At 38.0% G+C, this 144,179-nt stretch overlaps 3 protein-coding genes across 16 annotated transcripts in view; 1 reads left to right on the forward strand and 2 right to left on the reverse strand.

Moving 5' to 3' along the window:
* Positions 1 to 231: 231 nt before the first annotated feature.
* On the reverse strand, positions 232 to 65,025 carry HEATR5A (HEAT repeat containing 5A). Of its 8 annotated transcripts, XM_051622359.1 has the most exons (39): positions 64,927 to 65,025; positions 54,861 to 54,941; positions 54,427 to 54,513; positions 53,223 to 53,490; positions 51,967 to 52,178; positions 48,135 to 48,243; positions 47,460 to 47,609; positions 47,028 to 47,199; positions 46,222 to 46,382; positions 43,525 to 43,780; positions 42,260 to 42,415; positions 41,438 to 41,688; positions 38,393 to 38,504; positions 37,354 to 37,506; positions 35,474 to 35,573; positions 34,613 to 34,722; positions 30,440 to 30,603; positions 30,147 to 30,322; positions 28,158 to 28,263; positions 27,408 to 27,598; positions 26,801 to 26,960; positions 26,190 to 26,379; positions 25,539 to 25,708; positions 22,730 to 22,756; positions 20,738 to 20,876; positions 19,338 to 19,520; positions 18,386 to 18,625; positions 17,460 to 17,641; positions 15,769 to 15,837; positions 15,282 to 15,461; positions 12,907 to 13,141; positions 12,227 to 12,475; positions 10,427 to 10,554; positions 9,513 to 9,660; positions 8,543 to 8,815; positions 5,248 to 5,472; positions 4,178 to 4,332; positions 2,156 to 2,369; positions 232 to 1,891 (listed from the first exon to the last, which is right to left on the reverse strand). In XM_051622359.1, the coding sequence occupies exons 4-39, from the start codon at positions 53,346 to 53,348 to the stop codon at positions 1,590 to 1,592; spliced, it is 6,174 nt and encodes a 2,057-aa protein (XP_051478319.1). In that variant the 5' UTR covers positions 53,349 to 53,490; positions 54,427 to 54,513; positions 54,861 to 54,941; positions 64,927 to 65,025; the 3' UTR covers positions 232 to 1,589. The 8 variants fall into 8 exon arrangements, with proteins under 8 accessions (XP_051478319.1, XP_051478320.1, XP_051478322.1 ...); XM_051622360.1 differs by lacking the exon at positions 54,427 to 54,513 and having other exon boundaries at positions 19,338 to 19,517; XM_051622362.1 differs by lacking the exon at positions 54,427 to 54,513 and having other exon boundaries at positions 18,386 to 18,613.
* Positions 65,026 to 71,907: 6,882 nt separating this feature from the next.
* DTD2 (D-aminoacyl-tRNA deacylase 2) lies at positions 71,908 to 82,447 on the reverse strand. Of its 2 annotated transcripts, none has more exons than XM_051622388.1 (3): positions 82,251 to 82,447; positions 75,815 to 75,884; positions 71,908 to 74,574 (listed from the first exon to the last, which is right to left on the reverse strand). In XM_051622388.1, exons 1-3 carry the CDS (start codon positions 82,356 to 82,358, stop codon positions 74,249 to 74,251), a joined length of 504 nt encoding a protein of 167 aa, XP_051478348.1. In that variant the 5' UTR covers positions 82,359 to 82,447; the 3' UTR covers positions 71,908 to 74,248. The 2 variants fall into 2 exon arrangements, with proteins under 2 accessions (XP_051478348.1, XP_051478349.1); XM_051622389.1 differs by having other exon boundaries at positions 71,908 to 74,502; positions 82,251 to 82,443.
* An 11,105-nt stretch (positions 82,448 to 93,552) lies between these two features.
* The window catches only part of NUBPL (NUBP iron-sulfur cluster assembly factor, mitochondrial), a 160,881-nt gene continuing 110,254 nt past the window's right edge, over positions 93,553 to 144,179 (forward strand). For 3 of the 6 annotated variants that reach the window (XR_007889794.1, XM_051622373.1, XM_051622372.1), the window contains exons 1-6: positions 93,553 to 93,703; positions 94,696 to 94,843; positions 101,322 to 101,356; positions 112,688 to 112,778; positions 124,978 to 125,017; positions 125,108 to 125,198. Coding sequence is in view for 4 of the 6 variants with exons in the window: in XM_051622373.1 (XP_051478333.1) it covers positions 93,569 to 93,703; positions 94,696 to 94,843; positions 101,322 to 101,356; positions 112,688 to 112,778; positions 124,978 to 125,017; positions 125,108 to 125,198 (540 nt within the window). In the remaining 2 variants the exon portion in view is untranslated. Of the gene's footprint in view, positions 93,704 to 94,695; positions 94,844 to 101,321; positions 101,357 to 105,088; positions 105,182 to 105,841; positions 106,034 to 106,411; positions 106,501 to 112,687; positions 112,779 to 124,977; positions 125,018 to 125,107; positions 125,199 to 144,179 lie in introns of those variants that run through there. The other 3 variants (XM_051622374.1, XM_051622375.1, XM_051622376.1) reach the window with 3 other exon arrangements.

Below are 144,179 nucleotides of genomic sequence, written 5' to 3' on the forward strand. Positions count from 1 at the left end.
ATTTCACACAGAACAGATTTACACATACAAAGTCTCTCTCCCTGATCCTATTAATTTACCCATTTTGCTATACTAAACAGAAGAAGACCTGCGTTGTCAAATCACAGACCTTGGTGCATCCAGCCTGAGCATTTCTTATTAGCTTCTCTGTGGAAGTATACAAACATTTTCTTTCTGTTATGGAAGTCATTGCAGCTCCTCTGCTATTGGGTAAAATGACTAAGACAAATCTTAAGTGAAGAAAATTAGCTTTATTTACGTAAATCAGAAAACTGAATTGTTAGAACTTTGGTCAAATGTTAATTCTGTACAATTTACAATTATATTTATATACAAAACTTATAATAAAATACAGTACTTCACATTTTTCCTGAGTCCCTGTGTGTTTCTCAGTTCTGTAAATCTTTTTTTTCCCCTCCTTCCTTCTAAAGTAATTAAATTCAAATGTAAATACTATTCTCAGTTTGATAGTGTTTGGTTTAGATAATACTGGCATTAAGAAAGAAGTCAATACACTATATGTAGAAAATACTTTATAGCCATTGCAATTTTGATAGTTACCTTTCTATATTAAAATATTCTCCTTGATAAAAATGTTGATTAAACACTCCTTATGAGTTTGTCACACTTCATTCGACACAAGACAAGCTGACTTCAAATACACCCATCTCCCATTCTAGAGACATATAAATTTGGGTGAGTTGCATGTATATAACTGATCATGTAAACATCAGGAAACACACATCCAGATAGAGCAGATGTCTGAATTGAGGCACAGTACATTAAAATTGCTGTCCTATGCTGGACAAGGTATGTAAGCTTCACGTGCCTGCCTAGCACAATACAAAATTCACACAAGGATACATCCTGAAAAGTGAGACTGTCCAGCAGGAAGGCACCAAGCCTGCAAATACTGACATATGCATAGTAGTCCTACTATGTAAAGCACTGCGGAGTCTTCAGAGAAGGGTGATTGAGCTGTTTTTAACAGCACTTGTTACATCTCAGCCAGCTCAAGTAGTTACTAGGGTTAAAGCTATCTGTTTACCTTCATTCGGTTAATTTTTTGAGATCAGCAATAATCTATTGTAAGGCTAACAAGGATATTTCACCTGTTTACTTAATGATGAAGTGTGCTACATTAGTACTTAGGCTAGATTACAACCTGCAAGTAAATTTATGTCCCACTTAAATCCAAAACCAAATCAGGGTAACTTATTTTTGACAAATTTTGATATAAGCCAAAATTAACTTAATGGCTAAGTGTGGGCTGCTCCTAAATGTATGGCAAAGCTCACTATATTTTTTTTAATACAGGCATGTGCATTTCTGGTATTTTAGTCCAAAATAATAAAAAAATACAGATTACATGACTTCTGATAGATTTATTCACAGTATTTAGAGATGTTTAAGAAGTCTTACACTAACAGAAAGTTATCAAAGGTTTGCTTTCTCTTAAAAACTTTCTGTAATACCTCAGTGCAAACAGAAATACATGAGAACAACTGATAGTGATCCTTCTTGGATTAGAAATTAAGAGACATTTTTTGCTGTTAATATCAAAGTGCATAAAATAACAATATCAGATGTTAAAGAAAATTAGTCTTTAGCTGAATGCTTGAACTTTTTCCAGGATTCTTTGTATGTTTAGCAGTCTTCATTTTGATGCTTTCTTGATTGCCTTTTACAGCTGACTCAAGCCTGGCTTTCATAGTTGGAGAGGAAGCCATCAGTTTTTTAAAAACTGCTGAGTACTGTGGACCAATCTGCATCAGATTTTGCAAAGCAAACTCATGTAGATTTTTTTCCGAGTTTGTAGCAGAAACCAGGGCATTTTCATCCAAAAGAAAGGAAATAAGAATAGGAAGAAGGCAGGCCACCAAATGAGCACCTGTAAACATTGAAAACAAAACTTAAACAGACACTTTTAAAAACAGCTTCAGATTCTAACTAGAAGCATTTCTCCGAGTTAACATTTAACACAAACTATAAAGCTGCAAATGTTACTTGAACTGCATGGTAAAAAGAACCAACAGTCTAGTTAGCAATTAGTGTGAAGGACTGGGTTCCTAGTGGTCGTTTTGTTTTAATTTGTTAGCTGTGGCAACTTCCAGCATGTCTAATGCTTTGTGTACTAGTAATGGAAGTAACTTACGGTGCTCTTCCTCAGCCATGGCTATAAGAGCTGTAACCAACTTTATTCCCTCCTGAATGACTTGAAGTTCTGCAGCATTTTCAGGTTTTGCTTTTTCTGTTTCCTGCAATTTCCCCACGATGGATGGTACTAAAGAATGAATGTAAGGATATGACACAGTTGTGTTTGGATGCTGAAAGATGGAGTGCAGCAGCTGGTAGCACTTACACTGTACCTAAAGGAAAGATCAAATTTGCAGTTACAAAGGGTTATACTTAAAAATACATGTCAGAGAGTTTCAAAAGTCAGAGCTCACCAGATAAAATTTTAGAGAGGGGGAAAAATGTGCCTCACAGCTTCTAAATTCATCAGGTTGCAGGCCTCTAATGCATAATACTTTAAAGGAGCATTATAACTAGAAATCAAATTATTAAGAATAATTAGGTCATGCTTCGTGTTTCTTTCCACTGAGTCCTACGCCTTCCTACATATTTAAATTAAGGAAAAATATTTTTGGGTCTCTTTAGCTTGGAGAAGAGGAGACTGAGGGCGACCTCATCAATGTTTACAAATGTGTTAAGGGCGAGTGTCAGGAGGACAGACCCAGGCTTTTTTCAGTGATGTCCAGTGATAGGACAAGGGGCAATGGCTGCAAACTGGAACACAGGAGGTTCCACGTGAACATCAGAAAAACCTTCTTTACTGTGAGAGTGACAGAGCACTGGAACAGGCTGCCCAGAGAGGTTGTGAAGTCTCCTTCTCTGGACATTCAAAACCCGCCTGGACATGTTCCTGTGTGATGAACTCTAGGTGATCCTGCTCTGGGAGGCGGGTTGGACTAGATGATCTTTAGAGGTCCCTTCCAACCCCTAAGATTCTGTGATTCTCTGACTTTTGTGTGAAGGTTATGTCTTAGTACTGCTTTGACAATACACTCTTTCCTGCAGAAAAACAGCTGACTGAAAAGAGGTGCTTAAAATATAAGCACTATCTCTGTCAACATGTAGGCACGATTTTTAAAAGCCTCAAATGGTGCAGTAGGTTCCATGTCACTAGAAGTCAGTAGGCCCTGAACTGGCAAGTTCCTGCACAATTTCTGAAAGGCTCAGATGCCTACACACATGGATAAAAATAGCAAATGCATACTGACATTTTCTTGCTGTCACATTCTGCATCCTCATTTTCCTATCAGTGCAAACCAATGTTTATACTACTAGAAATGTATTAATATCATAAATTAAAAAGTATTTTCTTACAGCAAAATGCTAAGTTAAAGGTAAATTTGTTTACCTTTTTGTTATTACATGAATATACACCAAGATGCAAGGAAACCAGTTCACAGTGAATTCCCAAACAGGAAAACTAAGGCGTGTTATTTTCAGAGTTGGACTTTCAGAGTCACGAAGTCCCAACTCACAGAAAAGCTACTTCTATTTGCAATAATAATAAATACAATTATTTTTTCCCAATACTTTGGATTTTTAGGTGAAGAATAGTAACAGATGAACTGTGGCACTGCAATCTAAAGTAACCACATAAAAACATTTACACTAGGCCAGAACAAAGCATTAATAGTTCAATAGGCTGCCTCCAGCAGTGGCCCGGAGCTGATGCTTAGGGGACAGTACAAGTCATGTGGCTCCCAAAGACTCACACCTGAGGGTCTTCCTGAGCAGTAGATAGTATCTGTGTGTTGAAGTTAAAATGAACAAATAAAATTAAACAGATGCCTGACAAACTACACAACCCTATCATGTACTTATCAGTGTAGGGGTGTGATGACCCATCTGACTCTGGGTACGATGCAGTAAGAAAATGAAAATCATAGGAATACAGAATTGTATACAGAATAAAACAATTATAACATCCACTGCTTGACAAGCTCTCACTAACTAGTTCAAACTGTGTTTTAAATTACAAGAGACACAGTCAGGACATAATTAACTGGAATTACACACAGGACGAGCAAAACAGCTGAACAGAAAATAAGCTAAAATCCATTTAGTATGATACCGATATTCTTATAACTTCACCAGTACTTACAAGGGGATCTTTTGAGGCAAGTGTTATTTTAAACTTCTCAATACAACGCTTTTGAAGGCACTCTAAGGTAGTAACTTCTGGACTGGCAGACATAATAAATAATGTAATAGCAGTAAGCAGGCTAACTTCATCAAGTTCTTGGAGAAGCCCATCTACTGTCAGTAAAACAAGCATTCTGTTAGATTTGAATTAAAAAATAATTCTGTGAATTCTAGCGTTGCAAATAGGTGGAATAGAAATGTCAAATGTCTACACTTCTTCAGGAATCTCTTTTTTCAAATACACAACATAGTCTGATGCACTGATATGGACTTTTACCGTAATAAAAGCCAAGGCCAAAGTGGGAATTCAGGATTGGTTATATGCTTATTTAGCATTAACTGCATACTCCTATTCCATTGTTCCTCTGCATAAAGCACAATAAATAACTTTGAACAGCTGGTATGACATATTAGCGTACAACCCATGTTTAGAATTATATAAACATTTGCATTAAGAACATGTTTTCTTTTGCGGTAATTAAAAAAACCCTGTTTACAAAAGTTCCAACAACAAATTACAACTTAGAGATTAAACATAAGGAACCACAGGGGTACTACAAACTTGGGAAGTTGAAGAAGCAGCACACAGAAAAATCACTTTCAGACAAAAATATTTTTTCTTGAACTACTGTTTTAATACCTTTTACTTAAATGCAGACACTAATTCTTTGTGGAGAACCTGCATGCAGTACAGCTGTCTTTTATGCTAAGCTGTACACTGAGGCCATAACTCCTGTTTATTCCATTGTACCATGTAAGTCATCGTGGCACTAGACAATTGAGGGGTAAACCTGCAGTCCCACATTTATAGCTTTACAGATCATGACTTCTCAGATGACCTGCAGGGGCAAGATAGCACTAAAGATTCAACAGTACAGTTCAACAGTAGCCAACTAATTCTCCTGTGACTTAAGATACTAGTCTTTTTTTAAGATATGCATGAATTTAATTTAAATAAGAGCAAACAGCTTTTCACCCAAATATTTTTGTTTTGTTTTTTAAACACACAAACCCAAAATTTGTGCTTACCTTGATCCCAACAGTCAAGCACTGTGATCAAAGCACTACGTAGAAGATCAGTCCAAGCACTCCGACTTTTCTCTGCTCGAGCCATTGGAGAAGACAAGAGTCCTTTAAGAGCTTGTAGAGATGCAGCAACCGTCAAAGGTAACTGGCCATCTTGCACTTTCACAGCAGTCTCTTTAAGTACTCCAATCATTAGGTACAAGATAGTAGGAAGAACTGAAACACTTCCTGTAAAACAAAGCAAATTCATTTCACAGACATTAAAAAATTTGAAGGAGCTTTTATGTATCATCTTATTTATCACCCTGTTAATCACCTATGTGAACGGAAGCATGGGTGATTTGAAGAAATATTTTAAATATCATGCAACTTGCTACAGACAACCTGGAATTCAGACTACTTAAGGGAAGTTAAACCTTTTCCTCATTTAAATTAGCATTGTATACCTTTTCCTTGATGACTTTACTATATGAAGTGTGAAATTGTTTCATGTTCAGTGAAAAGCACAAAAACATCAGAACCACTGAGAAGCAGAAAAGGAGAAGCTATGGAAGTATACAAAGTACTGAATAGTAGAAAAGAAATTCTAAGCATGTAAGCATATTTTGCAATGAAGACAATACAGCAAAGGGAATTAACAGAGGGTAATACCAATACCGGTGAGAGGCAATACCAAGTGCAAGGTCCTGCGTTTGGGTAGGAGCAATCCTCTTTATCAATACAAGCCAGGCCATGGTGTGATAGAGAACAGCCCTGCAGAAAGGGAGTTGCGGGTGCTAGTGGACAAGAAGTTGGACATGAGCAAACAATGTACACTGGCAGCCTGGACGGCCAATTGCATACTGGGCTGCATCAAAAGAGGTGTGGCCAGCAGATCAAGGGAGGTGATTCTGCCCTTCTATTCTGCTCTTGTAAGACCCCACTCGGAGTACTGTGTCCAGCTCTGGAGTCATCAACACAAGAGGGACATGGACCTGTTGGAGTGAGTCCAGAGAAGGGCCACAAAAATGATCTGAGGGCTGGAGCAACTCTTCTACAAAGAGAGGCTGAGTTGGGGTCATTCATCCTGGAGTGGAGAAGGCTCCAGGGAGACCTTATATTGGCCTTCCAGTACCTGAAGGGGGACTAAAGGAAAGCTGGGGAGGGACTGTTTACAAGAGCTTGTAGTGATAGGATGAGGGGCAATGGTCTTAAACTAGAGGGGGTAGATTTAGATTAGACATTAGGAAGAAATTATTCTAGTGGTGAAACACTAGAACAGGTTGCCCAGAAAGATGGTGGAGGCCCCATCCCCAGCAACATTCAAGGTCAGGCTTGATGAGGCTCTGAGCAACCTGATCTAGTTAAAAGGTCCCTGTGCATTGCAGGGGTGGCTGGATTAGTTGACCTTTAGAGATCCCTTCCAGCCCCACACATTCTATGATTCTCCCACATGATGTGTAGTTAGCCAAGGATGTCATTGCTCCAGTAAATCACTTAATTCAGTAACTTAGTAAGATTAGTAAAAAGAGGATGTCAGATTAAAAAGTAATCACAAAAATTCCTAGAATTATAATAAAAAACCCTAACAAATATTTTTGAAAAGTGAAGACCTAAGAAGAGAAGCAGATTGTCCCACAGCCTACTGAACAGATCTTTATCTGTCCCTGAGAATCTGATAGTTGATCTATCTAAATAAGAGTCTATTCCAAAAAAAATATTAAAAAGTCACAGGAGTAGCTTGGCATAGCAGTTTTGCATATTTTTCTGTCTTTGAATCTAACAGTAATACAGAATTCTGCACATATTGGAGACCATCTAGAAACTGCATACTTATGTGTTGCTCCTGATTTAGCAAAAAATTGTGATTTAGCAAAGCAGAGTTAAGCACATGGCTTAACATGCTTTTGTACTTCCCTAATCAGTAAAATGCATGTTTTTAAGATTTTAATATCCTGATGCTTGTGAGAGACCTGTTGAATTATGGAGGGTCTCTGAACCTGAGGACATCTACCTTCTATTTACAAACAGTCAAGTCTCTGAAAATTGGCTGCTGGAATTCTGTAGGAAATCCAGTTCATGAGCCTCATTAATTTGAAAATTCTATTATGAATACATATGACAGGTGCCTGAAGTAAGAGACATGGTAGTAATAGGACTGTAACTTCAGTTACCTATTAAAGGGGGGAAAAATGATGTAAATCCACATTGGAATACTCTTCTCTTTGATTATATGAGTTGACTTTTGGAGATGCTTCCTTATTTGACTGACTGTATAAGCAAGCTTAAGCTCCTCATTTTTGTCACCTGACTTCAATGCTTAATTTCTCCAGTGTAAACACCCCATCTGGTCTGATCCTACAAGCTCTTAGTTTGTGTAATATCTTGAACAGCTAAAGACAAAAAGAACTACAAGAACAAAAAATAATCACATTCTTTTTCATGAAATATCAAATTATTTAGTAACAAATTTCATATCATTATTTTCCATGAAAGATAGTTGCCCTCACATCCAAGTGATGCTATGTTTGTTTCCTTTTGCTTTGAACTGACAGATAATGAAGTGCAGATTGGAAAAAGAAATCATATCATCACCCTACAATGACAGCAAGAACTACCTACTATTCCATTCGGAGTATGCTATCCCCCAAAGAAGAATCTTGTAACAGAGAACAAATTAAGAAAAAAGAATAAATTTCCTGGGCTTGTAAATGCAAAAATTTGCACAAGGTCTAACATAGATTCCTAAAGTGGGAACAGAGGAGTAGGGGAGAAATAGTTTATAGGTGTGGCTGTAACAGTACTGAAAGATCATACGTATGAATACAATACTGGGGGAAGGGGCAACCATCCTAAAGATTGGAATTAATAAAAAATTAATCATGAGTAAAAGTAAACTAACCTGAGAAATCAACCATAACTCCTTACAGTGGTTTCCTAATGATAGCTTTTAGTGAAAGGTAACATGATACATTTCCCTTTTAAATTTAATTCATGTCTGCATTATAAAATACAAAATATACAATTCAAGTAGAATAGAATCATGTAGCTACTGTATACTTCCCTGTACAAAATCAATCTATTAATTGCACTGTTACATGTAGAAGGAAAAGAAAAACTACTCCTTTAATTGCTTCAGTTTTGTAACTTGTTTTGTAATCTGACAGTCAAAACCACAATTAAAACAGGAAATTGTCACAAGTAAACCAACAAAACTCGCTGCCAGATTTATTCAGCTGAGAAAACTAGGTAATAAAAAGGAGGCTCAGAAGAGCCCAATATTTTTTCATTAATCTTTCTTTATGATGAAACAGCATACCTTCAGGAGAGCAGATTGCAGGAACATCAGAGAGAATAACTAATGCTGCTGCTACTAGTCTGCTTCCATCTTCTGACAATAACAAATGTTTTCCAGATTGAACTGCAGGGCTACAAGTTAATTTAGGGTTGAGCTGGGGAAGCTGTCTGACAAGAATACAAACACACAACTCCAGTGTTGCAAAGACTAATGATTTCCCAGGCACCAGTCCTCCTGTGTCTTTGCCTTCTCCAAATTCTGGTAACGTTTCCTTTTCTGCAGCACCATCATCAACTAAAACAAAAAGAAGAAATATGGCTGAAATCTGCAGGCTGAACCTTGTTTCCAGAAAGTTTACTACTTAGGACTGCTTCATCACCAAGTGATAATCTTGCTACATATATTTGTGCATTCATACGTGTTTAGAGTTCTACTGGCAAACATCCATCCTTCTGAACAAGAAAACTATACACTGATGGTTAAAAGGCAGAGGTGTGTGCAACAGATTTAGATGTACAACGTGCTGAGGCACCATGCCAATCTGATGTCACCTGGTGTTTTGTTTCTTCTCCCAGTTATTTTCTTTTAGGAAAAGAACTCTAGGAAGTTACAATCTGTGGAATCTGCCTTGTAACAGGTGTGTGTGTTGAGTCACTCCATTGCTCTACTGCAGCCGATCCTAACTTTTCACTAAGATTTCTCTGTCCCTGACACTGCACAAGACTATCCCAAGTGAGTTTCTCCAGTTTTCCTCCTCACTTCGTGCCCTCTAGTCACCACCAAAACCTCCTGCTATCTATCATACTGCCTCAATTTCTTATGTCAGGCACTTGAACTGACTTGAGTAAACCAAGATTAGTCACTAATTGGGACTAGTTAGTCACTTCAATTAAGATGCATCTTGGGATATCACCCTCAATAATCCAGTTTTCCAAGAAAGAATTGTTTTAACCCTGATAATATGTATTCAACATCTCATGCATTACTGTACCTTCTGCACTTCTCCGCTTTTCCTTCACATGTTCCTGAGCTGCAAAAAGAATCAGCCGAACCACTTCAAGGGCAGCAAGCTGAATTTCAGGTGATTCTCTGGTCAGTATCAGTCGATGTAAAACATTCAGCAGCTCTACACCCAGCTCCTACAGTAAGAAAAATACTTAATATATATAGTTTAATGCAGGAATTTTAGAAACATGTTAATATACATGTTAATACTAAACATGGTAATTTAGAGATACAGCACTTAAAACTACTAAAAACCCCAAGTAATTTTTATCTTATGGCTTTTTAACTCTTCAAAGTAGGGATACTACAGTGTATCCCTCCTACAGTATATGAATTTCCTTGCAGAGAGCACCAATAATCAGAACTTAGGCAAGTCCACAGGCTTTATCACAATTGCATGGCACATAGGATGGTATAAAGCTTAGTTTAAAGGAGAAAAAAAAAAAAAGGAATTTTGAAATTATTACTTCTTTTTAGGATCTACTGGCGTGGATTTTTTTGGTTTTGCCTTCCCCCCCCCCCATACCACTGTTTTTTGTTCAGCTTCCTTTTATCATCTTCAATATTTTCAACAGAATTAATTCAACTGTCCCTTGACAGAGAGAGTAAGAGAACTTTTTTTTTTCTGGAATTCTGTCTTTACTGGGCTGTCACCCTACTCATCTAATTCCTATTTCCAGACAAAATGTCTTCAAGTTCTCTGCCCTCACTGTCTTCTTTTAGGTGCCACGTTGTGATCTTTTGCTCTCCTCCCTCTACAGCTTTGCATTTTTGCAAAGCATGTAATTTACCTACTACTTATGTGTTGAAGATTCCTGGATATACAATAGAGAATAGAGATACTGTTCAAAGTGAAATTATGCCTTAATTCTGGGGTGCTTTTGATCATTAAGACATTACCTGATCACCACCTATTTTTGACCTCGGCCACGGAACATCAAAGAGTGCCTGTAGGGCTCGTAAACAGGCAATAATATTCTCCATTGCTGCATCTGATCGAGGAGAGCAGAGAAATTCCACGCTAATTCCTGTAAGTATCAGAAGAAAAAAAACATTTATTTGCTTGAAATTTTAAGAAGTAGCTTTGTCAATGTCTAAGTGACCTGACAATAGGTTGAGCAGATATAAAAGAGCATTTCCATTTTATATTAAGTGAATTAATCTCTTATTGCTAATATCTTCGGGCAAGAGCTCTATTACCTTCAGAACAATGAAAGAACTCCAGTATCAGACACTATTATAACTGGTATTAACATAAATAAAGAAAATAAATTAGTAGATCAATTTCAAAGTAAAACCACAGAATTCTAGGGCCAACGTACAGGCAGACAATTTGTAATGAATATATAGCAGAATATTTGCCCAGTCACACTTATTTATATAAAAGAAGGAAACAACAGAGAATATAGTAACAGTTCACAAACTCAAAGGCTAAGGTTTTATCTTCCCATTTTACAAAAATGCTAAAGATCACAGCTACCACAACTGGATAACAGCAAAAAGTAAATTACATAAAGCTAAGCCTGCAAAATCCTAGATGAGATTAAAAACAATCACTTTTTTTCCTGAGCTTTCAGTACTCTTCAGATGACATTTTATAACATTGGAGATAAACTTCATATAAACCGTGATCATATTCTCATCCCAGCTGTACAGCTGTAATTCCTAACTGTGTGATGTCTTGGGAAACTGCTCAACGTACACTAAAGAACTGCTGTGCAACGGCAAGTGTCTGAGCTTTAAAGTCCATTCAGTTTCTCTGTAGGAAGTGAAAATGTTGAACAGCAGAATAAACAAGCCAGGTGTCCATGGTAAAGCATATGAAATTTGAAGTATTAATCCAGTAGCAGAGGAAGCAGGAGAAATGAGCAGCTTTTGTATCAGAGGTCCTACTTTGAACTCAGGGAGCAACAGGCTTCAAAGGAAGCTGGCTTGGTGCAGGAACACTGGGATTCAAAGGAAGCCATATGCATCTGGGTCATACAAACCCATTCCAAAAAGGGATTACAAAAGAAGGATACAAAAAAAGAGACCAAAGGAAAACGCTGCAACTAGAAATGCCTAGTTGCGTAAATTTAGGTAACTGGGACTGAATTCAACTGCCTGATTAGCCTCTGCAGTAGCAGAGGCCTAAACAGAACTTTATGTGAACTTAAGGCAACACTTTTTTACCACAAGGGTGACTGAGCACTAGCACAGGTTGCCCAGAGAGGTTGTAGAGTCTCCATCCTTGAAGATAATAAAAAAACATCTGGACAAGGTCCTGGGCAACTGGCTTTAGGTGGCCCTGCCTGAGCAAGGGGTGGGGGACAGATGACCTCCACAAGCCCCTTCCAACCAACACATTTTTCTGTGATGTATAACACTGTACTTCAATGATGCTAAAGCATACACTGTAACTGCAGTGCTACAACCATGACAAAGATCCACTCTTGAACTTGCAGGTTTATAAGCAGAGCAGTAAGCACTCACATAGGATTTGTTTAGCTCATACTGAGTGTTTTTCCTACCATATTTGGGAAACACACTGCACAATTTTCTCACTAGGATTTAAAATTCTTCTGATTGTACATTTTTCTAAGAGAGGTGATCTTCAATGATGCATTTAAATATTAATAATTACATATCTGTTTGCTAACAGTTTTATCTATTAAAATGACATTTTGGGTTACAGCATCTAGACATTATGCACGAACTAACCCAAGAGAAGATGAAATCTGTCAGTATTCACATCCTCAGGAGATTTCACCAAGGGCCTGGTAGAAGAATCCTGACACATTGTAGTCGGGGTGACAGGTCTAGAGAGATTAGTAACTCCTTCATCTGGATCAACAACAACGAAACCTGTGCTAGTAAGCCATAATGCTGTAGCATAAAGTATCAGTGCCCAGGAGTTGTAGTAATGAGGTCTGGCATTTTCAATTGTCTCTGCTGTATAAAATGTACCACCTACAAGAAGAGAAGTTCCAGTATTAAGTATTTATTTTTAATTACCATATTTTCTCATTCTTATAAAAGGGAATTTTCTCATTCTTTTCATTGACATTGTATTTACCTTATTTTATGTTTTGGTGTGTTTTTTTCTTTTAAATGCAAAATATTATAATTTGGGCCAATTGGATTTATTTGAGTATAATCCAATACAATGACCTTTTTCTTCTTTCAACCATGAAATTGCCCAGCAAGAATAACAAACAAACTACTTTTCCCATCAGTGAAACCTCTGTTCTCAAAAGCAGTTTTTATCTTTGGACAGGCACACAAGTATGTATTCTCTATACAATTTACTCTTAACTGTGATCTTAACACAAGCCAGCTAGGACATTAATGATCTGCACTTGCACATAACTTTTGAAAATACAATTGAAGTGTCTTTTTACCTTCAGCAGGTAGTTGCAATGTGTATTCTGAAGGCAAAGTTAAGAGAGCAAAATCCTGAAGTGCAGCAAGCCAGAGCTTGCTCAGTGTTCCAAGATCTGCCTGTACCAAGTCCAGAAGTCCAGTGGCTGAAGATGTTACATCTCTGTAGCCTTCTTCTGCTGAGTTTGCAATGTTTAAATGGTGATTTTGTGCATCACTTTGATTTTTCTGCTTTTCAACTGCAACTATGTAAACCTGTTTATATATTTGGAGAAAGATACAAATATTAACACTTGGAAAACTACTGTGAACATTAGTGCATCTGCCAGTTGAATGGGCATGAGATCTCCTAGAATCTATTTCTGCTTCAAGTCCAGTTGGCATGGGCAAACCTCCTGAATCCAGTCCCTCAGCTAATCTTTACGCAAGAGTCCAAATAAAAGGGAAACCTACTAAAATTCCTACATATAGCTGCAGTTAACTTCCCTACTCTTAAATGAATATATATTGTCCAGCTTCAGCTTCCAAACATCAAACTATGTTTTAGCTAGAAGACTGAAGAACTTACTATCAAATAATATACCTATAAATGACCTTGAAGCTACAGTCAAATAGTTCCTAAATCTTCTTTAAACTGATATGACATATTGCACTTGCGACCATCTTCTCAAAACTATATATTATTCTGTGTTAGCAGTAAAGAATGAAGAGTACAGTCTTGCATCATTTGTGAAGTTTGAGTGTTACCATCAATAAGTTAACTTCAATGTGAGAAGGTTAGTTTCCCTAGATGGCTCTCTAGCTATTGGAAAAGACAGACTTGAGAGTATTTCAGACCAGCAGCCCTCCTTGGTCTTTCCAAAATGCCCCTGGAAGGAAGCTCTTCTCCTTAACTATAAATGAGACACAGGAGACCACTTCAACTAATCTAAAGTCAGCATTTGTGAATATTCATCTCCTGCAATTATGACTTATCTATCTTTCTCAATTTTATTAGTTGTACTGGGTTGATGCAGGCCAGCAACTAAGCAGCCACCAAGCCCTCACTCCTCCCTGCAACAGGATGGGGGAATTCCTTCAAATTCTGGAAACAAGAAACAGGTAAGATCATAGAATCATAGAATGGTTTGGATTGGAAGGGACCTAGAAGATTATCTAGTTCCAACCCCCCTGCATGGGCAGGGACACCTCCCACTAGACCAGGTTGCTCAGAACTCCATCCAGCCTGGCCTTGAACACCCCCAGGGAGGGGTAAAATGTTGGAGGTCCTAAGTGAGAAGGAACCACCTGGGGCTTAAGTGAAATACTGGTAAGTAATAGGTCACAAAAGCTTATTCCCAGTTTACTTTGTCATAGTTTCTCATATCTGACATCCAGTAGCAAGCTACACAGAATTTGCTTTGAAGTCTTCTAGTTATCTTAATTATAGACTGGAGCAATCTACAGATCTTCACTTCTTACAGTAAAGCCTCACATCTAGTCTGAATTTTGTCTCAGCTTCTGACTAGTGATAGGTTATTGTCATATGCCCTTAAAAACTTTTTCTCCATGTAATAATTTTAAATTGATCACAGCAGCTTATTTGAATAGATGAAAAAGACTGATCAACTTAAATCTCTTGGCGTAAGCATGTTTTCAAGATCTTTCTTTCCACTTGCTAGCTTTTCTGCAGAGGCTTTCCTGTTTTGTCAATGTCCTTTCTCAGGTATGAAAACCAGAGGTTGGTATGTTTTTCTACAAATGTTCACATAAAAGCTATCTATTGCCTGCTTTCTCACTCAAAAATAGTTAACTTGTTCCTTGGTTATATACAGAAATATATACAGGACATGCCCGTATTTAGCTGGTTATCAACCATCAGCATTCAAGGTCATTAACAATGCTTTCTCAGACACATCGTCTAGAGATTATGTACATTTTTCACATTTTTTTATGTTAAGATATCTAACCTTGAATTTACATGTGTTAAAAGAAGCATTCACATGAGCTGACTTTAAGGCAATGCACTACCAAATTGAACTTACAAGAACTACCTGTAAGAAGTTAACTGCCAATAGACAATGAGAAAAATCACACCTACTTAAAATGGTAGGTTCCGTGGATCATCACCACCCCCATTAATATCATGCCAATTAAAAATGAACATTGCAATATTGGAACATGTTAACAAAATTCATATTTCTTAAGTACTAGTATATTACAAACAGTTTAACTAGCAGTGCTTTTGTCAAGTTTACAAAGTTCATGTACTGTTTCGAGGCATCAAAGAAAAGCAAAGGACCAGCAAATTCTATTTAATGAAGATTGTAAGAAATTCCTGAAACCATTCTGTCTCAAAGGTTCTAGCCTTCCTACCAGATACCAAGACTATCATTACAGAGCTGTTAACACTAACCTCTGCCCAAGCCTTAAGCACAGCCAGTATCTCCATAGTTGAGGTGCTTTCATTATATTGTTGACTTTGTGCTTCTTTCCCAGCCTGCACTTTGACCAAAGAGGACACAAGCAACTGGTGAACCCTTCGAAGGTCATTAAGATCACTTACTACACCACTTGCTATCCAGGCACTGCATACCTAGTGTTGTAAAAGAGAAATGATGAGAAAAAAGAGCCAAACCCCACTGGATACTCTTTTTGAAAACCAGATATTATTTCTATTGAGATACAGTTACTCTCGGATAATAATCAATGTTAAATGACATTACAGTTTAGTATACATCACTAACGAAAGCCAAAAACATTAGAAGGATGGGCAACATTATTTTGTGTGCAGTGAGGATTTGAGGCTAGATGATTTATTTCCTTTTTCTTGTGTGGCTTATCAAACAAAAAGATAATTTCAGAGGGTCTATTACCTAAGACTTCTGACTTTCAACACTTGCCTGACATGCTTTTGCTGTGACATCAGGAGGAGTTTCAGGAGCAAAGGCAGGCCTAAGTGCTGCTCCAACCTAAAGAGAAGTTATACAACATTTAATACATAATGAAGAATTAACTAAGTAATTATTTCTTATAAGCAGGCTTTGTTGCCGTTTTCCTTTATAAAGCATAATTTCCTTTTCGTATTTCTACAGACTCTTTCAGTGAAGCTAAAGAGGAGGGAAACAGTTGCAGTCATATTTTTATTGCTTTGTTTTGCTTATACTGAAGACATGATTCTCTTTGAAAATGGTCTTCAAAGCTGAAGGTATTTTTTGCACAGTCTAAAACTGAAACAGAAACCTCTTCCTCCCTGGACTCTTGACTTGATGAGTAGCCCTAAAAATAGAAAAACAGTTTTCCAAACCATGAAAGACTTGCAAGACACCTAATGAGTGACATTTCCTTACTTAGAAACAATACAGATTTAAGGAAACAAACAGCTGAAGTTGGTCAACTTTGCAAAGTGAAAGAAGGGCAGAGCACAAACCCCATTTGCCTACTAAAGAAGACATAAACATATACTTACCAGGTTGCAGAGATTATACCTACTCACTACTGAAAGCTGTCTCACTAGAGGCTAATGAAAATTTCCTTTGCTGCTTTACCTGATATCTGAAAACTCAGACCTAAGTCTGATACTCTTTGGGATGAAAGTACAAAGTGTGGTACAAGTACTACAAATACAGGTTTGTGAAAATAAGTGAAAAGGAGTTGCTTTTAATGACAAGTAAATTACAGCTTCATAAGACCCCCTAAAGCACAGACTTAGTTTAAAGAACTTCTGAAAAAGATTTCAGGAAACCATTACTTAAGTCTGGCAAATCTATACCCAACTATTTCTGTTCACTGTTATGGAAAAAAAATGACAAGGAAAAAACTAGATATTTAACCTGCTTTATGGTTTTGGACAGCAAGGACAGATAGTGTATTTTTTTCCCTTGGTAGTTTCAGACTACTTTCCCACAAAGAAGTGCCAGTAGAATAGAATTTTAATGGCAAAAGGAAGATCAAGGTGATTTATAACATCTTCAGTGTTGGGATCTCTCAATTTCTGTGAGAGAAAGTAATCTGAGTAATTTGGCTTATTTAATGCCTGCTAGAAATTGAAGAATGGGAGCCAGATGAGGCTTGACACAGCTGCCTGTCATATTTAACACAAGTGCAGTCTGGAATGCCAAATGATCAGGACATCTTTTCGTCTCAACCAAGACTTAACTGAAATAGACCTTGTGAGTACAATCCATGCTTATTTACTGACCAAGATTCAGTGTGATCTCTGGTGTGCAAAGGCTACTTACTTCTAAGTAGAGTTTTAAATTATAGTTGTTCCCAATACTTCTTGCAATACTTCCACACTTCAAAACCACTGCTTTCAAAAAAAAAAAACAACCCAAATGTTCCATTTTCTTTTTGCTGTATTCAAATAGGGAAGAGGGAAAAATGCTGAAACTTGAAAAACTTTGGGGCTAAAACATTATATGCCAACTGAAAACATGCTTTCTGAGGAAGTTAAATCCAAAGAAACTGGTAACAGTTTCAGTAACAAACTAACTGAAACTCAACTCTAGCACTACGCCCTGCAAAAATCAAATTTCTTTTAGTGATTAACTGTAACTCTTAGCTTTTTTGAGTCATTAGCAATGGTGCTTACATTAGCCTGATATTGCTCCAGAATTACATGACCTGGGAACTCAGGTTCTGGAACAGCTGCAAACTTCCGAACAACAATTAGCAAAGTCTGAAGCCCAGAAAGACGAAGTTGATCACTGTGATCTGTGGCAGCCATGAAAGCCATACGGATCAAGTCAGCTAAATGCAAAACCAAAAAGTCACCTGAAGAGAAAACAGAAATTAAAAAGAAAATAGTTTTATTAAATTTAGATGTAGATATAATATATAATGTAAAAATAATATAATACATAATATATGACTGCTCCCAACATTTTCAAAAAGTTTATCTTACATTTTACTGTACCACATATCAAGGATTCACTCAAGGTGAATCTTACACATGGATCAACCTCACTTGGACTTCTTATGTTAGCTGATCCAGGCTCCTTTCCAATTGAATGTAAAAAATAAGAAAAAGAGTACTTAGAATAAAGCATAAATACATTTATGAATGAGGTAGATTTTCTAAAAAGAGTTTTGAGGAAAACACCTCCAGATAAACATAGAAATACTGAAACTTTTCACTGTGTTTCTACTGGTAATCATGCAAATTATGGAAAGAAAGAAAAGTGGAGTTTTTTTAGTCATACTCCCATATACCAAGCTGTGATGTTGTAGGCTGGTGCCAGTATCACTTCCAATAGCTTGTGCAGAAACAATGACTTCCCATGCATATGCTATGGGACTGTAACCAGGAAACTGAGTGTGAATGCTCCAGTGATATGCTAATATTTTGGCACATAAAAATTGCTCTACACCTTGATAAATATAGGCTTCTAATCAGAGGTATTAAGGCCTTCACCAGTTACAAACAACACACTTCTGATTAATTAAGATGCAAACAGCTAACATTTCTTTTACACATACATTGCATTCTGTGAAATTCTTTCAGTGCTTAACACATACCTCTTGAATCACGTTGTTTTCTTTCCTGAGCCAAAGTTATGTCGAAATGTGCACTGCCTGCATTTTCACACTGGCTTATAATTTTACAAACACACTCTGCAGCAAAAACTCTGGTAGACCATCGTGGATTCCTGAATGGATGGAACCTCTCATCACTGTCGGACGTTAATACAGATGCATCATCTACTTTGGCAGTTTCCTCTTCTTGAGTGGTATCTAGTGAAGCTACTGTATTGAAATCTGTATTTAGGACAAGTGGGGAAAGAAGAAGTACACTAAAAACTACAGGACTCCTAAGAACATCTCTTAATAAGAAAATCTCTTCAAAGTTCATCTCTAGCCTCCACTCACTATGACTCCCTTCAACCTTGATGTTTTACAGTAAATGCTAGGATTCTGCACTTCTGATACAGAAATAAGTTAACATTAGGGCTATAAATCAAGAAGCATATGAATAGGCAAGACATTCTAAAATGTTTACACAAACTTTTTCAACAGGGAAAAGGCAACCAGAAGTGAGAAAGTCATAGAATCATAGAATCCTAGGGGTTGGAAGGGACCTCGAAAGATCATCTAGTCCAACCCCCCTGCCAGAGCAGGGTCACCTAGAGTAAATCACACAGGAAGGCGTCCAGGTGGGTTTTGAATGTCTCCAGTCAAGAAGACTCCACAACCTCTCTGGGCAGCCTCTTCCAGTGCTCTGTCACTCTCACAGTAAAAAAATTTTTTCTGATATTCACCTTAAACCTCCTATGCTCCAATTTGTATCCATTACATACTTCTTCTGAAAAAAAACTAAGTTAAAGTGTCCAGTGTCTCAATATGAAGGATGATGATACACTTCATAACTGTCAAGCACTCAAGAAACAAGAACATTTTCCCTCAGTCACATACAGTGCTGCTTCAGGCCTTATTTTCATTGTATTCTCAACTACAGTGTATTAGGACTTACCAGCTGAGGTAGCAAGGACATCTTTGCAAAGCTTCAGCCAAAAAGAGAGCTTTTCAACTGCCATTGAAGTAAGCATATGAGTCAGAGTTTCTTTGATATCTTGGCACAGTCTTTGATCCAATTCATTGTCCAGCAAGCTCAGCAGTGCCCCCTCCAGGCCTATTTCTCTGATGTTAACATCTGCTAAGAACAAAGTCTGTGAGCAGTAGCAACCACATAAACCCCACCGAAGGTTGCACACAGAGTATCTTATGAACAATAATTATCTAGCTCTGAAATACGTTTGAAATAATTGCTTTAATACACTACCTAAATTATCTGAATACACAATAGAAACATGCTAACAACAGGAAGAAAGTTAACCCTAGGGAAAAAAACAAACACCCAGACTCCTCCTCTGTACTTCACAGCATTACCATCACCATAGCATCCGAGCTCCTGAGCTAAAGTATCTTTGGCCATTTGATTCTTCACACTTACTCATAAGGTAATTCTAAACCAATTTTAAACTTGAAAGGAAGTTTAAATTATTCTTCAACAAAACTCAAAACCAGACACACAGAAATAATTTGTTAAATGCATATGACCAATTCTTATTTGCCCAATATTACCTATCTTAAAAATCAGCATTTTTACAAAATGCAATTTTGTAATGATATTTTTCTGAAAATATCGAAATGAACTTGAATTGAAACCTAAAGTGAAAAAATTAACCACTGCCCCCTCGCAGGAAGGCAGATGAGGATGAACTAGTGATCATTTTCTGTCCTTTTAGCAAGAAACCCAAACCTTTATGAATTTAAAAATTCTAGGGATGCCAGCTGATCATTACTTAACTAGATTTCTGAAGAGGTCATAAGAAACTTTATTGAACAGGATTTGTACACCCTTCCTCAATGACAGATTTTTAATTTAAGATCTATGTGGGAAAATAAAATTATGAATATGCATGTAAAATGCAGGACTATGAAGCAGTTGCTACACCAGCTACTGGCTAGATAGGCTTAGGTTTCTCTGGAACTTGACTTGCATTTTCTCACTTAGCGACCCCTACTATCCACAGTATAAGAAGAGCAACTCCTTCACTAAGAAACCGTTTCAATGCTTCCGTAATTTGATACTATATAGAGAACTGAAGCAGAAAACCTTTTGAGAGTTAAAGATTTCAAGAATCATAGAATCAGAACTGTTTGGGTTGAAGGGACTTTAAAGATCATCTAGTTCCAACCCCCCTGCTATGGGCAGGGACTCCTCCCACTAGACCAGGCTGCTCATGGCCCCATCTAACCTGGTCTTGAACACTGCCAGGGAGGGGGCAGTTTTTATATCCATAGTAGAACATGTTTAAAATTCACTATCAATGTGTCATGCTCTTTGAATTCAAAACTTCAATACAATACCTGGAGTAAAATCTTCTCTGCTCTCTTTAACTAATGCAACAGCATATTCTGACACCTCTGCAGCTTCTCTTTGCACAAGCTGACGCAAGCAAGATACTACTGACCGTCTCAGTAATAAATATGAGCTGCAGAGATTCATCTGAAACATGCAAGAGAAAACAGTAAGATGGCTAACAAATCTTTACAGCAATACCTCAGTAATGCTGGTATTTTCTGAGTAATTGCAGTTATGACAAATCTGTTAAGTCAGCAAGCATGTAATTGATGTTATTTTTGCTCAGCTTTTTTTTCTCCCCACCCCATGTCAAATGAAAGGTTTTGCATCTCTTGTAATCAATTTCAGTACTTTTAATATTTTCCCTCCAAAAGTAACTTATAAGATTGGTTTGGGGCAAGATCCAACTCCCACTGATACCAGTAGAAAGAACTCCACTAACTTCAGCAACAGCTGAATCTGCGGGCTCGGTGATCAATCAGCTCTGCTCTTTGACTACAAGGTATATACAAGGGGCTTGAAAACTCAGTGCAAGATAAAATTACTCAAATAATCCTTAGATGTAACTAGAGAAATGCCAGTGTAACCACGGATGTGATAGTCAATCAGGCTTTCATAAATCTGAAGTCCATGAATGAAAAGAACTTTATAAGAAAGGGCAAAGACAGCACTGCTGAAATTTTGTCAAAAAAAATATTATATACTCAGACTACATTAAATGATGTTTTAGAGAAGGTGAGAGGAAGGATGAGAGTTACTGTTGAAGATATCACAATGAGAAAAGCCAGCTCCCCTGAGCAATTTCTAGCAAAAAATTCTACAGCACCATCATATTTTAACACCATCAGGCTATTTTTTTTTTTTATTATTTTTTTTTTAAATATTGAAAAATACAAGATAACAAATTCATTGCTACAGGAACAAGGAAAAACATTTTAACAAAAAGAGAGCAGAGCTTTCTGATTTTTATTTGCTTGCTCTCAACTTCAGTTCTGAATGGAATCCCAAAGATACAATGAATCAGGCCAGGCAATCTGTGGCCAGGCAAGATAGCTGCACCAATATTTATGCAGTTTCTTTTAAATTAAATTTAGTTTATAATCAAAAAGGTTATTCTCTACAACTAAGGAATTGTGTACTCTTATCAGTCACCACCCTTAAAATAGACAAGGCTGAATGTCTGCTGCAGGGAAACCTTGCAGTAAGGTCACACTCCTGATTTGGCAGCAACAGGTCAACATATTTTTGTCAAAATTATGAATAAGTATTAACATACAGTTCAAAAGAACAACTTAAGGACAAAAAGAAGTAAGTGATACAGAATTTCAACTTTGTTACATTAACAAAACTAAACTTCATCTTCCAAATTTCTATGGATGAACACTAATCAACAATACTTAAAATTACATATTTAATACACATAATGGTTTTCTCTCGGCATAATTCCTTTAAAAGAAAATAAAACTGACTTGGTAAGTATGTCTGCAAGATACTTTAACCAAAACTTTAAAAACAAGTGAGACTTTTAATGCAACAATTCTGCAAGCAGGCTACACGTTCTACTGCAAGTTGGACATGCATAAATTGCGTGCTCATTTTTAATAGGGAAAAACTAGAGGATCTGATTCAGGATACTGTGTAACGCAAGACGCACATATTAAGTTCCTCTCATTCTCCCACATTCTAAGCAGGGGACAGGACTAAATAACAGACACAAAATGCAAGCATCACATACAAACTGAAATGAACAAACAATTCCCTTTCTGTGCTTAACATGTTAAAAACAAAATTACGCCTCAGTAAGCACAAAAATGAAACATATGTCTACCATCTGCAGAAAGTTAGGAAGGTTCTGGTTAGGATGACAATCAAATGTCACTTGACATGCTAAAAGAAATTACATTAAAATGGTTAAAAGGAAAGATAAAAAATGAAATAAATAAAAAACACCACTGCAAACTGCAAAATTTTAGGATTAACAAGGCACAGGGACCTACCAACACAGAATTATCCAACAAGATTTCCTGCACAAAAACAAATGACAAACCAGTCATGACAAAACCAAAATACAGATATCACAGTGATATCAACCACACAAGGAGACTATTACATGTAAATTCATCATGTATTAAAGTTCAGAATCTTACCTCAAACACACCAAACCCTAATTTGCTTAGTTCATTTACACTATATATTCAACACACTTAAACTGCAAGTCTGCCGCCCCTAAATTTAGTACTTAAACAGTACCAAAACAACAGAACAGCATAGTTATTGGCATTGTATACTTATTGTGTTTCAAAATATCTTTAATATCTTGCAGCTGAAAACTCGTGTTCACTATCTCATAAGCTTATACAAATAAGATCTTTAGAAGTCTGTGCTCACACAGCTTTAAAGCTAATGTTAAACATAATTAAAAGCATATGATTTCTGTTCTGCTGGAGCCAAGAATGTAAATGACAGGATAAGCATTACACTGTTAGATGCAAAGCCCCATGAAAAAAGATCCAATTGACAAATAAGGAAGTATTTGGGAAGCTAAAGAAGGGAAGCTAGATAATGGTAGGCACATGAACACAATTAAAAACAAACAACCAAAACCAAAACAAACAAAACCAAGCAAGCAAAAAATGAGCCAGAGTCTCCATTGCCAGAGTCATGTTTTGTTAGTACTAGCATAGTCACAAACAGAATGGTCTAAATAGCTTGTGGACCTGAACCATATCATGCTCTAGAGGGTGGGAAGACAGGTGGAGGAGGCAGCTTGCAGCTGCACACAGCCATTTTGTTGGAATGCCTAATGCTACATTTATAGAGAGAAAAAAGAGGAAAAGAGAAGAAAGAGGAAAAGAGGGGAATTCTGTTTCGGAATTTTTAAAAGGCAAGTTTGAAGACACAGAAATTTTCCAGAAACCTTAGGGAAAAAGGATGGAGAGGGGAATTGGTTCACATTACTTTAAAAATAAATAAATAAATAAATAAGTATATATATAAAAAATAATAAAACTTTGCACATTTGTTTTCAATATTTTATGAGTGAGAATTCGTATTTCTGCGGACAGTAGGGGAAAAAGATCACTCATTTGACCACAGATTCTTTACCTCTTCTGTTTTTCTGCCTTAAATTGAGTGCAGTGGTGAATATCCACAGTATCTAGCACCCCATTTTATACTCCTTACAACTTCAAAATGTGTTGCAGAAGACAGTCTCACTTTCTTCTCCACTTGCAGAAATTAAAACTCATGAAGAATGCCTTGCTGAGGGGTCACCTTGAAGGTAACTACAGATTCAAGAGCAGATTTGAGGTCCAGACCAATAGTTCATTCTGCTTTCCTAGCAAGATGGTTATTTAATGGGCAGAAGCTACGTGGATGGATGGTGAATTTTAAAAATGCAAAAGTCTGTTTGTGCAATGACCTTCTCAGAGATCTACAAAGCACATACTCAGACCTTCTTTGTTTATGACAATCGTGAGAGTCCTACTGATGTTTACTGAATCATCAGTATCAACTACCTTAGCCATAGTTTTGTAGCAGTTCATCATGAGAAAAGTTCACCCACATAAGGCTTGGTGGACTCCTCCCCTTTGAAACTCACAACAGTTTCTGGGGTAGAGGTGAACACACGTGTACAGATGCACAAACACACACTCCAGCCATGAACCACGCTTTTTATATGAGTAATTGAGTTATTATTATCAAGTTGGTAAAGTACTGACAAGCCAACTTTATCACAGTATCTCTATATACCTCTATAGTAGTAGGTACCTGCTACTGGAGAGATCACACTGTACATGGACTTATATATGCTCCCAAATGCTAATACATCCTCTGAGCAAGAGACTGACTTACATGATTTGCTGTGATTTTATCAATGTAAGAAAAACTGTGGTTTACCCAGAGAACAGAAAATCATAGCTGGTGTATATTAGAAGAAAGAACACTTCAGGTGAGTTTCAGTTCTTCTGCAATTAGTTTATCTACACCTAACACAATGTGGGGCTGAAAGAGCTTCTTACATTTTTTCTGGTACCCACAATCATGTTTCTAGTCACACTGAATAAAAATAAACTGAAGGAGTTTAAACTTTATACAAAATCAATATATGGTTACTATTGATATACAAGAGATACCCAGAGGAAAATGTGAATAAGAACTGTGTTAAGATAGACAAGAGAGATGAAAAACAACCCACCATACTTTATTGTCTGTGGTTTTTTGTTTCCCTCTGATTTACAGGGAGACTAGATTATCTTATTTAAAACAAACAAATTAAAAAATACCCTCCCCCCCCCAAATGCCTAGCTAGCCCCTGAAAACGCACCAAGGCTAAAAACTACCAGAACATTATTTTTGCTTTCATCACAGAACCAAGCACTTTGGAACAGCAGCTGTTCAAGGACAGAGATACTTTAGGGAAAAAAAACAAACAACAAATCAATCCTTCACCTAAGGCATAAAAAGCAGCAGAGTAAAAATACTGGCCCACATAAAATGCTTGGTTAAAATCCGCACAAAGTTGTAATGGTATATCCTGCCAGACAACTGGCCCTAGTAAGAGCAAGAGGATGCACTTGCAAGCAGTTCAGAAAGTTAAGCTTTCTACAAAATGTGCTCGTTTTGCAAAGGGGAAGCAGAAACTGGGGGAAAAAATGAAAAAATAGAGAATACTTGCCTGTAGGAGTACATGAAAAAACTCATCCCTAAATAATGATCACTTTTTCTGGTAAAAGAAGCATCTGCATTTTTTAAGAATAAAATGCTTTAAAATACAAGGATATAGAATAGTAAATGTATACTCACACACAGGCAGCTTACAAGGCTAGACAAGTTGACATGTCGAGGAGCAAACATGTGAAGCTGCTGAAGGCAAGAGATGGCTTCAGCCTGAACAAGACAATCGGGATTATCCTGCATCACTGCACATCCAAGGAGACAGGAAGTTCTTAAGGCTGAAACTGTTGTACTGCTGCCTGTATTTGGCAGAAGAAAGGGGCTTGGTTTTGTTTTTAAAACATAAACTCTTTTTTTTCAAAACATAATAGTCTGTCTTTTTCCCAAGCCAACCATAACTCTCATCCTCTTGAAGGATACTTTCTGTATCTATGTTATACTCTGGTAGCAGTGAGTAACAGTCACCTTGCCGTGCGGAAATTTCAGTGCCAGGTATCTCAAGTTTGATTTAGATGCAAATTTTAAATATCTGCATCATAACTAAGACAAAAACTGGCTCCTAACTCTTAAAATGATGTCAAAAGGAGACTATTTTTGGAAAACTAGCAGTCCTGTCATCTTGACTGCATAAACTCATGGGCTATGAAATGCGGTCTTACAACCAGGAAAAAAACTTAGCATGCACTTACTTGTTGATAAAACTTGAATTACACATTCAAATAATGCTTAGCAATTTTGTTGCTAAAACAAACGGAGCTCACATTATTGTATATTGCATACCTTGCAACTCAGGGCCCAGTGTGGTAATAAGTGCATTTAAACAGCGACCAAGGCTTTGGTGAACTTCAGCATAAGCAGGAGGCACAGTCAACAATAACATGAGAACAAGAGACAAGGTAGGTTCCACATGGACATGATACAAGGGCCCAGCTAAATCTACTATCAGTGACAGCGAGTGTAGTGCCCATGCCTGTAAAATAAGAGAAGTAGTCATGTTAATGTCTTTACAGTAGAATAGACATTAAATAAACATTTAAAATTTGATAGTTCAAGTGAAATTCAGTGATTAAGTGCAGTAGAAGTTGCCCTTTTAGGTCCCAAAGGGACAAATGAAGAGGTTATAGAAAGAAACTTTAAAAACCTGATGCTTAATAAACCTTTTTGAGTTTTTACAAGGAACTGTATGTCCTGCAACAAAAGAACCATCTTAAATTTGTCATTGTTAATTAAAAAAAGTATCTATGGATCTATATTTTTTATTGCCTTTTCTGCTCCAGCCATCACCCGTGAGGCAGACGTTGTGAAATATTATTCTTACAAGAAAAAACTTACACTCCAAAATATAAATCAGTTAATTTATAACATAACATTTTTAGATAAGTGACAAATACCTGTACATCAGGAGAAGTACTGTCCTGAGATAAAGTATAAAGGATCCCAACACATGCATTCAGGTGCTGAGTAGAGCCTATTCCTCCTAGGTACCTGTACAGACATCCCAGAGCCAAAGAATGACCTGTTCTTGATACCATATCTCTAGCGGATTTTAGCCTATTAATTGTAAGGAAAGAAAGCTTTTAGTGTAATCACCAAGACTGATACTATGTAAAACACACATTTACAAATGGGATTTCTAGTATACAATCAACAAAATATTTTATTAGACACTGTTATATTGCCAAAATTCAAAGTTCATTTGCCATCTCTTATTTGAAGGAAGTACTAAAAATACTTTAGATATACTTAAATAATGTTGCTAGAACAGCAGCCAACTTAGTTTCTTTGAAAGTCTACATGCTCACTTAGACAATCTTCTTAAAGACCAGCAAAACTAAGAAATACATGGAGAAGTCAGGAGTCCTGTTAATTTCTGAAGTGAAATCAAATCTGTGAAGGAAATCAGCTTTTAAAAATTACTATCATAATATCCCCTATTATGATTTCTCAAACTTTTTTATCAATTCAATTAGTAATTTACCACACTTTTTTTGAACTTACTTGTCAAAACTGACTTGTGCTAATCCAGCAGTGAAGGCACTGTCAGAAACCACCTGTGCCAATCTAGCCAAACACTCTGCAGCAGCACATCTTAGGAGTGGATTATTGCTTTCCAAGGCACCCATTACCAATGTCAGGGCAGACCTTCTAACTTCTTCTGGACCTAAACTTCCCCTGCAGTTAGCCAAGTGCTAAAAATAGATAACAAATATATTAAACAACACGATGGTATAGTAATCAGAATGTGCTTTTCTGACAGTCATGAAAAAATTGCACAACATGCAGGAGGAATTTCATTTTCTTCCCCTTTTATCCAAGGAATTCCTCTATTTTTATTTGCTGTTTTGAGAGTTAGAAGTCTAACTCCCAAAAAGTGTACATCACAGCACAACTTCACAGTATCTATATTCTGATTCTAAGAAATACTGGATAGATTGCAACAGAACACAGAAAATCAACACACTAGCATAAATTCAGGAAATAATATCAAGATGAACACCAGTGAATAATGACCAGGATGACTCAAAGAAAAATTCCAGACCAAAAAAAAAAAAGTATGAGCAAAAGCTACAGCAGTTATCTGGACTGCATATTAAATATGCCCAAATACAAATATTGTACAATGGAAGGCCTTTTGCTTAGTTTCAAGAAAGCCTAAGAATGGAAGAATGAAAACTGCACTGTTTTAGCAACAGAGAGGGAGAGACAAATGAAGGAGAGAAACAAAGGAGAGAAGCAAAGGAGATTTACCTTTAAGGAAGTAGAAAGCGCTGACACAACATTTAGCTGTACTATTTGTTGCCGTGATCCTTTTGTTTGCTTTATGGAATTCAACAACTGTTCTAACACCTGGAGCCTTAAACAAAAACAGAAAAGAAACCACAGAATTAAAAATTAAGGAAACAAAGCTTTTTAATTTTATTTTAAAACATGTAACAAAGCATATATATTATTAAGAGAGGTTCTCCTCCCCGTCTACTCTGCCCTAGTGAGACCACATCTGGAGTACTGTGTCCAGTTCTGGGCTCCCCAGTTCAAGAGGGACAGGGATTTACTTGAGACAGTCCAACAGCAGGCTATGAGGATGATTAAGGGACTGGAGCACCTGTCTTATGAGGAAAGGCTGAGAGACCTGGGGCTGTTTAGTCTTGAGAAAAGAAGACTGAGGGGGGATCTTATTGATGTGCACAAATATCTGAAGGGTGGATGTCAAGAATAGGCCAATCTCTTTTCAGTGGTACCCTGTCATAGAACAAGGGGAAATGGCACCAACCTACAACACAGGAAGTTCCACCTCAACATGAGGAAAAACTTCTTTATTGTGAGGGTGACAGAGCGCTGGAACAGGCTGCCCAGAGAGGTTGTGGAGTCTCCTTCTCTGAAGACTTTCAAGACCTATCTGGACACCTTCCTGTGCGATCTGCCCTAGGTCTTCCTGCTGTAGCAGTGGGGTTGGACTTGATCTTCAGAGGTCCCCTCCAACCCTTATGATTCTATGATTATAGAAACAGAGGTGGAACAAACCTACTATCCTAACTCTTAAGCATTTTCCTTCAACTGGAATCCTTGTCTTCCATATCAGAATAGGTAATTACTCAATGAACACAAAATTTTGGCATTTGTTTCCTTATAATATATGTATTCACAGATAGTAACTTGTATCTAAGTAATGCTACATAGGTGTTATATTAAAGAAAATGTATATGGGAATGATGCATTTTGGCTTATAATTGAGAAAGGAGGAGGGCAAGGGAGAAGAAAAGGAAAATGCAGTTATCTGCAGCAATTACTTCAGGTCTTGAGAAACAGGTGAAGAAAACCAACCAGCAACCGGGTGACAGTAGAGGCAAAAAGCCCAGACAAACAGAAAAAAAACCACACACACAGAAAAAAGCCAGTGAAGACAGAACACACTAATCCCAAGCATTCTAAGTAGTGAAGACACTGAGACTCAGAACTCAAATGCTGAGCACATACCCCTTGCTGGAAATTACCAAATCATCAAGACCTACAATGATCATGGACTGAGGTCTAACAACAGTTGGCTTTGAAACTATAAAACTGTTCAATTTTAAAATAATCTATTTCCTCTAATGCTGCACTCAAGAAAACCATGAGCAGCTTGCAGAATAACTAACAGCATGCACAAATCTTGAGGAATTTCATGCCTCAGCAATCACTGTACATATGAAAGTGAAACAAAACAAAATGCCATGTGTGCAGTAGGAAGATATGTACACACAAAACCAAGAGAAATTTGTGATCCCTTTCAAGCATTCCTATGTCTTGACAGAACTGTGTTAAGACACACTCTTGTTTCTTTCCATCTACTTGTCTAAGGACAAGGCTTAAAGTTTACTACAGACTCCTACACCTTTGGCCCCTCTTTGGTTTTAAGGTATTTAGTAACTATGTATTAAGCACTATATTAAGTGTATAATATACTTTAAAATAAATTATATTTTGATCTGGCTATTGAAACAAAACATTTATCTGGGTAAAAAGAATGTGTTACAAGGAGAGTGACCTCTTACTGGGTGTGCCTTTTCATTGTGAGTAACTTTACACAGAAAGTATAATCATTTTTTAGTCCAAATTACATTATTCAGATGGTTTACAGAATCCACTTATACAATTCACTATTTTTCCAGAATTGTTTTCTTCTATGTTCAATCTCAAACACTGTGACCATCTTCTAGCATCTCCCGAACTCCCCGACAGTTACAGTTACTACTTTACCTGTGAGATTCTGCTACATGGGAAAACATAACTCCAAAAAGACGAGTTGCTGCACTGATAACAGACAATACAGGAGGTAGTGGTTTAGGTACTGAATCACCTTTTGCAGCTTTCTCATAAATTGAGTGGGGGTCATACTCCAGACTGCCACCAGCTGTGCTGTTACCTAGAAGGAGCTGGAAGAAGGAAAAAACACACAGCCATACTTCTGATGAAGTCAAAACCAGTACCGATCCAAACAACTAGAACTGTATGAAAATGCAGTATTACCATAAAGCTAGATCAAAAAGTACCTGCTCTTCGATAAATCGGTGGTCAGTCTCCTGCAGTAAGGGACCAAGTAAAAGGAGATCATTCTCATGACAAAGGGGTGGAAGCAAGAACGTAGAGGCGTCGATCTGGCTATCTGGGACAGTCAGGTCAGCCACTAACTCTTTTAGAACAGCAGAGAAGCTTCCTTTAAATTAAAGGAAAAAATATTCAAACTTTTTGGTTAATTACTTGCCACAAGCAACCTTGGGAGTGAGATAATTATACTGACATGCACCTACCATTTTTTCTTAACTCTTCAAATAATTAACTGGGGAACATTCTTTCTACAGGGGAAACAATAGAGCACTACCTAAAATATGCAAACTAAGCACATCAACAATCTAGAAGCTGAAAAACAGAGACCTTTTCCTTTACAGAAGACATCATGCCATACAACTGCTAATTCAGGAAGTTAAGTTACAATTAGAGGGAAAAAGGCAGTTACAAGCACAGACAGATTTTATTCTATTTCCTGAAAATTAATGCTGTGGAATGCATTACATAAATGTGCAGGAATACTTGGACTTGGCAAGCAGTTGTAACTTAAAACGGCTATAAGTTTGACACATAACCAAAAGCTGCAGAATGTACTCCCCTGTTTGAGGACTTTGCACTCAAAAAGCAAAACATGAAGAACTTACTGTAGGTTACATTATGATAATTTACACTGGTAGTTAAAACTTTCACATATTTTTGTACCTAATATTTCAGACGCGACTGTGCATTATACATAAACAACAACATTAGGCATTCTGAGTCAGATTATTGTAGGTTATTAAAACAGTCCCTGCAGCGAGAGAACAATTCCAGTGCTGAAACACACATGATGAGAAAGGTCTGGCTTGTCTGATAAGTAAGATGTGCTGGTTAACACTGCAGAACTGATCTTAAAGGATGCACATGCTCCTTATGCAAATATTACATAAGAATTTACCACCAGAGCATTAAGACTGCAAAGTCAAGTCCTCATTACTTGGAAAATATCAGCATTAAGGGGGCCTTAACTCCACATATCCAATTCTTTGCATTCAGTATTTGGAATCTGTTCTGAGAAAGCTGATTTTGTCCCCCCATTCCCAAATTCCTATCCCCACCAGCTTCCCTCCTCTGCAGGCATCTGTTGCTTTGCCTGCCTCCCTGACTAATTAGCAAGTATGTCATTTTTCCCCAAGTGCTTAACCCCAACCTAAATGTAAAAGGTTAGCACTAACAAATATATACCAAGATGCACAGTGTGTGTGAAAGGGACAGAAATTGAGCCTTTAAAAAAAAGAAACTAAAAACAACTAGAAACTGCTCTTTCATTATTTACTATAGATCACAAAAAAATTTTGAAAAATCCTCTTTTTTTGAAAACTGCTTTTCTAATAACATGTAATTGAGATACTAAGCAATTTTTAATCAACTTCACATTCATTTTACTCCTAGACACTCGGCAATCCTCATCGTGTCAAATAATATTATCCCAATGTAAAGCAGTACAAAATTTTGAGCCAGAATGCTGTTCCAGCATTCTAGCTATTCATCTCATCCTATTAAGAAAGAGAAGTGAATGCTTGTTTTACATTTTATGGTTTAGACAGTAGAACATAACAAACACAAAAAGCTGAAGAATGAAAAGAACTCTAATGAGTTGTCTGACAAAACACATTAATTTCAGACCACAGAACATATCAACAAATCTAACATTCAGAATTCAAACTACTGAAATGATTGGTGTGAAATTACCAAATTAAACATTGTAATAATTACAATTTTTATATTAACTCACAGGAAAGAAATGTTTTAGTCTTAAGAATGAGCACATCAACATTCAAAACTAATGACGTGAAAATGATCAAGAATATAAATCATGATCTTAGAAACAACCTGCTTTTCTCAGCTTACACAGGTCATACTTTTTATCAGCTAAAATTGCAAAGCCTTAACCATCCACATGACAGAAGAAACCAACTAGAACATGTTTAATGTTTTTCAGTGATGTTCATGTTAGCCTAATATATTCTTCTCATATCTGCCATTGCTGAAATAGTACAAAAAATTGTCCACTACTCATGCACACTCACAGCAAGCCATCAAATTTCTGCTGTTTGAGCACATACTGATTCTTATTGAGGACTGAAAGCAGCAAGAGAGGCATCAGAGAGGCAGAAAGAGAGCAGGAAAGGACGAAGTAGAGCCTAACAAGTCCTAGTATCTCAGGTCTCAGAGTTCTGAGTTTTGAACTTTTGAGGTTTGAGCTGAGAAAGAGACTTAGAGCTATGAATAAATAATCTGTTTCCAACTATTTTGCTGGGTATTTTGTTTTGTTCCTCATCTGCTAGAGAAAAAAAAGCTTTGGACATTATTTGCAACTACTAAAAGCTTGAGTTACAGCCCCTAGTACATGTGCCCATCATTGATTTTCTCAAAAAAGAAACAACTTGCACATTTCTAGCCTCTGGCCAACTACCTAGATCAAAGACAATGAAAATAAAATAAATAAAGCCACGGACCAGTGAAAGCTTCTCATTCAGTTAGTCACTGAGCCATGCAAAATGTTCCAGGCTGTGCAACACAAGAGTACACCTGGTATTCTGCCTAGTGATAATGACTAAAATTAGACTCTGAAAAAAGGACCCTGGGTTCCATATTCATATGGTTTTCCTAAATAAACTATTTTAAAAAATTCTAGTATTTGCAAAGACATATTTTCTGCATGACGTGTCATACCAGAAATCATATGGAAAGAAAGATATTTGTTTCAAGCTTTACCTTAAACACTTTTTTTGCATTTCTGCATGATGCATTCTGACATGTTAAAATACAAAACAGACTTTGAAAATAAGCAATATATGCATTTCCATTCTTTCCCCAGTCTCATACGGCTCTATTACAAACAGATGAACAAGTCTGAGACTACATCTGCCAAACTACTATTTTGATTTTAAGGCTATTTACAAAGCTTTCAGAAGGATGAAAAATTTAATTTATAACAAACATTTTAAGCTTTTCCTTAATTTATTAGTTCTAGATTGTAGCATCCTCAGTTAGGATGCTCTCTTGCAAGATTCAGACTTTACAGGTCATACTGTAAAATACTGTCTGAAGTTTAATAAAGTTAGACCATAGACAAAGATTCTAAACCAAGAAATCATCAAAATCACCCACACTCAAATATTCGTATTCTATAAAACACTGCCCCTGTAATAAAAGAACCAAAGAAATAACTTGCTGTAAGGGAGGTGTCCAAGTCACAAGTGAATATTACATACTATGATTCAAGTGTTACATACAGACTTCTGATGAAACAACGACTTTAAGGCAGTGGTCAGGGATTTGTCCTTATGAAGACTCACTCAGCAGTTACCACTAGATGGAGCAGATTATTTTAGTGAGGATTCCCTGCACATACAGAAGACACTGCCAATTCAGCGCCTGGCTGGCCCTTATTATCTGTATCTTGATGCCCTGTGCTGCACTTTACAACTGTGAAACACTCTGGTTCCTTGTTGTAGTCCATAGAGTACTCTGTGGCAAACTATATTCACATAACAATTCAAGATATTCTATGTTTTAGTTAGACCTGTCACACTACAGTGCAGTTATTGAATTAGTGGATTAGATGTTAAATACTGCTATCTATGTTCTGATACAGAAAAGTGAGCTTCTCTCCAGAATTTTATTTTTTTTTCTTTAAATACAAATATTTTATCCACAACCTGCATGGAGTCAGATGAATATAACTGTAATTCATAAATCTACTAGAAGCTATTAAGTGAAAGTATTTTAATGGACTATACTCGGTCGGTTCATCCTAAGATACCTTTTGGATTTAGGATTCAATGGAATGTAAAACAGCCAGCAAACAAAGTCAGTTCTTAAGCAGGTTAAAATTGCATGGTTGTCTGCCTTCAAGTTTTGACTAAATATAGGACAAAAATGTGTATTTGGAAAAGGAAATGGGAAAAAAAAAAAAAGATCAAGAACACTAGCTCTTCAAAACCATAGTGACTTCACTACAATTTCATCAAATGTAAAAAGAGGGAATTCAATTTGTTTATCAGAAAAGATGGAACTAATCCTTGCTACCTGAATACCTATATGTTGAACAAAAACTTAAAAACGAGCCCATGGTATTTTTAACAGGTATCTCTTTGTAAGGAAATGCTTACCTTCATAGGTCTTTGGTGGCAATACTGCTAGCAATTCATAAAGTTTCTGTCTGTAAACTGTTGATGATGTTTTCAAAGAATTTCCATATGATTTACTTATTGAAGAAAGCCTTAAAATAGAAAAAGCACATCAGAGATGTTAAAGACGTTAACATCATGCAACACACCAACTTCCTTTGTAACACTTAACTGAATGCTTTTAAAATCTATACATAATTTAAGTACAGTTGTGATTTACGTTACAAATAGTGGAAGGAAAACAATTTATTTCACATGTTCTGACAGAAGGTCTCTGTACTCCATTCCCAGCCACTACTTCTACTTTATAATAGAAAAATAAATAAGGTTTTTTATTGCCTCTGATTGTATTGATATTTATTACAATTAAATTTTTTGTGGTTATATCTCTGTAAATTTGAGTTTAGGGATCAAATACATTAAGTGACTACATATTCTGAAGGCGAAAAATTAAAAATTATAAAACCATTTCCACCTTAGCTCTGACTCTAAACTTAAAAACTGCCCATCTCTAAAACTTTTTGTCCAAGCGTGCTCTGGAACATTGTTTTTAATTTTATAAAAAACAATCCTGCTTAAACACAAACATGCATGTTTGATTAAAAAAGCAGAATAAAAACACTAACTTAACAAAAGCATGCAATAATTTCCTCCCTAGATTTTTACATCAAACTGGAATCTTCAAGACACATAATGCAAGCTAAAATCTTCAGATATACAGGTGAATTCTATATCCTAATTCTTGTACTATGAAAGGAAAGTGCAACAAATCAAATGCAAGAAGATTACTCTGTAGCTTTCCAGAACCAGAATCTTATTTAATAGTTTGATACACACACTTACTGTGTCAATAAATTAACAGCACTTGGGAGAGGAGGAAGAAGTCTCTGAACAACTTCATCCGTAAGAAGACCAGCACAGTGGGAAACAAAACTTTTGATAGCTGGAAAAGGAATTGGATTAAACAAAAAAAATAAAACGAGACAATGATGTTGATCAGATGGCTTACTGCTTATTTGCTAGTTTTCTATTTCAATTCCACTTAATTACTGTGCTTCATATGTATTCATTATTTACAGAAAATAAAAAATGAGGTAGTAGTTCAAATAGCACCTAGAGATTACAGATTTATTTTCCAAAAGGAAAATAAAATATTGAAAGGTTCATTGCTTAGTTTACTTCTGAAATGAAATTCCTATTGAATTCCACAGTTTCCAATAGATTTTAATAGTGAGAGGGAGAGGTGGTCACTACTACCCAGGTACTAGTACTCTAGAATACATGGCTGAAACACATTAAATACTTGAGGATCACTGGAGTCACCTCTTGGAAACCCAAATTCACAGTATTTCATAATAAAAATTGCAACCTACTGGACAGCAGTTAAATATACAGCACACATCACTGGCTGAGAACTGCAACTTCCTTATTGCATTTTTTACCAGTCTTGCCACTGTCACAAATGTGTTTGGCTGACTCATCAATTCTATTTTGCTTACAGTAAGTCAGGTATTAGGAAACAGAACTGCTATTTACCAAAGATAACAGACTGTATAAACAACGGAACATATTCTGGTTTGGGTCCTTATTAATGAACATATGTCAAGCAAGAGAAGAAAAGTAACCTTCCTGATATCGTTTACCATTTGGAAGCCAATTGATTAGAAGAACAGGAGGAAAAACTCTCTTGGATTTTTTTGCTTGTTTGCTTTTTAGAAAAATTAAATACTTATATAGATATAGATGGACAGTGGGACGGAGTGTATCATCAGCAAGTTTGCTGACGACACCAAGCTGTGTGCTGTGGCTGACACCCTAGAGGGAAGGGATGCCATCCAGAGGGACTCTGACAGGCTGCAGAGGTGGTCCAGTGCCAACCTCATGAAGTTCAACAAGGCTAAGTGGAAGGTCCTGCACCTGGGTCAGTGCAACCCCAGGCACAAATACAAGCAGGGGGGAGAATGGCTAGAGAGCAGTCCTGAGGAAAAGGACTTGGGGGATGGTAGTAGATGAGAAGCTTGACATGAGCCACCAGTGTGCACTCACAGCCCAGAGGGCCAACCCCATCCTGGGTTGCATCAAAAGGGTGTGGCCAGAAGGGCCAAGGAGGTGATTCTGCCCCTCTACTCTGCTCTAGTGAAGCCACACCTGGAGTACTGTGTCCCACTCTGGAGCCCTCAGCACAAGAAAGATATGGACCTGTTGGAGAGGGTCCAGAGAAGGGCCATGAAGATGGTCAAAGGGCTGGAGCACCCCTGTCATGAAGACAGGCTGAGGGAGTTAAGACTGTTCAGCCTGGATAAGAGAAGGCTCCAGGGAGACCTTATCGCAGCCTTCCAGTAGCTGAAGAGGTCTACAGGAAAGCTGGGGAAGGGCTTTTCACCAGAGACGGCAGTGGTAGGACAAGGGGTAATGGTTTTAAACTGGAAGAGGATAGATTAGGTTAGACATCAGGAAGAAATTCTTCACCATGAGGATAGTAAGGTACTGGAATAAGTTGCCTAGAGAGGCTGTGGAAGCCCCTTCACTGAAGATGTTGTTTAAGGTCAGGTTGGATGAGGCTTTGTGCAGCCTGGTCTGATGGGAGGTGTCCCTGCTCATAGCAGGGAGGTTGGAACCTGATGATCTTTAAGGTCATGAAGTACTGTAGTTCTTTCAGAAGGAAAAACGAGAAACAGTCAAACTATACATATGCAGAGAAAGACACAGTAAAATCCACTTACCACAGAGAGCACCAGCACGACCTTCCAGTGTTACTTGCCAGGTAAATGAATCTCCTCGTGTCTTCTCTGTTTCTAAGTCTTTAGGAGATGATGGAAAGATGCACTTCCACAATAACAGCATTCGTGGCAGGTGGTGCTGGACAACTGCAGGACCTGTAAGCATCACTAGTTGTCATGCCAATGTAAGGATTAATACAATAATTTTTTTTCTTCTTTTATCTGTGTTCACAAAATCATTACAGCTGTTAAGATAACTTTATGCTACTTTCCCAGCTGTCTCATTTATAATTTCTCAAATGTTTACTATCTTGGTACTCCAATCTCATACATAACTGCATACCCACTGAGACATTTAAAGGTACGTAATCAAGCCAACTATAATCTGTGTTTTACTAAGTACAGAACCTGTGGATCACCAGCAAAAAAGAGATGTGATAAACAATAATGATATTCAGAAAAGAAAACATTTGTTACAGGTCAATGTACGAGGTGTGTTTTCCCTAATTTAAGAAAAAACTGGGAGCTGTTGGGCAGAAGTAATAGCTGAAAACATGAAAGGTGCCTTAAAAATATGAACAAATCAGGTAACATACATTCTTCATGAATAATTCAGTGATCACAGTCAATAATTTGACCACTAATAAATATCAGTAAGTTCCGTAAGATTTCAAATGCTGGACAAGAGTGAAATACAAATGATAAGCTCATTTCATTCTGGGATAGCTCTTAAAAAACTATCAGTGTAATCCTTCATGACCACAAAGACATTTTGATAGATTGATTTTGAAATGAATAACCTACATTTAATTAACAGCAGTCCCACCCAGTACCTGTTCTTCAGACTCCCAATGAACTAATAGCAAATTTGGATGGAATTACATTTTAATTTTAGAAAGTTTTTCTAAAGATTCAGATTTGTATTGTTTTTTAAGAGTTATTTGGCAGTGCTAAAATAAATGGAACATCAAAAGAACTGAAGTCAGAGAAAGCCCACAGAACAGATTCTTTTAGTTTAAGAAAAACTGTAGAAAGTTACTACCTAATGTCATGAGGGCTGCTACCAACAGCCATCCAGCCTGTGTTCGCTGCAGTGAAACGCGACTGTTCTGAGAAGCAGAGCACAACAAATCCTCTGCTAATGTCATGATTACCTTCAAAGTTAAAGAGAAAAAAGGAGATTCAGCATCTTAGCAATTAATAAATGTTTTTTTTCAATACTATTTGCTGTCATACTTAATCCTATTTCAGTGTCTCCAAATAGAATCCCATCTTCTCACACTATGGCAGGAAACTCAGGCTCCTGAAGCTGCAATGACCAACTCCAATACTAGTTTGGGACAGCTTCAGCAATTCCTGTGGGGTACTAAGGAAGTCACTTTGCTGCTTTGTTTACTTGTTTTATGAGCAGTAAAATGAGAGCTCGTAATTCTTACAGGAGTATGTGTGGTAAGGATAAAGTGTTCTGATACTCTGCTTATGCCACTGTGTAGAAAAAGGATAGCATGAGACCTACAAATCAGAGCTGACAAAGTGGTGGAAGACATAAAGATAATTCTATCAGTGTTTTAGAATAAGGTTTATCGTTCTCTCTGATAGTATGACTGAACAAACAAGTTAGAATGGTATGGTACAGTTAAAATTAATCGTATCTTAGCTTCTTCACTATAGCAGAATGTGCCTACAATTTTGTGCTAAAAGGCAACAATCTGAGCTTGTTACCAGAGCTCATGCTACCTGGATTTTACATGGAGGAACACACCGTGTGTCCATGGACAATTACTACAGTATGTCTACAAGTTCAAAAAAGATTCTGCGAGTGGTTTACTTCAATTATATTTCATATATACCCCAAAAAAAGCATTTCTTACATCTTGCTTTATGTCTTGTTGCCAAAAGAAACTGCTTGTAAATTAGTATTACAAGTAAGAAGTGTCATTATCAATAGTGTCATTAAAAGCATCATTACAGAAAAATTCCTTCTATAATTTTTGCACACTATGATTTATTTGGACAATATAGACAGCATCCTTCTATAATTTATTTGGAACATAATAAAACTTCATTAATGTTTGCATATGAACATGTGCTTCATGGAAGTTTGAAATCTGTACTCTTCCAAAACATCATTAAATATTAAGTCTGAAAATATTAGTTTAACTAATTCTTAACTAATTCCATAACGCCATCAGATGTTTGAAAACGAAGATATTTATTTTGACAGATTCTTGATAGATTTAAAATATTTTATTCTAAAATTGAAATGCACCTTTGTTAAATCATATACATAAATTACCTGATAAAGAAGCATCCTACAAAGGATTAAATTTAATTATTTCTGACAGTTTTTCTCCCTATGTACTAGCAGAAATTTTTGAAGGATTGTTTTGAACTGAAGTATAAGCACTAGTGTGGAATGCCAAATATATACAAACCCACTAATTATTTTGTTCTCTTGAATAGGTTTCCAGCTGCAACTCTAACCACTCTCTCAAAGGAAAATGCAATACAAAACAGCTTCTGTCCAGGTCACCACTGTCTACATTTGATATTTCCTTTTCAAAACTGTTCTGCTAAACACTAGTCTCTTTCAGCTCCTCAGAAGAAGAGCTAGTCTGGAATCTGGCAGTGTTCCTAGGAGAGAATGGAGAAGGGCTTTTGTCAGCTCTCCTGTTCTCCCTGCTGCCAGCTTAGTACAGAATACAGTTTTTCTCCCACACCTTTGTGCCCTCCCATACCTCTTCCTGGCTCTATTTCATCCTATTCTGTTCCTCTAAAAGAAGTCTTTGCTAAGAATTATGTTTCTCTGTTACACAGAAACTTTAGCTTGGCTTAGGTGTATAGTATTTGAATGGCACTTCTCTATATAACTGCGCAAATGATACTCATTTTGTTCTCTCCCCATGCTTTTTCAGCAATCGCAAGAACAAGTTTTTAAAGACTAAGAAAAACAGAGGTTTTTTTGTTACATTTAAAAATTATTTCATCATCAATTGGGACTTCTAATGTTGAGAACTGTAGCTAGCAATGTTTGTTAAGGAGTGGCTTGGAACAATGCTGAAAGGGTGGGCTGGAATCACTGCAAGGAACATTTTTCCTCATGTACTAAAGCATTCCTTTCATCTTAGAGTGGTGTAATAACCAGAAAAAAACCTCACAATCCTTGCGTCAAACTGTGCCACTTCTTCTCTAATGTCTATTGGCTCTGAAACAGTATTTTCAGAACTGAGAATGTAAGTTTCTACATTATGCAGAGAATTACTATGTACTGGTGATATTTGTATTGCACCATGGTTTTGTAACTTTGAGTAACTCCATGGAAAAAAACTCTCATTGAGACAGAAACAGCTTATTCTCCTGGTCTGTAATTCTCCATCTGCACATCCCTAAAACTTCAGAGCACAGTCATTGATGAGCCTGGGAAATCTTAATTTGGCTTAATCTGGTTGAATGAGTTTACTTCCAGGAAACTTATTTCTAACATCACAGCATCCAATAGATGTGCATGTATACTTCTAATTTTTTATAATTTTTTTTTTAATAAAAGAAAGATCTTTTCCTTTGGCAAAGTCTGATACGTTTCAGCTGTACATATACCAGACTAGCCTTTTCATACTACTTGCACTGCTGAAATGTCAGCTTTCTCATTTAAGTCAATGTCAAACTGGGCCAGAATTGCAGAAGGTTTGATCTTGCAGTAAGCACTTTAGATTGTAATTCTGAAAAACGTAATTCTACTCAAGAAATGTTTTCTCCAAGTAAACCTTTCTGTAGACTGTTCAATTTAAGTCCTTATAGCTTCACAGAATTGACCTCTGTCCCAAAGCAACAAATGAACATCTCCCCCCAAAAAATTCTCCGTTAGAAAAAAGCAGCAGTCAGTGACATTTCCTGAGAAACTGTCAATCCTGACACATGTGAGGAAAAACCATTTTCTTATCTGAGTTATGATATCCTTCAAAATCTCCCTTTTGGGGAACAAAAATATCAGTTTATTGGCTTATGTGATCATATAATAAACAATACTTGCAAATACTACTGCATAAACATTGAAAAACTGCCTATAAGTAAATTATTCAGACCATACCTTCCCTTTTCCATGTGGAATTCCTAAAGGACAATGTTTTACTGCACCCAGCAAAGCAGCAACAGCAAAACTGTAGCCAGTTACTGCTTCTGGGGAAGATTTCAATGTATTAAGACGTTCAATGCAACGATCCAACAGTAGGGACACACAGGAGGGCAAAGCTACTGCAATACAGCGTAAACACCAGGCTGCTGTTAGTCTAACTGGAATGCTGGGATGAAGAATGACAGAAATTACTGCTTCCAGAACTCCTGGAAAATAAAATGCATAAACACAGATAAGAAATAGGCAAGCAGATTGTAAAACATGCAAAAATGTATACAGAGGACTGGTGAACACACCACTATAGAGTTTCTGTACTCCTCTTTAAAAAATACTATTGATTTTTACTGTGAAATATTTCTTATAAAATTTAAATACTTCAATACTTCAAAAAAAGTTACTCTGTATGAAAAACAATACGGACTAACCTTACATAGTATGCAGTTATTCACCAACCTGCACAGAATATATCTGCAAGTATTCTCAAGGAAGCAAAAATCCATGCAGTGGAAACAGATGTCCAATTGAACTCACCCAGAAAAAAATAATTCTCTGTGCAGCTACACAAAAACAATAAAGATGGATAAAGATATCCAGCTAAATCAAACCGATTTACCATAAACATTACCAAGTGTTTGACTTCAAAAAAACCTTAACAGATTCAAATTTGATACTGACAATATTTTTTTAATTAACATACTACTACAGGCCAGAGAAGATACAAACAAAACAAAAGAGTATATTTTCTACTCTGGTTTGCAAAATAATTCAGACTTGTACCTGTACTGGAGTCTTGCAGTAGTGGTGCAGCTGTAGTTCCTAAGCCACGGATGAGACTGCCGAGCTCCTGAAGCGCACACACCAGCACGTGCTGACTTGCTGTTACATCTGTTGCACTAGTTCTCGTTTCCAAGTTAGTGTCACCCATTGCAGCATCTGGTAACAAAACATAGGAAGATCCCCATGAAATCATTATCAAAATTAAACAGAAAGGTCAGAAAAAGGATTTTGCTATAAGAAGTTATTTATATTACCAAATCAGTTTTTATCACTACCTTATTATTTATCAATTTTCATAAAAATTTACCTTCACTGAGACAAGCAGTACATTTCTATTACTCAAATGGATAGTGTAATAAAGTTTGTTAGGGCTGGAGAGTAGATAAAATGGAACCTACCAAGTTGCTTATCTTCAGGTAATGGGAAACACTGGCCAGTAAGAAACATGCTATTCTCAGCCTCACCAGAAGTGACTTAAAGAGGCCAGGATTCAATATAACTTTCCAGATTTTACTCCATAGCACAAAAAAAGAAAGGGAAGGAAAGAGTGAAATAGTGTGAGAGCAAGCGAGTGAAATGGTGGGGGTGAGGAATAAAGAGGAAGGGGAGAATCTGGAGTTTTTTGAAAGTTCATTTTTGAGGCACAAATGAACATGTGAGTTTAAACAGTTAACTAGATTCAGATATTTAACTAGGATACAATATGCATCTGAACTGGTTATGCCCAGTGTTTTCTTTCTTCTCCCCTACAAGGATGATAGTGGGAGATCAGCAACTTTTTTTTTGAAGCTGTATGTAAGACTATAATGCAAGAGATCTGCTTTTCCAGGAGAAATGCTCATTTTGTCAATTAGGAACAAACGCTTCTTTTTTGAACCACCAGTAGTGTCAGCTGCTCTGAGCAGGAAGGCAGAATCTGGCTATACATTAACTGCCAATTTAACTTCTGTTACAGTACTGTCTAGATTTTATTACTGCATATATTTATTATTTAATTATATTTGTAATTGGTTAATATTATATTGGCCAGGGAAGAAGTGTTTAAAAATAAGTTTACACTTGTGTGGCTACACATGGGCAGAGACACAGACACACACAAACAAATAATCAGCCCAAGTTAAAAAGAAAGCAGTCCATCAAAAGCCTTCTACATTATTATGGTAATAAATCAGCACTTTTTCTGCAGTCTCCAGATTAGGATGTTGGACAATCACTTAAAAAAGGGAAAATAGAGGCCCAAATAGATAATCCTGTTAGATCCATACCCACAACTTTCTTCAGCTTCCAGATGGCCTGACAAATCTCCTTGGCAGCTGCAATTTGAGCTTTTTCCCCAAGAAGGCCTCCTACTGTAGCTCGAAGGATAAATGAAACACAGCGGCGACAGCCGATGGCATCCATCTGACTCTGAATTGCCTTAGGATGAGACTGAGACACCAGATCTAGAATATGGGAAAGGAAGGTAGAGAAGTTCCTTTCAAGCCATTTTGCTCCTAATGTAGAGACAAATACCACATATGCCTGGAAGAGATTTGAAAAGAAGCCATGTTTTAGAGCAAAATCACCTGGAAAACCACTGCCAGCTATCCCACATACTTTTTTTTTTTTTTTTTTAAATCTCTGCTTATTGCCACAACTAGAGCATCACTAAACTGAGACTATTTATACATTTACATACCCATAAATCTTGTACGTTCTCACTTTTGGGTAGCTGTAATTTTTCTGAATCTTTTAAAATCATTCAAGTCACTACCAAAACTGTACAAGCACTATTGCGGCTCATTTTGACCAAGTTAATTCAAGCTGCTTGCTCATGTTATTCCATTCCAGAGTGTGAGAAATGGCAGTTTACCCTGCACAGGCACTTGTTATGTAAAACATTGTGTTTGGTCTCACTAAACAACAGCTTCCAGCTATTTAACATTCTGCACATGGAACTCAAATTTAATGTATGAATGCATTTTAAGAACTACTATGTTACAAAACTATAACCTATAACCCTTAGAGAATTTTGTTATTATAGGCTTTGAATTGGGGAATATTTGCACCCCTCAAGCACTGCTCTTCATTGCAGTGAATTTTATTTGTTTGCCTTGCAATGGAAGTAACATAAATAGACTGTGTGACAACAGAAAAAGAATGCAAAGTCACTTTACAAATCTAATCACAAGACCATTTATTTTGCCACACAATACGCTCCCTTACAAATGCCTTCCATGTGCATGTGCTGGATTTTTTTTAATGAATAGGTGTGCTACCAGTAAGAAAAGGGAACACAAAAAATGAGAATATGCAAATGAACACACAACATTCCTCACAAGAAAGTTCACAACTACTACCCATATCCACAAACGTCTGTATTTGCCTTAAGCATACTTTGTCTTTTGTCTAATATTAACAACTAAATCATTCACATAAAACGGAAGCACTGTAGATGGAGAAGCTGTAGTATTACATCCTGTTAGCATCTAATAGCTCGTGACAAACCCTACTCAGGCTTCATAACGTAGGAGTACATTACCCGTTTTACATATTTGAAAACCAAGGAATTTAACAGGATAAATAGACTTGTGAAGAGTCATGGCTACATGGCTACATTTTGAACCACGTCTTGAACCTGGCTGTGCCTTGAACAATTATAAATTCTTTTTCCATGTGTAAGAAGTCATCTTCAGTGTTTGTCTTACTTTTTGATATATAATAAGCTGCAATTCACATAATAATGAATACATTTTATAACTTCAAGTGTTTTCTGCTCACAGGCACTGATACATGCATAATTTCTGAAGTTTTTCTTATAGAAACAGTGAAATATTTTAGCTGTTCTGGTACACTCAGTGTGTACCAACTATAGGAGAGGTACTATGGTGTTAACACAGAGATGCAGGAAAAAGGAGACAACCTTCAAAAAATAGTACGAATAGTCAAAACACTGAACTGAAATATCTATTCCTGGAAAACTAATAAAAGCAACATGTATATAGAACAGCCTTGGAGTCTGGCATGCATTTTCTAGGCAAATAGCTGTCAAAGTATTATTGTTTCCCAGCTTTTCTGTCTCTCTGCCAGATGCTAAAGCTTCCACCCAGCATGATTTGAGCATAGAATACAATTTATGAAAGTCTGGCAGCTTCTATCAGTAATTTAAGATAATTTACAGACTTTTTGCACTGCAGAAGTTGGAATGCAATGAAAAACTCCCTTACTGGCAAAGAAGACATTTCAAATAGCTGTGGGGACGGTAACTTTTTAAAATAATCACAGCTGTTTGATATGTAAATGTTCATCATGACCTTTAGTCTTGATTCACAGGTTTAACATTTGAATATCTAGGCGTTAGCAAGTAAATGCCATTTAAGATAATATTTACAGCAAGAAGCCAATCTGATACTATCTGAAAAATTTGTGATGTTTTTACCAGCATGCACTATATGGTCTTACGTCAGTCCTGCTCAGTTAACAAGATTCTATCCTCTAACTGAGCATGCTGGAACACAAAAAAACTTGCGTTTTTTCCCCCACTAAATTTTACTTTCCTCATTTGTCACATATTTATTCTTTCAGAATGGGACTGGGAATGTCCCTATGCAGAAAGGAACTATGCCAAGTTCAAAGAATTCTTGCAACTTCTCCCTCTTATTTTTTACATAAGGCATTAAGTTTTAATTAAAAATTTGAGGAAAGTACTTATTTATATTACTTGAAATTCTTACCATTTGGACCTTTCACAAGTAATACATATTCAATTTTGCAAATTTCAAACTACCAGGTAAACAATGAGCAATATCTGAAATTTTTTTCCTTTTCTTTCTAGCATAACTCAAGACGTAAATTCTTATGTTAAATTACAAACATTCTGTCACAGATACAAAAATAATGAAATAAGAGATATATGGAGAGCAAATCAGTTATTATAAGACTGCTTAGCAATCTCAGAAAAACATAAATAATGTAATCCAGACCTGGGTGACACCAACTCTAACATCTCTGCTGACTGAACTGGTCCCTTTCAACATATCGCCACTGGCTCGTAGAAATCCAGAACTTCCACGCAGAAATCCAGTTCCCAGCAGTTCCAAAACTTCTTCCAAAGTGATTCTGCGGAAGTTATGCCTGGTGGATGCTAAGAATAGATGTAAATCTTGAGAGGAATAGCTCTGTAAAACGTTTTACATTACAGAAGAAAAATTTCAAGTCTACCCGTTTTAGAAAAAAAAAAATTGTACAAATTCAGTTGTGCAATCAAATCCAAACACTCTTTGAGCATAATTTCACAACAAAAACTAGGACATTTTAGGACTCTGTGCTCCAGCAAACCACAAAATTTCTGCTTCAGCTATCTTTAAATAGTTTGGGCCATCACCTGATATGTATACATTTATTTACACTCCCTTGGTATTTACCAGTCTAAGCTCCCTTTGCAAAAAGGTCTGTAAGGCCTGCTCCTACCGCCCAAAGCTTCATGGAAACTGTGATTCTGACTCATTCAAAGCTTACCACCAAAGGCAGCCCTACATTCCACCTCCAGACAGGGCTCACTGACTTTTTGCTATGCTTAGCCAGATAACAGCATGCTGCAGGTACTCTTAGAACAAAAGTATCTCACCTTAGTATTAAATTAGCTCTCCAGAAGAATAAGAATAATAGATATATTATGAATAGACAAAGCTTACATTGTGATTTTAATTTGGGCTTCAACAGAACTTGAGAGTTTCTTACCATCTGACAGATTATTACAGATGATGAACCAGCAAAGTAAATTCTTTACCTGGTGTCTGTTTAGATGTTAGAGCTTTAGCCAAGACTGTGCCTAAAACTTTTGAAACTGCTAATCGTACATCATAATTGGAACCTTCAAAGGATTTAAAACACAAGGTGACAACACTATCCAGGTCTGTAGTCCACATAAATACTGCTTCATTTTGAAGTTCAAGCAGACACTAGACAAAAACAGGGGAAATAAAAATGTTTTGATGTTGAAAAGCACTTGGTGTGAATCTTAGCTTGCTACGTAATAGTGTCTTTTTGACAAAATAAGCTTGTTGCCTCATATTAACATTCTTGAATGTTTGCTGCCCAGGCAGTATAAAAGAAATAAAGATAAGCAAACAACATATTTACTGCTGTGTTCACCATCCATTAAAACAGAATTTTATTTAGGGAGCTTACTTAAAAAAACCCAGCAATTAGAGCACTTTACCTTTGCAGCAGCACAGCGTACGGCCATGGAGCGATCTGTCAAACATGATCGGGCAGCTTTGTAAATATCTCTGTGACAGGGGATAGCAGCAGCTCCTAAACCATTTAATATATTTTGCAAACTGAGCATGATTTCATAACGACCTTGAGACTGAAAAATGAAAAAGAGAAATGTTAAAGTTTTGTCACCCTGAGCTCCTTGGAAATAGAAAATACCAACTACTGAAATAGGTAAACAATTGTTTGGGTCTTTTAAACTGTTAGAGCTTGTTTTATGTGGAAGTGAGTTAAAGCAGATAACTTGCTCTATAACACTATAAGCAAGTGAAAACATTAATTCTGTGTTCTACTGAGAAGTACTCACTAGCAGCTTAAAACTCAAAATCTGAAGTACAAGCTGGAACAAAAATGTTCTCATTTATAAGGCAGTTTGATTTTCTAGTTAATTGAGTTATTTTGTGAAATCAGTTTGAGAACAGCTATGATCCATCCTTCCACAGTCATAATCTTTAGCTCTAGTAATTCTTTGGAATGTAGACATTTATTTTTCTTCTATGACTTTCCACAATTTTTTCACATTTTGGTATCATGCACCTTCTCCTATTCATTGGTCCAGCTGACAACAGTAAAAATCCTATTATTTTTCCAACCATTTTTAAACATGCTGTTCCAATACCTCTGCATTCTTCATTGCTTTAAGCACATTCCCAACGGTGTCAGTAAAACTGTTTCCCAAAATTCTTCCCAATTTTTTGTATAAATATCCCAAGCAAACCACCGCAGCACTAAAACAAAAGCAAATCCAAAGACGTGTGAAAATGGATGCAGTAGTCAATGAAAGGGATTAAGACGACTAAGGTAACCAATGGTGAACAGCAAAATAACTAAATAGAATGTCCCCAGAATGTAAGGGGCTTATCAAAAGGGGAAAAAAAAAGAAAAAAAAAAAAAGAAAAAAAAAGTCTGTGTGTGGCACATACACTCTACGAGAAATACAGATACAAGGCTTGGGAAGTTACTTGGATAATTTAAGAATTCAGGTAATGGAAAACTTTCAGTAACTCTTACAATAGGAATACAGTTTCATATGCACATTTAAGCCTTAACATTGATTTCTAACTAAGCATGCCCTGCACCTTGCAGTCTGTGGCACTGTGCTACAGCAGATGCTGCTAGAAACAGACAGGGACAGGTTTATTTACAACTCAATGTTTGATAGTAGATTGCAAATGCTCTAGTAATTACAATTCTGGTATTTATGTATAACAATACACACTAAGGAGACACCTAGAGGTAAATAAAAATGTAAGCCCGTGTCCTTTTCACAGCACACAAATTCTGAATTTAGTTTCCAGGTGAAACACCTGACAACTGGAGTCTGTGTGGTCATTGGCATCTCCTTTAGCAAATGCAAAAATTGCTAAACATTGAGCAAAAACAAAGTAATAAAGAAAGAGTTGCTTAATTAAATAGTGTTTTCCTTTGAATAATAAAGGAAAACACTTTGCTTTTGTATTGACAGATCTACAACTCAACCAATTAATTTCACGTGTACAAGGGAAAAGGAAATTGTAACTTTAATCAGTTTATAGCTCTTTGGCCAGAACTACTTAAATATGCAGTGACACTGTTCAGCATCCCCTTCAACAAAACAGCATTTTACTTATTCCCCAACTGAATTCAAGTTTCACATTCAAAATTTTAAAATCTCATATTGAACACATTCTTAATTAGAAAAATGCATTTAACAGTAATCCCCTAAATTACAAAGCACAATAAGAAAAATAACACTGATATGCTTTATCTTTCATCATGCCATAATCCTATTTTTGTTAAAGCAACATTTTTCATTGTTTTATCCAACTTGGTACATACCAACAGTATGGATTTTTATTTTGTTCATGGTATGACTAGGCATGAAATTACAATTGCACCATTTTGCTACTAAATTGATCATTTGATGGTCACAGATACTCTCTTTAACTAGCCTTAAGACTAAATAATATACATTTCATGTTATCCTCCAAGGGAGGAATATTTAACAAACACTAAAAAAACACCCGCACCCCAGACCAGAACTACTTTATGACATCATGGCATAGCCTGCAAATGCTCTTAAACAGTTGGCTGTACTGCCGTGTGCTTAAATGGTATATGAAAGAGTCCATCAGTGTTGAACAGTTACTTCCAACAAATTGGCAATATTTGTTGATGAGTAACATCTAGTCAACTAAAGATGAGAATCCAGCTACTTCTGCACTTCAATATTTAAGTTTCTATAAAAGTGTAGAACTTAAGAAGTCTTCCGACTGACTTCTAGGATGGTGTCATGACTCTAGTTGTCTATTTTTTTCCACAAATGTTTCTTCACTAAGTCCAAACTGTATTGAGTCACTTTATCTGTCAAATCACAAGCAACAGCCAGAAGTTTCCAAGAAAGCCTGTTAATTTACACAAATTTTTCAGGGAAAATCCTCTCTGCCTGTGTTTTCTCCTCTCTAGCAGCACAACTCCACCCTGATATAAGACTCTAGATTTAAGTAGTTTTATCTGTTTTGCCTTAACAATTGTACTTTGAGAGGTACCAACAAAAATGCAGAACAAGGATACTTAACGTGGTAAAATAGCACTGAGATCACCTATGAAAGTTTGCTGACCAGCCAAATATCTTCCAAATGCTAATGGTTTTAAAATAACTGTAGTGGATATTTAAAAAATTTAATAATTTGAAGTAATAAGCTGGATTCACATTATATGACCTGTTTATCTGATCCGATACGGGGTTCACATCACACTCAATTTTAATAGTAGATGAGAACTTAACTAATGTTTGCTTTAAAATGCTTGCCTAAAACATTCTCATCTTCCACCTATAAGAAAAATTATTACTTATGAGATAACAGAACAATTCCCTGGAAACTGTATTTAAAGGAGCCTCCAGGTGAACCAACATATTGTGAGCAATGATGGCGAAGTGTTGCTATCAGACAAAATGGGCATGTATGCTAAATAAGGACAGATGGCAAACAAAGACAACACTTTAATCAAGATTTAAAAAAAAAAGAAGCAAAAACGTGCAGTCTTTCTTCACTGAACACCAAGTACTCTTGCAGCCCAAGAAGAAAGATTTTACTCAATACTGTAGGTCCAGTTTCTGTGGCCTGTTGTCTCACTGTCAGCACTACAAGAAATCCCTTGTTCAAACCTATTTTGAAATAAATAATATTTTATTGCTGCTACCTTTTTCTCCACTTTATCTCTTATTTCCTCTCCTCACTACTGCTTTCATACCCAGCAGGATTCCAAGCATTGCCTCCTCTCCCCCCAGCAACTTCTCTGCCTTCTGAGTCTGGATATCTGCCATTTCTGTCTGTCTTTGCCATTACTTCCTTAGGGCCAATGGACTCCATCATCCCCTCTTCCCATGCCAACATCATCCCACTTCCTCCAGTGCAGAATCTTGCAGCCAAAGCTGGAAGACCCACAGAGCTCTGTCCCACATGACAACCACTATAATGTTAATGCATCTCACCACTGAAGATCCAGTAGTATAGCAGCAACTTACTTTACAGGACTAAGACTTTTTATAGCAAACTTATTCTAAACTTTTAAAAGACTCAGTTTACTCTATTACCTTAAAGCATACTATGGACATTATAGTTCTGAATGATAGCAACAAGATTAGCATTGCTACAAGTAATGCTACAGCGTAGCATTCCTACACTCTGAAATAAATTCATTTAGCTTAGCTTTCAAATAATTACAGGCCCTTCTTTCAAGCAGATCCAGTAAATACTAGGTAGCTAGGTAGGTCAACTTTTGTTCTAAGTATGCAACATACACTGACTCACATCAGCCACCAAATTGCCTCTGTGTTAAATGCTTCAAAAGTAATGTGATTCTAAAGTGACTTAATATGACTGATTTTACATTATATTTTTGTGATTTGTAACATGAAACTTCCAAACAAGAAAGAAAAATATATTTAAGCTTATTAGACTTCAAAAGGCAACATATGTTGAAAAGTACTGACCTGACTTTTTTTCCCCCACAACATGCAGCTGAACTACTTACTAAAAATCTTCCAGTAAAGACAGAAACAAGAATATATAAAATGCTACTCAAGTACTTAACCACTCATAATTCTGCCCTGAAGGCAGCATATATTAAACTATTTAAATAAATTTTTTATAATACCTGAGGTAAGGAAGCAATTTGAATTTGCTTTCAGGTTTCAGATGAATGTAATACTTCATGATACTCAAGTCTAAAAATTTTAGAGATGTAACACCAAAGAAAAAATTATTTTTTAGAGCTGGATACACCCACAATAATAATACTAATCAGGAAGGCTCCCAAATTCTGTGTTTCGTATGGTGCAAAGCTTTTACTGGACAACCGGTAGAAATGAGGGAGCACACCCTCTCCTACAGTAACTTCTCACCATGTAAATCTGTCTCTCTTGTTATTACTGGATTTGAAGTTTGGGGCTAAAAAAAAATACTTACAGTTTCGTAGGCAGATAACTTGGTGAATCATCTTTACTCCGAATTAGTTCATTGCATTTGTCAATTGTTTGGAAAACAGAAAAAGTCTCTCCAGTGCTATAAAGTACAGCTAAATTCTTGGCAACAAGCCGTCTGGTAGGAGGTCCTGGTGAATTGTTCAATAAAGAAGTCAATTGTTCAACCAGTTTCTTCTGGTTTTCCCTTATATCAGCCTGGAAATAAAATCAGTAACCAGTTAAATTTCAGCTTATTTTTTAAGTTAGTTAGAGATAAATAATGCTAATTTGCTTTACTTTTCATTAGTAGCATTCTCATGCTCTGACATTCTTAATTAAAATTTTTTTTTGCACTGTTCTACTTAAAGAAAAGACATCTCAAATATGTGATTATTTTATTCTTATTTTAAAAAATAAATCACACTTTTCAGAGCATAAATCCTTCTAGTAGCATTTCAGGATTATTTTTCCCTATTTATAACAGTTACATAAAACAATTGCTGAAACAAAATTGCCATTTCTTACTTTTTATGCCTGTTTCAAAATAAAACAATAGCAAAAAAAGTAATTTAAATAGTAAATAATTTCAGCAGAGTTTCAAGAAGTTGAGCATTATGAAGGAAAGCACTTGCTTTAAAATAATAATCTATTTTAGTCTTGCCTCAATTTTTTTTAAATACTCTTAAAAAAAAATATCTAACTTAAGAGCCTGGCAGCATGTTTAACTTAAATATTTTAACACAAATAATAAAACTCTTAAAGAGCACTATCTAGGTTGCTTAACTGTTAAATATCCACAGGAGCTACTGAATATAAACAGTGAACGAAACAATTGGACAGTTGGCTGGAAACAGATTTTTTATCATTTGATTAGGAAAAACAAAACAAAGAGAAAGATGTTGCATTCTTGCTTGCTAGAGAACTACCAAGTAACTGTGCCACGCTAGGAGGACGCATGACTGCCAGTCCTCATAATGCAGTAATAATCTGAGTTTTTAAAAAAATAACTAAATCACTTAATGCTTATATCTAAAATTCCTTTCATTGCACAAGTGGCTCTGTCACTTGAAGAACTGTGCCCCAAAACCTGTAACATTTAGAAAGTTACTGCTAACACTGAACATACTTTCATTACGTGTACATAAAAGACATCAAACCAATGAAATTGAATACTGCTCTTTGTTTTTAAACAAAATAACAAAAAGACAGAGAGAAATAGCTCTATAATGTGGTTTTCTTTTCCAGTATCATTATACTTACTCTGCTAGTCACTGGTAAGAGTCTTTCCAAAAACTGTAACCATTCAAAAATGAACTCTGCTTTCTGAAATTCACCAAGCTGATTATATGCTTCTTCATTAAGTAGTAAACTGTGAGCTAACTCCATTCCTTGAAATTTTCCTCAAATCTCTCCACAAATACCAGGGAATTAAATATAAACAACAACTAAACAAACTACTACAACTGAGTTGATCAGTCAGGTTTTCCTCCCCATTAATATGTGGTGACTGAAGCAGAAATTTAAACACCTAAATAGAAAAAGAAGAAAAATATTAGAGAGTCAGTAACCATATTATATTTATGCTTGGCTTATTAAAACTAAGCTTTCAAAGGAAAGCATAAAATAAGAAAAAAAGTACATTACAGTAGCTTTATTTAGGTAGCTTTAAAAATGCCTAAAGGTTTTGAAATGCGATAATAAAGTCACTGTACTTCTATTTTTTCATCTTGTTTTGCATGAATGAGGTTTACTAGTACTTGATGACATATATACCCAAAAATAATGACCATCTGGCCCCAAATGTAGCAATAGCAGTAACTTACACCTAACAAACTCATTAATTATATTAAAAAACAGATATACTAACATTCAAACATTTCATGTAAGCAAGGCACAAAGAAAAAAGGGAACTCTGCTGTTGAACAAACCTTCAGTGCTGCCTTTTTTTTTTTAAAAAAAAACAACAACACAACAAAACCCACACCTGTAAAAAGGATGTTTCAAAAACCGGAACTTCAAAAGAACTTATATTTTACTTATGTCTTTCAGACTATTTTGGGAATTTCCACATTGTCAGTATGCATAACTAGAAGAAAACCAAGATTAAAAGTACTTTTGATGTTAACATTTTCTTTCCCAGTATTTAAATGCCATATAGCCTGAAACTAAAAAATACAGTATTTTGTAGGTTTTGCAAACAAAAATAGTCAAGGAGATTCTGTTAAAATGTCAACTGTATTTTAAAGTCCCAAAGAAGTTATCATTTCCAGAGGTCACAGAGACTGCTGAACAGACATTTTTTTCGTATGCAGTAACAATATTAGAGTGTAAAATGATCCATCAAACAGTAAATGGGCAATACAAAGCAATGGTAAATAATTCAGTACTTGGGTTGTCAGCAAATGCACAGCAGAAGGTTACCTTCACTACTTTCTACACATTTTTTAATATAAAATTTACTCACAAGGGAAATTAGTCACTTCTAATTTACTATAATGGACTGTCACTTCAAGTCTACCTGAAGTACCAGGCAGCTCGACAAGGCACCACACTGTAAAATAACAAGCAGAGATAAAATACCTAAGTATACCTCTCTATATTTAATCTGCCTAGGGACATACATGTTCACAATTTACCAGTTATCTCCATCCTAGTACACTCACCACAAAAAAAGTAGGATTACATATTTCATTGAATATTTGAGTAGGGTTTCATCACTGCTCGGAACGGAAATTACATGTACAGGTCACAAACCCTCCTTTCCCCCTCACCTAAGCCATATTCCGAAGTCTAAATAACCTACTGCCACAGCAACCGATTCAATTTACATACAGAGCTGTGGATTACAACTCACGATTTTCCTCACAGATCACTGGCACATGCTGGCACCTGACTTACCTGGTAGGTAATTTCTCATTGCTAAAACTGCATCTCTGCTGCTTCAGGTTCTTGGATAAAGGATGTCAAGAGCTCGATTTTCTAGAAAAGGAGTTGACACAAAAATGAACTTTTAAAAAGCACAAGAAACACAAGTTATCTCTTCTACCAAAAAAAAAAAAACCCAAGAATTTCAAAGTTTTGCATACTGACAATTTTTACTAGCTAACAGCTTACCAGAAGTCACTGAACTGGAGCTCAAAAAATATTATTAGCTGTTTATATGTTGCATTTGAATTGGGCAGACCCATTGTATTTGCTATACAATTTGATTCATTTAACTACTGAAACTGCCTTTCTTATTTCTGTTTTGTTAACTCAGATTAATTCTAAATAAAACAAAGTGAGCTCAGACAGCATAAGAGTTCCTAGGAGGAAATAATTTCAGTGCCTTCATCAGACCTACATTACTTTATATATCTAAAAAAGCATAGGTGGAAAATACTTATATTAAACTGGAATACTATAATGAACGACCACGTCCTTATCTTAAAGTCATAAACAATACAATTGCATTCATGTCTAACTCAATGACCAGCAGAGCTGACAAAGGTGACTCAACTGTTCTGAAATATTCATGTACAATACTATCAATACAAAAAGGCATGAGGATTTCCAATCCATTCTCCTAGCTCCCTGACACAATTTTAATATTAGAGTCAATGGGTAATAACAACTCCTTTTAAACCTCAATCAGCTTGAACTTTGTGTGGCAGGACATGAAATACAACTTGTGAACTATTTTAAGAGTAGTTTTCAGTCAGTCTTTAAGAGAAAGAAGTTGAAAACAAATTAAAAGTATGCAGAGATTTCAAAGTAATTTACACTTCTTTCAGCCTGGGGAGCCAGTGTTCAGCCTGGCGAAGAGAGGGCTCAGGGGAACCTAACACAAGGTTCCCTTCACAAGGGAAGACTACCAAGAAGATGAAAACAGGTTCTTTACTAAAGTGTATGGGAGGAAATAGCACCCATAGTGTCATACATTGAAATGGGGAAGGTTCCAAATGGAAAGAAGAATAAAAGATTTTCACTATAAGGATTATCAGCCACTGGGACAGATGTTGCAAGGCTGCAGAACATCCGAAGGGGTTTCTAAGACTAGTCTGGACAAAACCCTAAGCAAAATGGTCTGAACTCAGAGTTAACCCTTGTTTGAGCAAACGATTGGATAAAAAGACCTCCAAGGGCCCCCTCCAACCTGGACACGCCTACATTTTGTCAGCTATCATGCCCACAACTCACACTGCTGACATACATTCTTTCGTTAGTGTCAGTCACAGACAAAAGTTTATGTTGTTCCACTGAAATTATTTCAAACATGTTTCTATATATGTGACACTTCAATTGTATAAGCACATATTTGCAAATATCAACTGGATTTTTTTTTTTATAGGTTGTGTAGTCTAAATTAAAAATTAAAAATTAAAAATGTTCTGGTGTAGTTGCCCATCTATATAATCAACACCAGCTAAGATGGTGTGAAATGCTAGCATTTCTCAGAGGAAAGGTTCTCTCAGTTCTGAATTACAGAGGCTGATTGTCCAGTAGGCAATATTTAGTTTTGTACAAACTGAGAACTAACCATCCAGCAAAAAAATCACAGACCTGATCTTTCCACTGCTGGCCAGCAAGCAAACCTTGGTTCCATGAAGCTCCATAGATAGTACAGTCACTACTCTACCTAGAAAACTTTATCCCAAATACCTACTGAGACTCCCTTTAATGAGTTCTAAGACTGATCAGAAGAGATACTTAATGAAGCTTCAAAAAGAAAGGTAAAAAAAGGGCACAGGCATACAAACTTGTGAGATGACAGTTGAGAATGTAGGGAATCAAGTTGTTACTGCAGCGTGTTGGTTTTGCAGTAAGATTGGAGAACATCACAAAAGGCACAGTGCTTAACAGCTATGCAAAACAGAACAGGAGTACAGAATGTGGGGACAAGCTGGGTTTGATTAATAGTGAATGTGTCCTTGTTATGCATACAAGATGTTACCAGGCAATTTCTAAGTGCAGAAGGAAACATCAAACCTAAACACACACTATCCAGAAGCAGGTGCAACTCTGCTCTATTTGAGAGGTGGCATTGCCATGTGGTGGGCTAGGCAAGCGCAATAAAAGACTGATTGTTATGTCAGCCATTGCTGGCTTCACATTTTCTTGAACATCCTCACACCCTAGTAAATCGATGCAAGTACAAGCTAAGTAGTTGAAGATGTATCTATATTTACATGAAACTCATGTTTTGAAATGTTGAATTATGTGAAAGGCCCCTTACTCTGGTGCTGCAATTTTGATCCTTCTCAATCTGAAATAAAAATCTGGTAAAATAAGTGTGAGATTTCATTGAATGAAACACATACTATGCCATCAACAAAAATAAAAAGGCATATGTGGCTGATAAAAATCTGAATCTTCTAGCTGGCATAACACACCATCCTTTTGGTTTTGTCTTTAGATAACTGAAGTAATTACAAGATTTACTTTCCCCATCACTGCTACAAAAGCATATCGATCAAAATCCCTCTTTTTTCCTATGAGGTAGGTTCATTTTACGTTTATACTCTGCTACAAAACTGTCATAAAGATTTATTGGACAAGGCAGAAGTTGTTCCTACTTATTACTGACGAAAAATTTTTCATTTTCTGGCTGCCAATTTAGCAAGCAGGATTGTTAAAGACTGATCAGAAAACAGCTCAGAAAAGCTCTTAGAACAAGCACTACATGGAATGCTGCCCTGTAAATTGACATTAAAAGGCAACATCAATTGAGATTCTAAAGTTCCTGACAAACCTTGAAGAGAAAAAGGGGCTTGGAGTCTTCTTCTTGGGAAAAAAAAAATTAAAAAAAATGGAGACTGAAATAGGGTAAGAGGGATCTGAATAACTGCCTTTAACAAATGGCTTTAAAATATGAGAACCAACAGATTGCCCATGACAAAGTTATACCACAACCAAATAACCAAATAGATCTATTATGTGTATCAAGTTTACTCTCAGACAGCTAACCTCCTCAGGCTTTAAAAACTGAGGGAAGCAGTCCATAGTCTGTTGCATTTCTTTCACTTGGCAGTCTAAGACAAAAGCTGATACACAACAAATGAAAAACTATGAGCAATAGTGGCAACTTAATGAATTCTACTTTTCCATTTCCACCCACCCCATGGAATATTTTGTCTCTGCATTTAAAAAAAACAACAACACAGCAAACAAAGAAAAAAGCCCAAAACAAACCAAAACCCAACAAAACAAAAAAACAGAAATCTGCAATAAAGAAGACTCCTAATTGATGTCTCACTAAAAAAAAATAAACCTTTAAATTATGACTTACCACTTCAAGGAAGATCAGCACAAGTAATGGAAACTACCACACAGATCAAGTATGTACTCACAAATGTATTTTCTTGTAAGATTTCTCACACTGGAGCTCATTGTTCCAGCAGTCTGTCTCTCTTTGCTAGGAACAAGTGCTGCTCAAACAGAAATCAGATCAACCTCAGCTCTCTAAGTATGATACTCAGATGAGGAACTAGGGTACAGTCTAGATGACAATCTAGGTCCTTTATGTCTTCTAGGTAGTGAAGAAAATTAAGTGCTGTTTAACTTATCTTAAAAATAATTACTTATATTTTTCTGATTTCACAAGTGTTACAATAATTCTGCATTAAATCTGATACAAAGCATAGAGACAATAAACCTGTGGATTCAATTTTGTACCTAAGACTAGTCTAGCAGAGAAGTAAAAAGCACATTATTCTTCTAAGAAATTATCACTGTTACTCATTGCCAGTAAGGAGATAGTAAAAAATTAGTAACAGTAATGAGGAAGACTTTTTAATTACCAGTAATAATTACCAGTGTTTTCATGAGAGCTGCCATGGGACTGACTACACAACCAATGTCATAAGCATCACAATGCTGAAAAACAGCTGAAGGGTGTCCATAGCTTCCAGTTGCATATCCCTGCATCACAGCAGCATTTTAGCTTCAAATTCACAGGTTATATTAAAATCTATCTAACAAGTGAACCAATACATTTAAGAGAAAGCCTTCCAGCCTGACATGTTTAGCTCTAGCCATTAACAGTTTAGATCAATGTTACTCCTGCAGCACGGTTTTAAAAGTTTAATGGGATGATTGTTACTCATGCATCCGAGCTGACTGCGTGGAAAGACAATCGATGCCTAAGCCTGCGCTAAGCCCTTTCACATACCTCTTTGGAGTGTCTCCTCAACATCAACAAAGCTGTCCAGCTCCCTCGGGCTTACTTCTGACAAGAGAAACTGAGTATGATGCTGGTTTCACCAGCTGGACTGAAAAACCTCCTTAAAGAACCAAGCCAAATTCAGCTGCCTGTGAATGAAACCTAGACCAAAATCCAATAGTTACAGTGTATCATTTTTGCTTGTAGGCAAGCATAAGGAGGTACAAAGGTCTGGAGATGGCAGAAAGGGCAAGATCAAACTCCTAGCAACTTCCAACAGGAGACCTGGTTGCCCAAGGAATGAAGGATCAAGTTATCTTCAGATGCAATCTAGCTGGAATGTATAGCCCACACAGAAATAATCTAACTTGAACAAATGACAATGAGAGGCTCATAATAATTTGATAAGAAATTAAAAAGAAGTAATATTCCAACTCAGATGAGTTTGGAGTTTAGACACTTGATATACAATGAAGTGGGAATAATCAACAGCTAGAGAAAGGAATGTATTATTACTCAAAAGACAGGGCTTCTTTACTTACTGACCTCTACTAACTACTACCAACTACACACAGAAGCAAAGTCTGCCTCAAAATCTACAGTAAGAAAAGGCAAAGCTAAATAAAAGTGTCAGCATAAGGACATCAGTAGCTCATCTCTTCTGTGGCAGGATCCTCAGAATTCAGCCAACTCAGGCCTTTTCTCTATATACAAAAGCCTTAAATTTTTCCGTCTACAGAGCCATGTGAAACAACGGCAGGTTAACTGCTGGTCCCGACATAACACTGATCCCTCTGTACACATTTCATGTTCAGCAGTGCTAATCACTCTTGGTCTCATTCAACTGAAAAAAAGCTGAGAATTTGTTGTGCTCTTTCACTGCTTTCTTGCATGTAGTTTCAAATAAAACATACAAGCAAATTTTGGGCATTTCAGCACCAAAACACCAAGAGAAGCTGAAGAATTAAAAGAAAAAAAAAAATTAAAAAAATGACCAGAGTGCTGGAGCACCTCTCCTATGAAGACAGGATGAGAGAGCTGGGGTTGTTCAGCCTGGAGAAAGAGAAGGCTCCAGGGAGACCTTATAGAGGTCTTCCAGTACCTGAAGGGGCCTACAGGAAAGCTGGGGAGGGACTTTTTACAAGGGCTTGTAGTGATAGGACAAGGGGGAATGGTTTTAAACTGGAAGAGGGGAGATTTAGATTGGAGATAAGGAAGAAATTCTTCATTATGAGGGTGGCGAAACATGGCAACAGGTTGCCCACAAAACCTGTGGATACCCTACCCCTGGAAGTGTTCAAGGCCAGACTGGATGGGGCATTGAGCAACATGGTCTAGTGGGAGGTGTCCCTGCCCATACAGGGGGATTGGAACTAGATGATCTTTGAAGTCCCTTCCAACCCAAACCAATTCCATGATCAGTGACTGGTCTCAGCAATTTGGACCAAATTACTTCTTGGCATCAAATGGACTTGTTTGTTTTTCATCCAAAATTAATATACTGCAATAAGAATGCCAGGTATTTTGCAGCATTATCTTATATTGGTCAGCAGTGGGGAAATGTGAAGCCAAGTATGGAGAAGATGGGACTAGCAGTGATGTTTGACAGCACTTTGTAAGAACAGGCCACAAGACGAAGTCCTAACAAGACCACAAGCCAGAGCACATAGAAAAAGAATACCTGGCCACAGAGTAGAAGGTTCAGGATTTAAATACTTTTAAATCAATCAGAACTGTAACTCTTAGTATCACATTTTAAGTGCACTTGCAGGTGAAAAACACACCAGGCAGTAAATCTCGCAGTTGAGAACTCATATATTTTATTGGATATTTTGTGTTATTATGGGATTCAACTCTACTCACAAGTCAGGCTACCCTTCTTTAAAAATAAAAATATGTACACGCTTACATAACATGCCTATCCCAAATAGCAAAAAGCAATTAAGAATCTGCTTGACTAAGAGCAATAAAAATATAACAGATTATTACACAACCATCCATTTCCTCTAATTACTGCTGAAGATTTCAGACTGAGACAACTTCCACTTATGTTATATTTTTGTATGCAATTATTCAGTTTAGAAACATGATTCTGAAATCATAGACATTGAAACAAGACCCCTTTCTTTCAGGCTCTCCACTTAACAGTTAGTGTTCTGGATTAAGTAATTTGCTGCAGCAAAAAGTATGCATCTATTCTATAATTGAAAATGAGGTAGCATTTATACAGGTACTTGTTAAAGATGTAATCCAAGTGCATCTTCATATATTGCACCTTCCATATAGGTCTTGTCATATTCACACAGCATTTCATGCTGTGCTAAAGAACAAATACTACACTCCCCAAACAGCATCTTGTTAGTTTCTCAGCTACTTTCAACTGTGTTGCAAAACAAAAAGGGCTGGATTTTGGTGTTTTGGGGACAATGATGCTCAAAGTACTTATTTACTCCCACAGGAAAACTTCCAAAATGCCGTTTTTCCTAGCAAAATGCTTAGCAAATGTTATTGATTTCCAAGCTTCAGAAGAAACTCCCCATAACTGAAAAAGCAACAAAGCTTAAAGGCAACAAAGGTCTAAGTGAAATCTATCAGAATGCTTGTTCCGGGCTTGCTGGTTTTAAAAATATTCACACAAAGAATGTGACCACCCACAACCCTCATACATAACGGGGACATTGATAAGAACTACAACACAATATACATTTGCTGAAGTGTGAAAGAAATGACAAGACAATGTCTTCAAGGAACGCTGAACTATTTCTGTGAAGTTTTGAGGACAAAGCTTGACATAACTAGGCAAAAAATACCCTGGGAAAAAAAAAAAAGTGCCTGGAAATGCAATAACTGTTTTAGCAATGCAAAGCATTCAAGACATTTTTAAAAACTCAGATTTTGGAAGACATTCATTCATCGTGTTAAAAAGCACATATACTTTGCTTTCATGTTTCTTAACATCACTTTTATCTTTATCTCCATGTGAGAAGAACTATTCCAGGAAACAAGAAACAGATGCATTCAGTTATTGAGAAATAGACACCAGTCATTTCCTGAGCTCCACAGCAGGCACTACTGGCACACTCTGTCCCCTATAGCACCGACAACTCTTTAATATTATTTAGGTTAATTTTCGGAATTTTTAAGTCAAAAGATAAACTTGGCTCCATTACAGACACCTCAGAACATTACTTTATTTACAGGCAACCTGGCAAACTGCATATGAATAATTAATCAATGCTTCCAATAGTAAGAAAAACAGTATCATATCTAAAAATCTGATTTTGACAAAGTGAGTCTAAAATATGCCACATCCTCCCCTCAAAATCAACTAACAAAACTTAAAAATGCAGTAACTAACTTCAATCTCAATAAAAATGCATAGGATGCTTTTGGTTTTTTCTTTGCAGGTTTGAAAGCTGATGCTATAGCAAGGCAAGTGCACAAAAACCCCAGAAGTATAAATATCCATCTAAATCCCAACAATTATATCAATATATGTCTGAAGATGCTTTATTCCTGACAACATTATAGGTTACAATGTTTATCTAACATGGACAAAATGTATCAAAATGAGGAGTTCTGCCACAATGACAGGAGTTTTGTGGAATTAAATTATTTGTTAAAATGTTAAATTGACTTACAGTAGGTGATATATATGCATATAGATAATCCAAAGTGCAGGTTGATTTTATTTATCAATTTTCCATTAAGGTAAACACTGAATCCAGCCTAGCTTAGCATTAAATTAAACCATACGATTTTTTTGCTGAAGATATCTTGAAATCCTGGAGTATACTTATTTTTCCTGAGAATCATTACAGCTATCCTCATACTAGCTTAACTAGTTGTATGACTAGAGTTCAGCTGCATTGAAGTACACCAACACAGAAATTCAGCAGCAGAAGCCCTCACAGGTGCCGACTCTGCAGGAATCTGGCAGATCAGAGACCACTATCCCAGCATAAATCACTGACATACCTTACTGTCATGGTTGATTCTCTAGATATTTTAAATGGCTGTTGCCCAAAGAAAACTCCAAAACAGGTAAAAAAAAGTAACTGCATAGATTTCATGATTTTTTGCTTGCAAGGTAGATGTGCTTGCATACTTAATGTCTTCTTTAAGGTTCTGCTTCCTTAAAACAGTAAAAATTGCAAGGGTAAGAACTGAGTAGAACAAACATCCTGCAATCTGAAAATGTTCTTGTGAGATGGTGTTTCTAACCTCCTGTCTCATTTGAATGTTCTGAATTTTAAAATGGAAGATCACCCAGCACTGACTAGTTTCTGAAATTGTGGGATAAAGCATTGCAATCTAGTCAGTAAATCTGCTATTTTACTGGCAATAATAATAATAATAAAATCCTCTGTTCAAGAATCAAGCACAAGTTTTCAATATATTGCAAGACTTAGTGTAATATTAAACTGGCTTCCTCCCTCGCCCCACCTCCTTTTCATTGTTTCAAACCATCAGGAAAAGAAACTCAAGCTTCATTCAGCACACGAGCAGAAGTGATCTTCTGAGTCTCAATCTTTATTTCACACATGGGTTGAGAATATTACATATCATGAAGCAAAACACCAAAACATACAATATAGCCTCACTATTTCTAAAGACAGGGAAAATATTTCTGGCATGAAACTAGAACAAAAGTTCAGTACAATTCACGGTTATAACTATAAACAATCCTACTAAACCAAAACCCAAACTTCCAGAAACATTACAAATAATGAAAGCTTCCAAAAATACCGAGTTTCATTTACAGAAGCACAAAGCTGAAGTCATCTTAACTTTATCTGCCTTCCTCCTCTCTTATCTCAATAAAATTTACCCTTATTCTAACTAAACCTACTATGTCTATTACTCTTTCCCTTATTCTAAAATGTCAACGCTAATGCAACCCTACAGAGTTTACATCCCTGTGCAAAGTTTTTACCATTTACATGGTGTTGATTGCTGATTGTCCCACCTGCACAGCCAGGAATTCAAACTGCAAAAGCCTATAATACCATTTCTGCATACAAGAATATCTAATAATGCTACCCTTGCCCCCAAATATTCTTAATTTAAAAGTTTTATGTATAAAAAAGAAGATGAAAAAAAGCCCCTACAAGCATCCACACTCCCTTCACGTGCATGCCAAAATCGTCCCTGCAGTATTAAGATCTGTATCGACCCGTACCAGGCAAACATCAACCCTCGCCTACCCGGCACCTCAATCCAGACTGCCCCAGGGCCTCGCCCGCCGCCCCTCCCCGTGACATCCCGGCGGCGGGGCACACACGAGTGGCTTGCCTCGCTCCCCGGACCAGGAGACCTTTTCTGCTCTCCCCTCACGGGAGCGAGCCCTGAGCCGCAACGCGCGGGGACGGGACGGGCTCTGCTGGGGGGCCCGGGCCCGCCCGCCGGCTTTAAAGCCGGCTGCTCCGCCTCACCCACCCGGAGGGCTCCGTCGCCCCGGGGGTGATGGAGCACTTTTCAGGCGCAGGCCTCGAGGAGTCCCAGCCCTGCAGCGACCTTCCCGGCTCCTTTCGGCTCTTCTGCCCGCCTTCACTCCGCTCCACAGCCCGCGCCGGTCCCGGGCATCCCCTCCCGCCCGGCGGAGAGGCTGGCACCCCGCTGGTTTAGGGTCATCCCCGTCCTGTCCTGCCCCACCCCCGGTGGCTCCGTGCCCCCCGCCGGGCCTTCGCACCTCGCCCACACGGACGCCGGGGCTCCCAGCGCCCTTTTCCTTGCCCTCCCGGACGCTCGCTCCCCTGCCTCGGCGGCTGGCGGGCTAGGACCGGCGCCCCTCGCCCCTCCCTCCCTGCCCGCCCGCGGTACCTGGCCGGCGCGGCGCGGCTGGGCTCGGCCCACCGCAAGGCTCCCGCGCCGCTCTGCGGGGCGGCGGCGGCGCTGCGGGTTCGGCTCCGTCCGCCCGCCCTCCTCCGGCGCGGGGGGGGGGGGACGGGGCCTGAGCCCGGGGCGGGGGAGGGAGGGCCCGGAGGGAGGAGGCGCTGCCGCCGCTCAGGGCTGTGCAATCGGGCCCGGAGCCATCGAGCGCCCGCGGTGGCCGGTGCGGACCTGGGCGCTGCAGAGGGCGGGAACGCCGCGGGGAGGCGCGGAGCCCCGGGCGGGGTGCGGGGCGGGGTGCGGGGGGGCGGCCCCTGGGGTCGCTCCGTAGCTCTGCTGCCGCCGGGGCCGGCAACGAGCTCCGCGCTGCTCCCGCGCTGAAGCAGCGTGAGGGAGGCGCAGCCAGGAGATGAGGCTCTCCCGGAAAACCAGAACAAAAAGCCCCTCTTTGTGATTTAAAAAAAAAAAATAACTATTTTTTTTTAGGGTAGTTCAGTTGATACTGTTGAGGTTTGTACCGGGCTCTGATCAGAGTCTGTCACGACTTCTGCTTGTCACTCCACCCCATAGGCGCCCAGCGGTGCGTGCCGGAGAGGCCCCTGGCCCTGCACCAGTGCAGCAGCAGAGATATCCCATCGGTTCGTCGGATTGAACATCTGCAAAAACTTGGGATTCACCAGTGTAGGCTTTGGACCCAAACCGAGGTGGGATCTCAAGTCATTTAGCCATTCTGTGTCTTCCTGGGCAGGCCAGATGTGGACTCCTCCAGGATTTTCACTTGGTTTCTTTCTTCTGCCTAAGTGCTCCAACTGAAGGAGGTAGCTATCTTGTTAGGGATTACTTCAACCCTTGACATTTTCAGAAGCAAATTCACAAGAGAAAATTTCAGTTGGGGGAATTTTCTTTTCTGAAGTCCGTCATCAGAGTTTAAGTTCTGTCTTAATAAACATCTCTCAACCATTTTTAAGTTTTAAAATAAACCAACAATAATCTTAGTCTTGTAGCTGATGCCTGGCCATGTCTGGATTGTTTTTGTATCCTGCCAAGCAGAGCAAATTGGAAGACAGACATCGGGTCTGGTTTCTGCTGCCAACAAGTAAATTGGGTGGGATTGACATGTTCTCTTTTAATTCTACTACCTTAGCTGCTGCTACAAAGTTGATTAAGAAATAATGCCTTCTGGGATTAAACACTGTTTTTGACTAGACAACAAATCTTTAAAATTATCTTTTGTCTTCTTACTTCCACAGGATAACAGTGGTTAAACCTCTGAGTGGAAAACTTAAGATTCCTCTCCACAAACTGAGTTCTCTGGGGCTATTTTCTTTGAAGTGGTACAAAACATGGTGGGGAGGGAATAATGCCTGGGATGTGTAAACGTAGGAGCTGAAATCATGTCTAGCCCTTACATAAACTTGTAAATTCATCTTCAAATAGGTTCAATATGTAAAATTTACATACAGTGTGATCCTCTGTGAACATTTGTATTTAGTCATGTAGATGATACTGCTGAGGAATATCTCAAAGAATGCACACACACAACTGCCTGATTACATTTCGCTATAGATGCCAAGAGCACCAGGCTGCATTACCATATATGGACACTGGTTTCATTTTTACTAAATCGCCTGTTGATAAAGAAACATGAGCATTGATGCAATGACCTTTTACAAAATAATTCTGCCGGTGGATGTGGTAATGAATAATACATAAATGCCTCATACCTGAAGCAGGAAACTGTTTCCATAAGTATATTTCACAGAAATTAAATCCACAAACACCTACTGGTGTAAATGTGTTAACCCCTGGTACCAAAAAAAATGTACCCCCCGTAGGAAATAGTTATTTGCACAGTTAACCTCATTTTCATCAGAAGATGAGTTGCTGTTGCTCAACATAGGTGGTCTGTTGTTCAACTTGTGAGAAAGGTCAACAGAATAATTTATATTCAAAGACTGTTGCTGCTATGATGTTTTCCATAATGAACTTCAGAAAAACAAAGTCTGCTATATCGGACACTCCTGAGGTAACAGAAAGACATGGTAGTATTTGTGAAGGATTGATCATGTTTATCTCAGAAACAAATAAAAAAACCCCTAGAACTTTAGAAGATTATTGCTGCTGTTATTGTTATACCTGTATTGGGTCTGTTGTGGTAACGGGCAGAAACCCACTCGAGATTAGTATCTGGTAATGTTGAATGTTACATGAGCTCAGGGCAAGACAAAATATCGTCAGTAAGAAATCCTGCCTTGCTCAGTTCTTCCCAAGAATGATATTTCTCAGCCCCCAATATACACAATATCAGCTTTAAGTAATGCTGTGTTAATGCTCAACTTGCAGCAATCAGTTGGAAAAAGGAGATAGTGATGAAGGATGCGCCTTTCGTCTCTGGGTACTTTAGGGTTGCTTTGCGCCAGCAGAGCTTACATGAGGGTAAGAATTTGTATTTATTAGATTTATAGCTAATCTTGATTCTTTAATACATATTTCCCTAAATTGGTCAACAGAGTGTTAACCATGCACTGATTCAAATTAGCATCTACTTTAGCAGTAATGCATACCATATTTATCTTTCCCCTTTTCAATGTGATATAAAAAAAATTGTCATGCAAGTTTATAGTATTCTGTTCTACTAGACAAATATAGGGCAATTAAATGCATTCTCTATGTATTAATTCAATTTCCCCTTTCCTCATTAGTCCAGACTGAGCTTCAATAGCAAATTACTTAATAAAATAAGCAACTAGCAGATAATTGCAATGCACAAACTGACTGATTAGTCTTCTCATTAGTTAGTCTATTTTGGTAAAGCAGGTTGACTGATTTAGAGCATGAATCAGTTCTGCCATACGAATTCCAGCCATAGTAGAATTTCCATACAGTCACATATGCCTCTGAGCTAAGTATTTTCTTTCTTACAGCTTTATAATCCTCAGTGACTCTAGAGGAAGAGAAAAGAATGTATTCCTTTTAATTCAGTGGGACTGTCTATGCATGAGTAAGAATCATGAGACTAGGGGCCTGATTTAAAGTAGATGAAACATCACCAAGTAATTACACAGCAAGCAAAACCAAACTACTTTTTTTTTTTAATCTGTAAGAAGTTATGTCTTTACATTTATTAGAATATTTATATTAATTATAATATTATTTTTTTTATTATTTTTGCAATTATACAGTCAATACGTCTATTTAAGTAGAGCGTCAGACCGGTAAGGTCTGATTCTGTGAACCATCAGCACCAGGCAATTTTTATTTGGCTTTAATCTGAATAAGGTTGCCTATAAACATTATAATATACTTATTTCTGGAACTGCTTGAGTGCATCCATGGCTGTCCATCAGTGCTCCCCTGGTTGAGACACTAACTATGTAAACTGCTTCTAATCCCAGAAGTGAAACATTCAGGTCTCTGGAAGCAGCTGCCTCCTGGAGGTATGCAAAATCCAATAGTCTGGTCTGTCCTAGCTTTTGCAAAGCCTTAGTTATGATTCTTTCTTTTTTACACATAAAAAATAATATATGGTTTTATCTCATGCTTAAATACTGCTGGACTTCTTTCTACTCTCAACACCGTTGGTTTTTGTACTACCACAACGTACACGGCCTGAATCCCTGACAAGCAGTTACACAGTCCTGCTGTTATTTTTAATCCTAAAATGTAAATAAAGTAAAATGTATGCCTAGATAATGTTAGATACAGCTACCAAAATGGAAGTGGGAAATAAGAAAGGGAAATGAGGCTCATTAAAACCATGACACATACATCTAAAACATTTCAACATGTGAAAAAATGATCTTCACTGGTAAATATTAATAATACACTATTGTACCTTTTTAATTTAAGTACCTGAAGCGTATTGGATAAAGTATTCTGACAAGAACTAGCTGCACATTAATGATAGCTAGAACTAGATTGCCAACTGATTACTGAGGCCTCCTAAAAACCTTTTGCTTTCACGATAATCCAAAACCTACCTTGCAATCTCTTTTCTGACAGAGCATGTCTGAATAGCCTTAAGCTCCTTACCAGCCCATTTCCAATACATACTGACATAATAGGGCATAAATTGTGGCACTTACACAGGCAAATACAATTCAAGTGAATAGAAAGCAATCCTAAATTCACAATAACAAGATAAATAAATATATATGAACTGGAACAGTGCAACAGGAATACCATGTATTTACTTTTCCATGCTGTCTGGATCACTCCTGTTTTAGAAATAGTATTACTGTGGTGCTATCACACCGTTCACTGAGGTACTCAAAGTGCTCTATGGACATTAGCTCGAGTCATGTTTGTGAGGCATAAACTAAGGTAGGAGGCAGAGAAAGGCAAACTCTTGTAGCTCCAATGAAGGTGAAGAGAGGTGAGAGTGTACTGTCTTCTGATGCAAAAAGAGGAAGAAAAACAGTGGTTTTAAACCTCTTTTTCTCCAGTTTCCACTCTTTCTTTGTCTCACAGATGGAAAAAGTGGAGCAGAAAATTGCTTTGCCCAAAGCCACACACTGGCAGTAATTGAACTAGCGGACAGCATTGGTTTAAATAGAAAATGTGCAATACATTCATACTATTCAGGCTATTCTAAATGCATTTTCTTTCTCTTGTCCACACACACCATTTACTTTTCAACTGTTGTTGCACAGCACTTCTGGTAGCAGAATCTTGTGGGGATTCCCAAATTTCAAGTTGCTTCCAAGGAACTTCAGAAAAATAGGAAGGATACCAAATTCACTTATTTCTTAAGAGAGTCTCTCAACTTTTGGCTGCTATTTTTCCAAGGAAGAGATTAAGAGGGCAGCTCTGATTTCTGTTCTCATCCAGCAGTTCTGACCCTGTTTTCTAATATAAAGCAGCTGGTGGATCTCACAGAGAGTCCAGCCTCACTGTGCTGTGTAATACACTAAACATGGTGATAGTAATTGTTTTGCTTAATGTACAGTCTTAAGTAGTGACACGTAGAAAAACCCCACAAAATAACTCAATATCTATTTATTAGACAAGAATCAAGACCCAACAAAGTTAAGAAATTAAGCCAGTCACATAGGGGTTTGGTAGAAGACCTCAGGTAATGCGTGTGGGTTCCTGGAGACCACTCTAGCCCTCTGGCATATTGCCATTCCAGCTTCAAAAGAGACACATGATGTGTTTGAAGGACACCATATAGCAAAGAGGAGAATGTTAGAGATTAAAAGCAGAAAATAACAGAAGCTTAAAAGATGCATACCTCCTTCTCCAAATAAGCTGGTTTTATCCCAGAAGTGAGATGGAGGTTCACCAGAGCATATTTTTCAATCCAAGTAGATTTCTCAGACTAATGGAATGGAGTTTGTTCTGAAGGAGGGGCTGAAGAGTAGTGGTGACATTGAGTCACGATGAAGAACAAAACTTTCATGCAGCTTTTGTGGTAAATGAGATCACACATCACAGCTGCATGAAAGGACCTAGTGAAAAATACCACAGAAGCTCGCTAATGCCCAGCAGCCATTGACACGGGGAACCAAGAGCCTGCAGAAGTTATGTGCAAAAGCTTGCTATGGGCAAGTGTTAAGTCACACAAAAAAAGTTAGTAGTAGTATAATTGCAACCTTAGCAGTCCAATAATAATAAATTATTATTAGTCCAGATCGTATTATTGCAGAAAAAGAAAGGAAAGAAAAAGAAATAAATTGTATTAAAAGTCTCAATAATAATAGTATAGTTAAAATTGTTATGCATGCACTACCTACCCCTTCTCCTGGTGTCACGCTAACCCCTTCACCTCCTGCTGGCTCCTAACACTGGTGGCTTTCCTCTGGTGGAGAATGGTGGATCATAGGCACCCAGAGTCCTGTGCCTGTAGGAGTATGATGTTGTCTATGTTTTCTTTCTTCTCTCCTTTTTTCCTCTTTCAGAAATAGTTCTTACCTGGGGCTATTTTTACATGTCTTCTAATAATGTTTTACACTGTGTTTTTATCACTGGTCTGCAACTATGTATTTTGTTCTTTCTTCTCTTTTGGACTCCTAAACCTAGTTTTGACCAGCTCCAGCTCTGCATGTCTTTGACCACTGGCAAGTCATTTATAGCCTTGGAGCCTCCAGTGTCAGCCTGTGGCCCATCTCTTACGGTCCCATGCCTCTACTCTACCCTGCAGCTGGTGTCTTCACAAGGCTACTGCTGTTCTAACAGGCCTTCATTTCTCTACACTCTAACATTTTTAGTCATAAATATGTAATTCTACACAGAATAACTACTTATTATTAATATCTACATAAAAGCTGTGGTTGCTCCATACAAAGTTAAACAAATTAGCCATAGTCTGCTGTCATTAGAAAGAGTTGTTGTTACAGCTAAATCAAGTAAAACCAAAGCTGCAGGAAGATCAGGGAAAGTTCATACAAAGTAAATGTGATAAGCTTCAGTTCTGAGGTATTGTAAACTCTGGACAAAGCCTATGGACTGCTACTAGAAACAGCAATACAGTTGCAGCATCGATACTAGTATTACTGGGCTACATGTTTATTACCTTGCAATTCTGGATTAATATTTGTATGTTGCATACTGTATGTAGCAGCAGAGGTAAGTGTTTCCACAAAGGGGATGGGAAGGAAGCAGGAATACTGCTGACTAGAAAACAAGCTATTGCACCTGAACTCTTTAGCTTTATGAGCACAGTTCACAGTCCATGCACACTCGGCTTAGACACACAGGGTGTGTATGCTGCAAACAAGGTCAAGAAAACCCAGTGTAACAAGTCCTGTATGACAGTTGATTTGGAGGCCACACTAGAATAGTATAATGATGACTCCTGATTTTATAGTTTATTTCAAGGAAATAGGGAATATTAAGCATCTTCCAATAGATATTCTCTAAGTATAGAACAGGATAATTATCTGAACTTGTCTAGTCATAGAACAGAAGCTATTTAAAGCAGTGTAAGGTCATCTGTTTAAAGCATATATTCATGGCAGAAAGGAATGGCCATTTGGCTTTGCAAAAATAATTTTAATCAATTTTTTCATTGGTATGGTCCATCACATTATTCAGAAATGGCTTCTTTCAGTAAATGGATTGTGAATCAATAGTAGATAAAAATAAAGCAGTACAAAGGGTACAGCATTCAAGAAGCTGTCTATTGTTGGAGCAAAAGACAGCAGACATCAGTATCCCAAGATGGATATGCAAATAAATCAGACATGGGCAGATGATGCACATGGATGCCACCTTTTAACAAAAACTCCAGAGTTCTGTCTTGTCCCAGGAACCACTGAAACATGTAAGTTTATATGAGAGATCAGAATGAGATGGAGTTCAGTTTGAAGTCTGTTTTTCACAAATCATTTTCAAGCTCATCCCTCTTCAAAATTGCAGTGTTCTTGAAATATAGAGAATAAATTCTCAGGCTGCCAAAGATCTTTCTGAAGTCAGGAAGAGAAAAATATAAAAGCTACAGACTTTGTATTATACCTCAAAAGATCAGCTCTTGAGATACATGGAATGCCCACAATTCCTGTAAGGTCAGTGAAAAGTGGTATCACTCATAACTTTTAAAGGATTTGGCTTCTTACAGAAAAAGGATTAAAAAATGTTTTTTCAAGCACACAGATCATAATGAACTTGTATTAGTTATTCACATCAGGAAAATCTTATTTAAATGTTGCTAGAACTTCAAACATGACTAATATTCTATCATAACTTGTTAATTATTAATGAAAAAATGTCATTTGGGACCTGGCTAATATTTCCAGGCCATTTGTGTGAATAGCTGTTTTCAACTGTGAGAGTGCCAAATGCTAGGAATTCATCATCCTTAGGCATTTAATAATTATTAACCATACGTTATGATAACCTGAAAAATCTCATTATTCTCTTATCAAAACTATGACCTTTTTATCTGTTGAAAAATGAGATTCTCATAGCTTAGTTTGAGCCTGAAGATCACATGTTCAATTATTTGTTTTAAAAAGTAAAGAACAGAGTATTTGTAACTACTGACCCATAATTTAACATTGCACAAGCTGGAACGCTTGCTAACAATGAGGTTTTGCATCTTTTCAAGAAGAATTGATTATTTATATGGGACTTCTGGATAATTACTGCAAGTCATATAACTGTCTAGTTTCACTTTGGACTATTCTAAATTACTGACAAAAAAACCTGTGAAGCTGCAGTAAAAAAGAAACTTGACTCCCAGGATGAATGCACTTGAATCAGTTTTGAATTTGCCCCATTTTAATGTAGCTGTTCTGCTCTTACTACATTAAAGACAGAATTTCTCATTGTATCTTCTTAACACTACCTGTTAATAATGTTTATTCCAGTAGTGCATAGGGGTTTGACTTGGACCCCAAATGTGCCAACACTGTATATAAAAGAAATATAAGCTAGTCTCTGCCTGGTGGATTGAACAGACAGAAAGCTGGAAGGAAGTAACAGGGGCAGAGGGAACAATGAGAACATCGCACCACTTTTGTTTTTGTTTGAATAGTTCGGTCCCTTTTCCTGAGGCTCTGTTATGAAAGAATTGAGTAGACATCAAGACCACGGTAATGAGGACACAGACCAAGCTATAGCAAGCAGCCTATCAAAACACATCAGGGGAGATTCAGAGTGCAACCTTCAAAGAAAGTAATGCAGTGGTTCTGCCTTGACTTCAATTTCTAGATGTATCTCACTTTTCCTACCCTGTATAACCCATGTTCAGACCTAGTCCTTACCTTAAGTGTCCCACCCTTACACACTCTGGATGAAGGGATGGACTTTCTTACTTAGCACTTATTCTATAAGAGGCTAAAAATTCAGTGAATTTATGCTTTCAAAATATTACTCTCCTAAAGCATTCTTATATTATAGATAGAGAGCAGAAAGACAAAAAGTGTCTGACTCAGAAAATTTAGGAACAAATAAATACCTTTACAGCAATCTTTTTTTCTTTAATCTATAAACTTCATTTCATCAAGGCGACTTTCCAATAGCTAATATATGTAATACATTTGTCATTATTTTGTAGTAAGAAACATATACATTACCCCATTTTTGTTAATAAAGCCTTCCAAATTATACATACTTATTGAATGAATCTTAACAATTATTTTGAGCACACGTCAGATGAACATGAACATAAACCACATACTCATTATGACAAAGCAGTCTCAGGCATCCTTCTGTTTGATGGGATTGGCAACATCAGTGCAGATGAGTGAAAGTCTTTCTTATACTGAGCCTCCCAAACCATTTAAGTACATTAATGTTTAGAAATTAAAAAAGGACAATAGTTGCAAGACAGTACCATACCCAGGATATATATATATATTTTTTTTTTTTTTCAAAATTCAATCAAATGAGTGTAAGGTCCATTTGTATCCAGTTTTAGCACCTGCCTGTTTCCATATGTGCCGTGCTTGACAAGAACACCAGCTTCCACACATTTGGCACTGGCAGCCAGTTCTTTTTCACACAAAGTCACAAACTGAGAATAAAGTTCCAGCCCTTTTTCTTTTTCAATGTTTGCATGGTACTGCATCTTTCTTCCCTTCAGTTTGCCACCTAGGGTAGCTTGTGGTATGATCAGCACATCGCCTGGTAAATCAAGGACAGAAACGTACTCGCCACTTTCATTTTCACTCAATTTAACATTCAACAGCATATTGACTGCAAATAAAGATAAAGTAAGAGTTAGTGTAAATAAAGTGAATTAAATAGGACCTAATATAGCATCATGAACAAGATTCAACAAATATTGCAACACATGAGAAACTATTCAAGTAAAAAAAAAGTTTAAAATAGAATGACACATGGATAGTAAATAATTACTATTAATCAACTAAGATGTCTGAGTACTGTGAAGAATATGAAAGCTATTTATATTAATATCTCTAAAGAGTTTTTTTCAGGGAAGTTTTCAACTCAGTTTAGCATCACAGACTCTGCCCTCCAAGACCAAAAGAGAACCCCCCAGGATCTGCTCTCAGTATTTTCAATAGTATCTGTGCTTGTGCATTGCCAGGTCTTTCTGCTAGTCCCAGCAAGTAGCCTGAAATAGACTTTTTGTTACAGGACCTTTTATGAAACCACTAATATAGGTCAGCCACAGGAAAGAAAAAGGGCACTCTTATACTCTTATACATGGCATCATGGAATTCCCCAGGTGATCCAGTGCTACTGATGGAGGAAAGGAGGGAGAAAAAAATTAAATAAAAGTAAAAAAGAAAACAAAAACTAAAGAAAAAACCTCAAGGCAAAACAGCAGTGGATGAAGGCAGAAACCACTACCATTTGACCTTACCCACAGCATCTTCTCTGCTTTGATGTAAATGTTAAAGAGCATGCGGAGAAGAGGGAAACAAGTGCAGATACTGCTGTTATCACTTCTGAACCAGAAAACTGCACTTGAAATGCTAACTGTATATTGTATCTGTGAAATGAGATGGGAAGGACACTACTTAGGTATCTGCCCAACTCCCTCTGCTGGTTGTAATTTTAAACATCCTGCACATCCAGTGAGTCCAGTGTTAAAATAGTTCTCAAATCAAGCCATGAATTATTTGAAAACCGTTTTCTCTAAATTCAGTTCTGTCCAGGACTGAACCTGTTGCTTGATACATGTAATATATCAAACAGCAGGTGCAGCACCTTCTCTGTTTGTTAGAAAGTTATTATAATAAGAACTGATTTTCTAACAGGTTGATCATGAGCAGATGAATACAGTGAGATGTATGGACAACTGACAAAAGAAAGAAAACCGACCAAGCTGTTTTTTCAGCCAGGTGATTGATTTGGAATTATGCTGATTGCTTTTTTACTTCTTGTCCAAATGGTTGCTGCCTTCTCTGCCTCTACTGCATTTCTTCTTTTTCAAACAATACAAGAATGTATAAGGATTATATCATACCAATTTTTGGAACAAGATCCTCATCAGCACCTTTGAAGAAGCATATGTAGATAACAAGCCCTCTTTGGATCTATGAAAGATTACAGAAAATTATGTCAATGTTTCTCATTGTCCACCATGCATATTTACCACCAAAATTGGTATAAAAACCCAACAAAAATACACAACAAAAAGGCTCTGATAGTAGTTTGAGTTATTTAGTATAGCTCCAGACATCAAGTTTACACACAACACTGTGGAAACTTATGATATATACTGATTATCTGCACAGTTATTACACCCATGTGAAGCCAAATTTAGTTGTACAACATACAGTATTAACATAGACAAGGTGACAAGATGAATCAGTGTAGTTAAATCCAGCATAAGAAATAATTTAACCTTTTTTTTTCCTATCAAACGTACAGATAAAACAATTTTCAGTGTGAATTATGAGTTTATTTCCAATTATGAAACATGACAAACACCCCAGGACTTGTCAGTGAACTGATTTATATTTTGATGTTAAAAGTAATATAGAATGAATGAATTGTGAAAAAAACCCAGAGCGTTAATTAAAGATTTAAATACGATGAACCATTAATTTTGATGACCAATAACTATGAAGTTATTCAGAATTTATAAAGTTGTTAAAATATTATTTATCAGTTTGGGTAAAATCTTTTTGGTGAAATGGGGCCTTTCCCCTGATTTGTACAGTGCAAAAGATATGCCACTTCTTTAGCATTCAGAAAGACTACTGGTAAGTACTATCTCTTTGAGGAAAGAATTAGGTCTGTACTGAGGAAAAAGCACAGACAATTCTTGTGTAGCTTTTCTGCTCTCTTGGTTAGTTCACCAGGAATGTGTGCAACAGCCTGTGCTTTATTAAGACAGATTGATAGGGTCTGCAGCCAACAGCAATTATGTCTTATGCACAAGTATACCTGAATGGTTTAACTTATTCAGGAAAAAAAAGAAAACAAAGAAAAAAAAGGCATACAATATCCACAGGCATAGAGTATCTAAAAAATCTCACCACTGCTTTGTCAAGAAAAAGCATCTTTATATTTTTGTTAGAAGAAAAATAAATGTCAGCTTATGAAATACCACCTAAGAGATGCTAACTAGATTGGGGCAGGAAGGCGTCATTAATATTGATGTTATCAAAGCGAAAGAATAAAAACTGGGAACAGTTTCTTTAAAATACCTTATTTTTTTTCCTCTCTTCCTTTTCTTGAAAAGATATATGCATGAGGTTTTATCCCTTTGTTATTGTAGAGATTAAACAAAATGCTCAAGGCAATGACTGAGAAGAGCTTTGCCTTCTCATCTATTATTTTAGTGACTCAATTCTGGAAAAAGTGACTGACTGCTCTTAGCAGCCAAGAGTCACATGCTGAGATCTTTCAAAAGCTTTAAATGACTCACTTCAAGACTAATTTTGACCACTGCAGAATATCACACAGGTTCCCAAATGACTGCTATATTTCATAAACAGTGTAAGAAATCTGATGGTCTGAACCTCAAATGACATTTCAAACCATCTGTTTGAATAAAAGAAAGAAATGCAGGCTGCCAAAAGTTAGGCATCCTTACATGTTGAGCTAAGTATTTGTTCCAGAAACACACTGGCACCAGGATATTAATGGAGACTAACAATGCACATACATCTACTAATAAAAACACTTGCGGTAAAATAGGCCAAATACATTTACACTGTACATCTGACCACTGCAATAGAAATAAGTGGCTTGGCTATGTAGCACACATCACAGAAGATCATGCTAATTCTGAGCCTTGTGACAGTATTTTTTGGACAGTCTCACAGACAGAAGTAACAATATTCTGAAGCAGCTTGCTTAAATGACAAAAAGGTAAACAAAGTGGTATCTGCAAGTCCTAAGGCTAGACAGCTGAAGATTAAGTAAAAAAAAAAAATCATTATTTTTCCAGCCTCTCTCATGATTTGATGCCTAGTTTGGAAAATACTTTATATCACATAAGCCATGAATATTGAAGGAAATGAGAGGGATGGGAGGTTAAATGGAAAAGAATAATTCAGAGACAAGTTAAAGCTGCTAAAGGATGCTTCTCTTATACTACATGTGTATGATCTTCTACAGCACCTTTCAATCATGTAATAGTAGAAAACTATTCAGCTATTTGTAAGTTGAAACTTGCTGTTTCAACTATGACTGAAAATTGTGGTTGAACACTATTTTCAACACATATGTAACTATGTTTCAGCCTCCTTGTGTCTTTATTGTTCTTCAATTTTATGAATTGAAGATGTAAAGTTGAACACAATTCAAGAGCTAATCTAATAATGATGCATGTCAGCCCTCCGATCTCATACCAGTGTTTCAGGTATCCTAAGACTTGTGCTTGTTTCCAGTGTAAGGAACAGGAACATGTAAACCTTTTGAACCAAAGCAAAAACATTGCCAGTGCTGAAGGTCCTCTGTATCCCATCAAAGTCTAGTTGACTGCTCTTCAGAGCTATATTTAACACCAGAAAAATCAAGCAAAATAACACAAATATGAAGGTTACAAATTCAATGTACTGCTGATGTGCAAACAGCCACTGCAAGGAACTTACTTAGTGACAGGCAGGGAAACCGTGCTCTGTGTGGATTTGCTGTTACCAGTAAAATGTCTCCACAAATAAATCAGCAAACCATGTTACTCTGTAACTTTGCAACACTGGCATTTATTATACAACTGTCCTAAATAATGTCCTAATCATCAGCCCAGGCAACCTGCATCAAGATGGGTTGGAGCACCCAGCCCCTAAGGCCTCCCAGCCAGCTTTAGCAATGCTGCCTCCAAATACTCCCATCCCCCGTAATCCTCAACAGGCCTGTGGCCTTCAGGATGTATAGTGCTTGTCTCGAACAATCCAAGAGATAAGTGATGGACTTTAGCACTCAGGATATCTGTTGATTGTCTTGTGGCATCTGAGAGTTAAACGACATTTGCTGATGGACTAAAGAGATGTCTCAGCAACCCACCCAACCACTTTGGTTCCCCTCCTGCGACGAGTACCTGAGAACTGGGGAGTTCAGTGTGGGACATGCTGAGATCGGAGACAAAGGAGTTCTACAGCTGGCACTGGGAGCAGAATATCCAGTGATAACCAGGCCCTGATATCTCATGAAAACCACCGACTCAGCAGGACGATACAGAGTGCCAGTCTCGAGCCACTTCCTAAGACCGAAACTCCACTGCAACAAACTAATCCTGTGGTGCCAGTTGTCTCAACCTCCTCTTTTGTAATGGCTCATCTCATCAATTAGCCAAACAAAGACTACATAGCCCCTGGCATCATACCTGCCCCCTGCTATCTTGGAGGAGCATGGAGAAGATAGAAGGATTTCCTCACTTATTCAGGGAGAAAAGTGGGGTGCAGTGGCCAAGAACTGTATAAAAATCTGAGACTCTATGGATGCATTTGAAGCACTTCCTCACCAGGAACCACTTCCCCACCGACGACATCGCTGGACCGTGGTGGTAACTATGCTCTCGCTTTGCTGTCCTCTGTATTTCTGCTTTCTCCTTTCTTTTCTGTCTCTGTTTTCCTCCCTGTCCTATCCCTGTCCTCTAGGGACTTTGCTGTGTTACTGTAATAAAAGTTTGTTGTTTGTGTGACATCTGACCTCGTTTGCGGCTTAGTTTCTCCATTTGGGATCACCTTTAAACTTCTTCTCAGGTCCTGCCGGGCAACAGAGGGTGCAGCTGCCGTGCGGCTCATACCAGGAGAGGGAAGGCAAAATCCAGCTGCACCAGCCTCCCACTGCGGTGAGGAGTGTTAGAAAGCAAGGGGGTTCTGCCCCATCTCTCCTAAGACCGCACACCAGCCCCGGTGCCTCTTTGTGCACCCGATGTCGTGTTATCTTTGTTTTGTCCTGGCAAGATCGTAAAAAACTGCCACGTATCCGAATACCGGATCCTGACAAGGCCACAACTCAAACATGAAAGCACAATGAAGAGCAGTGATTAATGTATAAAAGTACACTCCTAACCTTTTTACAGAGAAAGAACATCTGCTCTAAAGTTCCTCAAGTACCTACAGGGTCTCTTAAAGCTCAGAAGCTATTCTAAGCCACATACATAACATGCTATTTATAGTACACTGGAAATTTCTCAAGGTGAGGACCTACTTTTAAGTTGTTACAGACCATCAGGAACACACTGGTTTATGTACATAATAGTTTGTGAGGTCTGTATTTTTTATTTTTGCATTGACACACATATAGAGGAATCAGCATCACCCTACCAGAAAACATCAGCAGCAAATATTTCTTTCAATGACCTCTAAAGTAGTTATACTAAAGAAACTACAAACTTCCTATAGGTTTTTTTGTGGCATGGTCACTAGTTCTTGTCACAACAGATTTCTCCTAAAAAACCTCAGGTATCAAGGAAAGAATCCTAAGTACCTATGGCAAATATTAGTAAGATTCATGCCTGAAAAATAACTGCTGCTGAGACAACCCAAATCTCTTGTAGATTCCTTTAGTGCAATTTGTTACTTTCCCAGTAGTTTTGGTAATGCCATTTAAAACTTCAAACAAGAGATACAAACAGCATAACCTCCTTGTAATAGACTTAGTCATGATATCTCTAAACCATATCATATGCCTCTTCTTGGAGGGTTTAAAAGACAGCCAGCAAAGTAACATTTCAGCTTTTATTTACTAGTTCTACAATTACTTCTGAGAGTAGCAAGCTAGAAATTGGATATTTCTCCTGAAATTAATTTATACTGTGCTGAGCAACTTTCACTATAATTAACCTATAATTAACCTTACACTGACAGGCTAATAATGCAATACACACAGATGCACTTCAGCCAAACACAGTATCTGTGACATGACACGTATTTCCTCTGAGTAAAACATTCTGGTTTCCCAGATAGTGCTACAGAAACTAGGTCTTATGGATCCACATGCCTCTTCCCAACAAGGAGAGAACTGTTTCAAGAACAATGTGAAAGTCAAACAGTGGAAACACCTAGGGACAGCCTTTTTTTTGAAACTCTCTTCAGATTTGTTAAATGAACTCAAAAGCCCTTTAAATGCACTAGAATTTTTACTTTTAAGAAGTTATGCAAGTGACAATATACGTACCCCCTTCTGTTGCAGTAGTCTTTTAGACAGACAGAAGACAAAAAAAACCAACCAAACAATACAAAACCCAAGAGCTAAATAGTTGACACCTGCACAGGAAAGTTCAGTGGAGGTAACCCATAAACAGTGACAGTGCATCCCAAAGGGCAGCCCTCATGCTTTGGTAAATAGTACTGGGCTGCACACATGGCATATAGGCAGAGACTACTGACCTACCTACCTCTTCCAACAGAAGACTAAGGGATGAAAACAGGGAAAACTACAGAGTTTCCCTTAAGCTGTGTGGTGGTCCGCATCCTAAATTTAATTTTTGTTTAGTGGTGTAAAAAAATAAATAATAAAAAATCAGAACTATTGCTGCCATAGTCCCATTGCCTTTCTTCTTCTCCAAGTGCACACAATTCACGAGGTACACAGCTGAGACCACCAGCCAAGTTTGCAGCACCTCTGTGAAAGTGTATTTAAGCAAGGGCAGATGTAGCTAAAGAGGGAACAATAAAATTAGAGGGGAAGGAAGTGCTCCATTGTGGAGCAGCCATGCTCCTGAAGGGACAACACCCTGTGGATGAACCACGCTAGAGGCACAGGGAGAGGATAAGAAACAGCAGAGAGAACCTGCTACACAATGACCCCAGGCTCCTGTGTCGCCCCACTGGAGGGACTGAATGTAACCTGTGGTAGCAAGGAGGTAAAGAGAGAGCACGAGTGGGTATTAGGAAAGCTGCAGAAGTACCTGAAGTTAAGCTTACCCTGAAAAAGGTGGAGGGATGTTTTCCTCAAATATTTCAGTATTTGGGTTTGTTTTTTTTTTTGTCCCCCAACACCCAAATAATTCATTAAATACTTATGTTAACTAGCAAAAAATTAACTTACATTCCCCAAGTCAAGTCCGTTTCGCCTGTGACGGTAACTAATAAATGTCTTCCCTGACTTTATTCTGAACCACTCCAGCTCTTGCTCCTTTTGCTCTTCCTTCCTTCCCGCTCCTGGCCGGGCAGCGGCGGCGGGAGGGGCCCTGGGCCGCCCACCCCGGGGGCCGCACGCAGCAGCGGCAGGCTTGGCAGGCTTGGAAGGCAAGCGCAGGCAGCGAGCCAGAGTGGGGTCTCCATGGGCATTACCAGCCTGGCCAGGAGCAGGGAAACGACAGCAGCTCCGCTGCCGCTACCCCCGGCCCAGCCGCGGCCCCCGCCAGCTCAGCCTCCCGCTCTCCCCGCCGGCGCCTGCGCGCAGCGGACGCAGCGTTTCCCGGCCCAGGCGGGCCCTTGCCGCTCCGCTGCGGGAGGAAGGGGCGGCAGCGAGGGGGCGGGGGCCGCGGCAGCCCTTACCTGCACCCACTCGGCCTCGGAGCCGCACTCGGGCGGCTTCACCTGCAGGCGGGCGGACACGCACTGCTGCAGCAGGGCCCGGGCCAGCGCCGGCCGCGCTGCCGCCATGGCGGGCCCCGCACGGCGTGAGGCCGGGCCGGGGCGGGCCGGGCGCTGCTGCTGCTGCCGCCGCCGCCGCCGGGGCCGGGCGCTGCCGCTCCGCCACCGCGGGCCCTCGCTTCGGGGCCCGTCCCGGGCGCCCGCGGATCGCGGGCGCGGCAAGGCCTGTCAGCGGCGCCAGGGGAGAGCGGAGCCGTGGGGTCTGCGGGCGGCAGCGGCTTTGCCCTCTGGAGTGTTTGAGAGCGGCTGTACGTGACGTGCAAGCGATAAAGGCCTTGCTGAAAATATGAGAGAAAATCAGCCAAGGCTAAATACCTTCTGTAGAAGGTAAAACTGGGCTTGTGGTCTGACAGTGACCAAGAATGGGGTAAGAATAGTGTGCTGTGTAGATTTTGCATGAAAATTGTTAATCTGAATATTGTTTGTCGGTTGCTTCTTTAAAAACAATGTTTGTGTTTCAGGTGACTGAGATGAACCTATCAAGTTGGAGGGATTCTCTTCAATGATACTGCTTTGGGGCAGAGGGATCAGAAAAAAATGCAGCTAAAAGGGACCTGGATAGCTAGGGATCAAAATAATTATCTGAAAAAAGTGCATAGTTCTGAAATGAGATCCTGTTGCTAACGAGGAAAGTTAAAGTATTGCACCTTCTTATTTTCTTTCAGTTTTTCATACCCTAATACTCATCAAACAGCTGTGAAATGAGTTGTGCCTTCCTCCCGTCTGTCAATTCTGACAGATGCAAGTTTTTCATAACATTGGCTTCAGCAAAGTCAGGATAGGGTGACGCAGAATTCGGTGTCTCTGAGTGCATTTTAAGACTGAACATTTTATTTTTACACTGTGTTTAAAAGAAAAAAAAAGTCATACATAGCAGTGTGGGTAAGAAGCCAAATTTTATTACCTAGCATCAATCATAGGAGTAAGATTACTGAAGATTACTGTTGCACAGCAAGGGGCAATATGCACTCAGGAATAGCCAGTGTTACACGTAAGGATATATTCAGCTTCTGTCATTTAAAAATAAAATTCTGTCTGGCATTAGTGTTCAGTGAAGTTGCTCTTCCCAAAGCAAACCCATATGGAAGAAGAAGAGATTGCAGTAGGTGGTTAGCGCGTAAACTAGCTCATTTTTGCTAGCTGTAGGGTATTGTTAAATATGAGCTGTTATTACTTAAACTCAGCTAATTTTATTTAAAATACCTTCTGTTCATTTACTGTAAAGCTGATCCCCAGACTCATTAAGAAGAGTTTAATGAGGTAGGAATCAATTTAAAATTAGGGTCTTTTCCATATATATTTGTGATATAAATTGATTGTTCAGGAAAATGGATTATACTACAGTGAGTAAAACATGTAAGCAGATTATAAAGTGATATTAATATACAAGGATATTGATTTTTGCTGCAGTACCATTATTTACACCAGGATTTGCTTAAGAAAATGTATTCATATGCTAGTTCCAACACAAATGCATGTGAAACAATGTATAGAAAAATTAGTATGACATGTCTTCTTGGAATTATGTCATAATTTCCTTGGGAAGCCAAATTAATTTTGTTGTAAAGCATGAATTTCTGGATTTGTACCGTCCCATAGTTAGGTTAAGGGCCTATTTGTATGCCAAAGAACAAAAGTAAAATTTGTTGGTTAAATTTTAGGTGAGAGTTTGGATTTGACTGTGGTTTTTATATAGATGACAACCTCCTGATATCTAAAGAATATATCCATCTTTAAATAATATTGATATTTTTATCAGTTTTCATATAAAGACATTTTTCTGCATGTTTTGAATTTGACAGCTGTCCCGAAATATTTCTCGTATCCTCTCCGCTTGTTGCTACTGGAGTAGAGAGCATGTATTTTGAGAATGGTATCCAGAAGACATTTCTGGTTATTTTCACATCAGTTATCTTCCAGAAGAGCAGATGGCAGCATCGACCATTTCTTACAAATTCAGTGGACATTTGTGAGTAGTTGTGTGTATTTCCTATGTGTTTCACAGAATGAATCCTTCTGTGAAGAGGGGGATGGGCACTGAGAGCTCTGCCTCTGCATGTATTTGGCTTTCTCCTGTTTTTTCAGTGGGTGAAATGCTGAAGGTCTCAAAATGATCTCAAGGTACCAAAATGACCTCAAGTGGTCTTTTAATTCTTCCCTAGGGATTACTTTTTTTTTTTTTTGGTTAGCTTTAAGTTTGGTGTTCCATACCATTTAGCAGAGGCTGTAGTTGACAGAAACTGTGAAGGACAAAGATGCATCTTGGATGTTACTCCTTTTTCTGCAGTGTTTGAAACTATGATCAAAGGTCTTTTGAGCAGCTCTCACATCAACCAAGTGCCCCTAGGTAGTGTCATTTGTTTTGAAGAGAAACTATACAAAGCTGCAGTGGCAAAGATACAAAATAGGTTGCTGGTAAGGGGTATATCTTGGTCAAACTACCTCTTGAGGGACAGACACAGCTGAAAGGCTGCAGAGTGTCAAGGGAAGAATTGAATTTAAATTATTTATTTTCTCCATTGTCCAGTGTGGAACTCTCTCTTCCCACACATACAGAGATTTAAAAAAAAAAAAAAAAAAAAAAAGGCAACTAGCAGGGCACATGTAAGGAAAGAAAGAGTACTTAGTTAACTCACTTAGAGGCATTTAGTACAGAAGTACAGAATCACAGGTGGATGCCACCACTGCTGTGAGGATGAGACAGAATGGATGGACTCTGCTGTGCTAGCTAGTAGAGGTTGCTGTTAGAACACTCTTTCATCATCAGAGATGGCCTGGAAAGTGGAGTTTGCAGCTATGAATTGAAAATTTCCATCAAGAGAAAAAAATTGCACAAAATACTTTTTAAGCTGGGATTAATGTTTAAATAAAGTAAATTTTTAATTTGACCATGTTGGAAAACCAAAGCAATTTCCCAAAGAAAGAAAAAGATACATAATATCTTTAGTCTAAAGATGTTAAAAACTGCCACAAGACAGCTCAGAATGATAGTGTGTTTTGGTTTTAAAGTGATTTTTATTATCTTATATCCTGAATTGAGGCAAGTAATTTGCTTCCGGGTGGGTATACCTCGTTAGCTCTTCCAGAAGAGCCAATTTATTGTCCCCACAAATGTCCAGATTGTTTCTAGTGAAGGTATTTCTGTTGCTGAAGATCAATCCTGTGATTTGAGCAATTGATTTTATGCTTGTTTAAAGTACACAGCAAAAAATAAATACACTTTAAAAAAGGTTAGTGTTTTGTTTAGTCCTTCATACAGTTATAAAACAGATTCTGAAATGTGTTAAATTAGAGTATTGAAAGTTAATTAAATTTCAGAACAAAATAACAGATTTGGCGTAAAGGCTGAGTCAGGTACCATTACAACTTTTCTAAGTGAGAAGCAGAAACTTGGCACTATTGGGGGGAAGAAAAGGGTAGCCAAATAAAGACATGCAATCTGCTTGCTTACCATGATTGTCTAAAGGAAATAAGAACACTTAATCACAATTTCTTTATCTACAGGTGTCAGGCATGTTCTTTTGCCTGTGACATTTTAACTGTTTTTTCCCTGCTTGGGTGTCTCCAGTACCAAGCCTATGTCTGCATGAGTGACAGACGTTAAAGTTAAAAGGACTTCTGTCTCCTGCTCCAATGAAATCAACTTGAGTAGTGGGAATAGCCTACCTATAGTATGTACCATAAGGTCTAATTTTAACACCTCATATGGATTAGAAGCCATACCATTTTTTTCACTGAACTGAGCTAATTTAGTAAGCTACAGTCTCAAACCCGCCTTGAGCACAGCCAGCCTTGAGTTTCAACACAACATTCTCGATTCTGGAATTCAGAGGGAGGTTGTACAGAGCCACCAAACTGACTCTGGGAGGAGTCCCTCAAAGGTCAGCAGTTTTCTGCTCTTGTTTAGGAATGGTACTGCCAGATCCAGGGTGATCCGTGTCTTTGTACTTGCTTCCCTCATGTCCTGAGTTTGGGATGTGGGTTCTACACAACAGGAGTGCATGGCAGCAACTTGCATGTAGGACAGTAACTGAAGCAGTGTTGAGGGAAAAAGCACCCACCTACCTATAAAAAGTTAACCTTATGGTCTTGGAGCAAACTGGTAGGACTGAGTGCTGGATGAGAGTCTGCAGCTGTGCTGGCTGCTTGCCATCCCTGAGCAAGTTTGGTATATCCATTCAGCCCAGCTTTGATTCATGAAACTGCTTCTTGTGCTCCATATGGAGCTACTGACCACGTGTCTGCACAGAGCCTGGCACTGGTCTGGTAGTGTGGTAGGTGGTTGGTCCGTGTTGCTTCAAGCCACTGAGCTAACCCATGCCTGACTGATCCAGGTGGGCATTGCAAACCTGTTGCAGGCACTGTGGAGCACATGTCCTATATTATTTCCTACATTCATGGGGTTGGTTTGGTGCAGACCCAAGGTGGCTCCACCAAGCATTTTTGCTGTGCTCCACAGTCCCTCTATTATTGGTCCCTGTTATGCAGGACACTGTCCTCTACCCCTGCCTTAGAAAGGAATTACAGTCTGTTCTCTTCCCCAGGTATTGCTTCATCACTGCTCTCTTCACCTTGTAAACACTTTTACAATAGCAATTAGTACTACAGTGGTATGTTTTTGTTATTTAATCTCATTTTTTTCAGTTTCTCTTGAGAAATTTTGATGGTAATGTCAGGATATTGCTAAGAAAAAAAATGCATCAGTATCTTCTAGGAGCTAGAACTTGAGTTTCCATGTTTTCAACAGATGCCATATGTAAAATTATCAGAGTACTGGCATAAAGCCTCACATGAATTGAGATGTGGCTCTTTCTGTTCCTTTCACAAACAGTAGGAAAGGTCATTTATTATTCTCTATGTACCTGGAGGACTCCTGCTTCCAGTTACTGTTGGGTGTGTAGGTGTAATCAGGCTGCATGTAAATTTTTTTTTTAATTTTTTTTTTTTTTTTTTTTGCATTTATATGGAGCTGTTACCACAGCTTCAGGCCAAAAACTTTCTACTTCAGCCACAGCTCCTATCATTTTTTTCCCCCTCAGGCATACTGATCCTCAGCTAGTCAGGAAAGCATGCGTGCAAATGATAGGTCATTAGGAAATTCTCCAAATAGCAAACCTCTGAAGTAACCCCAATTGCTGTTTGCTGTGCATCACTGTAAAGCTGGGTAAGTTTGAGGAGGCACTCATTATATGCTTGGTCAGTCATTTATCAGTTGTTGGAGCTGTTGTTCCCAGAACACAGCAACCTTTTTCGTGGCATAGTTCAACAAGTTTGCCAGAGCTCAATGAGCCAAGCAGGGTTGATGGATTTGGGCATTTTACTCCCTTGGATGCAAGCACATTGCATTACAACACAAATGGGTATCTCGCTTTGCCGTAGCACAGTGTCATATACATATACATGACAGTGATCTGTGGACTTTTCTTAAAATGGTATTTTGGAAACTTGTTTACCTTAGAACAAATGGCAACTGTGAGACTTCCATTTACCATCAGCCTTTAGCTTTTGATGGTTTGTTTCAGTTAATACAATAGCATGTATATAATCTTTACATTTTAACCAACATAAATATAAGGTGATCTTGTTTCCCTCCAGTCTTGTGGGGAAGGAAAAAAAGATGTTTAATGCAGTGAGTTCAGTAATAGAAGATTGTAAATTCTTATGAATATTCATGGAGTTAAATAAGATAACAGACCACGTGCCATGAAATAATGTGGCTTCCTGCTATGACTTCCAGTGTGGCTTAACGTTTCAAAGAACTTCCAGTGTCAAGAATGTTTCTGTAATATTAAACTTTCACACTTTTTTAAAACACAATTTTTTTTTAATGGATTTTTCTGAATTCATTTGAGGTGATATTATTTCTTTATTATTGGATGCCTCAGAAGCACTGCAGTGATGAAAAGGAGATTTTTCACATAATCTTTTATTGTTTGTGTTTTTTTTTAAGCTGCTAAAGGGTCACAGTTTCTTTCTTTTACAATAGATGCAAAATAGCTGCCACAGAGTGGAAGTAAAATACTTTAATATTTGATGTTCTAACAGAATAGAAAAATGGTATTTGGTATAACTTTTTCTTAAAGAGCTTTTTATTTCACAGATAATTCTTGGAACTGCTGTAGGCTTACATTTTTATGAATAACCTGGTAAAACAATTATTCTGTAACTTTGAGATATTTTAATAAGTTTAATTACAGATATTCAATCTTTCCTGGATATTCTGTTGCCCGTAGGACAAAAAATAATTGTGTCCTCATAGTGGCAGTCTGAGTCAGGGCCACATCCAAATTTAAAAAAACCCTAATTTTGGTGCCCACAAATAAATTCCATCACAAATATGAGATGTTTTAGCTCCTGTTACAGAAAACACAGATCCAATGCACTCTGGAGCTAAGAGAGTGGCTGCTCACCTTCATGTGAACCTCTAGGCTATATCTGTACTAGGAAGTTAATAAATTGCACAAAATATTCTTGGACACTGTAACTCTTCTTTTAGCAGTTCCCGATACACTTAGGCCAGGGCTCACTAACTAGTAATAAAAAAAAATCTGGTACTGCTTCAGCAGTTAAGATGGGCCAGAGCCCATTCTCAAGAAGCAGGTTGCATGACACCACCCTGCTTTGCAAACCTCGTTTTTCTAATGACTTTCATAAGTCCTTAGTGTGAGCTAATAAGCCAAGTGCTGAATTCAACAGTCACTTAGTGTCAAAAAAAATTTTGTATTTTCTACCAATAGTCCGTCAATTTCCTGTAATACCATTATATTTCCTCATGTCAAAGTTTGCTTAGACTGGGTATTAGAAAGAATTTCTTTACTGAAGGAGTGATTAGACAGTGGAACAGGCTGCCCAGGGAGGTGGTGGAGTCACTGTCCCTGGAAGTATTTAAGAGAAATATAGATACAGTGCCTAGCAGCATGATTTAAGCACTGATTGGGTAGATTAGGTTATGGTAGGGGGATTTAGGTTATAGTTGGACTAGATGATCTTCTGGGATGATTCTGCCCAGGGTTAGGACTCTAGCTTTAAGGGTCTAGGTGTAAGCATCTGGATTAAATGGTCCAGGTTTAACGGTCTAGGGTAAGGGTCTACTGTTATAGGTCTGTGGTTAAACCTCAAGGGTAAATGATCTAGCTGATGTGGTGGTGTTAGGTCATAGGCTGGACTTGATCTCAAAGGTCTTTTCCAGCCTTGGCGATTCTGTGATTAAAATATCCACAGAAAAGCAATACACAAACTAATTTGGCTCAATTCTGCCAGACCTTCTTCCTCATTTAGCAAAACAGAAATAAAGAAGACTAATAATTTCTCAGATTAAGGCTTGGCAAAGCATTTACATAGGATGAAGCTACTTTTGTACTTCACGTTTTTGAAGTGTGCCTTACCGATCTGGCTGGAGCATGTTACCCGCAGGTATGAGACTGAGCTCATGTGCATAAAAGCCCTTTCCAAGCCTACACTAGTCTGTGCTGGGCCAGATCCCATATCTCAACATTAAGCTTAAACTTACATGAGGAGCGTAAGAATGATAAAGCTAAGAACTGACACCGGTAGGCACTTTGGCTTGGTTTATTTTGCAGCCTGATCTTTTTTGTCAGCCCTGCAGGAGAGTGATAGTCTGGCAAGAGCCACAAGAACAGCTCTAGCTTAGTCTCAGAGCTGCCAAAGGGAGGAGGTGGCAGCTGTCCTGAGATACAGAGCATGGGCTGAGCCAAGAGGTAACACTAATGAGCCCAGGGTTCAGAAATGAGGGCAGAGCAGCACGACTCCCTGCATTGGTAGTTGTTTGGAAAGAGCACAAGAAGTCACAGAGGATTACAATTTTTTTCAAACTAGGCTTAGCTTTAAAAAAGCTTGGGAACAACTGATCTGGTTTAAGATAGCATGGAAAAAAGGTAAAGTGATCATCCCAGGTGTCCTCCTTGCTCTCCAGCAGTCTGAGGCTCAGATGGAAGCAGAGTCTCCATCTTTTAAAACTGAATAATGGTGAAAGTCTTCCTGGCTTCTCCAGAGTGCCACAACTTCCATAACTCTTTTTGAGGGCATTATATCTTATTTCAGTATACAACAATATATGGCAGATTATTTCATAATGTATTCCTTTACATTTCTTAATCATACACCATCAGCCTCATTGTCCATCACACAAGCTTTGATAACTGGCCTAAAACTTAACTATCTTATACTTCCTTTCTTCGTGAACCAAGTACTTATCACTATGTGGACAAAAAAAAAGATAAAAAGCAACATTTTAACCTCCTTACTCTTAATTGTGCCACAGCTGGCTGACCAGTCAGGGAAAGAAACAGAACTGGTGAGATGCCCATGCCACATGCTCACCATGGTATGCTGTGGTAAATATTGCTCTGTGGCCAAAGACTGCAGGCACAGTCTGGAAGCTAAAAAAGACTCCTTGGTTTTGAAGAACATTTCTTTAGTATGATTTCTAGTTTAAATTGTGACCAAAATGGAGGGCACATATGAGTAGGAGTTGGCAGTATGTCCTTAACTTACTATATGATTAATATGGTATGCTGAAGAAACCCAGAAAATAGAGTGGAAACAGAGGGCTCCATCAGCCTTGAAAGCTTGCAGTCTTGAAAATATACTCTTTTTTTTTTTTAGCTGCTTACTTTCCTATTGCTCAGAAATCAACCTAATTATCTACCAAGTCATTTTTCAAATGTTAACTCATTTTTAAAATTTGGAGTCATCTGGCAACAAATCTCTCCTAGCTATAGCAGGACACTCTTAATTTATTTTGGATAGCAAAAGAATACATTTAAACACAAGACAATCTAATTTCAGACAAAAATAAATTATATTTTTATCATGTTAGTGTTCAGGCTGAATAACAATTTAAAGTCTTTGAAATGTTTTCTTACACTTACTTAAATAAAATCTTATCCATTTGCATTAAAATTACATATTGTGGTTTTCATTTTGTTGAACTATTGAAAAGTCTGGAATAGAGTTTTCTGAATGATGCAGAGATTGCCCATAGTTTCCATAAAGATGCAAATCTGGCAGTAAAATCCTTGCTAATTTTTGATTGCATTTTCCTAGACTCATATTTTAGCTCTATATATGGATGGCAATGACATGTCAGGCAAACAACTTAGACTAATTCTTCAAGTGTTAAAATTTAAATAGGAAGCTAAAAGCAATTACGAGAAGTGTATAATTCATAAAGCTGGTTTCACAATTAGTAGAGTTGGTGGAATACTACTCATTGAAACTGTAAGGAATGTATTCCACTATTAACACGGTATTTTGAAACTGTGTGCTTTATTGCTGAGCAAATTTAATCCCTTTCTAATGGCCAAATTCTACTTTTCATATCCACATTCAATACAACCTACTGCCTTATTAGCTCCCCTAGTATTTCTAAACCAGTGCTAAAAGAAATTCTTAAAACTAGAATTACTGAGAATTGTTCTTTCTTATATTACAGTTTAGAAAACTCCTTTATCTTGCTTTTCTATAAATCAATTTTATTTTGTGCTAGACCAGCTTTAAAAACACAAACCCACAAAAATATTTGTGAGGGTTGCTCCAGTTGGTTAAGCTGTCCTCAGAACCAAAGAGTATATAATGGAACTTTTTTTGCCACTTTATTTACATGCACTTTGAAGTGATGGATATCTAAGCTGTATGTCTACCAGTGATCCTGCAGTACCGATATAATTCCTGTGAGATGCGGAGCATTTTGTACTTTAACACTGCCTCCAACTGCTCACGGTAGGAAAACCAATTATGCAAATATCTTTCAAGGCAAAAAGTAACCTGGTTTCCTGAGGCAGTGAAAAAAAGGCCCTTGAGGCAGATGAATATTATAGTTTTAAAATGAAGTGGCTCATTGGTTTTCAGTACTCTTTTGCATTTTGGTTTGGCAGTAGGGTAAGTTCTTGGGAGACTATTTGACCCCTTCAGGTGTCTGTGCTAGCTATGCAAAATATGCTCACATGGGTACAACAAAAATGAGAGTTTGAATGAGAATCACCTAAAGGATTGCAAAAAAAATTTGTTTTATTGTTGCAATTTTTTTTTATAATAGCTGAGCACTGGCATAAGCCTTTGAAAATGGTGCTTCTTAGCAAAATGCTTGATTAGCACTTTTAATAATACAAATAAAAAAATAACATTTAAAATAGCGGTGAAAATTCCACTCACTAAGAAAGAGATGAAGCGTTTATTATAATGCTTTAAACTGATGTAGAATCCTCTGATCCATTATGTATTACAACAGATACCAACAAAGGACACTATCTGCACTGTATTTTATCTTTGAAAACTAATGGCAATGAAATTGCCCAGACCTGAATTCGTTCTGAAATACCACATATGAATAAAGACTACTCATGGAATTGTCGAGAGAGCAAATCATGTCAAACCCATCTAATGTCCTTCCACAACATGATTACAAGCCTCGCAGGTGGGAGAGAAGCAGTATATGATGTGTATCTTAAAGCTTTGTACAAATCTCATGTAACATTAGGGACAAAAATGTGATTTTGATGAAACCTCTACACAGTGAGCATAAGCTGACTGGAAAACCAAAACTGTAGCCAGAACAATTACCAGTGCTTCAGCATTGTTTTAAATGTGTATCAGGTGGCATCTGTCCCTGATACAGATCTCTCTGTTCTTTAAGCAATGACTCAAGCGACGAGAACACGAACCAAGGAGGGACGAAGCTTTTGGCCAACTATTTTATGAGCCAAGATGAAAATTTTAAAGGCACCGAGAAGCTGGAGGAGTTCCGTAGAGAAAAACCGAACAAGATTCGGTGGGGACACGGATAAAACAATAGAACAACCCCAAACAAATCCGTAATTGTTTTTTTTTTTTTTCGCCGCGTGTTTTCCCCTGGGGCCCAGCTTTCACACAGACAGCAGCGAGGAGCTGCTTCTCCGTGCTGCTGCTTCGCAGCGCCACCGCTCGGAGCTTTACCGGGAAGGCTTTGGTCTGTTCCACCAAGGCCTGGAGGTACAGCAGCTCTCTCAGCGCTAAATCTTCCTTCTTCAGCCGGTTCTCTGCTCGCCCCCGGGCCTTGCTGGGCCCGCCCAGCCCCGCACCACGGGCTCCGACCCCCCGCGCTCTGCAGGGCCGAGGAAGCCGCGCGGGGAGAGGCCCGGCCCGGCCCGGCGCAGGGGGCGGGCCCCGGCGCGGCGAGACGGCGCCATCTCATTGCGCCCGGGGCGGGGGCGGCGGCGGCCATGGGGGCTCCCGCCTGGCGCTGGGCGCTGCGGGCCGCACGCGGCCCCGTGGGCGGCGGGAGAGCTGCCGCGGCGCCGCGGCGCCTCCCGGGCTGCGGGGCTGCCGCCTGCGCCGCTCCGCTGGCCGACGCCGCGGTGAGTGAAGCGTGAGCTCTCCGCCCTGCGCCGGGTCCGCCCCGGGGCGGTGCGGGACGGGACGGGACGGGAGGCGAGCGGAATGGCCGCGCCTGCCGGCTGTCTGTGCGTGCGGGGAAGCTGCGGGGGGATGCGAGGCGGGAGGGCCACCGCGGCCCCGGCCTGCTGTGTCCTGGCGCGGCCGCGTCAGCGGTTGCTCCGCCGTGCGGGGATGCGGTCGCGGCAGGTGCTCGGGGCACCGGGTGCTCGGGGGTCGCGGCCGGACCGAGCACAGGAATGTGAGTCTCTGCCGTGTTTTTTGCCTGGACCGCAGTCAATTCCGTGGAAGCGGTAAGGTCGCACACCGCTTGTGGTAGTAAAACTGGGCCAGCGGGTGGTAGGTGGGACGTTGCCCGTCGAGGTGCAGGTTCCTGCCTCGCAGTCCATCCGTCCTGCTGCCGAGGGCCCGCAGGGCGCCGAAGGGCTGTCAGGTGCCTCTTCGGAAATTACAGCGACGTGGGACTTGGTTCATCCAGCTGGCCCTTGTACCGCAGCGCTCGCAGGGCCGAGGGGAGGGACAGCCCTCTGGGAAGCTGCCTGTGCCCCCGCGGCACCCGGGGCTCCTGCCTTTGCTGCCAGCTGTATTTGTTGTGCTTGAAGCAACTGAAATGTAAAAGACTGCTAGGTCTAGCCTGTTTTTTAAAACTTCCAACTTTTAAAGTTGTGTTTTGGTTTATTTTAACACGAGTGCTCACTATTTTTCTTTTCAGTGTTAAGATCGATCATATTTAACTGTTTGTCTGAACAAAATGCCCAAGGCACTAATTTTAGAGTAGGCCCCGTTTGTTGCTGCCAGCCTATGAAGCAGGCGTCCTTTGGGAGAGCCTGCCTGCAAAACGTGTTTTTTGATCGGTAGTGAAAATTTCTCAGGGTGCAGGTGAGTTCTTCCCTCTTGGCTTTGTGAAAACCACAGGCTGGCACACATCCATTCGCTTGCTTCCTGTTTTTCTTAGTCCTCAAGCTCCAGGGATGAGGCTCTAAGGGACAGACGCGCCCGGATCCTGTCGCGCGGGCTGCCGAAACAGAAGCCCATAGACGGAGTTAAGCAGGTGGTGGTCGTGGCTTCTGGAAAAGGGGGTGTCGGAAAATCAACAACAGCAGGTAAGGCTTTTTTTTTTTTTTAAATTGTTCACATTGCACATTTTGTAATCATAGAATCATAGAATCCTAGGGGTTGGAAGGGACCTCGAAAGATCATCTAGTCCAACCTCCCTGCCAGAGCAGGGTCACCTAGAGTGCATCACACAGGAAGGCGTCCAGGCGGGTTTTGCATGTCTCCAGTGAAGACAACGTCTCCACAACCTCTCTGGGCAGTCTGTTCCAGTGCTCTGTCACTCTCACAGTAAAAAATTTTTTTCTGATATTCACCTTAAACCTCCTATGCTCCAATTTGTTTCCATTACTCCTTGTCCTATCACTGGTCATCACTGAGAAAAGCTTAACTCCATCTTCTTGACACTCACCCTTTACGTATTTGTAAACATTGATGAGGTCACCCCTCAGTCTCCTTTTCTCCAAACTAAAGAGACCCAGCTCCCTCAGCCTTTCCTCATAAGGGAGATGTTCCACTCCCTTAATCATCCTTGTGGCTCTGCGCTGGACCCTTTCAAGCACTTCCCTGTCCTTCTTGAACTGAGGGGCCCAGAACTGGACACAATACTCCAGATGCGGCCTCACAAGGCAGAATAGAGGGGGAGGAGAACCTCTCTTGACCTACTAACCACACCCTTTCTAATGCACCCCAGGATGCCATTGGCCTTCTTAGCCACAAGGGCACACTGGTGGCTCATGGTCATCCTCCTATCTACCAGGACCCCCAGGTCCCTTTCACCTACACTGCTCTCCAGCAGGTCAGCCCCCAACCTGTACTGGTGCATGGCATTTTTCTTCCCCAAATGCAAAACTCTACACTTCCCCTTGTTGAACTTCATCAGGTTTTTCCCCACCCAACTCTCCAACCTGTCCAGGTCTCTCTGAATGGCAGCATAGCCTTCTGGTGTGTCAGCCACTCCTCCCAGCTTGGTGTCATCAGCAAACTTGCTGAGGGTACATTCTATACCCTCATCCAGGTCGTTGATGAAGATGTTGAACAACACCGGTCCCAGTACCGACCCCTGAGGGACTCCACTAGTCACAGGCCTCCAACTAGATTCTTCCCCATTGACTACAACTCACTAAATCTCTAATCCTTTAGAAGGAATATTTGAGCACTTGTTGTGTCATTGCCTTGTAACTGAACCCCACTAAACACTTTGCCCTCTCATGTCCTTTTGCAGCCATTGGGAATCTGTGTGGGTACAGAGGTCTTGGCTTTCAATGAGGTGCAAACTGAGCAGACAGTGTGAAGTGATGTTTGTAATAGTGCAGTGCTGTCCCGGGACAATCTGCTCTCTTAAGAGGCATTGTAAGCTGAGGTGGAGAGGATCAAATGCCAGTGCAGTGATACTGTTCCTCTTTCCTTAGGAGTGTGGATGTGCCTGTATAGTGCTCCTTTGTGTGTAGTTGTGTGCTCTGTAGAGTATAAAAATTTTTAGAAGGCTTCAAAATCAGGTCTCTGTCCAGTTTTCTCAATGGCTTGTATAAACATCTCATAAACAAAAGATGAAACAGTAGTTATAAACTGTGCAAAATTATTAGAGCTCTGTGAAGCACCTAGAACTCTTCTCTCAGCCCCACCATTAGGTTTTGAATGAATTTTTCTCTTAACTGTGCACTCCTGATATGGTAGAACAAGATACTACATGAGTTACCGATACTGCAGAAATTGGCTTCAGCTTAAACAAAGACGACAGTGAAGGTAAACTTATTTGAAAAGATCTCTGTCAAGTGTTTGAAATTTTCTTAAAATTCTCTTCCTCTAGATTAGGAAGAGTCACCTTCTAATTTAATGTTTACCATTCATCTCCCTTTGCCATGAGTGTCACATAGCTGTAGTTCTTAATTTCATGTTTTGTGCTTGTATTTCAGCCATTCTTGAAACAGATTGTCTAATAAATACTAGAACAGACAAACATGATATCCATAGTAAGAGTAACTGCACTTAAAAATGAAAAATTGAAAGTATTTTTCTCTGTACATAGGATACATTGTATACACTACATAGGGAACACATTCCTGTACTGAGACGTGCAGAACAATTGTCACTTGCATTTCTTAATGATGTACCTTTTGGTTGGTGGTTATAATTCATAGGCTGGTTGTTTCAGGTTACTGAAAATGTCAGATATCTGTTTATAAATTCAGGTAATCCTCCTGTATGCAAACAAATGTGCTGATTTAAGTTCTGCTAGCTGGCATCTATATATATTTCTTATATAAGAAAGTATGACACATATATAGATACCTACATTTAAAGAGCTCATACCCATGCATTAAAAAAAAAATAAAAATCAGAGTTAAACAAGCATTAAGAGAGTTGAAATGTAAATGAGCCATTTAGGTGTTGCTGTATTGAACAGCCTTTTGTTAACAAATATAAAAAAGAAAAAGGATTTGAGATTCTTGTTTATTAAAATGAGAATAAATGTCATGGTTCAGATGAACAAGTGAGGATCAGATAACTTGTATGAACAGGAGTATTGCATGGCATAATTAGGTACTTAAAATTATGTTCATAGTAATGGAGGTTTCTGGGGAACATGTTTGGTGACAACTCTGCTGACTCATTTTGAGTGCAGGAGTTCAAAAGGAAGGAGGGTAGTAATTAGAGGTGGTATGGACCTCTTAATTCCTGAAGCACCACAGAAAATCATAGAATGGTTTGAGTTGGAAGGGACCTTAAAAGATCATCTAGTTCTAACCTCCCTGTGTGGGCAAAGACACCTTCCACTAGATCAGGTTGCTCAGGGCCCCATCTAACCTGGTGGCCTTGCACACTTTCAGGGCTGGGGCTTTCGCAACTTCCCTGAGCAACCTGTTCCAGTGTCTCGCCACCCTCACACTCAAGAATTTCTTCCTCATGTCTTAACCTAAATCTTCCCTCTTCCAATTTTAATAATCCATTATCCTTTGTCCTCTCACTACAAGCCCTTGTAAAAAGCTTCTCCCCAGCTCTCCTGTAGGCTTTCTTCTGCTACTGGAAGGCTGCTGTGAGGTCTTCCTAGAGCCTTCTTCTCTCCAGGCTAAACGACCCCAGCTCCTTCAGCCTGTCTTTGTAGCACAGGTGCTCCAGCCCTCAGATCATCTCTGTGGCCCTCCTCTGGACTTTCTCCAGGAGCTCCATGTCCTTCTTATGTTGGAGGCTCCAGAATATAATCAGTCTTATTTTCTGCATCTCTCTGGAGGACTGTCAAGGCTCTTCATATTCTTTCCCCCAGTGTGTTTATATTTGAATTGCTCCAGATCTGCATTTCAGGACAAGTGGATATACTTTATGGTCAGGTTGGTCAGGGACATTCCTTAACCTGTCTTTGTATTTCAGTTGAATAACTTTCTGTTTGTTGCATATAGCTTTCATATTGTATTCTCTGTTGCTTGCCCAGGGAGGTTGTGGAAGTCCCCTCCCTGGAGTTGTTTAAGGCTAGGTTGGATGAGGCTTTGAGCAACCTGGTCTAGTGCAAGGTGTCCCTGCTTATAGCAGGGAGGTTGGAACCTGATGATCTTTAAAGTCCCTTCCAACCTTAACCATTCTGTGATTCTAGCACTTTTTTGGTCTTCTGAAATAATTAAAAGAAGAAATTGTGTTAGAGCAAAAATATTTTTCAGTGCATGTTTAAATACTTTGGTTGGATTTTGTTGGATTTAGTGTGTGTGGTTTGTTTTGTTTTGTTTGCTTAGTGTAAGTTTCCTTATATGGTTGTTTTTTTTCCTATCTCTTTCCTATCAAGTTTCTGTATTTTACCAACATTCTGCTGTATGTATTCTATCTGGCCAAAGATGTTCTGGTTTTGGTTTATTTTTTTTTTGTCTCTTCTGTCTCTTTTGCATCTCCTCCTGAAGATGAGACCAATGTAGAAAATTGATCCTGTAATGAGAAGTGTTCAAAGTCTTGAAAGAAAAGTTCCTAATTTATTGAAACTGTTAATGTTTTCAGTTGTGCAAGTTGAATAAAATTAATGGCTGGTGTTCTTGCTCACATTTTATTATTCCTACAGTTTGAGGAAAATAAAACTACTGATACTACCAACTACCTTGGCCTTCAGAGATTTTTAGCAAACTGATGGGTTGAGATTTTTCATTGTTGTTCAGGAGAGCTGATGAAGTCAACACATGGTCAAATGTATCTCAGTCACATTAACTGTGTGTTAATTTTTTTCTCTTGCATGCTTTTATTCTGCATCTAGGGTGTACTGTTATTGACACTCACCCTTTCAAGGTCAAGGCCAAAACCCATCTATTCCCCAGACACAGGTCTGGGCTTTGACAAATATGACTATAGTATTTGTTAATGTTTTTTTTCCAGGATTAAGTAGTGTTTTTTTATTCTGCACATTCTCTGCATGTTAAAATATTCTGAGAAGTAGTAATAAACGAGTTATTCTGTCTATAAATGATACTTCCATTGAGATGTAAGTATTGACAGTTACCTTTCAGTTGATCTTAGTTGGCTATAGGTATGTTATTAATGATGTAGATTAACCATATCATGGATGCACACACTCACCTGGGTCTGTACATGTCTGATTTTGATCCAAGAAGTTTCATTTGTGTTGGTAGCTCAACATTCAGAGAATTCAGCTGTGCTATTTCTAGGGCCAGTTTGAACTTGGAATTTACAAAGTCCAAACTAATAAACCTCCCAGGTTTGTACTTAGCTCAAGAAGAGTAACTTGTATCAAGAATGATGCACAGGGAGATAGATACTGCCTGCCTGTTTTAGCAAGGGTGGAGATACAGTGATGACTTTTCTTGGAGCCTGCTGTGAAGTTTAAAAAAAATAAATAAAAGGAAAAGATGGATTGAACTTCTGGAATGTATCTACCCTGCCCTCCTCTTCATGGGAACCTGTTAATGGGGCCAACATGAATGTTTAGAGTCAGGTTAGGGCATGCGCTGCACCTGTGTGCCCTCTTAGAACCAATACAAGGACAATGGAATGCAAGAATCAGCTGGGATTCAACAGAGAACATGAGGTGTACAGCTGGATACCCAGATAGAAAACCTCAGGGTTTACCACTATATTGTTCCTACTGTCTTATCTTTTTTTCCCCTTCAATAAAAAACATTATGGATCATAGTTTATAATATTCACACACAATAATTGCATAGGAAGAAGATAGATATATAAAGTGTCTGTAATACTGTGTAGAGTAACTTGCTGCTTCCTTTGTGCCTCTTCAAACCTGAGCTGCAGTTGATTTTTTTAAATTTTATTTATCATTGGTTTGCTTGTTTTAACTCCTCATCTGTGATTTATAGATTGGTCTCCAAGTTTCAGAGGATGAATTTTCCTCTGATTGATTCAGGGAATAATTAATTAAGCACCTGTTTAAATAGCAAATTGAAGAATAAAAGCTATATGCTTTACCAGCTTAGGACTAAACTAAAGTTATGTGCTTCTTAGGAAGAGCTGTACAGTTTTCCTCATCAAGTTCACCATTTTGTTCAAAGAAACTTATCTTTCTCAATGCTAAATTATTTAAACTGGGAATCTGGCCCCCCGGCTTGTTCTCAGTATCTTCATGCTCTTTCAGTAGAACAAGATTGACTGCTGCTTATCTTACGTAAAAGGCTCTGTGGACAGCGATACAGCAAGGCGTAAAGAAAGCAAAAGATGTTACTCATGAAGGAGTTGTGTGTGGGTTTTTTGTGTGTAGGTTTTTGTTTTGCTTGTTTTAAAACACTTTACTGCTTGGATTATAAAAATTTGTCTGGTTATACTGAAGCTTCGAGGAGTTTTTCTAACATAATAGAGGTGGTGAGCCATTAGAAGATACCACGGCTTGCAGTTGCTTTTTAGTTATGGGAGTTAAGTATTGATGGGAATGTAAATCATGTAAACAAACTCACAGTCTTTTAAATTGCTTCATCTGGTTTTTCTTTAGTTACAGATGCTTCTAGGGTAGATGAGACTGTTTTCTGACATAAAAATCAAGCAAAAAGCATGCATTGTACCATCTTCAAGAAAATATCCACATTTAATATATTAAACAAGAAATTAAAAAAAAAGAGAGGCATGATCATCTTCCTGGTGTACTTGAATGGTTTAAGTCAGTACTTACCTAAACTCTAGATTTTAGAAAGTTCACTAGAGACTGTGGTGAAGGTTGCCTATGGTAGCATCATTTTAGTTTTATAGTACAGTGTCCACTTTTCAAAAGTCAAGTGGGTACTTCAGAATTGTTTTCTTAATGTTATCCTGTGGTGTTTTGGTTTTTTTTTGCAGTGTTGTCTAGAAACTTAAAGTTTGCAAGTTTTTGCAGGTTAGCTTGAGTTTGTTAACAGACATGGACTGCAACGTGGATGCTGCTGCCACTTAAACTATGTTGTAGAGGTGCAAGAAGCTAAGAATCAAGATGATGAATGCAGTTATTAAGTGTTATGTACTTACATTTATTCTTGTTAGAAATGATAGCGTTCTCAATATTTAGGCATTAAGTTTTCATGCACTTACTATTTTTTTCCTTCCTCTTTCTTGCAGTGAATACAGCCCTTGCCCTAGCAGCAAATGATTCGGTAGGTGAACATGTATTTAGCAGCCTTCATGTGAAGCAAGTGTGTGAGTCATAAATGAAATGGTTACTGCTGGGGGCAGTCACGTATGATTAATCGAAGTATTTATTCTTACAATTTCATTATTTGGTGTTCAGGGTGTTCTGAATTTATATTATTTTGTTTATATTTTATCAGTGCCATGAATCACTTAATAGCTCTCATCATTCATCTATGTTTGGCTATGTCCGTTCCCTTATGTGTCTTTGAGTTCAGCTGCAGTTCTGCAAGGATGTGTAGACATAGTGTAGAGGAAGTTTGTGCAATTTGGAGACACCTAATAAATAGTTACATCCTATCACTGCTGAGCACTTACTTGGAAAAAATATGAGTACGTGCTGGATGGTGTCGAAAACATTTTGTATAGCTCTAAAGATTTAGTTTCTCTGGATTAATTAATGTGCAGAAGTACTTTACATAGAAACAGCTGAGGAAAAAAAGGAGTTACGTATCTTCCTTAAAGCTTGGAAATATATTTTTTGAGTGACAGAATATCATTGCAGAATTTAGTATTGCTCAAATTATTTCTTGGACTATAAATAGACCATGGGAACCACTCAAGTGTAAAACCAAAAGGTCTTCCTTATGTCCACCTGCTACTATAAACTGGGAGTAGTTCCATTATGTACACTTATTGCCACAGAGGTAAACTCAAGAAGCGAGCTTCACTTCCTATGTAAGGGTGTATAATGCAGGTTTTCTACTCATACAGCATAAATTAAAAACAAAGTATCCTCAAGTACTTCAATCTCGTAAATGTAGCATCTTTTTCATGTAAATGATGAGTAAAAGAAAACAGCAGGTAGAGGGAGTAAGGTTTACATGCAATCTACACAGTTCCTGTAGGAATTTTATAAAAGATTAAGAAAAATTCCATAAACTTCATTATACTGCATAAGAAGAGTGTTTAAAGCTGTTACATGAAATATGTACTGTTTGTAATGGTATCTGGTCTTGATATTTCACAGTTTTTAATTCTGTGTTTTAAATAAGCTGCTGGACTAATTTGATTTCAGAGAAAAATCTGTCATCTGGAAAAGCAAAACTGCTTGGATGGTTCTTTCTAATTAACTTCAGAAGATAGCATTTGCTGTAGTACTTTTACAAAACGAGTGTGATCTTGCAGTCTGATCTGTTGTTGTGGCATGGTCATTGAGTAGCTCCATGGAAACCATGTCAACTAATTGCACATAACTTTCTGTAGCAGCTTAAGTTTTTTTAGGATTGTGCCTGACACTTCTAAAACATGCGGTTTTGTGCATTTTTTAAATTTATATTTAGATAAAGCATATCTTACTTGTTCTGACATACACAAGTTATGGGATTATACCCTTCCATTAGGAGTTAAAATGTCTGGCTTTAAACATAGTAATGTGATACATAACTTCAGGAGCCCATTAAAGCACTTTTAAAGCACACAAATAAGAGAGACCATCATCTAGAATGATTGAAGAGGTTGTTGCCGGAGTTATTTGAAAAACTGGGGACTGAGAAATAATTTTAAATTAATTGAGCCAAGAAAGTTAAGTAAACATAGAATGCACTGGTAATTTCTGATGTAACTATTATGTGTTGGTGGAACATGGGAGGCCAGCATCTGTTGACTGTTAATCACTGAACAGTTGAAATTGATGAAATAACTGTGACTTGCAAGAGCCCATGGTCACAATTTAACAAGATGCTGCCATGATGAAGTTGTGCATTAATGAAGCTACAGGTTAGAAAATAAGAAATTAAGGTGGATTGCATCAACTCAACTATATCTTGTTTGTTCATGCATTTCTATAGATATAATTTTATTTAAGATAATGATGGTGTGTATCATGTTTATATTTAGCTTTTTGTTTGAATTTGCTGGTGTGTGCATTTGTGTACACCCGTTGGTTTGGGTTTATTGTTTTGTGAGTCAAAGTTACAAAATTAGTATCTCTGGGACCTTGATCCAGGCTGGGATTGTCCAGTGCTCTGAATTGTAGGGATCGTTGTAATGTTCAATTTTGTTAAAGTGAAATAAATAGGGAGATCTTTTTCCAGAGTCTATTAGTGCCTCCTTCTGAAGTTTAAAGTGAATGTCTTTGACCTCAGATGTCTTCATCCAGTGATGGATGTCTTCATTTTACTTTCAATAAATAACTACTGATTTTGCATCACCTTCCCATTGTTTTCCCTTACCTTCATTGCTATTGTGTTTATCTCCTTCCAAGGAAGCAGTCATGATTCTGTTAGTAGATCAGGGCTTCAGCAGCCTCCTTCAGCTTTATTACAGTCTCTTATAAGCAAAATAGAGATTTATTGAAGCTGATGCTTGAACTAGATATACTGTTTAAAGGAGGAAAAGACTTGTGAAGAAAGATAGGTCACCATGACAATAAAGGTCTGTGCTTCCTTTATTAGATACAGTCAGTTTCTGTTACAAGTTCAGTGTTTATCAATAGATTTTCAAAGCAAGTAATATATTGGACCTAAATGACTTAAAATATAATGTTGTCTTCTGATCTTTCAAATGTGTTGTTTTTTTTTTTTTCTAAGATTATACAGGTCACAGACTGTTGAGAACAACTGTTTTCTGGTGAGGGAGATCTGTGAAAGATGCTTTCAGAAGAGATTGGATAGTACATTCTTGCTGCTTTCAGCAACAGCTGTGTCGTCTTACTGTTGTTTTATAGTGTCATAAGCTGGAAGAATAAGTCAAAACACAAAGGAATTTTTTGTCCTGTTGATAAAAAAAGCTTCCTTCCATCTTCTCTTGAAAGTCTTCTTCCTATAGTAAAAAAAACCAAACCCCCACTGTTTCTATAGATAGATTAGAAAAAAAAATAAAATATATATTTTATATGGAAGTTTTTTCAGTTATTATAGTGATGGCCTGAAGTATTAAGGCATCAACAGAGCCTTGGACATTGTCATTGGCGCTGAGTGTTGTTGGCAGAACTGGGACTTGAATTCAGGAGTTCAAGTCTTCCATGCTGGTCCTCAGTCTCTTTGGCATATTTCTACCTCATGGTTACAGAGTAAATAATTCAAGACAGGATTTAATTTAGATGCCTAGACACCACATCAAAGACAAAGTAGGTTTTTTTTTTTGAGATTTGTTTTGGTTGTGGGGTTTTTTGTTTTGTTTTTGATGCAAAGCCAGGGAAGCAAGCAGAGCAGCTTCTCATCCCTTTCTGCAATATTAGGCTTTTGGTACCCCGGGTTACCTGGTGTAGATGGATTAGTTAAGAATTGTATAAGCTCTTGTGCCAGTACTAAGATCTATAATCTATACGGTGTTCTTTTTGTGTTAAGAAATAACTTCAAGTTTTACCCTTTTGTCCCATTTTTAATTGCTTGCTTAGTTGGAGAGCTGATTCTTTTCGTTCTTCTGATGTACCAGCAGTCATTTGTGCTCCCCTAGGAGCACTTGGGAAGAATTTTTGGATTTTGTGCCAGGACGATTCATATTCAGACTAGAATGACTATTTATGAAAGCTGCCTGGCCAGGGACGATTTATTATAGTAGAAACAAGTTGAATTAATAGATGGCAGCAATAACAGCATAGAGATTGCTTGTTTATGAACAGCGTATTTTAGTGAGCAAACACCAGCTGTGCATGACTAAGGATGGCACAAATCCAGTTGGGAGGCAGCATGCATGTGCTGTCACTGTGAGCCAAGCTTCCCAGTCAGATTTCCTTTGACTCCTTTTCTTTCCAGGAAGACTTATATTTTTCACTATGGGACGAAATGGTTTTTGTGTTGTGAAGAATGGTGGAGCAAGAAGAAAAACCATATGGAACAAACAAGCATGTAAGCATAAGCAAATGGCTTCTGCCTGCAGTAGTGGGGGCAGGTGATTAAAGGTGTCAGTTTTGCATATTGTAGCTGGACTCTGTCAGGGAATTATTTGGTCTAGCAGACCAGGACCAAAATTTGAAATACATGAAGGGTGATTTCATTTTAGGGTATGGCCTTTGTTTTCCCAAGCAAACCCACTGGTTGCTGAGCAACGTAGGATTTTAAGTGTAAGACCATCAGTGTTTCTGTACCAAGGGAGGCAGCCGGCCGGGAGGGGGAGCACTGGGGGGGCGCAGGGCGCCTCTTCCCCTCGTATTGCGTTTAACTTCAGGCAGTAAAAGGCCAAACGCATTGTCTTGTAATGTAAATAAAGCTGGGGAAGGTTGATGGTTAGCTAAATGAAAAACGCTTATTCAAACAATATCACAGTCAACATGTCACAAAGCAGTTTTTCACTTGTGTGAATATCTATGCATACATGAGTAAGAGATTTCTCACAATATATAGCACATTTAGCATAGAAGCTCTGTAGTTAAAAGCAGAGTCTTCACGTGAATTCCCTGTTATGATAAAATTAGTTTCAATTATTTCAGTATGTGTATTTAATCAAACAGGACACATTAGTTTAAAAACTAATAAAAATTCACCCAGGCTATTTTCTTTACATTTCAGTTTTTTTCAGGTATTTGACTCCTGTAATTAAACTCTTCATCTACAAGATACTGACTGCTGCATTAGTAGATGACTTCACAATGTATATACATTTCTTTCTGATAAGGAAAAAGTTCCATGTGGGTGGAGCAAACAAATCTAGAAGAATTTAGACAATAATGGGCTTCTTCACTGAATAATTATAGCATGAAGGCAAGTTTTGACCTCTTTTGTCCTCCTTCCATGCAGCTTTCCTAATTATTGGGGTTTAATTTCTAGGCATCTTTACCTTTGTTGCTTAGAGAATCAGAAGACTTAACTGCTATAGATAAGGTGTTCATGCTTGTCTCTTAATGCTAAAAGTGTTTATAAAGCTGGAGATGTGAGTTCAAACTGTTTGGGATCATCTTGTTCTGACAGCTCAGCTTCGAGATCAGCTGAGAAAAGGAGAGTATAAAGCTTTGCAAAAATCTTAGCTTTTCAAGTAAAAAAATTAATGGGAGTAAAAGTATTTTTAAACATAGGCCACTTAAAATATTTTATTAATCAAATAACTATATGCTTTAAAAAATTGTTACTTTCCTCAGAGTATTGCATGGAGAGCTAATTATCCTCATCCTGGATGTGGGAAGGGACAACTTTTCACTGCCAACTCTGCAGATGTCAGACTGACGTGAAAGGTGGAGCTCATTTATAATAATTCTGTCATGGTGTGAAAGTGTTGAGGCATCCTGTAGAGTTCTTGTAATGTTTGAGATTTTGTTTTGGATTTTGATAATTTACTTTAAAAATAGTGTTTTATAGAATTTTTTTTTATATAGGATTCGTAATGTGCAAGAAGGCCAAACAAGGTTGAATTACTGGTATCTGATATTTAGAAATCTGTATGAGCTACTGCAGACTGTTGTGGGGAGAAATGCCAGAGGAGCTGGGTAGCTGACAGAAAGTTAAACTTTCTTCATATGAAGGAAAAGGGCTTTTAAACCAGTAGAAGAGCAAGTGTTTAAAACAAGTCTGCATTTCTAGGATAGAGTGAGAAAACTGCAGTGTTACTTTTTTGGCTTTAATCCAATTTACAGCTAGGCACTTAATTAGTGCGCAGCTGAGAGAATTAGAGAATTAGGAATTGAAAGATGGCTATTCAGTGTGTCAGTATGTTAAACGAGGAAGCCAGAGCCTATCCTGATTTTAAGTTCCCTTTTGTCCTATGTGTTGCTGCTTGCAGTTTGGGATTAGTTCTAAGTATGTAATGACATTAAAAGGATAAATTGAGAGTCCTGGTGGTGGATTAAGAGTACCAGCTTTAAAATTAACTGGCACCTTCACTTAGCTGAAGTTTCTGTCTTTGAAATGGGTTGCAGCTGCTAAATATTTGGATTACTTCTAATGTAGGGAATCCTTCACTGCATAGGACAACACCGGCTCATTAACCTGTGCCTCCGTCCCTCCCAGGCTGAACACTGGGGGATTCTGATGGTCTACAGAGTTTACTTCAAAGTAAAATACCATCCACTAACTTCCAGTGGGGGTACATATACCTTAGAAAATATGGAAAACAGTCTTGGAAAAGATGAGCAAAAATGAAATTAATGCTCTTAGAGAATCTCTGGATGTTAGTAGTAATGTTGATTAATAGCTGTTTATAGCAGCTTTTTCTGATTTTTTTTTTCTTTTGTTTGGCATGAAGTCTTTTATCAGGCTTGTTCCTCAATAAATAATTTGGCAACTTTGTAGAAATCAATTACTATCACCAGATTCTTCACTGAACACAGAAGTATGTGTGGAAGGGTCCTCTGTGAGATATGAATGGAACTGGTTGCATTTGGTTGCAAAATGTGTAACTGGAAAATTGTTTTTCAGTAATATGTGAAAGACTTAAGAAGGAAACTTAAGAAAGTGTATTGGAGAGACTAAACAACTCTTAAATGTCTGCTAAAATAGTTAACAGAAGGAAAGATAGGGATAATTTTGTCATTGGCATGGACCTGTAATCTATGTAAGGACCACTAAGAGAACAAACATAATAGTAATGGAATATTTTTCGGAATCATAGAATCATAGATATTAGAGGTTGGAAGGGACCTCTAAAGATCATCTAGTCCAACCCCCTTGCCAAAGCAGGATCACCTAGAGGAGATCATACAGGAATGCATTCAGACAGGTCTTGAAAGTCTGCAGAGAGGGAGTCTCCACAACCTCTCTGGGCAGCCTGTTTCAGTGCTCTGTCACTCTCACAGTAAAGTAGTTCCTCCTCATGTTGAGGTGGAACTCGCTGTGTTCTAGCTTATAACCATTGTTCCTTGTCCTGTTACTGGGCACCACTGAAAAGAGACTGGCCTCTTGCTCTTGACACCGAAATCTCAGCTATTTATAGACATTAATGAGATCCCTTCTTATTCTCAAGACCAAACAGCCCCAGTTCTCTCAGCCTTTCTTTGTAGGAAAGATGTTCAAGTCCCTTAATCATCTTTGTGGCTCTCTTTTGTACTCTAAAATAGATCCCTGTCTCTTGAATTGGGGAGCCCAAAACTGGATATACTATTCCAAGTGTGTCCAGTTTTGAATTTGCATAAGGAAAAACAAAGGAGTCTGTTATGGCCTTTAAAACTGTATTTTATTTTTTTTCTCTTAAAAGGATTTATTACAACTAAGTTCAGCACCTGAAAATCATTAATTCAGAATATTCAGCCATCTTGCAAATCTCTATTGCTGACAAGGCAGTGGTCAAGTTCAAAGGTTAAACTTAACTTTAATTATGTTGACGGTCTTGCTAGAGAAGTTAAAGGAAAGGATCTTTGTAGTGAGGTTGTCTGTGCTGGTAATTTTTATGCTGCACAAAATGAAGCTGCAGATTTCTCATCTTTCAGGGAAATATGCAAGAATATCTTCTTTATCTATTGATGTAGCACTTGGTTTTCTTGTAAATACAGAATTTGTACCCAGTGACTCTAAAAACTTGTTTTTATTTCTTAGGTGAGATACATTTCTAAATTGGAATGAAAACTTTTCTGTATTAGTACTGGGGTAAGAGGTACAGTGATTATATAGATGTACCTTATGCTAAATACTTGTCAGAAATCTTTAAAAAGGTCTGATTGGGCATATTAATATCTTTTTGAGATCAGTGTTGGTTCGAACTTTCTTCCACAGCTAGGAAGGTGTGAGGGAAAAGTACGAATGTTAACTTGAGAACAGCTGTTTTGAACTTGGTTATTGTAATACCGGGTGCAGAGATGCAATGCTGTTTATTTAATAGCATGGGATAGAAATATTTTTGTAAGGAGAAAATGCAGCCTTAAGAGGATGGTAGATTAGTATTACCTGAATACTTTTCCTACAGAATGCTGAGGGTGCTGTAGCAATGGTCTGTGCTGTGCTCTGAAAACCACATAGAAGCAGGGGGACTTTGACTTGCTTGGATGTGCTGTGAGTGCTGCATTTCTGTCTGCATATCCCTGATATTATTACTTTAGAAAAAAACCCAAAAAACTTCAGCATTGGTATGAGATGTATATGCATATGAAAATAAGGTTAGAGGACATTTTTTTTTTAAGTTGCCTTCTTGGTCCTGCTTACGATACCCCTGTAATCTGTTCCTTCTACCCAGGTGTTCTTTTTGCCTTGTCTGATGTTATGCATGTTTTTTAGGATTTGCTTTAATACAGCAGTACTTTGAAAGATGTGCTGATTTATATGAGGTTTTGGGCTATAGGGGTGAAAACACAATTTATTAACAATTTATTTTTTTATTAACTCATGCATCTGGATTAAACACTCAGCATGAGAAGTATTATGTGTTGATAATTCTGATTAAGAGTTTTATGTGGTAGCATCAAGGTGTGTGCAAATTATTTTGTCTCTTGGGGATTTAAAACCTTGTAAATGCTGGAAGGAGATGATCTTTGTTGTGCCTGTCTTAAAAGATCCCTTGGTAGCTGCCATAATGCTTTTCCAAGATAATTAAACCTTAAGTAAAAGGTTATTATTAGTATTCTAGGGATGCTTGCAACTGCAGGGATAGTTGGGAAAAACAACATTTAAAATCTTAGCTTATTGGGCCAATATTTTCTCTATAAGCAGCTACTTTTAGGTAGTGTGAATTCTTTTTACATAACATGTTGAATTGCTTGGTGAAGGAAAAAACCCACCTTAGGCTATCTTCAGTGACCTTCTGCCAGTGATTTAAAGGTATTCCAAAAGTCCTTTGTTTTATGATCATGTAGAAAGCACCATGCTTACCGGAACACTTGTGCAATTGTAGACACTGGAGAATCTATTAATTATTTTTTTTGTTTGAAAACAAATATCTTATTGGTCCATATCCATGAACAAAAGCAGTGCATCTTGGAAACCTGCATCTTTCTTACTTATGATGAAGTGTGTAGATATTTTTGAGACACTATTGGGTATATTGTATTTGCTTGAAACAAAGATCAGCTTTGTAATTTGGAGTAGTAGATGAATTGGCGAAGTCCTCCTCGGTTATTGGAGGGTATTTTTGTACAATGGCTTGTATTTATTCTTCAAGGAATTTGGTACATTTGTAGATACATTCCTGCTGAGTCCTAGGAAAAAGTGGCCTGTGATGGTGAAAAACTTATGATGCCCAGGAGCTCATGAAGTCAATCTAATGAATTTATATAATCTGAAATTTCAGTCCCTTTAGGCTGAAAACAAAACTGTACTGAGTTGTAAGATCAATGTAGTTAGTCAATCAGTGGATAGTCATGATCCTTGTTGAGGGGAAAACCCTCAAAAAGTTGAGGAAAAGGAAGTGTCAGTTGGGTTTTAAACACTGTAGGTTTTTCTGCAAATATTTACATTCATTTCAGAATGAATTTGGTGGCGCAGCCCTTAGATGATGTTTTGATGGGTTCATTTAGCTGCTGGCACAGATAAAGGGACTGAGTCATGATCTCATGACATTTCTCATCTCTTAAAATAGGAATTTTGTACAAGAACAAAAAAGCTCTAATACTGTTTTTGATGTCTTTGAAATCTAACATAAAAATGGGTCTTCTGAATCTTTTTGAAATTGCAGCTTTCATGTAGTAGGCAAGAAGTAGAATGATTTGTCAGAGTAACTCTTGAATATTTTTGTAGTAGCTTTCACAAGGTGTTATACAGAAATAAGTATTAAAAATATAAATTAAATAATAATGTAATTATATATGCTTTCATATGTTCAATAAAAGCATATATTGAATAACTGAACCCAAATTTGGTTGATTTTTGAAGTAAAAACTTACTTTTCCAAGTGTAATAGATAATTTGTAGATAAAGTAGATAAAGCATTTTTTACTTCACAGTTGTAAAATTTAAGATGCATTTGTTTTTTATTAGGTAAATTTGACACTTTAAATTGTTCAGCTCTTAAAGGTACCTTCAGGGTTTAATATCAACAGCTTAAAAAAAGAGAAGATGGAAAAAAAAAGAGAAAGCAGCCTCCACAGAAAAACAGTCCCCCAAGCTCAGAATATTACCTGTTGTAGTAAAAAGAGTCAGTCTTGCTTCTCACATGTCTCAGCTTTTATGAGGTAGTTTCTTTATCTTACTTGAAATTCAGATTTATTTAGAAGTAGTGACCTGAATATGTAGGATGTTAATCCCGGTGCATTTCTGTGTTAAACCCCACCAAACAAACTCATTGTGATGCCACAGAGTATACTTTGTGTTTAGAAATCCCGATAAAGGTGAGAGATACTGTATACTTGCATTAAAAGCCTCATTATACTCTACTTCTAACCAGAAACTTGATAATTATCACTGAGCCTTTATCTTTCCCTCTTTCTCACCAAGACTGCAGTAACAGAATGGCTTAGTGTATGACACCAAATCACGAAAGCTTCATCCAAAAAATTATGCACGTTTTGAAACCCTACCAGTGAAGTCTGATTAAGCATTGTAGGAAAAGCTCTCATTGCTGCCTTAATCTTGCAAACAAGCCCTTGAACATGCTTGCAGTTTTGCAAAATGTTGAGTACAGTTAGCTTTTTATCATAGAATCACAGAGATGTTAGAGAAACTTGGCATTCAGCACTTTGAAGGGCTTGCTCTTTACTGCTTGATTTACAGAACTTGGTAATAGGTAGTGTGTCTTGCCATCTGTACAAAAATAGTTTCATTTCCACAGAATATGTGTGTATATATATAAAAAAGCTTATAGAAATCAATCTTGTGTAAGTCTAGACTACATAGTTGAAATAATTTTTATTTAAAGTTTGTTGCTTAATTTACCATATGTAGTTGAATAAATCCATAATTTTAGCATACTTTTGTGTAAATGCATTTGATTAAAATATTACGCCTGCTTAATTGGCTTCAGAAACTTGCATTTCAGTATTTTCAAGATGGCAAAAGTTTACTTTGGATGCTTAAATGGAAGAGAAAAATATGTTTTGCATGTTTTTGGTATTTCTTGTAGTCACTACTGTAGTTCAAATTGCATTGATTCATATATGTTCACAAACATTGCTTGGCTTTTTTACAATAAAATGTGATACCTCTTAAATAAAGTGAAAATTATATTTCTGCATAAATGTACATGCAGTAGACGTTGCTTACAATGTTTGTTAATATGTATCTGTGGTCTATATTGTAAGTAAGGAAATGTGCAAGTGAGGATTCTGTGTATTGAGAATGTAAATTGTGTGAAGACGTCTGGCTCAGCTTGCAGAGACATTGTTATATATTGTGCTTCAATTGCAATTTAGAGAAAAAGGAAACAGGGATAAACCTCTGTTTACAATCAAGATAATACTTTTGTTTCTATGGACAGTTTTAAAGTTTTGCTTAATTAGTAATTAATAAAGGAAGACAGACATTTTGATAAATATTTGGTTTTGGTTGTTGTTGTTCCTTACACAGACAAAAGAAGTTGGTTTACTTGATGCAGACATATATGGACCTTCAATTCCAAAGATGATGAACTTAAAAGGAAACCCAGAATTAACACCAAGTAAGTGGAAGTGATTTTCCTTGCTGTCTTCTTTGTGCAGGATGAGCATGGACCACTCATTGGTGTTCCTTTGGTGTGGCAAAGAAGGGATCCAAATGTAAGATGAAGACTTGGTGTATTTTTAATTTTTTTTTATTTTATTTTATTTTTAGTAATGAGTTTGATTTCAAAGCTAGCTTGTGCAACTAGGAGCATATTCAGGGTTGTCTTTTTTTATGTCTTTCCATAGACCTTGGGACTTTCATGCACGATTACTGGAGACACTGGAAAGGGTAACTAGGAAAAGAAGGTTATTGTCAGTAGTTTCAAATTTTCCATAAATACAGAAGATCTCCAAATTAAAAACCAAAACCAACTTGTCCAGGGGAAAAAAATGACTGATCTAGGAAACAAGAGAAGGATCACTGAAGTATCTTGTATAAAATGTCATTGACTCTTGATACATTTTCATTTGAAGTTGTGTGTTTAGGAGTGCAGTGGTGGTGACTTCACTACCAGAAGGTAAAGACAGGACAAAACACCTGATTTTCCATGTGCTAGGAAAGATTCTGTTTGGGGGGAAAAGTAAATCCTGTTAGGAGAGAAATAAAGAAGACCTGAAGTAGAAAGGTTGCATCAGGTCTGTTTACCTTTTAGAAATTTAACTTCCGCTCAGGCCAACCGTGGGTGAAACTGAAGAATGGCTTTATTCTGACAGCCTGTTAATGTGATACTTGAGTATAAGGGAGTGTGCTTTTTGGAGAGTGGTAGGGACAGGGAGGTGATGGGATTTGTTTAATGCTTTGTTTTGCCTGTCCTGTGATAAAGTGCATGTAGTTATAAAAATTAAAAACATGTAACCACAGACAAAAACAGTCCCACACTGTTATCACCTGGCCTACCTGTTAAAAGTACTAGGATCCTACTGAAGAATGTGCAAATGGGCAGGAATTGTTGACAGGGAGGGATCATGGACATAAACCAGCTCAAATAGGACATAAAAGGGCTACAGTGAAATAATCAACTATAAATACCCCTTAATGTTTGTGGGCAGTAATTGCTAGGTGAAAGGGAAGTTAAATATTCTTTCCACTTCCTTTCGTGCCATGATCTTTGTTAATTTTACTCTGCTACTGTTGCAGAATGTCCATTTGTAGCTGATCTTAATATGCACATGTGTAAGGGTGTTGTAGTGGTGGTGGTTCTATAAAGCCCACAGAGTGAAACAGTGCCAGTGCCTTTAAAGGGTGGTTATTGAGCTTGCAACGCCAGCCTCTGGAAAATGAGTAAGTGGCAACCAAAATTTCTTATGTAATTAAAATTCTGTCTTCTTATGCTTAAAAGAAAAAGTAATGTCTTTCTATATACAGTTGCACTGTATGTGCTTATACAGGCAGCTGTCATAAAAATTACAGACTTTATTTAGATAATTTCTAAGAGAGAAGCAGAGTACTTGGGTTTATTTGTTGGGTTTTTGTTTTCTTTTTTGAATTCAAAGGCTGATTCTGTTGTGTAATAAATAAATAACCCTTTCATGTATCAACAGTATCATCATGTATCATTCTAATCATCAAACTTCCTGATTCAAATTGAAGTATTTTTACATTCTCTTGTACTTTGGATCCCACTGTGGGCACACAGCATACAGGCTGTGTTTTTCTGTAGCAGACTTTTTTTTTTTTCGCTATTAACTTAGCATTTGAAATGCATATGCAATGTGAACACAAACAGGACTATATTGTGTGTTCTTCATATCTTTCTTTTTTATGTGACATAGACTTTTTCCTTTTCAAAAGAGATGAAGTGAAAATTGCCTGAAAAATAGATTAGATAACTTGTACCTTCTTGGACATTTTGTGATGCATTTTATCAATCCATACCGAATTTAAATCCATGTCATGAGTCACAAATAAGAAGCAAATTGCTCAGTCCGTTTCATATGGTCATATAAATTAACTTGCTAGGAATACAAGATCTTAAGAGTATATTGCGTCAGATATTAGGGCAGCTTGATTTTATTTATATTTACATTCTAGTGACTGTAGATATTTTGGGTATACAGCTGAGAATTTGCTGTAAGCTTTTGTCTTAAAGTATTTTGAGTGTTGTTAAAAATGTGGAGTTCAATGTAATAAATTGAAGGATTTCCCTGAATTGAAATTGCTGCTCTTAACTTTTAAGCACTAATATTTTGACTGCTAAAATGTATTCTTTCTGCTTTTGTTTGGAGTGTACAAGCAAATATTATCAAGATTTAAGAATATACCTTATATTTTAACTGTCAGAAAATGAATGTGTGTAATTCAGAAGCATATTACGCAAGTCTACTGAGAAACTCTTTCAGCAATTCAGTGTGAATGATAACAGGATAGAATTTGTGTGTCAGGAATCTGTTCACTTCTCTGTGCACTTTTAACTCTTGAATTGATGAAGCTGTAGAGTAACAACAATGAAAGTGTTGGCAAAGTAGCTGACATTAAGTTTATTTGGTTGTGGAAACAGGAATTTGGAGGGCATAGGAAGCTTTAATTGTGAACATCAAGGATTTCTTTGAGGAGTGACAGGATAAGCTTGCAAGAAAGTGATCCATCATAGGTGTGTATATATATGCTCTCTAGCTATAAAAATCTACCATATAGGTATATATATGCATGTCTAGATATTAAAAGATGTATGACTCTTGTATTTTTGTATAGTGAGTTTTAGTGTTATTTTCCCATTTCTTACTATGTTTTCAAGAATAAAACAAACTCTGAACAAATACAGTTTTGTGCAGTAATTGATCAAACCCAGGCAGTTCTATGTTAAAGATGTGCATTAACAATGTATATTTAACAGTCAATAAGTAAATTAAAATTATTATTTTTTTAGTAGCATAGAAATAAAAAGATATGTTTGAAGTTTGTTGCTGTCTTCACTGTGAGGCATGGATTTGAAAATGAGAGTAACATCATCCTTCATTACTGAATCTAGAGTAATCTTGAGAGGTTCTAAGCACTTCTGCACTCTTTGATTTCAATTTCTTTTCTCACATATAGTGGCTGAAAAGGGATTAGGGATGCCTGGTACCAGACAGAATAAATCCATGCAGCAATTATTACTTTTGAATAGTAATTATTATAGTTACGCTGTAATTTAAATTTTCAAAATGAATTAGTTCTTAGTGAGGAGAGAGAATGTAGAAATGGAAGATACTCCATTAATTTTGCAAACTGTAGTACATTGGAAGTCTTTTCACATTTAATTGGGTGTCATTCAAAATACCTTAACTAAATGATCAGGGAAATACTAGTTAATAAATTCACAACTAAATTTAATTAGCTAATGGAGGATTATCTAACTATGGAATAAATATTAATATCAGCTACAGTATATACACATGGCAATGCTTATAACACAAGTAATAAAAGCATTACTTCTATTCTTTCCCCAAATAATTTGCTTAATAGCCATTTTCTGGCTTAGTGAACTGTATAATTTCCTTTTTTTTCCTTTTTCTTTTACAAATTTACCACTTAAACTAGTTGGCAGAGAGTAAAACCTGTTGCATTGCCAAAAATATACTGCTGTTTTGCCAGCTGAATATAACATTTCATTTCATAAATTATTGTGAAGGTTTTGGTGGACTTTTTTTCTTTCATAGTTGTGTGTGCTTTTAATATTTCAAAGCTTTGTTGCCATTTTATGATATCCTCAGTCTCTTTCATATTTCTTAATAAAATAGTATATTCAAAAAATCAGTAGTGGGCATCTGTTCTCAAAATCTGGAATAAAAAATAATTTCTGAGATAAAGCTAGCAGTAGCTGTGTCTGGACCCATTGAGCTGAATAATAGAAGGTATAGAAATGAAATTACTGATAAAATTGTAAAGTCAGAAATGGTTAGTTGCATTTTTTTTAAAAAAATTTTTTTTTTTCTGGGACACATTTCCGTGTCTGCTGTTCTTAAGTCTGGTAGCAGAAACTTGTAAAATAAAGTGATAATATAAAATATAACCTCTTGTGACTGTTTATAAAGATATTTGCTGAAAATAGCTGTATTAAAGAATTGTGGTGCATCCACTTGGGGGTTATAAACAGAAAATATGGAGTGGACTAGTTAGAGAAAACGTTGCATAGGTACAATAATTTTTGAGATAACAATGAAGAAATTTCTTGATCATACCTTATAGTTTAATTTTAAAGATACAGCTTGTATTCTCAAACAAAGGTGCATTTATCATGCTTTACCAGTGGAACTGTATCGTGATTATTTGTGAGCAATTGATTTTTAGTTTGTGTATGATCTAATGGTATGCTTTACTGATTCTGTTTTGAAAGAGGTCTGAACTGAAACCCTGTGTTTTATTTTTTGTGATGTCTTATCCTAGTTTATCTAGATGGCTGGAGTAGTTCCAGGTGTCTCACATGTGACAAGCTGGCAATTCAGAATGTTGTCAATAGTTGTGGTTTACATTTTGGGGGCTTCTTAATATGTGGTGAGGTAATTGAAAATGAGAATACTACTCAAGTGTTAAATATTTTATTCTGCACTTTGACTGTTGCCCTCAAGTTGCTAACAATTAGCCTACACCTGGACCAATTATGTTTAAAAAAACTCCAAACCTCTAGAAGAATGCAAACTGAAAATTCCAAAAAGTAAGATATAGAAGTGTAAGATGAGAAATGTAGTGTAGTAATTAAAGCTTTTTGCTGAGAGCAGTCGTTTTAGATAAATGGCAAACTAAATTTTACTAAATAATATTGCAATATAAAATACTGAAGCGCTGTAACTAGAAAATACATTTCAAGTACTTGAAAGCAGAAGTGTATTAACTCTTCATGTTGTTAATCTTGCAGTGGAGTAATTATAAATATTTTTGTATGTATTATGGCTAGCAAATATTCATTACATTATAAAGTTTAATCTTAGATATACAAATGGTTTGTCTGGTTCAACTTTTATACACGTGGAAGTAAATTGCAAAATGGTTTTATTACAGTAACATAATAAATATGTTTCATTGTATGTACAGAAACAAATGGTTCTTTTTTTTTGTTTGTACACTAAACACATTTACCTTTTTCCTGATTTCAGAGGACTAAATGTATCTGTCTTCACTACTAGAAGTAAAATTAAAGAACTCTAGCTAATTCTCAATTTTCTCAGTTTTTTTACCTTGTAATTTCATTTTCATGTTTTTTTTTCTTTGTGGGTTTATTGCTGTGTTTTCCCTCTTTCCTTCCCCTTCTCTACAATACAATGGAGTGGCTCTTCAGAATAAAGAAATGAAGCTGAATACATAAAATTTTTTTTAAAAAGTATTTTAATAATTTCCCTGTAGTGACCAGAGGCTAAAAGTGACAGTAAGAGTTTAAAAGCTAGCAACTCATTCCTTTGCTTTCACTGATGGTCATAATCTTTTAAAGTACATGGAACTTCATGTGAAATGCAAAAGGGCATATTTAATATACACAGAAACACATTTTTTAAAAGCAGATTATTTTTTTTTTTTTCATTTTGCGTAATCATTTCAACAATTCTTACTTCCATGTCTTTTTACTTACATTTCTTTTTATATTTGACAATGTTTAGTCTTAAACAGGCTGGATGAACTCAAAGGTATTGAGTTCCAAAGCTCTGAAAGCAGTAAAAGTCCCTAGTTAACTCGAATGTTTTTTGAAGTTAGATCTTGAATTGAAGGTGATGTGTAGGAATGTCTGCGCCTCAGGTTCCTGCTTCTCCCTGTTCTGATTTACTGTCTGACCTGGGCAGTTTCCCTCTCACAAAAGCAAGTCAGTGCTTCAGATAATATGAGCCTTCCCAGAGGTTTTCTGAAGGAAAGAAAGAAGCCTTGAACTGAATATTGTATTTGCCTGTTTAATTTGTTGTGGGTATAAGGAACTAAAAGAACCCACCCAAATTAGTCTAATAAAGCTTTCAATCCACTATAAAGAAACTTTTTTGACTCCATGGAGATCTGAGGGCTTTTAAAAATGTGGGTTATTTTAGTGATTGTAAAGATGGAAAGTAATGGCAAGATGTTTAAAACTAGTCATGTACTTTTATTTGAAACCTAACAAGTCAGCAATGCTTTAAAATGTAACAAAGATGTGACTAAATGATGCTGCTGTTTGTTTGTGCCAGACTTGCACAGTGTAATCTTCCAGCAAGCAATTCTTTTGCTTTTAGGTAGGACTGATGATGTCATATCTGCAAAACAGTTATGTTAATGAAAAAGCTTTTACAAAGATTTTTGTGTCTTCTGCAGTTATCAGAAGGAAAAAAAGTGGAAAACCTACTTGAGTAGTGGGATTGATAGACTGACAAAATATGATAAGCAAATCTTTTGGAAAAAGGCACATTTCTTTATGCAGCTGTTTCTTAAAGTTGATCTGTGGGCATTGAATAATGCTTTATGAGTCTCTTTGCTAGTTTGCTTTGATTTAAGTATTTGTGATATCTTTGTGGTTAGTGGGAAATGCAGCCTTCCTTGTGTGGAGCTCTTCAAGGTTAAAATACAAATTGCAGTACTTCTGGGGCAGTCCTGCAAATAAACATATAACACAGTGTGAAATCAAGCTTGAAGTCTCAATTAGTCTGTCACTTGCCATAGAACAGTATGGCTTCTGGCATAAGCAGTTAAAACAATTATTTAAAATTTGTGACTCTGACTGCGCTTCGTTTGGTGACAGCATTGTTTCTCCTCTGACATGAGTTGGTGTCTCTGTTTTATTGAGGGATGCCTAAGGTCCTGTTGTTGTTTGTCCCATGCTGCTGCATTTCTTTTCCCTGTACTGCACCATGGGTAGAATTGACTTACCTTTGCTTAGGAAACTAGCACTGCTTTAAACGTGCTTGAGGATGAAGTATAGCTGCCTCTTCGGAAGGTATGGCTCTTCCGGATGACCCCTGTCAAATCTGCTCACCCTGTACAAAACTTGACTCCCTAAGGCATCCAAGAGTGGCAGGAGACATCAATACACAAAGCCCAACATTTTTGTTAATCTTCCTGTCCTTTGCCCCCTTCCATCTTTCTCCTTTTTGTGGTTAGAAAACTAAGTTCACAGCAGCCATATAATAATTACTGTTTACTGTGCTTAACAGAAAGTGCTGTGAAAGTTGAAGTCTTAACTTAGTTTGTGATACTCTGTAGTCACTGCAGCATTAAATTGTACACAATTAAAAAACAGATGATGCAAAAATTTTCAAGATTTTATGAGTGACCATGCTGAAAATCCATTTCAGCTTGTTTGTATGTATGGCACACCGAGTCTGTCTCAGGTAGTCTTGTTTAATGTACTGTAATCCAAAGATGATTCTTCAGTGTATCTCTCTGGATAGCATGGTGGCTGTGTGCTTTGTTGTGCCTTATGTCTTCTGTGTTTCAAGCAGTGAGACGTCACTGAGGTGTGAGGAGGTGGAAAACAGCAATTTGTCATGAAAACCTCAGCTAATGATGAGCTGTGCAAACAGCAGCAGAACCTTTAGCTTTTGTATAAGCTATGAAGAAATACTGAGTTTCTCCAATTTTGATAAATGTATGCAGATGGGTTACAGTATGGATTTTATTTAAATAACATACTATGAAAGATGAAGGAATACTTAAACTTACAAACTGTGATTCAGAAACACAGTTTTAAAGCTGCTGTTTTAACACTGAAATATGAGATGCTAAAATGTTATTCAGACTTTGATATTACAGACAGTATGTAGTGTAACATTCTAGAGCTTTTTGTTTTGTACACTGTGTCTCAGTTTGCTTTTAAAAATTTTAATCTTTTGGATATTAGTTGTGAAGTTCAAGGGAAAATACATAACTTCAACAATCTATTTAAACCATTGAGGTCTTGTAGATGTTTATCTGTTGTGTTACATACTTTCCAACATTCGAGAGGCTGTAAGAGGAGCCACGGCTCTGGTAGATCATCAGACATTGAAGGAGCATAGCATACATCTCCAAATCCACAGAATTCTTGAATAACCTAGAGCAAGTTTATCAGTCTGGGTCTTAATTCCCACATCTGTAACATGAGATAATAATTCCTCCCATGATGTTGTTAGGTAAAAATGTTCATTTTGGGTGCATGAGTTAAGGAAACAGGGCTTCTATAACAATTAAGAATCGGGAAACAGATGCATTCAGAGCATAGCCTGGAGCCTGCAGCGTTGTCTGTGCTGGAGAACACTTCTTTGGAAACATTTGGAAATCTGTATGCAAAGATCAGTAGATTCTTTTTAAACTGGAAAATCATGCGATTGTTCTACTTTTTGATAGATTGACCTATTGATGGCCCATTTTAGAACAACTTAGAAGCACCACTTTCCACTCAGCAACCAAAATCCAGTTAGGACAGACAGGTGACTTCCACTATTAAGATTTTTTGAAACATTAAGTAAAATAGTTATAATTCTAAGAAGTCTCAGATCTTCCATTATAGTGGCAAGTTCCAGAGATAGAGTGCAATAGGAAACCTGTAACAGGGAGGAAAGTATGAGATTCCAGTGTTTTCATCTCAGGTTTGGATTTTTATTTTATCTTTTAAATGGTAAAAAAACCCATCCCACACCTTATTTCAGACATTTGAAAACTCTAAGCAACTCCTCTGCATTAGTGCTTGCTCAGTAAGTGAGCTGAAAATAGATTTGCTAGGATGTTGCATGATCCACACTTTGTTCCCTAGTTCCCACTGGCAGGCAGGTGTTCAGCCATCTCCAGGAAAACAGGGCTTCATCATGCATAACAGTTACTTGGGAAGGCAAACATCATAATTCCAGATGTTCCCCCTTACTTCTTCCCCCAGCATTTATTGCCAAGCATGACATCATATGGTATGGAATAGCCCTTTGGTCAGTTGGGGTCAGCTGCCCCAGCTGTGTCCCCTCTCAGCTTCTTGCACACCCCTAGCCCACTTGCTAGTGGAGTGCCATGAGAAGCAGAAGGGGTTTTGATACTGTGAAAGCACTACTCAGCAGTAACTGAAATATCTATATTATCATCCCTGTTTTCATCACAAAAAAATGTAGCACCATGCAAGCTACTATGAAGAAAAATAACTGTCCCAGCCAAAACCGTATATATAGTGCTGTACGTAGTTTCTGTGCTGCACTAACCTGGGACCACCATTGAATGGTTATGTTGGGCTTTCTAGAAAAGGAGAATGGAGTAACTCAGTTACCATCTCAGCAGTCTGCAAGGCTTTGCTTTTCTGTGGGGGAAAAAGTAAAAAAACAAATAAATTATAAAATGCAGAAGATTCATCCTAATGACTTCAACATCATTCTTCCCCACATAAGTAACAATTCAGCGTTCAGACCAGGGCTAGAACTCATTTAATCAGCAATCTGCTGTAACGCTGTCATGAATTAACATGTCTGCCTTTTCCAGTGCCCATTTGTATCCTACCAGAAAAGATGTTAATTGATGCTCTGTTGATCTTACTGATCTGATTTTTTATGCTCAAAGAAAACACGGCACCTTTTTATTTATGGCCATCAAACTTACTGAAAAGTTGTAAACAAAGATAATTTATTGATCTTTGTGTAGGTGGCATAGTATTGCTGTGTGTTGTGATTTTAAGAAATCTTTTTTGTTGTGTGTTGAATTTGTTGAGCTGCATGGTAGGCATCTGATAACAGAGGAGAAAGTGTTAACTGTACTCTGAAAGCAGTGGGAGTTAGAGATGTTGCTGAGATCTCATTAAGCTAAATCTTCTTTACATGTTATGTTTCAGAAAACCTTCATGAGACCCAGAGCAAAGGAGGAGGAGTGTCTGTTGCTTTTGATGAGACAAGGGCGATTACCAGAGGCCACTAAAGCACTTTAGATTTGAGATTGTCCTAAGAATGCTTTTTAGCAGTAGGCAAACAGTGGGGTGCTCTGCAATATTTTGTATTACTCTGAGAATATGCAGAATATTAGAGTCAGAATATATAGCAGGTTGTGAATTGTTCTTCTGCATAGTATAAATTTGATTAAATCTTGCTTCTCAAAGCTGTTTATAGTCCTTGTTGTTAAGCAAAAAAAAAATAAGATCCAGTTTTCATAAAATGAAAACTGCTGTTGAGAAATAAACAGCGCACATGTTTTCACAACAGAGAGGTCCCTTTGGTTACTCTATAGGTCAGTGTTTGCGTACGCACATCGACTTTCTTATTTTACCCACTGAAATAAAGGAGGGGGAGATCTCTGAAGGTTTGTCTGTACTGTGAAATTAGTATGTCTGCTTGGGCTCTAGACATAAGAAACTGTCCATGCAGGCAGTGGATATTGAGATGTTAGTCTCTGTACATTTGACTGACATACTGCAGAGCGCTTGGATTGAAGCGAGAAGTGGCATAGTATTTTGGTGAACTTTCTCAGAATAAATGTATGTGTTCCATTCTTACTTTCCAGTTATAGGTCCTCATGTGTTGAGGGGTCAGGGATTGGCCTCCTTGTTTTTTTTTTCCTTTTTTTTTCTTAAAATTCTTCCTCTTTCATGCTAAGCATGAAGCAGACCTTGAATCTACAATGGTATGTGCTGTTGCAGATAATTTTTTTCTTGTTTCTTTTTTTAAACCCTCTCACAGGTAAATATGTGTAGTAATTTTTCTCAAGACTGCTAACAGTATTAGATACTAACTTGTTTGTTGTTTACAGGGACACCAAAGCAGTGCTTAGAGATGACTCTAGGCTGAAGTGCAAATGTCATCAACCACTTAATAACAAAAATATTTTAATACAGGAGGAAGAGTAAAACTGTGTTCCCTAGAAATGTGGCTAGACAGTATAATGCCACCAAAATAAACCTTTGACCCTGGAAAGAGCTGTGCAAGTAGAGTTGTATTACACAGTTGCAGTGCATCGGTCCAAGCCCATCTCTTTAGTAGTAGCAGTTCCATACTCATTTGTGAATGCAATAGTCATGCAAGTGATTTGTTTAGCTTCCTATTTTCTTCTTTTTTATATGTAAACCAAAACACTGTAGATAGGAAAAACTGCATCCGATTTATTTTCAACCATATTTTCACAAACTTACATGGCTTGAGTGCCCGCTTTCTTGATTGCTTGAAAGCTTTCATCTGTAGAGTCTAGCTGTTTAATTTACATGCTCTTGGGTGTTATTTTATCTGAATTTGTAGTTCAGTTTTCAATGCACTGTGTTATATGAAATTCTTTTTATTTTACAGTCTATCTTTGAGTGCATCAGTGGTTTCTGTCAAAATCTGTATTAAAATTATTTTTTATTACTTACAGTATTCTTTATGGTTTTTTGGTGGTTTCTGCCTGTGCAGGCTCTTAAAATAAATCAGCTAGACCAAATAAAATTCCTTTTGTTCTTTTATATGCATGCACACAATTTGGAGATCAGGTGTGCATTTAAGATGGCACAGACTATGAGACCATAAGGAGAACGTTTTGACTTTTATGGGGTTTTGTTTTGAATGCAGTCATTTTTTGTTTGCTTTCTGCTTGCTTACCCCTTTTTTGTGAGAACAATTACACTATTCCCCCGTCCTTTTTTTTTGTTGACACTGGAAAGCATAGGAATATGGAGCATAACAAGGACACTACCTCTGCAATATTTAAAGAAGCATCTTTGTTCCTATAGGAATGCTGGAAGTCCTACAGACTTCTGCCAGACTGCAGAAATGCAGGACCTCTTACCAAGAGGTGACTTTATTTGGTACCTCTTCTCAGGGGTTCCAAAGCAGTCTTAATACAAGGAGAATTCCCCAAAACACTGGTGTGTTAGTGGAAGTGATCCTCTGATTAATGAGATTAGTGAATAACATAGTTTAAAAATAATATTTAAATCACATCATGTTGTAGGATGTGGATTTTCTTCTGATGTAAATGACTTGGCATTTAGTGAAGTACTGCAGATGTAGAAGGCTGCGTAACAGGGAATTTATGCCTCTCAGCATGGGCCTTTCACACAAATAAATGAGGTCTTGGTTTCAGCAGCATGGTAGCATTATATTATGGGCAAATACGTTGTTATTCTGGCAAAAGATGAATGGTATCAGTAAAATGTAACAACCTAAGAAAAAGTGAGGCCAGGTTCTTGGGTAGAATCAGTTTAGTTATACCTGTATTTAAGAAATGTGGGGAAAATAGATTTTTTAACAGAGAGGGAAAACTGCTCTAAAAAGGGGAAAAAAAAGTGAAATCTTATTTATTTAAAAGAAACCTAAAAATAAACCCCAAAACTAATTCTCTCTCTCAAAGAAAACCTTTCTTTGCTTTTGTTTTAGAAAATCTAATGAGGCCTCTTAAGAACTATGGAATCGCATGGTGAGCACATGTTTCAATTTAAATCATGCTTCTTTACAGATGTACTTGTGGATGTGCTGGAAAGCTTAGGTTTTGGCTTTGTTGTTTCAGCATGTCTATGGGTTTCTTGATGGAAGAGACTGCGCCGGTTGTGTGGAGAGGGCTCATGGTAATGTCAGCTGTTGAGAAGCTGTTGAGACAGGTAAGGACTTAGGTCCATATTTGTGTTTCAGACTAATTGGTTATTTTAAAATGCATTTAACTGATACATGAGTGTCCATGACATGATTTCATATATTAGTGGTGAGCATTTTTGTATCTTGGTCTTCTTAAATTCTTAAGAATTTAGTCTTCAGGTAAGAAGGAAAGCTGACACTTTTTGTGTGTACTTATTCATAGAATCATAGAATCATAGAATCCTAGGGGTTGGGAAGGACCTCGAAAGATCATCTAGTCCAAACCCCTGCCAGAGCAGGGTCATCTAGAGTGCATCACACAGGAATGCGTCCAGGCGGGCAAAGAGAGCTGTAGTTCCATACTTTTGATGGGTGAGCCACCCCAATTTGCTTTCCTTCTCATTCCTTTTTATGTTTCTTTATGCAATTGTTGGAAAAAAAGAAAAAAAAAGGTATTTTGAAGTGTCCTAAGGATTTGAATGTATACATACCTAGGCATATCTACAGCTTATGTGCTTGTTAACTCACCAGCACTAAGAATTCTTGACTGGTGCTTGACACGTGACGGGTACATGAAAATCATTAGATACCATCTCTGTAATTCAGATAGATTGTTAGTTAATAAATTTCCTGGCATATGGAATTGGGGTGGCTTTTTTATTTCTTGACAGATTTTTTTCCCCCTGTTATTGTGAACGGATCTGCGAAGTGATAATGAGGCAAACAGCTGAAAAAATACATTGAGGTTACATGTTTAGACTTTGAAGTGACCCAGATTTTTCATGGCTGACATCCATTCCAGGGATTTAATGTATACAGCTTGGAGATCACTGGGTTTCTGTATGTTGTCTGTGAATGCCTCCAGATCTAGTGCTCCCTTAATGACTGAAAAGAAGATTTTTTTTTTTTTCAGGCTTTTTCTGTTTTTATTCCTTTAACACAGACTTTAGAATAGTGGCAATTGTTACCCTAGTTAGAAAAGCAGTATGTCTGCCAAAATTTCAAGAAAAACATCATTGTCTAGATTTAGCCTTTAAAAATAAGGGGAACCCATGCTGATAGCTGTGGAATGTTGTTCTGACCTCTTTGTGTGTTACTGTGTTGGCCAGGCTCACAAAGACTAGAGCCTAAAATCTCAAAGGCAGAGCTGTAGGGAGCACCTGCTGTATCGGCATATTACACTCTGGGAGACTGAAGACTGGCAGGCAGTCCAATGCCTTTGCTTCAACTGATGGTATCCCCAGATGGGGAGCATGTGCCAGTATCCTCATGGAGGGTGCAGATGATGCCATGTAATGAGCATCTGATGGAACAACTGATCAAAGCAGTTACATGCTGGCCATTCATGCTGTAGGAACAAGACAGAGTCCATTAATGCTCAGGACATCAGTGATTTCCTTGACAGTGGAACCTGAACTCTGAAAGAGGAAGGCTTTACAGCTAAATTTATTTTCCCCCACAAGCTTCTGCATGATGATGAGCTTAGTCTTTACTCTTTGCTGGAAAATCTTGTTTGCATCTTCTCCTTTGAAGAAAGAAGCTCACAAATCACAGGGAGAACCACCGGGTTCTATCTGATGTACAGTTGGTTATTAGAAAATTACTAATACATTTTCCAGACTAACACATGCTATTTTGGCTTTAAGTACTGTAATCTCCCTCCTAAGAGAGTACTCCTCTCAAGAAGGAGGTAACTGTAGAACCAATAATGTTAGCCTTGGACACCTGAAAGAGGAGACCACAGAATGCAGTGATGTCTTTTAAGATACTAGAATTCCATTTTGTATTAAAAAAAGTTTTGTAGTCTTTTGGGGGGTTTGGAATTTTTCTTTGTTTTCTGTTCATCTGTTTGGGTCGGTCTTAGCTATTACCTTTTGTTTGATAGGATAAAGTTGCTTCCAAGAATCAAGTATTGCTGTGTGTATTTAACTTTCTAAAACAGTGTTTTTAGGAAGTAGGTGTTTTACCTCTAAAGCCAATATAAACCATCTAATTTAGCTCCTTATTCTAGATCTATAGTATAATACAAGTGTAAGGAGCTTGTGTGCATTCAGACAAGCTAATAAAATATTAAGTTCTTAAATAAGTCAGCCAGATTGAAAACACAGAGGTTCCCAGACTTTTGCATTAAAAACCCTGGTGCTATTTTATGTTTATAATGTTTATTGTTAGGTGGTGGAGGTTTTTTCTTTGCTTGTTTTAAGAGCATCAAGACTATGTTTTCACTCTGTAAATAACTTTGGACACTTGTTTCTTTTTTTTCCATATAAACAAATCTGTTTTCCGGAGTTTATCATGCTTCAGATACTCCAATAAAGCATTGAAGAGCCTAGTTTCCAAATTCATTATTGGGGACTTGTTAACTTGTTAAGTCATAATTTGTCTGTGCCTGTAATGCGTATTTAAATGCTTCACTTACAATTGCAACTTTTAAAAATTTCTAGAATTCTTTCTTTGGAAACTACATTATTTTTTTTTTAATTATATGCTTTCTTGTATACATACTGCATGTAACCTCACTCTTTGTAATGAAGCTTTTCCTGGAGTGGCCCAGTTGTAATGAGTCCCTAAAATACTCTTCGTATTATCTAATTTAAATTCCTCCATCTCTTTCTTGCTGCTTCTTTTAGCATCACTTTAGTGCCTCTCTTTTAAAAAAGATATGTATGAAATAAAATTAAAATAAAACAAAGTTTCACTGGGAGGGATATAATTAGAAAGGAAAGAATGCAGGGAAGTTAGCAGAAAGCAAAGTATATAAAATTTCAAATGCAGAGCGGTTGCACGAAATGGGGCCTTGCAGTTTGAAGCCCAGACAGATTTTTATCCCCTGTAGGTTCATGTTGAAAGCCATAAATTCAGCAGAAGAATGATCAAATGTAGTTTATTGGCTCAACCTAAAGCTGAATAGGGCTGTAATCTGAAGATCTAGTCTTGTCCTTTAAAAAAAATCTGTAACTTAGTTTATGTAGTTAGTACAGTTGTACATAATTTTGAAATTCTGGCTAGAGGTGGTTTTTTGTGTCCTACTTTCTTTCTGAAGCTGCCCTCTACTAAGAGTAGGTCTGCTTCGAAACCACCACTTGCCAGAGGTAATGGTGGTGGTATTTATTTAGTAGAGTGTTTGTGTGTGAATATACGTTTATGTACTCAAACCATTCTTGTAGCAAAATTCTCTGATGTTTAGTTGTCATACATAACTAGTAGTACAGTATCATAAGTTATTTTGAATAGGGAAGGTGCAGACAGGTGGACAAATTGTCTTTGAAATATGGAGCAGACTGTGGGTTGTGAGGTCTGGGTAATTCAAGAGCCTCTGTGAAAAAGCTGCCATAAAAGCAACAGTGGACTGAAAGGAACAATAAAAAAAAATCATATTTAGAGATGTGGGATTAGATTAACTTGGAAACAGTAGTATTATTTAATTCTTGGAGAGCAAAGACTGTGAAGGCTATATTGCTGTAGATTTTTGATCATTGCCTGAAGTGGCCCTTCTCTATAGAAGAGATAAATCACCTAGGTTGGAAAAGACCTTCAAGATCATACAGTCCAACTGTTAACCTTACTCTGTCAAGTCCAACACTAAGCCGTGTCCCCAAGTGCCACAACTAGATGAATTTTAAACACATCCAGGGATGTGTTTAAACCACCTGCCTGGGCAGCATGTACCAATGTCTGACAACCCTTTCAGTGAAAAAGTTCTTCCTAATGTCTAGTCTAAACCTCCCCTGGCACAGCTTGAGGCCATAAGATGTTCAAGACTATTTTTGTTTCACATAAATTCTTACGTGCACTTGCTACTATTTAAGAAATGTATACAGAGTTATTGGTATTCTCCTTTCCACAGTTTAAATTATGTGGATTTAGGGACGATATTTCTTTACATGTGGTTTATTTTAGCTGTATTTTAATGCTGCACTTCAGAAGACAAGAAAAGAGGAAATGTACTTATACCTGATAAAATAGCTACCACACTGCCATTTACTGTTTTATTGTGTGTCTTCTGTGCAGCAGAATGTTCTGTAGATGGTTTCTGTAGACATCAGTGATCTCATTTATTATGTGTTTATACCACTGTGTTAAATCTCATAAGTTCATCTGCATATAAATTTTCACAGTTTTGTACTGTCTTGTTTATGTGTATAAATAGATTTCTTACAAACAGAACAATGGCAAAACTAGAGAAAATCATTCCAAATTAGAAGGAATTATGTGTATTTGATCTGGAAGCAATATGTGACAAGAATGTTGTCAGGAAGGTAGTTAGGTACTACATGTTCAGCTATCTGCCTGATTGATTAGTATAGTTTACTAAGAGTTGTCCTTTTTTTTTTTTTTATGCTTGTGTCCACAGTCTTTAGCCTTGCATTTTTTTCAAGTTTCATTTTTTGCTTATACTGTGTTCAGCATTGCAGTGAGTTACCACTTCTTGAGAGAGGCACAGAAATAGAAAGATTGTGTTTACAACATCCAAGTAAATCTAAATATCTTCCTTTGATTCTTTTTCATATTTATGAAATAAATGTTCTACATTTTTTTCTATTGTTCATAATATATATTGTGTTTCAGGTTCCCAAAGTTGTGTGTATGTCAAGGATATCTGATAAGAATGCTAAATATCAATGGAAATGTATTACTGGCATTCTCCACCACTGATATTCATCAGAACCTAAGTGTCTTTTGCAGATATATGCACATACTTAACTTCTGATCTACATGCTACCTTGCATATATTCTCCAGCAAAGAGCCACCAAGGTGGTAAGATGGATGAAGCATATAAGTGAAGGGAGACACTCAGAACTGTTTTTTTCTTGTTTTGTTTTGGGTTTTTGTTTTGGTTTTCTTGTGTGTGTGTGGTTTTTTTTTTTAATTTTGAGAAGGTTAAAGGAAGATACGCACTGCTGTCTTCAACCACCTAATGAATATGTACAGCGAAGATGATGGTGCAGAGTGATGGCCCAGGAAGTACTGAATGCAAGTTGCACTATATAATAGGAAATGTGAGAGGGTGGGGAGGCTTTTTTGTTTATTTTCTTACAGTGAAAGCAATTGCAGCTTTCTTGGAGGGATTCTTGAATCTCTCTTTTGGTAGATATTCAGAACTCAGCTGGACAAGCCTCTGAGTAACCTGGTCTAAGTTGGTCCTATTTTGAGCAACAAGATGGACCAGGCAGATAACCTCCTGAGGTCCCTTCAAACCTAAGTTTTTCTCTGAATCTGGTACTAGCTGTAAAATTGACATTCCACCACCTATTTTACTATCAGTATGTAAAACCATTAATACCTACTGCTCAAAGAGGAGAAAATGGTTCTGCCTTTCACAGAGATCTGTGGTTAGAGCACTCACTCAAAACCTAAACTAAAACACAAGTGCCTCTCTAGTGCCCTATCACTAAGCTAGGCAGTCATGTTAGCTTATCTGTCTTACTCAAATGAGTGTCGATCAAATGAGCAACTTTCAACATAATAACTGAGAACATTCTTTCCTCAGTAGCATTTCCAGTAATTTGGCCAGTCTCCTTAGGCTTCAGAGGTGTGGATCATATCACTGTAGGCAGAGACAGAAGTTGAACCCAAATAAGGCTTATCTCTTCAATGAGCATCCTTAACTATGAAATTAAAATAAAGTATTTTTTTTTCTGTCATACTTCTTGTTTTCATAGAAATACCTTGATTTGGGAAAGGTTAACAATAGGGATTCTAGGCTTGTGTACATTGATGTGCTGTCAGGCATCTTAGAATTGAGTAGCAATGCCATAAAGAAGGTTGTGCTGGAGACTATCCTTTAACTTTACTAGTTTACTCTCTAGGATGCATACCCTTATAAATCCAAGTCTAAGGCATCTAACCCTCCTCTATGCATGGAGTACCAAAGGCTGATTTTTAAAAAATTATTTATCAAATCTTTCTTTCAGTTTCAGCCTTTAGTATTTTAGGGTCTAAACTGAACAAAGAAAAATTCAAAGTTGGCAGCAAAAGACATCTGAATATAAGTTACACATGTACAATAAATCTTTTATGCCCAAATTTTTGTAGAAGAAAGGTTAAGCAGGAGCCAGTTCAGGAATGGACTCTGGAGACATGGCTTTGAACATGACTAGCATGTTTTTAAGTGTTCCTGTTAAACAGGAATATTGGTGGTACTTAGTTAAATAAAAAATTTCAGAACACGGACTTCAGTAGACACCTGGTGCCACTCTTCTTTTCCACTAATAAAGGAGTCTGTTTTTTCTTTGATGCTGTAGCTTAGATGCTTAGATGCAAAAAGGCACATGAGTATTGCTGTGCTGAGCACTGCAGTGCCTATGAGTTAGGTGCCTTGCCTTCAGGAATAGCAAGTGAAATTGAAGCCTAGGCTTGAGCTACTGCATGACTGGGATGATGGGAATTCATCACTTGTCTTTCCAGGTGGTACTGTCTGAGGAGTCACTTTCCCCTTGTGGTTTTACCTTCATAGTTTTTGACACTGCTTTAGGAGAATAGGTGCAAGACTTATTATCCATGGCTTGGGCAATTGATGTGAAGTTTCAGGTTTTCTGTGTTTAATCACTGATGTGGTAAATGTCACTGAGGGCTTGCTCGAAGATGAATTTATTATTAGTGTGTGCAAAAAACTGTCTCTCAGCAGTATAAAATTAGTGAGAGTGTGTATTGGTGGATGAGAAGAAGCAGTGAAATGGGATTTAGCAGAGAATGACACATATTGGGTCAGGAGGAAGATGACAATAAGAAATTGATGGCTGTGATTTTTTTGCAGCTATATTTTGAATGAATTGAAAGGGTCCCCAGAATAGTAATAGTGAGTCAATGATGAAAATTATTCTTATTGTAAATGTGAAGAGGCAGTGAAGAATAAGTGCTTCAGTGAAGCCACAAAGTTGGGGGTTTTTGAGTGTGGGGTTTTTTTTTAACATTTTTTGGGTTAGGAAGGGTGCTTTATCAAGAGGTTACCATGGAAGGCATTTAACTTGGGTAATGAGAGTAAATTTTCAAGATGGGAAAAGACTGAGATGCTGCAATGAGAAATTATAGCAAAGGTGGTCAGAAACATAAATAGCTAGCTCTTAGAGTTTATTTTTTTTCAAACCTTTATAATCTTCTCGCCTTTAATACACATTTTAGAATCTGTGCAGACTTGTCTGTTTATCAACAAAGTAGATGTACCTAAATAAACTGTAGTTGCTAAATGCAGATGACTATTGTTTTCCTCTGCCTATATTTTGTGTTTTGGCAACATCTTTAATTTGAGAATTTTGGCTAATTTAAAAATTGACTTGTGTTTCACTGTATTCATGTATTTATCCAGTCTGTAAGTAATTGAAGAATTGAGGCAGATAGTCTGTAGCAGGATATTTACAGTTTATGTTTCATAGAGCTAAACAAAGCTGTGCTTATATTATTATATTATAAACAAGAAAGATGTGTTTATACTTTGCAGTGCGCAGTTCTAAAATACAGTAGTCTCACCAGGTGTCACTGCAGAAATGCTGGAAATATTTGCCAGCATGTCAACAATTAATTACGAAAATATTTCTTCGGTTTTGAGCTATCCTAGCCTGGAGTGGGCAGGTTGGCATAGTGATTGTTAGCTCAGGTTAAAGTCTGCTACTTTACAGTTTAGAAAAAAACAGGAAAAAAAAGTTGAGACATCACTGTTCTTTAGAACAGTAAGAGCAGTTGCACCTTTAGGGAGTTTGGATGCTTTTTCTATTTTCATTTTTGTGACCCAAAGTACGAAATTGAAAAGATTCAGACATTTCATCCCTGCACATAAGATCACTGTTACTATGTGTTTTTTCTATTTAGAAAGGTCAAGATCTGCTATTGAGATATTTTGAAAGAGGACAACGCAATAAGAAACGGGCCAAACTTTGCAGTGCTACGACTGCACTTTGATATGCTACTAAGGCTGCATCTACAGCTAGCAGAAAGTAAACAATAACTGCTTGTGAGATTTTTTCTTAAATTTTCAATAAGCTTTCATTTAAAGCAAGGAAGATCAATTGGCATGCCTCGTTTTATCACTGAAATTAAAATAACTGTTTCAAGGGCAAAATAATCTACTCATACTGTATAAAATAATTTGTTTTAAAAAATGCATGTGCTTACTTTTTGTTATATTTATTTAGCTAAGAAAAAAGAACAAATAAGATCATTTCTTCTCATCTAGCGCCCACTGCAATCAGTGGAAATCTTGATACTAATTAATTTCTACATCATGCTTTAGTTGTGATGTTGATGTTTAAAAAAGCCTGTTAAAGGAATTTGTATAATCGTCATTGATTTGCTCAAACGCTCATCACCTTGAAAAGTCCTGTCTGTCCAGAGAGAGCTGCCTTAACCAGTCCCAATCAGTATGTACATATTTAAGGAAAATTATTCTTCGTGCTGGAGATTATAAGCTAAACATAGATTCAGGGATGTACTGCTGCCAAAAGCACAGAAGGCTCCTTGCCACCTCTCTGCCCCCAAGTTATCTCCCTATAGGCTAGAGGACTATTTGTGCAGTCACCCTGAAGTGCTCCTGTATGTTTTGGGATGGGTATGATTGAACGAATATGGACTTGATTCTTTTCTGTTTCTGACTAAAGCTACAAAACCTGTTCTGTTGCCTTTCTTGGCTTAATGAAGGAAACAGGTTCTATACGGATCCCTGTAGTTGTATTGGCTTGCGGTAGCAGCTGATATGAAAAGGGATTATAGTCTCTGAAATGAGTTGACAATCATAGAAGTGTTAAGAAAGCCAGAAAAAACCAAAAACATTAGCCAGTAACACTACTGAACTGAAAGTGTTTGCAGTAAATGTATAATAACTGTCTTTGTGGATTAAAAAAAGGCAAAAAAAAAAAAAAAAGCCTAACAATGTAGTGATAATGTATTTACAGTAAATATTTCTTGGCTGGTTCCTCAGCTGTCATGGTTATATGACTGTGCAGCTACTACTGCTGTGGGAACAGGCTGTGAGAATATTTTCTTTGCTCTGTTTCCAGTAGTCTCATCTCTTGCACAGATTACACAGATATGCATGTGTCTGCCCTCCTTTGCATAAAACAAACAAAAAATGTGCAGCTGTTTTTCAGGGTTTGTTGACTAGACAGGAAGAATGGCAGAGAGCTGATGGTGTCTCAAAATGGCTGCACTGGGGCTAGAATGGATTTGTTTTCTCTTTTTTTATTACCCCCCCCCCCCCAGCTTTTAAAGGGAACTGTTCTGGGTTTAAGGTTTCTCTGTAGCAAAGTTCAGAACTTTGTGCCTAAGTGACATCCAGCTTCATTCCTGGAAAGAGGTGGTGATTTAAGCATGTTCTTAAATGTTTGCTAAACAGGAATACAGGTGGTAGAGGAACTACGAAAAGAGAAGGCACTATTTGTTTTCTTTTCTAAACGAAGCTTCCGTTATTTATGTGAGACTTCAGAAAATAGTAGACACCTAATGCTACTCTTCTACTTTCTCTATTCTAATCCACTAATAAAGGAACCTGTTCTTTATTTCTGTAGTTAGATGCAAAAAGGGACATGGGTATTGCTGTGCTTAACACTGCAGTGCCTAAGAGGTAGGTATGCTGCCTGCAGGAGTGGGAGGTCAAACTGAAGCCTATGCTGGAACCTGCATACCTGGGATGATATAAATACATCACTTGTCATTCCCAGTGGTATTATCTGAGGGTTTATTTTCTCCTCCTGGTTTTACCTTCATACTCTTTGGCACTGTCTTAGGGGAATAGGTGCAGTATTTTAGAGTGCCAAAATTTGGAGCTTGGAGTGGATTAAGTAGAAATTGATGGTTGGTAGGTTCACTGGCTGGATATTAATAATACTCAAGATACTAAGCAAGAGTGCTATTAGGAAAAGCCTATGGTATGTGTCTCAGTTTCTGGCTGTCCTGGATCTCAGCACCTAATTGTAGACTGAGATTTAGAGCAAAAATCAAGTATTTTATGTGCCAAGACCTTTCTTTCAGTTTAACTTGACAGGCTTAACTTAACTTCTCTGTTCATAATAACAGCCTGGGAAGTTTCTATAACCATTCAGCCAGCATGTGGAAGCTGCAAGTTCAGTTACTTTCTCAGTTGAGCATTTCAGCTTGTATTTCCCGATAGCCAGTAGAGTGCCCTGAAATTGCCTAGATGCAGCTAAAGTGGGTGCCCATTTTAAGTACTACTTCTGCTAGATGTAAACAGAGGGGTTTTTTTGTATTAAAAAATGAAGTAAAAATTTGAGATAAATAAAAATATAGGAAGACAGTCCCTTTTTTGGCAGTAATCACTAGATGTCCCTGAAATTCATGGTATCAGTACCTTCAGAAAATTATTTAAATGGGTTTAGCATACAAGTAATACTCTTAAATTATTGTTGCAGATTCATAACTGAGGGCACTGGTGAATGCAAAAGCATGGATCTGCAGGCACAGCAATTATTTTGACAATCTTTATGCAATACTTCCACAGGTTATCCGTTGTCTAATTAATAATAAGTGCTCCTACTACTCCAGTGTAGAAGACATTCAGCACATCTCTAAATCGCGCAAATGTTAATGTATGCAACTGCAAAATGTGTACAGTATTTAAATGGTATTTATTTTTACATCCTGTGTGTCTTTAATGCACCTTCTGTGTTCCACTCTTTGTGAGGACCGCCTGCATGCAGTTGTTCTTGCTTCTTTCTGAAGTAAAGCCAGGTCTTTTAACAGAGAACATGTGCCACCCTCACAGTCTATGGACCAGTCCACGATTGGGAATCCCAGTGAGTCAGTGATTTGCTCTGCTTGGTCTCTCATATGCTCTTGCTTGTGCTTTGCCCCCCTTCCCCTTTAATCATCTTGTGGAACTGAAAGACCGTGTATTTTCTATATTTTGTGCAGCCTTGCTGCAACTTCTTGTTGGGAGGAGTATTGATTGTTGTGCTCTGAGGTAATTCAAGCAGACTCTCTGATGCTGGTTTCATTAGCAAGGGTAGACTGTTTTTTATTCAGTGACTGGGGAGAATATGCTTGTGAATTTTAAGTAAAGAAAGTTGGAGGATGGAGTTTTGTCCATATTTGGGAAAAGCACGTCATTAAAAAAAAACCCAAAACAACCCATAACACTTTATTACTGAAAATTATCATAGAATCATAGAATCATAGAATCCTAGGGGTTGGAAGGGACCTCGAAAGATCATCTAGTCCAACCCCCCTGCCAGAGCAGGGTCACCTAGAGTACATCACACAGGAAGGCATCCAGGCGGGTTTTGAATGTCTCCAGCGAAGGAGACTCCACAACCTCTCTGGGCAGCCTGTTCCAGTGCTCTGTCACTCTTACAGTAAAAAAATTTTTCCTGATATTCATCTTAAACCTCCTATGCTCCAACTTGTATCCATTACCCCTTGTCCTATCACTGGTCTTCACTGAAAAAAGCTTAACTCCATCGTCTTGACACTCACCCTTTACATATTTGTAAACATTGATGAGGTCCCCCCTCAGTCTCCTTTTCTCCAAACTAAAGAGACCCAGCTCCCTCAGCCTTTCCTCATAAGGGAGATGTTCCACTCCCTTAATCATCCTTGTGGCTCTGCGCTGGACTCTTTCAAGCACTTCCCTGTCCTTCTTGAACTGAGGGGCCCAGAACTGGACACAATATTCCAGATGTGGCCTCACCAATGCAGAATAGAGGGGGAGGAGAACCTCTCTTGACCTACTAACCACACCCTTTCTAATACACCCCAGGATGCCATTGGCCTTCTTAGCCACAAGGGCACACTGCTGACTCATGGTCATCCTCCTGTCTACCATGACCCCCAGGTCCCTTTCACCTACACTGCTCTCCAGCAGGTCAGCCCCCAACCTGTACTGGTGCATGGCGTTTTTCTTCCCCAAATGCAAAACTCTACACTTGCTCTTGTTAAACTTCATCAGGTTTTTCCCCGCCCAAGTCTCCAGCCTGTCTAAGTCTCTCTGAATGGCAGCACAGCCTTCTGGTGTGTCAGCCACTCCTCCCAGCTTGGTGTCATCAGCAAACTTGCTGAGGGTACATTCTGTGCCCTCATCCAGGTCGTTGATGAAGATATTGAACAACACCGGTCCCAGTACCGACCCCTGAGGGACTCCACTAGTCACAGGCCTCCAACTAGATTCTGCCCCATTGACTACAACTCTCTGACTTCTTCCTTTCAACCAGTTCTTGATCCACCTCACTGCCTGATCATCAAACCCATACTTGATCAACTTATCTACAAGGATGCTGTGGGAGACGGTGTCAAATGCTTTACTGAAATCAAGATAGACCACATCTACCGCTCTACCATCATCTATCCACCTAGTAATTTCCTCATAGAAGGCTATGAGGTTAGTCAAACATGACTTACCCTTGGTAAAACCATGTTGACTGCTCTTGATGACCCCCATCTCCTTGATATGTCTAGAGATAGTGCCAAGGACAAGTTGTTCCATTACCTTTCCAGGGATGGAGGTGAGGCTGACCGGTCTATAGTTACCCGGGTCCTCCTTCTTGCCCTTCTTGTAGACTGGAGTGACATTTGCTATCCTCCAGTCCTCAGGCACCTCTCCAGTTACCCATGACTTACCGAAGATGATGGAGAGTGGACTAGCAATGACCTCCGCCAGCTCCCTCAGCACCCTTGGATGCATTTCATCCGGACCCATCGATTTATGGATGTCCAAATTATGCAACTGATCCCTAACCCAATCCTCATCTACTATGTCCTCACCTATCTTGACTACTTCTGGGGTTATATGAATCTGGGGCTCATGGGAAAAGCCTGCAGGAGTAAAGACAGAGGCAAAGAAGGCATTCAGCACCTCTGCCTTCTTCATATCCTCTGTCACCAGGGCACCCACCTCATTCAGCAGTGGGCCTATATTGCCTCTGGTATTAGCTTTGTTGGCTATGTATCTGAAAAAGCCCTTTCTACTGTCCTTAACCCGACTTGCAAGGTTAAGTTCCAAGGAGGCCTTAGCTTTCCTAGTTGCCTCCCTACATTCCCTGACAACATTCCTATATTCCTCCCAAGTGACCAGCCCCTCCTTCCATGATCTATAGATTTTCCTCTTCCACTTGAGTTTCCCCAGCAGTTCCTTTTTTAACCACGCTGGTCTCCTAGCTCCCTTACTAGATTTTCTACCCATTGGGACACACTGATGCTGTGCTTGCAAGAAGTGGTCCTTGAATATTGTCCAGCTATCTTGAGCCCCTTTACCTTCTAGCACTCTGTCCCATGGGACTTCCCTTAACAATTGGTTGAGGAGGCCGAAGTTTGCTCTGTAGAAGTCCAGGGTTCTGGTCCTGCTGGAAATTCTGTTCCTCCCACACAGGATCCTGAACTCCACCATCTCATGGTCGCTGCAGCCAAGGTTGCCATTGACCACCACTGCTTCAATAAGGCCCTCCTTGTTGGTGAGCACAAGATCCAGCAGCGCTCCTCTTCTAGTCGGCTCATCCACCATTTGCATTAAGAAGTTGTCATCAATGCATTGGAGGAACCTCCTAGACTGTGAAAGGCTGGCTGTATAAGTCTTCCAGCAGATATCGGGATAGTTAAAATCTCCCATGAGGACCAAGGACTGCAGTTGTGAGGCTGCTTTCAGCTGCCTGTAGAAAGCCTCATCAACTTCCTCATCTTGATCAGGAGGTCTGTAGTAGACCCCCACAACTGTGTCACCCATACTACCCTGTCCTTTAATTCTTACCCACAGAATTTCAACTCGCCCCTCATCAGCCCCTGTACAAAACTCAATACATTCTAGTTGCTCTCTCACATAAAGAGCAACTCCACCACCTCGCTTCACTGACCGATCTTTCCTAAAAAGCACATAGCCATCCATGGCCACATTCCAGTCGTGTGAGCTGTCCCACCATGTCTCTGTTATTGCTACCAGATCATAACCCTTAGACCGCACACAGACCTCTAACTCTTCCTGCTTATTCCCCATGCTGCGTGCATTGGTGTACAGGCATTTCAGGAAGCAAGTAGAGCACATCGGTGGGACTAAATCCTCCTTAGCCCATCCTCCTACAGGCCCTGGTATGTTCCTCTTGGGCTTGTCCCCAACAGACCCAGTTTTCTCCCCTTCCCCCTTCACATCTAGTTTAAAGCTCTCTCAATGAGCCCTGCTAAGTCCTGCCCCAAAAGCCTTTTCCCCCTCTGGGACAGGTGCATCCCACCCGCCACCATCAGGCCAGGTGTCTCATAGAGCAGCCCATGATCAAAAAAGCCAAAGCCCTGCCTTTGGCACCAGTCTCTTAGCCATTCGTTCATCATTAAACTCTTCCTGCTTATCTCTCCACCCATTCTTGCAGGAGGTATGGAGGCAAACACGACTTGTGCTCCAGACCCCCTAACTAGCCGTCCCAGGGCCCTGAAGTCTCTCTTCATTGCCCTTACATTTCTTGTAGTAATTTCGTCACTGCCAACCTGAAAAATCAGCAGTGGGTAGTAATCAGATGGATTTACCATACTAGAGAGTTTCCTTTTAACATCTCTAATGCGAGCCCCAGGGAGGCAGCAGACCTCCCTGTGGGATGGGTCAGGTCTACAGATGGGCCCCTCTGTTCCCCTCAGAAGGGAGTCACCCACCACAACTACCCTCCTTTCCTTCTTAGTTGAAGAAGTCCTAAGTCGTGGAGCTGAGCGACAAGTCATAGGCGGTTCACTAGACAAATCTGTCACTCCAGCTTCATTTTCCTTTCCCTGAAGTTCCAAGACCTCGTACCTATTCTTCAAGGGCAATTCGGAGGATGGACGGAGTTGGGAGGGTTTTTTCTTGCCTCTCCGAGGACGGACCTCCCTCCATTCCTCCATGTTCCTAAAGTTCTCTCCTTCTGTCTGAGAACAGGAGGGGAGGGGATCCATCACTTGTTCTAGCATCTCTTCCTCCTGCCCTTGCCTCAGGGTTTGACTCCACCAATCTATTTCGTTCTCACATTCTCTGATAATTCTCAGTCTTTCAACCTCCTCTGTCAGTCTAACCACCTGCCTGAGGAGATCATCGATTTGCTCGCACCGCACACACGCGGTGCCACTAGCTCCCTCTGGCACCAGTGCCAGGCTCAGGCACTCGCTGCAGCCAGAGACCTGCACGGCTGCGTGCCTGCTCAGAACCTCCGTCTGAGTTCCCATATCCTTCTTCAATACAATTTTAGGGCGTGTTGCCACCATGCTAGAGAAATTTACTGGTGTTCTCTGCTTCCTGCCTCCACTCACGCCGCTCTCCCCCTGCCCTCGCGCCACTTCACTTCCTGTGATGGCCGCTGCCGCTCTGCGCTCTCACCGCTGCCGCGTGCTCTGAGGGAGCTGCCGAGATGGCCGCTTTTAAACCTTGCCGCCATTCTCAGCCACACCCCCTGCCACGTCAGCCTTCCTGCTCCTCTCAGGATTCCCGCTCAGACTCGGGTCTCCTCGCTCTGCTCCGGCTTCGCCGTCTCCGGGAAGCCCGGTCTCTTCTCTGATCCTCAGTAATTAAAGGAGCAGCTCTCACCGCTGCCGCTCTGCGCTCTCACCGCTGCCGCGTGCTCATCTCAGGACTACTAAGTCTGAGATCTGATAACATCTCTCCAGACAAAAAGCAAGTCCTATACTGAGATTTACTCTCTTTTGGCCTCAGTTCAGCAGTCTACATCTAATTGATTCTACTCTAGTTTTTATATTGCACAGTTCATGGTAAGATTAGAAAGCTTTCTTCAGCAGCATCTTAAATGACCTGAAGAACATCTATCATGTTATTTTCTTCTGTAATCATTTTTCTGAAGGCCTTAGGCTGACCTGGGTAGAAGTTCTGTCTTTGGTGCAAAAAAGCATTATACCTTGTACTTAAGAATTTTCTGTCTTTTTCCAATGTAGTTATTTTTAGCTTAATGCAAGAATTTAAAATCAGTGTCTCAATGATGGACATGAATTGGTGTCTGTATTAGTCTGTTGGTACCCCAATAAAGAATTTTATTTATTTTCTTACTGTGCCAGAATATGAACTGAAGTTAAAGGAAGTTAAATTACTTGTGAAGAGAATTAGGGACATTGCTTTTTGTTGCATAGCATAAGTACTCACTTTTAAACTGTATATTACCTTTAACCATCATTACAGAAATAGTGACTAAAATACGTGTTGAGGGGTGGGTTTAATAAGTGTCTCCCTTTTGATATTTGTAGCCAACAGTTGTAGTATTTCCTTCTATTATTATTGCAAGGAACATCTGAATCAGCATATAAAAATTGTATTAATTTAATTATGTTTCTGATAATACTGCCTTAAAAATGTGGTGTTGCCATTGTGTTTGATAGCTAAACAATGCTGATGCCTTTGTGCATTTTCAGAGAGAGCTCAAAGAGAATTTACAGTTTAGATGATGTGCCTAGCATAGCTGCATCAATCTGGTGATTAGTTTAATTAGGTAGTGTGATGCTAGCCCACTGTCTTTTGATTCATTTACATTTTTGGAACTTTACTTTTGTGCATAATTTTATTGCTAAAAAGCATAAGAACAGAAACCTGCCTGGTTCTCTGTTTCTTTTTCAGTCATCATTTTTCAGCAGCTGAACTACAGACAGTTACATATCGTAGAACAGGAAAAAAAGATGGTGCATTTCTGAAGAAAAGTTAGTAGAAATTACGTAGTGGAGACTGTTTGTGGGAAAAGGGTAGAGAGCAGCAGATCAATGATTCATCTCAAGACTGACTGCATATTAAAAGTTTCCTTCTCAAAATGTCTTAGAGAACAAGTGCTTTGAGTCTCTGAGAAATGGGAATTTCAGCTCACGAAGGCTCTTTGTAGTAAAAACTTGAACTTTGTGAAAGAGCCTTTTATACGCAGTGGTGCTAATACAGTCTCTATCAGTTATGCACAGAGCGATTCGTTTTCAGACATCCCCAGAGACTGGGCACAGACTATTGCAGACATGCCATGCTGCCCCGCAGCTGTGTGCCATCCTCACTTCAGGCTGACTCAGTGTTGACTGGCGTTAATGAAGTCTTAGCAGGAGCCTGGTGCTGAGTGCCTTCCCTATCTCCTGGAATGCCCTGGACAGAATGACTTCCCTATCACCATCTTCTGGGAGTTTTTTAGTGTTGTAGGTTATATAGATGAAGGTGACAGAAATTTCATGCTACTGCATTTCCCTTCAGTTCTTAACATTGCTGAAAGCCATCGTGGAGGAGAAGGCCAGTTTCTCTCATGGTGGTTGAACTGAACAGGACTCTGACTTTCTTTCTAGACACTTACTTCTAAAGGTTACTCAGTCTCTGTGGAGAAAGAATAGGAGGTTTTCCTTCTCTTTATGGAAATTTTTTGAGCAAACTGTACTTACACTCCATCTCAATTTCTCTCTAAACTTGGCAGAATAAGCTGCTCAGAAATACTTCAGAGAGAATTTTTACCATTGCAGTGCATTTGTTTTTCATGATGTTAGAGTGCAAGTCTTTGTGATTGGTTAAACCTCAGAGGACAAGTCAAAGGGGCAGTCGTCTTTGTTCAGAAAGTGTCAAGTTATATTAGGCACTGTGGAATATCCTGCTATGGTATAGGTAGTTACTTCACTAACAGTAAGTTTCTGTAGGGACTAAACATCTTATCTTCTGTGGCTGGGGAATCTCTTCTTTCTTTATTAAGTATTTGCAAGCATAAAAAAAACCCTATTAAAATGTCATGCTTCATTATACTATTTCTGAATTGTCTGTTTTCTTACATCATGAAGCTACTTATTTGTTCCCTATGTCTGTGTATGTTTAAGAAGAATCTTAAAGTATTTTTTCAAGGAAATATTTAAAAATATTTGTTTTTTCTTGCACTAACAGATGTAAATATATGTGTACAATTACATACATATATGTATATATATACACATATAATAACAGAATGTCTTACCTTTATTTTGTTCAGCTCTTTGCCTGTATTAACTCATCTATATATACACAACCAAGGAGGAGGAGGGATGAGGCAGGGATAGCTCTTAAGCTGCCTGCAATGTAGCTCTTAGTACTTTTCTGATACTGGTGTTTAGAGCCTGGCTGGTTGCTCCCAGATTTGCACCTGCAGTGCTGCTTGATTGAAACTCTGCATGTATTCCTCTTATTAAGAACAAATAAATAGTATCTTTTGTTATTTACCAAACACCAACATTACTTCAAAACCACAAATAGCAATCCTTCTTTTGAGCTGATATGCTGTCATTTCTGCCTCATGCACAGAGGATGCTTAGGCTTCATTCCTCAGCAGAAATGCCTTCTATATTTCTATGCTTTACCCTGGGTTTAACTTGCTATTTGGAACCCTTACTCAAAATGCATATCTGATATTTTGATTATGAATTGTCACAAAACAGAGTGATTTATTAATGTAATTTACAGACAAGCATTTTTTGTGTTTCTGTGCAAGGGAAAATACACAGAAGCACATGGAACTGAATTATATTGCCTGACAATAAATGTCAAGTTAAACCTTTTTAATAAAAAGATTAATACTATACTTAAGAAAAATGCAATTACTCTTCTATGGTTTGAAATGTTTTACACACTGTATATATTAGAGGGGAAAAGGTATTAACACTTCTGTACATGCAAAGATGTTGACAGATTTCAGATGCTACAGGGAAGGCCACTGTCCACTTACTGCTTGCAAAGGAAACTCATTTACTGTAACATGCTGTAAATCTGAGCTCATTTACTTGTATGCACTTGCATTTGCATACAGATACTTTTCAGAACTGACTGAGAACATGAGGGCTAGTGGTCCTAATTTGGTAAATTGTGGCATATAACAGGATTTGCATTCAAATTAATGTTTTATATTACAGCCTGATTATACATCCCATTTTAATAATGTTGTATGGATGGCAATAGTAGATTTCAGAAAGCCACTCCTCTGCTAAGATTTAGTAACAGGCCTGGAATTTCTTCTCCCATTAAGTAATGGGTACGCTTCCAGAAAAAATCATTATACCTTCCAAATTACATTCAGTAACTTGTTTAATAAAGACTGTCAATACTGCTTGAGGGGGGTTAATGGAGGAACAATTGAAC

Source organism: Apus apus, chromosome 5, assembly GCF_020740795.1.
Source record: "Apus apus isolate bApuApu2 chromosome 5, bApuApu2.pri.cur, whole genome shotgun sequence".
Lineage (NCBI taxonomy): Eukaryota > Metazoa > Chordata > Aves > Apodiformes > Apodidae > Apus > Apus apus.

What these genes read in the sequence shown, in the direction of transcription:
- HEATR5A (XM_051622358.1), bottom strand. Translation starts at nt 53,348, where the DNA reads ATGGAGTTAGCTCACAGTTTACTACTTAATGAAGAAGCATATAATCAG. An exon ending in AAGCAATGAAGAATGCAGAG is followed by an intron (nt 47,610 to 48,134) that starts GTATTGGAACAG and finishes TTCATTTTTCAG; the next exon opens with TCTCAAGGTCGTTATGAAAT. An exon ending in ATTGCAACTACCTGCTGAAG is followed by an intron (nt 12,476 to 12,906) that starts GTAAAAAGACAC and finishes CTCTTCTTGTAG; the next exon opens with GTGGTACATTTTATACAGCA.
- DTD2 (XM_051622388.1), bottom strand. Translation starts at nt 82,358, where the DNA reads ATGGCGGCAGCGCGGCCGGCGCTGGCCCGGGCCCTGCTGCAGCAGTGC. An exon ending in CCGAGGCCGAGTGGGTGCAG is followed by an intron (nt 75,885 to 82,250) that starts GTAAGGGCTGCC and finishes AATCTTTCATAG; the next exon opens with ATCCAAAGAGGGCTTGTTAT. An exon ending in GGATCTTGTTCCAAAAATTG is followed by an intron (nt 74,575 to 75,814) that starts GTATGATATAAT and finishes CTTTATTTGCAG; the next exon opens with TCAATATGCTGTTGAATGTT.